Source organism: Capricornis sumatraensis, chromosome 1, assembly GCF_032405125.1.
Source record: "Capricornis sumatraensis isolate serow.1 chromosome 1, serow.2, whole genome shotgun sequence".
Classification (NCBI taxonomy): domain Eukaryota; kingdom Metazoa; phylum Chordata; class Mammalia; order Artiodactyla; family Bovidae; genus Capricornis; species Capricornis sumatraensis.
Genome location: NC_091069.1, coordinates 18,176,888 through 18,308,810, shown reverse-complemented (window position 1 = coordinate 18,308,810; position 131,923 = coordinate 18,176,888). Strand labels below are relative to the sequence as shown.

General features: G+C 39.4%; 1 protein-coding gene across 1 annotated transcript; it reads left to right on the top strand.

The window, feature by feature from the left end:
* Positions 1-23,952: 23,952 nt before the first annotated feature.
* On the top strand, positions 23,953-115,173 carry KIDINS220 (kinase D interacting substrate 220). Its single transcript, XM_068980382.1, has 30 exons — positions 23,953-24,079; positions 29,656-29,799; positions 39,388-39,486; positions 40,637-40,735; positions 45,192-45,290; positions 46,182-46,283; positions 49,158-49,256; positions 50,926-51,123; positions 52,789-52,887; positions 54,791-54,889; positions 55,896-55,994; positions 57,132-57,309; positions 60,136-60,300; positions 61,261-61,440; positions 62,427-62,592; positions 64,254-64,405; positions 64,565-64,854; positions 65,931-66,071; positions 66,855-67,098; positions 67,259-67,347; positions 68,820-68,964; positions 69,645-69,807; positions 88,665-88,843; positions 90,051-90,277; positions 92,550-92,663; positions 93,402-93,458; positions 103,905-104,033; positions 108,424-108,522; positions 110,006-110,239; positions 112,574-115,173. The coding sequence occupies exons 2-30, from the start codon at positions 29,692-29,694 to the stop codon at positions 113,834-113,836; spliced, it is 5,316 nt and encodes a 1,771-aa protein (XP_068836483.1). The 5' UTR covers positions 23,953-24,079; positions 29,656-29,691; the 3' UTR covers positions 113,837-115,173.
* The last annotated feature ends 16,750 nt before the right edge of the window (positions 115,174-131,923 follow it).

The window sequence follows — 131,923 nt, the reverse complement described above, 5'->3', positions numbered from 1 at the left end:
GTACGCTGTGTGTCCCAAGGCACTGAAGAGAGGGAAGAAAAATCATGTCACTCTGGATGACTGAGAAAAATTAACTTCTCCAAATGAATGTCTTGCCTTAAACCCTCTATTTCCTAAACTGTTGCTTCCTAAATGGTATTTTCAAGTGTGGCATTGTGTGAACGCTCTTTCACTATTTGATGATGTGTGCTCCACAGGAATTCCAGAAGAATTTGAACAGGATTATTTAAGATTGTGGATACTTTAAAATGCAATAAACACTGCAGTATTTGAAGGGTTTTCCTAAAGTTTCTCAGATGACTACAGTATGTAGTAGAACTGTAAGCAGTGGCGGATGCCAAATTGTAGGTAGTTTATTTTCCTGGAGAATTTGATCACCCTGTGTCAGACAGAGAACCCTCAAGGAAGGACTCCTTAAACATAATGAAAGGTTGGTGATGTGATATTTTAAGCTTATTTTTCTTCAAAAAAGAAGATGACAAACGAAAGAAGGAAGGCATAAATGAAGCGCTGCACGTGGCCCGTGGCACCTGTGTTCATACACACGCCTGCACGTGGCAGGGGTCCAAGGCTCAGTGGAAGTGCTCTTCACCCCTATTTACCTGAGTTCTATGTGATCCTGTAAGACATAAAAGTTTAATAACTTTATAATCACATTGGATTTTAAAGAAATGTATCAAACAAATTATATAGAATTATAAAAGGATAATGAACGTAATAGCGGGAGATTGCTTGAAGGCTTTGAAAGAGACATCACTGAGTGAAATCACTGTCTAGCAAATCACTTTTTAAATCCTTGAACAGTTGAATTCGTATTTGGTTACGTTTTAGGAAAATGGAAACTTCAAAGCCATTGGGTCTGAGCCACCTTTGTAGAGAACAATATAAACTAATTTCCAAACTCTTTTAACCTCTCCCATGAAAGTTTTACCGTTAACTCTCGTTAACGAGTTTCAGATTCTTAAAGCAGAAAATGTGCTTTTTATCTTACAGGCCATTTTCACCATAATTCATTTTGCCTTCAGTGGCTGGATTCCTCTGTTGATCCCACAGTCTTATGATGCTGCAGCAGTGAAAGCAGAGGAGAGGGGTGTGGCGCCAGCTTGGTATCAGGGTTCTGGTGGCCCAGGGTGATGATGAATGATGGGCCGACAGGGAGAAGGATGGGCAGGGTCTTCTGACTTCACTTTTCTGTGACCTTTCTTTTGTGGAATTTATTTTCTTTTTTGCCTTAAATTTTTAAATGAAATGCAAATTGTCTATCTATGATGAGTCTCTTTTTTTTCCCCCCATCATTAATAAATTTGCAAATGAAAGTTAATGACAGAACAACTCTTTGGCTTAAGCTGTGTAGTATTTCATTTCAAGACTAAAGGAAGTGTGCTTGGCACTTCTGAGGTCTAATCAGCAAAAACACCTTCCCAGAGCTTTAGCAATAACCTTGTCTTTGTTGATATGAAATGTTTTTATTTTTCTAAAGGTAATTTTTTTCCCACACCTGATGAGGTTAGCCAGCCATGCCCTGTTACCTCCTAGGAAAGGATGGAAGGCTAAATAAATTTCTCTGTTTTCCCACACACTTGAATTTAAGTGAACTGTGAGAGGCTAGAAAAGAGTAATCATGGAAAGTATGTGCGCCCCCTGCTCCAACTCCATACCATGCCTCCTCCATTTAATGCTGCAGAGAATCTGATCACTATTGAAAAAAAAAAAAAACACAGAGTAAAAGACAAGTCTAGGCATGTTCTTGCCTGGAGAATCCCAGGGAGGGTGGAGCCTGGTGGGCTGCCGTCTATGGGGTCGCACAGAGTCGGACACGACTGAAGCCACTTAGCAGCAGCAGCAGCAGGCATGTCATAAATGAAAACAAGAAAGTGTAATAAAAGCTCTTTTTGTTCAGCCTGCCTAGCCATTAACAAATAATCATGATTTAGTTCTATTATCTGATTATATTTTATTTCTCAGCCTGTAAACCTTGGTGATGGACAGGGTGGCCTGGCATGTGCTGTGATTCATGGGGTCACAAAAAGTCGGACACGACTGAGTGACTGAACTGAACTGAAACCTAATATCACCCGTAGCTATTTTTTTGCTCAGTGAATGTTATCACAGCACTACCATCTAGAAAGCAAGGCAGTTGATGAATTTTCCAATTACTTTGAAGATACTACATCATATATGTATATATACAGTTCTACTGATTTCCATCCCCCTGGATTATCTAGATTTTTGTTTCTGTATGACATGGATTTTTGAATAGCTTTTCTTTAATTTTGGAGAACTTGTAAGTATGCAATCTAGAAGACAAACTAAAGAATTCTGATTCTCAGCTTGACCTTCCTCCTCAAGAAGAGACTTTTTGTGCTCTATAAATTGAATATATCTATTTGAAGTGTTGTAAGGGTTAATACTTCTAATTATGGTAGAAGAATTGAAAACTGGTATATCTCTACTATGTTAAAGGGATTCATTATAATATATGATTGCTGCTTTTTTAATCAAGATTCAGTTCATATTTATATTATTTCTTCATTCTTCAATTATCATGAAACCACTCCAGTTATATTTTTGGTTATTATTTTACTACTCAGGGAAAAAAATGAACAAAATAATTCTTTTTCCCACTGTTTTATTTTTTGAAACCATAGCAGTTAATTTATTTTGATGTATCTCCTTGTCACCATTTTACAACTGGCTTTTTCTTAGTTGTTAAAATAAACATTTTTAATCGGAGCTCAGGGTAATTGAAGAAATTTATTTAGTTTCTAAAATACCCAGTATAATAGAGGAGGTTTATTTGGCTTCCAAAATATCCAGCCACCACTTACACCTCCACCATAATTTTGGTTAAAAAAGTATTTTTATTAATTGATTCCCACTGTGTGAAATTCACATACAGGATTTCCACAGATACCAGGTTTGAGGGAAAAAATTGCAGTATTAAAGAATGGTTTTTAAATATGAAGGTAAGGGATTTCCCTGGTGGTCCAGTGGTTAGGATGCCGAGCTTCCAATGCAGGGGGCATGGGTCTGATCCCTGGTTGGAGAACTAAAGATCCTGCATGCTGTGTGGCACGGCCAAAAATAAAATAGAGAAGTTAAACTTTTATATGTATGTGTGTGTGTGTATATATATACATATATATATACACACACACACACATATATATATACATATACATATATAAATTAAAAATGGAGGTAACCCACACCAAAGCACTGATTGTCCTGGGAGGAGACCTGGGCATTCATCAGACACTGTCATTAGGGAGCCTTGTGACGTGGACATGTGACCTGCCCTCCAGAGGAAATTTCCTTAAGAAGCCCAGAGGGTGAGTTCCCAAAGTTTATGAGCAGTTGTGTTTGTAGCGATTGGAAACCATTTGCAGCATCTGTAAGAGTCACCATCAGGACTGTCTTCATGGTCATTTACTTTGACAACTTGAGCTCAAAGCCCTGACTTTTCAAAAGGTTTTTGAGGCAACAGAGGAAAACCTTACAATCCTTTAACTCAGAAGGCATGGCAGCATTCCATTTCTACTGAATACAGCCCTTAAAATGAAGCTTTCATAATGAAATAGTGTCCACTGATGAAAATATTTTCTCTTTTTGCTTTCTCTGCTTTTTTGGTTTCTGTCTGTGCTATGTACAATTGAAGAAGATATGTGCTAAAAAATATTTTACATGAATTGACAGTTTTATTGGACAGGGTTTATCAACTTCTCAAATATTATTTAAAGAAAACTTAGTTATACTTTATTTTAAACTACAGAAAATAATTAAAATGTTGCCATTAAAATAATCCTAAAATATATACTTTTATTCAAGGACTAGATGACATATAGGACAAGAATCTTTCCTATTTAAAATGTATACCTTGTAAATTTCACTTGTAAATTCATGACCACCTCTGGCCATTTATGCTTTTTTTGTTTCCTTATTTTAAGTTGTCCTAAATTATTAGTTTATTAATTTAAAGAGTTCTGCATTTTAGTTGAAAGAAAAAAAAGTACTTGAGAGAATAATTGTTTCAGAATGGTGCTTCTTATTACTGTGTCAGCGAAGCATTTGTCCCAAGTTTTAGATACAAACCAGTATTTTGTGGAGTTTTATTCAGCCACTAATAGTCCATCCTGGCTGAAGTTGAATATACCAAATTTGACAGAGGTGCAGAATTATTTCTAAATAACACTGTGAAATGTAATCCTAACTGCCCTCAAGGACCTAATAAAGCTACACTTAACCCAGTGTACATTTAACAAACACCTGATCGTTTATACACTTCAGTTTGATGCTGAAGTTCTGCTTTCTGTAGCCCTTCCTTGTAAAAGTGCTAGTGTAACAGAGCACACTCCTTATCGGGAAGAGAAAGATTGGCATTAAAAAAAGAAATGCCACTCTGAAATGTGGATTTGCAAGACTAGCATGCAGAGGGTCTCCATGGTGTTTTTCTTCAGCACCACGTAGACAAATCTATTTATAGTAATTTATTACAGAAGAAAATTTTAAATGAAATTTTCCATATTGGCATTTTGTAGGACTGCTCTTAGAATCAATGACTAAGCTGCTTTTTCAGGCTCTTGTACAGAGCGTGCAGCCAATTACATTTTACTTGGTGGGCTGCTTAATAATGTTTTTATATATTTTCAAATAATATTTATTTTAAGAGGTTTTTAACATTATGCAAACCCCAGTAAAGAACTGACTCTACAGGTCATTGATTGAGAAGACTTTCTGAAATGGAGCCTAAAGACACATTTTTATGCCAACTAATTTGTCTTGCCTTTAAAACATTATAACTATCTTCTTTCAGTATATCTTTTATAAAGCAAAGAAAAACCCCTGAGACTTTATGTTCTATAAATGAGAGTATAAAGATCCATGCAAAATGACTATCTAAAGCTTACTCGGTGATGCATAACCATCTCTCCAGTCACATTTTATCAAATTTTGCTCCTATAAAAAGAAATGGAAATAATAATGGAAAACCAAAAGTTACAGAGCACCATCAGTGGAATAACTAACCATTTTCTTAATAACACATTTGAAATGGAAAAAGTGACTGGCTGCCTTTTACTGGAGTCATAAATGACTGTATCCTGCCCAGTCTCTGTGCTGGAGTTACTTTGAGAAGCTGATCTGTTAATATTCCTCTTTGTTTTTTCTTACTAAAGGGCAAACACATGTAAAGGACTTCAGATACGCTTCTTTTATGATATTAAGTATTTCTGGTTCTGTATCTACGGGTTTGTCATCAAAGTACATTTGCTCCTGACTTTTTATTACAGGACAGAGGAATCAAATATCTGGCACACACTCGCTCCATCTCCAGTCACCTGTGCACAGCTGTCTCCCCAGACGTGCAGGAGCATGATGGAAAGCAGTAGGAATGAAAGTAAAAATAATTGTCGCAAAACAAGAGAAACCCTTCTCCATAGAGTGTGGAAATGTGTGATTTCATTCCTGCCTTCCTTTAAAGGTTGCATCTTGATGTCTGCGTAGGAGTAGTTGAACATTGTCACCCCAACACGAGGGGCTCTGAGCTCCAGCAGCTGGTATTCAAAGCCCTTTGCTTGCCGTCCCTGGGGGAGAACAAATAGATCGTGGTGTTCTGTGCTTTATGTTTTTATGATTCCAAAATATTTTTTTAAAGAAGTGTTATTTTTTGACAGATCCATGAACTAGTTCCTGTTGTCTGGTAAATGAAAACTACCACTGTGTCCGTTACACTGTGACGTGATGTTTCATAACCACACGTTTCTAGTCTGCGTCCCAAGAGCTGCACTGGTAGCCTATTGCGGGGTTTCAAAGATGTTTTTTCTAATTTGTGTGTCTTAAAAAATGATTAAACAGTAGTTTAAAATATTTATGTGTGTGTTTGCTAATTGCACAGCCTTTAAATTCAGTCTCTAGAACTATCAGAGAAGTAATGGTCATGAGAAGTAATGGTCTCTTTTCATTGAAGGATTCTTCAGTTGGGTGGTAATACTCCCAGGAGTCATTGACTTTTTAACTGGTTAAAAAAATATTCAAAAGAAACTATTGTCAATTATAAACACTTGGGGAGGCAGTTAGAACAACCTTAGGTTAGTAGTATATAGCAGCAGAGGATGAGATAGTTCGATGGCATCACTGACTCAATGGACATGATCTTGAGCAAATTCCAGGAGATAGCAGAGGACAGAGGAGCCTGGCGTGCTGCAGTTCATGGGGTCAAAAGAGTTGGACACGACTTAGCGCCTTTATGTTCTAAAAGAACAAAGAGCAAAGTGAGGAAGATGCTGCCTGTCCTCAATTACAGACAAAAAGAGTTGACTTTCCCAGTCCTGCTGTTGGCATGTCCACTGCACTTGTATCTGGATCTGGTTTTTGCTTTTGTGAAACAGAGTGTTGGGACAGCCACTCGGTCTCTGTACGGTGATTACAGGCTTAAGGGAATTTTGGAATGCACTTCCGGTTCTTGCAGATGCGGTCTTGGACAGCTGTGGGGAAAACATATTACGTTGTACTTTTGTACAGAGATGCTAGATGAATACCTACGAGCAAGTCCAGTTTCGATCCTTTCTCGCTGAAAGGCAGCGATGGCAGGTTTGAATGACCCCATTTGGAGGTTTGTGAAATTGAGCCTTGACCAAGAATTGCCTGCCAACACGGTACCTCCATCGGCTTGTCCTGACAGGCTCAGCAGCGAAGGTAACTTGATTCACTTCACAGTAGGAGAGGCTGGGAGGCCAGGTAATAACAGGACTCTCCTTGTTTATAGATGAACATTGTAAGAGGTTTTTTTTTTTTTTTTTTCCTATCAATTCTTCATTCCACAATTATTTAATGAGTTCCAGCCCAATGTATTAGGTAATGAAAGAATAAATCAGGTCCTTGCCATTGAAGAGCTAATAAATAGTCACCATATAATATGGTAAATGCTTTATTAGAGGCAAGAACTATTGGTGGGGTTGGGGGGGCAGGAAGAGGCACAGAGGAGTTGGCACTTGGGTTTGCAAGGAAGTGTTTTATTGGGCTGAGAAAGAGGTGCAAGGGGAACTAATTAGAAAAACAGTTTGTGGTTAGTATTCAGTAGCTAAGTCATGTCCAACTCTTTGCGACCTCATGGGTTGCAGCATGCCAGGTTCTTGCCCTCCACTATCTCCTGGAGTTTGCTCAAGTTCATATCCACTGAGTTGGTGATGCCATCTAATCATCTTATCCTCTGCTACCCCCTTTTGCTTTCAGTCTTTCCCAGCATCAGGGTCTTTTCCAATGAGAAAAGCATATGTCAAGAGATTTATAGTGTTCACACAAATAGAATAAAAACAGAGTTATGCAAGTTTTGGTCTAGTATGTGCTGACTTTCTATTTAACAATAACTTCATTCCCCCCAGTTAGAAAAGGGAGTAATAGGAAAACATTGAGTTTAGCCAATGCTAAAAAATAAGACTTTACAAGCTATTTCAAGCATATAGTTCAGTACAGAACTTTAAAACATTCTTATGTGCCCACCACTCAGAACAGATGTTTTTGCTTTGCCACGTTAGGTTTAAAGTTTTTTTTTTCATAGACGATTGTACATAGGGCCAGCTCACCTGCCCCTGCCTCTTCCCCCTCCCCCTCCCCCCCTCTTCAAAAGTCACATCAATGTGAGCCTTTGGGGTAAGCTTTTCACTTGATCACATTCATTCTTAAAAGCTTAGCCATGTGACTTAAAAATAATTTTGTGCTCACTTCAGTTTTCTCGGTGTTTATAGCAAGATGGGTTATGTTGGCTCCACCTGTTTGTTGCTAGAGCTACATGTCAGGTCAGATTTTTAATGTCATTAAAAGATGGCATTTCTCTTTACTGGTAAGATCCTTTCTATTACGATGGGTCTTTTATTTTTTGAGTCTGCTTTGTTTTGTGCTTGAGTCTTCTTTTTAATTGCACCATCCCAAGTGACACCCATGGTGTCCTTTAGCCCAGACTGATACTCCTCCCAGCAGAAGGGTAGGTCTCGATCCACTAGCCAGGGTACAGCTGGACGCTCTGTGCCCAGTAGAGAGGTGCCATTCATCCATTGCCATCGCTTTTTTTCAGGATGAGCGTGACAGCTTTAGAAAAGCAGGCCTAGGATCTCAGCTTAGCTGCCTGCTGTTGATAACCATCAGTGCAGAAGTCAGCTGCCCAGCATCCTGAGACCAAAGGCCATGAGAAAATGAGGCCCTTCCAGTTGGTCAGATGGGCTGCCAGTCCCCCGGAAAGTTAAGTTCCTATTTTATCTCTCCTTACTTTTTTAATGCATTGAGTCATCAGCCTCAAGAAGAGGCTATAGAAAGATAAAATAGCAAGTACTGGAAATCCATCCTACAGTCCTGAACCTTTACAATAAATCTTACAGGAAGAGTCAGCATGGCACCCCTGCTTCTTAATTGTCCCCAACACTCACTGAGCCACTTCTGCAAGGGTTGTTTCTTGCCTCTTACTGAATGGGGTGGTTAATTCTCTTTTTGTGTCATTCAATCGCCGCCGCATTTGGTTATGTTGACCACACTCTTGAGGTTCTTTTCTCAGAGTCTGTGAAACTGTCCCTGGCTTCTCCTGCCTCTGGAGAATCGCTCTTAAGTCAGCCGAGATTCCTCATCTTGGCTTCAGTTCACACACTCGTCTGCTCACATAGGTCCTCTGAGCTGGTCCTACCTTCAGCTCAGACCTCTGTCCCCTACTCTACTCCTCACTCCAACTCCAGCTAAATATCTCCACCTGGAAATCACAAGCAGACTCAGAACATCCAAACCTGTCATCCTGTTTCATCACCCCAAAAATGTGTGATTTCTCTTGCCCTGCTCAGGTCATTTAATGTGACTGTTTCCTTGGTTTCCCAAGTCAGAAGCCTGTCTATCCCCTCACCCTTTTGGCCTTGCCCACCATCATGTGTCGCCAGCACCCATGTGTCCTCCCTCCTGGTCAAGTAGCTCCATTTCCACCAGCCCTGGCTCCCCATTCCTCACCTAGCTTATAGCAACGACCTTCCAACCGGTCCTCCATCCTCCAGCTGTCAGTCTCTAAAATGCGGTCTTGAGTCATCTTGCCAAAGTCAATGGATCAGGTTTTTATTTTTCTGCTTCAAACATGAAACTGTTAACTGTTAACTGAGTTTGTGATAAACTCAAAACTTTCCATGATCTAATAACCCCTGCTTAGCCCTCAGCGTGGTTCTCTCTCCGGATTTACCCCCTCCCAGTACAGACATAGTGCCATAGATTGAATCTGTCCCCCAAAGTTCATGTTGAAATCCTAACTCCAAGGTGATGGTCTTTGGAGGTGAAGTTTGGGGTGAGTGATTGGGTCATGAGGGCAGGCCTTCATGAATAGGGTTTATTGCTCCTACAAAAGACTCCAAAAAATCTGAAGAAGAATATATATATATATATACACATACATATGAAATATACATATCAGTTCAGTTCACTTGCTCAGTTGTGTCTGACTCTTTGTGACCCCATGAATCGCAGCATGCCAGGGCTCCCTGTCCATCACCAACTCCCAGAGTTCACTTAAACACATCCATCGAGTCGGTGATGCCATCCAGCCATCTCATCCTCTGTCGTCCCCTTCTCCTCCTGCCCCCAATCCCTCCCAGCATCAGAGTCTTTTCCAGTGAGTCAATTCTTCACATGAGGTGGCCAGAGTACTGGAGTTTCAGCTTTAGCATCATTCCTTCCAAAGAAATCCCAGGGCTGATCTTCAGAATGGACTGGTTGGATCTCCTTGCAGTCCAAGGGACTTTCAAGAGTCTTCTCCAACACCACAGTTCAAAAGCATCAATTCTGTGCTCAGCTTTCTTCACAGTCCAACTCTCACATCCATACATGACCACTGGAAAAACCATAGCCTTGACTAGATGGACCTTTGTTGGCAAAGTAATGTCTCTACTTTTCAATATGCTATCTAGGTTGGTCATAACTTTCCTCCCAAGGAGTAAGCATCTTTTAATTTCATGGCTGCAGTCACCATCTGCAGTGATTTTGGAGCCCAAAAAAATAGTCTGACACTGTTTCCACTGTTTCCCCATCTATTTCCCATGAAGTGATGGGACCAGATGCCATGATCTTAGTTTTCTGAATGTTGAGCTTTAAGCCAACTTTTTCACTCTTTCACTTTCATCAAGAGGCTTTTTAGTCCCTCTTCACTTTCTGCCATAAGGGTAGTGTCATCTACATATCTGAGGTTATTGATATTTCTTCCAGCAATCATGATTCCAGCTTGTGCTTCTTCCAGCCCAGCGTTTCTCATGATGTACTCTGCATATAAGTTAAATAAGCAGGAAGACAGTATACGTCCTTGACGTACTGTTTTTCCTATTTAGAACCAGTCAGCTGTTCCATATCCAGTTCTAACTGTTGCTTCCTGACCTCCATACAGGTTTCTCAAGAGGCAGGTCAGGTGGTCTGGTATTCCCATCTCTTTCAGAATTTCCCACAGTTTATTGTGATCCACACAGTCAAAGGCTTTGGCATAGTCAATAAAGCAGAAATAGATGTTTTTCTGGAACTCTCTTGCTTTTTCGATGATCCAGCAGATGTTAGCAATTTGATCTCTGGTTCCTCTGCCTTTTCTAAAACCAGCTTGAACATCTGGAATTTCACACTTCATGTATTGCTGAAGTCTGGCTTGGAGAATTTTGAGCATTACTTTACTAGTATGTGAGATGAGTGCAATTGTGTGGTTGTTTGAGCATTCTTTGGCACTGTCTTTCTTTGGGATTGGAATGAAAATGGACCTTTTCCAGTCCTGTGGCCACTGCTAAGTTTTCCACATTTGCTGGCATATTGAGAGCAGCACTTTCACAGCACCATCTTCCAGGATTTGAAATAGCTCCACTGGAATTCCATCACCTCCACTAGCTTTGTTCGTAGTGATGCTTTCTAAGGCCCACTTGACTTCACACTCCAGGATGTCTGGCTCTAGGTGAGTGATCATACCATCGTGATTATCTGGTTGTGAAGATCTTTTTTGTACAGTTCTGTGTATTCTTGCCACCTGTTCTTAATATCTTCTGCTTCTGTTAGGTCCATACCATTTCTGTCCTTTATCGAGCCCATCTTTGCATGAAACGTTCCCTTGGTATCTCTAATTTTCTTGAAGAGATCTCTAGTCTTTCCCCTTCTGTTGTTTTCCTCTATTTCTTTGCATTGATCACTGAGGAAGGCTTTCTTATATCTTGCTAGTCTCTGGTACTCTGCATTCAGATGCTTATATCTTTCCTTTTCTCCTTTGTTTTTCGCCTCTCTTCTTTTCACAGCTATTTGTAAGGCCTCCCCAGACAGCCATTTTGCTTTTTTGTATTTCTTTTCCATGGGGATGGTCTTGATCCCTGTCTCCTATACAATGTCACGAACCTCCGTCCATAGTTCATCAGGCACTCTATCTATCAGATTTAGTCCCTTAAATCTATTTCTCACTTCCACTGTATAATCATAAGGGATTTGATTTAGGTCATCCCTGAATGGTCTAGTGGTTTTCCCTACTTTCTTCCATTTAAGCCTGAATTTGGCAATAAGGAGTTCATGATCTGATCCACAGTCAGCTACCGGTCTTGTTTTTGTTGACTGTATAGAGCTTCTCCATCTTTGGCTGCAAAGAATATAATCAATCTGATTTCAGTGTTGACCATCTGGTGATGTCCATGTGTAGAGTCTTCTCTTGTGTTGTTGGAAGAGGGTATTTACTATGACCAGTGTGTTATCTTGGCAAAACTCTATTAGTCTTTGCTCTGCTTCATTCTATATTCCAAGGCCAAATTTGCCTGTTACTCCAGGTGTTTCTTGACTTCCTACTTTTGCATTCCAGTTCCCTATAATGAAAAGGACATCTTTCTTGGGTGTTAGTTCTAAAAGGTCTTGTAGGTCTTCATAGAACCATTCAACTTCAGCTTCTTCAGCGTTACTGGTTGGGGCATAGACTTGGATTACTGCGATATTGAATCGTTTGCCTTGGAAATGAACAGAGATCATTCTGTCATTTTTGAGATTGCATCCAAGTACTGCATTTCGGACTCTTGTTGACCATGATGGCTACTCCATTTCTTCTGAGGGATTCCTGCCCACAGTAGTAGATACAATGGTCATCTAGAGTTAAATTCACCCATTCCAGTCCATTTTAGTTCTCTGGTTCCTATAATGTTGTTCACTCTTGCCATCTCCTGTTTGACAACTTCCAATTTGCCTTGATTCATGGACCTGACATTCCAGGTTCCTATGCAATATTGCTCTTTACAGCATTGGACCTTACTTCTATTACCAGTCACATCCACAACTGGGTATTGTTTTTGCTTTGGCTCCATCCCTTCATTCTTTCTGGAGTTATTTCTCCACCGATCCCCAGTAACATATTGGGCACCTACTGACCTGGGGAGTTCCTCTTTCAGTATCCTATCATTTTGTCTTTTCATACTGTTCATGGGGGTCTCAAGGCAAGAATACTGAAGTGGTTTGCCATTCCCTTCTCCAGTGGACCAAATTCTGTCAGACCTCTCCACCATGACCTGCCTGTCTTGGGTGGCTCCACAGGACATGGCTTACTTTCATTGAGTTAGACAAGGCTGTGGTCCTAGTGTGATTAGATTGACTAGTTTTCTGTGAGTATGGTTTCAGTATGTCTGCCCTCTGATGCCCTCTTGCAACATCTACCATCTTACTTGGGTTTCTCTTACCTTGGACGTGGGGTATCTCTTCACAGCTGCTCCAGCAAAGAGCAGCCTCTGCTCCTTACCTTGGATGAGGGGTATCTCCTCACCAACACCCCTCCTGACCTTGAACGTGGAATAGCTCCTCTAGGCCCTCCTGTGCCGACGCAGCCACTGTATTCATATACATATGAATGAATGAATCAATCACTTTTCTGTATGCCCAGAACTAACACAACATTGTAAGTCAACTAGACTTTATTTTGGGGGGCTCCAAAATCACTGCAGATGGTGACTGCAGCCATGAAATTAAAAGATGCTTACTCCTTGGAAGGAAAGTTATGACCAACCTAGATAGCATATTGAAAAGCAGAGACATTACTTTGCCAACAAAGATCCATCTAGTCAAGGCTATGATTTTTCCAGTGGCCATGTATGGATGTGAGAGTTGGACTGTGAAGAAAGCTGAGCACCGAAGAATGATGCTTTTGAACTGTGGTGTTGGAGAAGACTCTTGAGAGTCCCCTGGACTGCAAGAGATCCACCCAGTCCATTCTAAAGGATATCAGCCCTGGGATTTCTTTGGAAGGAATGATGCTAAAGCTGAAACTCCAGTACTTTGGCTACCTCTTGTGAAGAGTTGACTCACTGGGAAAGATTCTGATCCTGGGAGGGATTGGGGGCAGGAGAAGGGGATGACAGAGGATGAGATGGCTGGATGGCATCACTGACTCGATGGACATGAGTCTGAGTGAACTCTGGGAGTTGGTGATGGACAGGGAGGCCTGGTGTGCTGTAGTCCATGGGGTCGCAAAGAGTCGGACATGACTGAGTGACTGAAATGAACTGAACTGAACTGATACTTCAATAAAAAAACATAAAATTAAATTTTAAAAAGACCCCTGACAGCTCCCTTGCCCCTTCCACCATGTGAAGATTTAGCAAAAAGTTGGCCATTTGCACCCTGGAGGAGGGCTCCCATCAGAATCTGACCATGCGGGCATCCTGGCCTTGAACTTCAAACCTCCAGAACTGTGATGAAGAAGTTTCTGTTATGTGTAAGCTACCCATTCTCTGGTGCCTTGTCACAGCTGTCTGAACAGGCTAAGGCACCTTCTCCTCGAGACAGGTTGGGTCATTATCCTTCCTTCAGTCTCTCTCCCTTGCCTCTTACCTGGTGCCCCTTTTATTGAGAAACCCCATCTACACCACATCCTCCCCACCCTTCCCTTCCCACTAACTCCTGCTTCGTCATTGAGGGGCAGCCTCTCCGTCACTAGTCAGGAAAGTTCAGTGAGCTTGCGCTGTGTGCCAGGCACTAAGATGAATGTGAGTGTGCTTAGTCGCTCTGTCGTGTCCGACTCTTCACAGCTCCATGGACTGTAGCCTGGCCGTCTCTTCTGCCCTCCAGGCTCCTCTTGTCCATGGAATTTTCCAGGCAAGAATACTGGAATGGGTTGCCATTTTCTACTCCAGGGCATCTTCCCAACCCAGGGATTGAACTCACGTCTCTTAAGTCTCCTTCATTGGCAGGAGGATTCTTTACCACTAGCGCCAGCTGGGAAGCTCACTAAGATGAATGCTAAGCATCAGACATGAGGTGCTTTTTCTTAGACAGCTCTTCCTGAACCTTGCCATCACAGGTTCTCTCTTCTCATATGCACCTTACCGTCATCACTCAGTGCTGTCATTGTTAATATATAATATATATATGTTCAGAGTTGTGCAGTCAAAGGAGGAGGTAGGGTGACGAATGCAGAACAACATGCAAATTCATGAATTATCTGTATTTACTCCAGACTAATAAACTAAGTCCTTTAGTTATGGGACTTCCATTCCCAGGGACCCTTATTACTGGCCGCAACTTGTGGTTGACATAGGGATAGAGCCTCAAAGTCCCCACATCGCACGGGAGAGACACAAACGTGTCAAGATGCTTACGTACTAAAGGCCACATTTAAGGCATGAGGACCACGTACATCTCAGGTGTGGGTATAAACAGAATCATTTAGAAAGACACTCATTGCTATATATGTGCTAAACTGAAGCAATCTATAGTTCTTGATACAAATAAATTACCTTTTACACAAAGCAAGGACGTTTTGTGGAATTTGATAAATTTTAGAAAATCTACAGTACACCAAAACCCATAACACTGAGACTGAAGGTGTTTTGGATAAACTATAACGTCGTACAGTATAACACAGGGAACTATATTCAATATGCTATGATAAACCATTATAGGAAAGAATATACAAAAGAATGTGTATATATATATATATGTATGTGTATATATGTGTGTGCATGTGTGTGTGTGTGCATGTATGTGTGTGTGTTCAGTTGCTCAGTTGTGTCTGACTTTTTGTGGCCCCATGGCCCGTACTCACCAGGCTCCTCTGTCCTTTGGATTTTCCAGACAAGAATAGTGGAGTGAGTTGCCATTTCCTCCTCCAGGGGATCTTCCTGACCTGGGGATCAAAACTACATCTCTTGCATCTCCCGCATCGGCAGGTGGATTCTTTACCACTAACATTACCTGGGAAGCCATATATATATAACTGAATCACTTTTCTGGACAGAGAAATTAACATTGTAAATCAATTATGCGTCAATAAAAAAAACAGACTGAAGGTGTTTTGTAGACAAGGTTAAGTGTTTTCTATCCAAGCCTTCAGATTAGGAATTACTCATCGGTTCCTCCATACCCAAACTAACTGATGTCCCCACCTTTTACATTAGGCACCACACAGCTAGTAAAATGCATTCAAAGGAGTTAAACAAACACCGATCGTTCTGTCATTGACAACCAATTTTGATATTTTGGGGTTATTTCTAGTCTTTTTTTCCCTATTGCTAGATAAAGAGATATATTTTACAAAATAATTTTGTAAGCTTCATTTTTCACTGATATTTTGTATCTATCTTTCCCTATTTCACCTAGTAAGTTTACTTGGACAATTTCAGGAAAGGAGAAATGAAGGCTGCAGATTAAATAAGACACATGAGTGTCACTTCAGTCGTGTCTGACTCTTTGTGACCCTCTGGACTGTAGATCGCCAGGCTCCTCTGTCCATGGGATTCTCCAGGCAAGAATATTGGAGTGGGTTGCCATGCCCTCCTCCAGGGGCTCTTCCCGACTCAGGGTTCGAACCCACATCTGCCTCTCCTGCATTGCAGTCAGATATTTTTACCACTGAGCCACCGGGAAAGCCCTAAATAAGCCACATGCTCACTGAACTCTGCTGCACCCTGTAAAAACCAGAAAATCCATTGTCAGGTTCTTTTATAAATGTATGTGAAGCAGTAAGAGAGTAGGTCACATCTGCTTCTCTGGCTTTATACTGGGTGCACAGTATTTCCCTGAAAGTGATTTTATTTCAAGGACACATCAGGCCATATATAGATAAGATGTATTAAAACTTGTATCAACTTTCATCAAGAACAGATAAATAGACAATGGAATGATTCAAGACAGATCCAATATAAGGAAACCACCCAGATGACTGTCATCTGACTCTCTGAATCAGTTTGCTAAGGGAGAAACTGACTAACAGTGAAGAACTATGGAATTTTATTGCCAACAATCATGTGCCCCTGACATTTTATTCCACTAGAAATTTGGACCCATAAGCCACAACTTAGTAAATATTTTTAGTATATCGTGGTGGTGCATTTTGGTGCAACTTCCTCTGTGGATGGCTAAACAATTTGAGCTTCATGCTGCCGTGATGAGTGCATGGAAGCGTCTTTTACATCCAGAGTCATAGCATTTGAATGCGCTTATGTTTGCCCAGTCATCTCTATTTTCATTAGTATTCAAAATAGAAAACTTAGCTATCTCCCTACAGGTCTGTACAGTCCACCACCAACTCTCTCCCCAGCCTGCCACTACCCTGGGATTCATGGCACATTTTTGGTAAAATAGCCTCTATTTCCTCAAATTTCCTACACCTTTTGTGCTAATGAAAACCCAGGCCGTGACTTCCCTTGAAGACTTCACAAATGGTAGCTGATTTTCCTTGCTCATCACTGGGCCTGGAGGTAGGGTGGGTACCTTCCCTCCTCATTGCTTTCTTCCTAAAATGCCAGAGTTTAGAAGCTCATGTCATCCTACCTTGCTGCCACCATCAACAGACTTCCCTGGTCATGCCCTACTAGAAAAGATGAAAATCTGGTTATTGTCATTCTCCAACACAAGACCCTTGATGATGTCAGTATCCTTGGAGAAGAGCCTGCCAACACTCTGGCCTCCCGGTTGCCTGCCTGGCTGTCCTTCCATGATCCAGCCCCCATTCTACTCAGATCCCCTGTAGATGTGCGTTAGATCTTGTTATCAAACGTTAACAGTCTCCATTTCCTGCCTTTCACTCCCAACCACCTCCCACTCTCTGTCTCACTCCCTTTAGTAGACAGACCCCATCAACTCTTTTTTCTTTTTAATTCAGGGGAAAGCGCGACACCATGATCCAGTGATCTTAACTGGATCCAGTGATCTTAACTCACATCCTTACTCCTCCAGGTGGCGCTCGTGGTAAAGAATCCACCTGCAATGCAGGCGATGGAAGAGACACAGGTTTGATTCCTGGGTAGGGAAGATCCTCTGGAGGAGGAAGTGGCAACCCACTCCAGTATTCTTACCTGGAGAATCCCACGGATAGAGGAGCCTGGCAGGCTACAGTGCATGTGGTTGCAGAGAGTCGGATACATCTGAGTGTGTATATGCAACCTAACTCCTCCCTTAACCTGCATAGACTCTCTGCTCTGTAATTAGTTTGTAGTAATGCTTACTACTACGGCTTGAGCCCTGTTGACTGCTACAGGCTTCTGTCCTAAAAGCACAGAGATTCTGATGAATTCTATGTTGTGTGACCCAGCAAAGAAGAAAAATGAAGTGCTGAACATTGCAAAAATATGTTCTCAAATAAAAAGTTTATTTTATATATGTGTATACCAAATACTTTGGGACTTCCCTGATGGATCTGTTTGTAAAGAATCTGCCTGCAATTCAGGAGACCCAGGTTTGATCCCTGGGTGACGAATATCCCCTGGAGAAGGGCACAGCAACCCACTCCAGTATTCTTGCCTGGAGAATCCCATGGGCAGAAGAGCCTGGCAGGTTATAGTCCATGGGGTTGCAAAGAATTGGACATGAGTGAATGACTAAGCACATACCAAATACTTTATATATATATACGCTAAGCTTTTTAGAATAGTCTTAGATTTACAGAAAGTGTGGTAAAGATAGTATAGCATTTCCACACACTCCACATGTTTCCCAATGGTTAACATCTTACGTTAGCCACAATAATAAACCAATGTTAAATAAAGTCCACACTTTATTCAGATTTTCTTGGCCTTTTTGTTTCAAATCTCTTTCTTAGAAGTCAGGAAACTCTGAGTAGTAAGTTAAGGGAGATCGCTTCTTCAAATGTTTCTGTATTTTTTGAATACTTTATAATGAATACATATTCCTTTTTTAGTCAAAGAAAAACATTTTTTTAAAGCAAGGTGGTGTGTCAAAGATCTTAAGATTTCCGTGGAAAATCTGATGTACAATGAAATTGAAACCATGTGAAAAGATTGAACTGCTGAAGTTATTATATCAATATGCTGATCCTGTTGAAACAGATGAAAGTGTGATTAAAATTACAGTCTTGACGGGAAGAGTGGTGAGAACTTGAAAGCTAACTTATGTTCTTCCCTCTCTATAACATCACATGACAAGTAGGAAAGCCAGAGTCTTGAAGTGATTTGAGTGATCCTGAAGCAAGAAACCCTTAGGATGCCTTTGCCAGAAAGATTTAGGTGAGCTGCATAAACCCCCAAAAGACCAATGGACAGAGTGATCCATTTGAAACAAAATTGAGGAGAAAGCATTTCAGTTCTATTTTTACAACTGTCATATCATCACAGGATGAGAGTTTGAGTCCACAAATATGAAAGGAGTCAACGGCATTTGGCAGCAGTGAGAAAATATTTATTATCACAATAGATAAAATTTACTAAATGTAACCACTAAGTAAATGAGAAGAATGGGTACAGTGGAGTTAAAAATCAACTTTAAACAAGGTCCTACTGTAGAGCACAGAGAACTTTGCCAGAGTAATAATGGAAAAGAATATGTAAAAGAATATATATATATGTATAACTGGATCACTTTGCTGTAGAGCACAAACTAACATGACACTGTAAATCAACTATGTTCCAATAAAAAAAGGGAATTAAAAAATTTTTTTTAAAACCACTGTATTTTTCCTGAGGACAGCTCCTGTAAACGCTCCCTGTCTACTTCTTGTTTCCAGGACAACATTTCTGATTGGCCTTATAATTTTCATAATCTTTTCTCCTCAGTCTTGGATCATCGAATATCACCTAATCACGTTTGGTCATTAAAAGTCCTTATTTTAGTAATGAAATGCCTAATCTGAACTGTTAATAAAACCCCTGAATATAAGGTTTCTCCCTTCCCCAGTTTAGACTTGCCATAGAGGGGAGGCGTGTGTGCATGCTAAATCTCTTCACTCATGTTCAACTCTCTGAAGCAACGCTATGGACTATAGCCCACCAGGCTTCTCTGTCCATGGGATTCTGTAGGCAAGAATACTGGAGTGGGTTGCTGTAGTGGGAATTTCTAATAATGTACTGTACTTTCACAGCCTTGAGAAATTTCATAGAAATAGCACCTGGAAAAACAGCATATATCAAGAAACTGTGTTGATGATTATTTTTCGTGTTTTTCTTAGAATAATAGCCTTGTTACAACCCTAAGGCCAGACCCAGAAGGAAGTATAATTGGGATCATGAAAGCATGGACCTTGGAATACTGGGTTGGCTTGGCGTTAGGTATGAACACTGCCTACGCACTTGCTGATTGTTCCCGAGACTATCCCAGAAGGAAAGGACCTAGGGTAAAAAACAAGGAGAGCTGGATTATGTCAATGTAGTGTCTTGGGAAAGATAGATCAAAGAAAGTTTTGTAGTCTGCAATTAGGAATAAAAGCTGGACTCAGAGTGGACTCTGCATCTCAGTTGAATAGAGGCTGCCGGTCCCCTGACCCATTGCAGTAGATTTTGTGTTCTGTTTTCATTCTCTTTGTTTGCTCCTGGACGTTTAGGCCAACAGGTTGCCACGTCCTCCTTCATGGGATCTTCCCGACCCAGGGATTGAACCCATGTCTCTATGTCTCCTGCATTGGCAGGTGTTTTTTTTGTTTTTTTTTTAACCACTAGCACCACCTGGGAAGCCCATGGAAGGGGGACTCTAGTCCATAAACCCATTCCCCCTCCAGAGTTCCTCCACTCTCCTGCCATCCTTGAACCCCACCCTCCTCCTCCACTCAAATGTTCACTAAAGGAAAGCCTGTTTCTAGTAGCTTCTTTCCAGGCTGCCATCCAGACTGCTTTGAAAACGTTTCTAAAAGGACGATTTGTACACTGAGTACCTTCAGGATTTTTACACGACAAGAAGAGGCAGGGAGGGGGTTCGGGCAGCGTGGGCAGTTGTTTTGTCAGTGTCAGAGAAGGAATGTCCCACTTCTAGACTGGGGTTTGCAAAGCTCTTGACTGACAACCCCCAAACTGTGGTGGTGTGGTGCTTGGGACAACCTGAGCTGGAGAGCCACCACGTCCTGCCCCACCCCGCCCTCTCGCCTACTGTTGGATTCCAGTTGCCCCCAAGGCTGGCACCCTGTTTGCACTGGTTCAGTGCCCCTCCCCATGGTTCATACCTGGAGGGCAGGAGCCAGCCTAAAGCCAGCCCCTGGGCTTGTTGTGGAGCAGCTGGTTCACCAACCAGGGGGTGCTGTTGGAGTGAGAGGTTACGAGGTGAAGGGGCTGGGGCTGGCAGTGATGAGGGAGGCTGGAAGGTGAAGTCATAGGGGAAGTTCTTCTCAAAGAGATGTTCCATAGGGGGAATGCTCAGAGACTCGAGATCCCCGTGTCCCCGAGGCACCATTTCCCAGCCCACACACCTCATGGAGACCTGTCAGTGTCCACCTGCTGATACATAATCTACATTTTCCCTTTGGTTCCACAAACTCATCCAGAAAGCCTGTCAGAATCCCCAGGGAAGAGCCAATCTGTGCTCAGGAGTAGCTCAGATGTCAAAAAACTCAAAGGCGAGGCTTAACGTATAGACAATGTTCTTAGAAGCACAGCAACCTGCATTTTCCCAGTACTGGGAACGCTGGAAACAAATTTAACCATTGAGAGATGAGAGTGCAGCTTTTTTGTGCATGGTATCTTAGAAGGTGTCAGGAAGTCTAGTGAGTCTCATCTCATTTTTAATATTGTTGCTCAGGGATTCTTAACCATGTTTTGCGTTACAGTCCTTTTTGGCAGACAGGTAAGACCTACGATTCTTTTCCCACAATATGTTTAGATTGATAAAATAACTATGATTACAAAATACACCAAATACTTTGCCAACAAATGTACATATAGTCAAAGCTGTGGTTTTTCCAGTAGTCATGTATGGATGTGAGAGCTGGACTATAAAGAAAGCTGAGAGCCAAAGAATTGATGCTTTTGAACCGTGGTGTTGGAGAAGACTCTTGAGAGTCCCTTGGACTGCAAGGAGATCAAACCAGTTAATCCTGAAGGAAATCAGCCCTGAATATTCATCAGAAGGACTGATGCTGAAGCTGAAGCTCCAACACTTTGGCCACCTGATGCCAAGAGCAGACTCATTAGAAAAGACCCTGATGCTGGGAAAGACTGAAGGCAGAGAAGGGGACGACAGAGGATGAGATGGTTGGATGGCATCACCGATTGGATGGACATGTGTTTGAGTAAGCTCTGGGAGATAGTGAAGGACAGGGAAGCCCGGCATGCTACAGTCCATGGGGTTGCAAAAGAGTCGGACACAACTAAATGACTGAACAACCACAACAAAAGACACCATAATATTAAAATGCAGTCATTTAAATATAAAAAAAGAACACCACCACAACAATAACAACAAAAGAAAGCCTGTCAAATGCCTTGCTGATTTTTCAGATGGTTCATTATGATGAAAGCCCCACCTCCCATACTGTGGCCACAGATCCCCATGAAACCACACATTCCAGTTCCCTTGTTATTCTCACAAACAGTCCTACTAAAGGGCCACCTGCTTTCCCGTGCAGGTCCTCAAAAGATTGTTTGACATTGAAAAAGGACATTAACATTTGAAATCACTTCTCTGGACACACTGGGACAAAACCGAAGATTGAGAATGGTGTTTCACTGGGATCAACTACGGAGATATTTTAAAAATCTCCAGCAAGAGTCAAGTTTTTTTTTTTTTTTTTTTTTTTAATGAACTAAGGATGATTCTGATGTACCAAGTTTGGGCACTATTGAAAAGCCTCTCCTAATGAATCAATCTGACAACTTATGGAAAAAGCCAACAAAGAGCCAGCATCCAGTCCCACATCAGGTGTGGATGCCTAGGACCATGAGAGGGCACACAAAGTGTGTGATAGAGCCTTAAATTGTGCTTTTTCTTCCTTGAAGTCTTGCCAAGGCCACTCACTACTCTAAACCAGGTGAGGGAAACTGGTGTGAAATAAGGATGGAGTGAACTTATAGTGTGGAGAAGGCAATGGCAACCCACGCCAGTACTCTTGCATGGAAAATCCCATGGACGAAGGAGCCTGGTGGGCTGCCGTCCATGGGGTCGCTAAGAGTCGGGCACGACTGAACGACTTCACTTTCATTTTCACTTTAATGCATTGGAGAAGGAAATGGCAACCCACTCAGTGTTCTCGCCTGGAGAATCCCAGGGACGGCAGAGCCTGGTGGGCTGCCGTCTATGGGGTCGCACAGAGTCGGACACGACTGAAGCGACTTAGCAGCAGCAGCAGCAGCAGCAGCAGCAGCAGCAGCAGCAGCAGCAGAACTTATAGTGGGGGAGAGACAGGCTAAACATGCTTTCACAGGTACTTTCTAGTACCTCCTGTGCCCCAGGACTGTAGACTAAGAAGTTAATAGAGTTAATAGAAGTTAACAGAAGATGGATGATGAACTCTTCTTGAGGTCACACAGAAAGCTACACAAGAGAGGACCTCTTAGACCGCCTCCTGTTGGTCTAAGACAAAAAGAATTCATCTGTCGGACTCAGCTGGACAAGAGGTGGAGAGGAATCTCCAGGGGGAGAGAGAACAGCGCTCTGGAAACAAAGTGGAGGTGAGACTGAGTATGGCCTGATGTTCCAGGAACTGAACTTGCCAGCCTGGGCTGGGGGCAGGGGAGTGGTGGACAGTAGAATGGCAAGATGTTTTGCAGGGGCCAGCTCCACGGGAGCCTCGTGTGTTAGGTTCTATTTGGGAATTTGTTCTATGGAAACTGAAGGCTGCTGAGAAGTTTAATCCAAGTGACATGATTCCCAATCACCTGGGGATCGCCAGCAGAGGGATGGGGAGGGTAATTGGGGACTTTTGATATTGTCCTGCTGGGGAGCTTCTGAAGCCTTTAAGCAGATGAGGGATGATGAAAGTGGCTATAGTCAGGCAGTGAGCTGACTGGGTGACATCAGGGAGGGGCAGAGGAGGGGGTATCTTCCCAATTCATGTCGTCGTGGAGGGAGACAGGAGGCAGGTCCCCTGCCAGCGTCAGTACACCAGGGTCACATCAGGTGTGATCACACCAGATCGGAGGCTGAGGATCCCAGAGCTGAGCTATAAACCCTGGAAACAATCAACCAATTTGAGGGAGGCGAAATGCGAGAAAAATTAGGAGAACTAGAGTCACAGAAGCCCAGGGAAGGGAATATTCCAGAAGGCAGTGGTCAAGGAAACTGTGAGTGGAAAAGCTGTCAATCACGTTTGGCCGCAGGCAGGTCAAAGGTCCCTTGTGCGGAGGCCGGGGTGAGGCTGGGCTGCGGTATTGCTGAGGAGGGAAATAAGAAAGCGGTCAGGCGGTGGCTCTGCCCGCCAGGATTACAGACCCCGCAGGGGCTCTGGGTTCGGGAGGGATTTCAGCCGGCCTTCATCAGCAATGTGTTTTGAAGTTAAAGATTGCGGTTTATTTCCCTGCATAAGCTTTGATGATAATGGTGAGGAGGGATAATAAACTCACCAAAATATGAAGAGTGACAGTGACGATGAGTTATATTCTGCCTGGGGCGCTTGCCAAAATACATCTTGGAGGTTGGAGAGAACGTGCAGAGGACCGCTTGCCTCTCCGGCGCCTGCAGCCCCGCCTCCTTCAGGCTCCCGGGTCAGCTGGCAGGGGGCGTGGCCACCCGTCACCCCGCCCCGCAGCCTAGTGTCACGTGATCTGCCAGTTCTGGGCAAGAGCTTGAAAATGGCCGCCGGTTGTGGTGAGGGGGACGCGCCGAAAGCCCCCGTCACCCCCTTTCTAGTCTTCTGACAGCACCTGCGGCAAAGCGGCTCCTTTCCGCCTCAGCGGTGGGCGCCGTTCTGGGGCCAGGTTGTGAGACGGTCAGTGTGGTGGTCCGCGGGGAGGGGCGGTGTGTGTGTGTCTGTGTGTGTGTGTGTCTGTGTGTGTGTGGTGAGGGGGGCGAGGCCGGTAGGAAAGAAGCCCTGGTTTGTAGGGGGATGTTGCCGAGCGAGGAGAGACGGCGGCGATCGGGCGGGGAGGGAGCGAAGGCCTGCTGAGGAAGGGTGAGGCCGGGTGTGGGGAAGGGAGGGTGGACGGGTGAGGAGGGGGCGACGCAGGGCGCGCGGCTGGGTCGGGGAAGGTAGGGGTCGGGCGGGGGCGCGGGGCCTGGTTCTTGGGGCGGATCCGCGCCTGCCGGGGGCGCTGGGACGGTCTCGGACTTGCTGTCCCCAGTGGTCAGCCTCTCCCGGGGCTGCGATGGGGAATGTGTGTGACACAGGTGGGTTTTTTTTTTTGGTTCGTTTTTCACCGGGCAGCCTCAGGCACACCCACCACCACCTCGAGAACCACCTTAGGCGGTCGCGCGAAGGCAGGCGTCCCAGATTCCTTTTCCCTGGGCTTTCCAAGGGCGTGGTGGTTGGGTTTTCTCGTTTTTTGTTTTCTCACCGGGCTCCATTGCTCCATTGTCCACTGCAGGCCGTTATTTCAGCTAAGTATCAGCGAGCCATTGATTACGATGCTTCCATGATTTGTTTATAACGAAGCGACTTCTTTCTCAGCCACTGACGTTCGGTTAGTTTTCTTTCAGATTGTTTTGACACATATAAAGGTTTAAACCTATTATTATTTAAACCTCTTTTATTAATAACTATGGATCCGTCTTTGGTAGCCGCTAGGGGCACCGGTTAAAAATGTGGCTTTCTTAGCCTTACCCTCAGAATTCCCATTCAGCAGACCTGGGGTGTGGCTCAGAATTCCTACCCCCCATCTCTACCTTCCGACGGGTAATTCTAATGCGTTTTGTCAGTGCCTCAACTTGGAAGACACTGAGGGTGAGACGTCTAAATTTTTTTTTAAGCTCCTGAGGTGATCTGATGCAGAGCCAAGGTTGAGAAATACGGCGGCAAGGTTGTGTTCTTTGTTCTCTAGCTTTACCAGCATGGAAACCTTCATCAGAATCATTTTGCGGTGCTTGTTAAAATGTCAGTTTCTGGGCCCCAGATCTACTGGAGGAAAAGCCCAAGGAATCTGTATATTGGCAAGCTTCCCCAGCAACTTTGCATACAAGTTTGAGAACCTTTGTTTTACACTCTGAGTGATTTCCAGATTTGTTTTTCCTAATCTGACTGCAAGGAGATCCAACCAGTCCCTTCTAAAGGAGATCAGTACTGAGTGTTCTTTGGAAGGGATGATGCTAAAGCTGAAACTCCATTACTTTGGCCACCTCATGTGAAGAGTTGACTCATTGGAAAAGACTCTGATGCTGGGAGGGATTGGGGGCAGGAGGAGAAGGGGATGACAGAGGATGAGATGGCTGGATAGCATCACCAACTCAATGGACGTGAGCCTGAGTGAATTCCGGGAGTTGGTGATGGACAGGGAGGCCTGGCGTGCTGCAATTCATGGGTTGCAAAGAGTGAGACACGATCGAGTGACTGAACTGAATCCTAGGTGGATTCTCCAATTGAGATTTTTTGGAGCACCTCACATTCAGCCTGGTCTTGTTCATCTAACAAGGGTGGTGGGGAAGGAGGGGGCAGTAACCAAGCAGAGGAAAGTCCTGAAACTTTCTCCTGATTTTGCTTTTTGTTAATGGGACCACCATCTTCCCATCACTGGTGTTTGGTATCTAGTCATCTTTGACCTGGGCTTTCATTTCCAATCACATAATTTTTAAAATTTCTACATCCAGAATCTTTGTTCTAGATATTTTGGTAGGTCTTAAGGGTCCAGTATGGGGGATTTTATCCTATTCAAGTTCCTGTCTCTCATTTCTCCATCCCTACTGCCTGTCCTCTCTCCTGTAGGCTGTTTTGGTGGTTCGCTGACTGTCTCTAGGGTTCTGATTCCAGGCAGCACATCCTACTGGGGGAAGCTTTTCCTGGGATCATGTGAGTGTCCATCCCCCTCTTCCCTGCTTTTGCTCAAGTTCTTTGTCAATTTCTCTGTTACTGTGTTAGTCAGGGCTGTTTAGAAGGCAGGGAACAGAGATATACTCTTTTACCTCAGGGAAAAGGTAATTTATAGGACTGACTGAGAATCAGCAAGAAATTGGGATCTAAAGCAGCTCCCACCTTCTGTAGCTCCCTCAGCGGCCTCATTTGTTTTCTCTGGAGAAGTCTTTTTCTCAGTTCATACCTGTTGATTCTTCTCTCTGCTGCCTGGCTGCCTCAAAACTGTAACATTTTGTTCTTGGCCTGTAATGACTGGGTATCTGGTTTCTAATTTCCAGGTTTAGAGAGAGGAATCTGATTGGCTAAGCTTATCTTTTTGAACAGTCACATGTCCTCATATGCTCATACCTGGATATGGCTGATGGTAGTAGAGAAAGGAGGGAGAGAGTAGGCCCTAAGCTGGTCTGGGAGGAGGGTGGGTGGTGAGGGAAACCTCCCTGGGGGAAGGGACTTTGAAATTGAGACCTCTAGGCTGTCCCTGGGCGGAGGCGGTGGGGGTGGGGGTGGTGGGATGAGTTGGGCAAATGAATTTGCCCGGAGAAGGGGAAGATCCTGGTTTTCTAAAGGTGAAGGGGAGAATGGTTTGAAGCTGACAGTTAATTTCTGAGTGACAAGTGCAGAGGATGCTCTCATATGGAGAATGGTTGTGTCTGTGTGTGTGTGCACGTGTGCGCTCATGTGGAGAATGGGGGTGTTTGTGTCTGTTTTGAGATAGGTGAGAATAGTGTGTATTTGAGATAGGTGAGAATAGAACCTGTTTAAAGGATTTGTGTGTGTGTGTTTTGAGATAGGTGAGAATAGAACCTGTGTAAAGGATTCATTTAAGAGGGAAAGCAGAGATGAAAGAAACCTCTGAGGGAGGGATGGGGCCCTTCCAAGAACATCATCTGATTTATGGGTGCACTTGCGATCAAACTCTTGATTTGTTAGAAGTCTGGCTGATGGGAGTCATTTTATAACTGTTAGCTGTGGCAAATGGTTTTGTCCTGTTCAGTTAATAAAATGTGATGTGACTTGATCAAATTCAGTTCAGACAACATTTATCAGTTCTCTTCATATGCACAAGAAACTGTTTTAGGTACTTCTGAATTTGTGAAGGTGAGACTTGTGAAGTTGCTCCTATTAAGAAATTTAACAGTAAAGAAGCGACGGGTGGATGAATTCAGAGATTGCCAGATTTCAGGCATGTAATATTCAACGATCAGTAAGGTCTGCCCTAGTATCCGCCCCCCCCTCCCAATACACAAAGCAGAGTAGCATCTAATGCAGTGCTCCCCAACCTTTTTGGCACCAGGGACCAGTTTCATGGAAGACAGATTTTCCACGGACCCAGGGGGTGGTGGACGGTTTCGGGATGATTCTCATGGGGAGCCCACAGCCTAGATCCCTTGTGAGCACGGTTCACAGTAGGGTTCATGCTCCTGTGAGAATCTGATGCCCCTCCTGATCTGACGGAGATGGAGCTCAAGTGGTAATACCAGTGCTGGGGAGTGGCCTCAAGTACAGATGAAGCTTCCTTCGCTTACCTCCTGCTGTGTGGCCTGGTTCCCAACAGGCCCCAGTATGCGGGTGAGGGACCCCTGACCTAATGAACCCTTACGTACCCATCCCCCAGGTCCAACAGTTATCAATATTTTACCAATTTTATTTTGGCTGTTTGTTCCCCCAATACCCCTTTTCTCCTCTAGTACTTTAAAGAGCGCTGAGACTCTGTAGGGCAGGAATAGTGTATTGTTCAACTTACCAGTGATAACCTGAAGCATAGTGCATTGCAGATTATAGCCTTTCAGCAGACTACTGTTAGATCGGACTGTTACTCAATTACAGCAGTGTAGAATTGCATGCATTTTCTCAGTTATATAACAAAGATCATCTTTCCTTACTAGATTTGTTTAGAGTATCTTTCTGATAGCTTAAGGGATGCAGCTTCAATTTCTAAGTTGCTTTTATAGAAAAATTTAATTACCATTTTCTGCTTAATCTTAGTCTGAAGGAATGTATGTCTGAAGTCTTAATCTTAGTCACTATCTATGATTGATGACTGTTAAGTTTTATGTGTCTTAAAGTGATATACATGCAATCCACATAATGGACTGGGGAGGTAACAAGATTTGAAAATCTAAGATTTTCAATTTTTTTTAATAATTGGTCAATGTCTGTTACTACTTTTCTTTACTCATTCTAGTCTTGTGGGATTTTGTGCTGAGAAAAATCCTTGATCCAAATAAGGACTTTGTCAGGCATATGTGTGTGTGTGTGTATGTGTGTTTACAAAGTAATTGCAAACTTACAGTCAACTGATAAGAATAGTACAAAGAATTCTCTTTCATGCCTTAACCAGATTCACCAGGTGTAAAATTAAAAGTTAGGGTGCACATGGTCTCTGTAATTATATTCATATTAATTTCATGTGGGAGAGGCCTATGTGTGCAGGTCTGGTGGAGGAGGAATTTAGGCAGAAAAGCTAGCCAGAGGCCTGGACATGGCACAGTGTTTGGCGTGTTCAAGCAGTGATGTAGTGAGGGAGAGGGGTAGGAGATGAGGTCAGCAATGTTAACACCCTGTCACTTAAAGTCATCTAGGCCAAGGTCAGACATTCGATTTTTACCTTGAGGGCTCTAGGAAGCCACTGGAGGACTTTGAGCAAGAAAGGATGGAATCTGACTCAGTACTGCTCAAGGTGTGGTTCTTCAGTCAGCAACCACAGTGGTAGCATCACCTGGGAGCTTGTTAAAGGTGCCGGGGCTGCATCTGGACCTACTTGTCAGAATCTCCAAGGGAAGGGCCCAGGCGTCTGTTTCACAAGCTCTCCAGGTGATTCTGATGAATATGATGATTTAAGAGGCTCTGGCCCAGCCTACATTTTCAAAAGATATCTATGGTTGCCTTGTGGAGGACAGACCATCAGGAAGGCAAAAAGGGAGGTAGGGAGAGCAGTTGGGATCTAGGTGAGAGGTCACAGTGACTGGGCCAAGGTGGTTGTGATGGAGGTGGTAAGTGGGAATCAGATGTGAAATATATTTTATAAGTAGAACCAAAAGGTTTGCTCTTAGATTGAATGTAGGGTGTAAGAGGAGGTGATGAGTCATTCATAATTCCAAGGTTTTGGCCTTAGAAGGATGGAGCTGGAGTGGCCATTTACTGATTGGGATTATATAGCAGGGGGAACAGTGTAGTGCTTTCTCTTGTTTGTGGGTGATGAGGGGTGGGTTTGGGGGTGTGAATGAGTTAAGGCAGGGAAGCCTGGTGTGCTGCAGTTCATGGGGTTTCAGAGTTGGACACAGCTTAGTGACTGAGCAACAATAATGAGTTAAGAGCGAGATGAGTTTGAGTCTTGGGAAGAGGGGGTTGCACATTTTGACAGCTGAGCTTTGGGGCCTTGTTTTAATTCCTGCCTGTGGAGGTGTATTTGTACAAGCCTAAGGTTAGGAAAGATATAGTTAGTAGTATCTTTTTTTCCCCAATCTCAAATTACATGTATTTTGTCTAATCTGCTTTAACAGGTATTGGAGTAAAGAAAACTATATCTTTCTGTGAAAATGTCAGTTCTAATATCACAGAGTGTAATAAATTATGTAGAAGAAGAAAACATCCCTGCTTTGAAAGCTCTTCTTGAAAAATGCAAAGATGTTGATGAGAGAAATGAGGTAAGACCAAGATTCTAAAGTTTAATTCTTCTTACAAATGTTTGTGGACTACCTACTAAGTAGGTGCAAGGCACTGTGGTAAAAGGGTAAAGGTAAGTAAGAAATACATAGTTCTCACCCTCAGTAATATTGACATAACTTCTCACAGTTAAAAGTACTTTGAATTCTGGACCTTTGAAATACATCTGAAGTTCTATAAATGACTGAACATTGAATTAATGATTTAAATTTATGATCAAGAATTGTGGTTGACTTTTTTTTCCAGATAGAATAATCACTATTCAGAAATGATTCAAGAATTACTACCAAAATCAAAAGTATTTCTAGAAAACTTTAGAAGGGCTTCTAATCGCAATCTTTTTATAAAAGATGAACCAGAAAAAATAGATTAACCAGACACTATTAGGGCTTTTTGAAATATTTTCTTTATTGGAGCCTCAGCTGTCTTCCTTAGTTGTTTATTATACCCAGCTTGGGGTTTTAAAGACCTGCATCTTTAAGAGACAGCTAAATAGGTTGTGTGTTCTGTTTACTAAGATTGGGGAGTAAATATTTATTGTTTTCATTAACTTGTATTAGATATTTCTGTTCAACAATCCTAGCAGATAAAATGGTAATTTTATCATGAACAGCTGAGCTGCAACATTTTAGGGACTAATAAACTTTTTGTATGAGTTTTTTAAGTGGCAAAGTATGTACATTTTATAAAACTTGAGAAAAATAATTCTTTTTATTGGAACTATAGTTTCAATACAGTATAATTTTTGTTTGCCTGTGAATAAGATGAATAAGGACTGATTTTATTTTTATAGAAATGTATATGTATGTATATATGTGACTTATGTGTTAAACCTGCAGGATTTTCTTTATGTTTTTTTTTTTACAGTAGGGAAAAAGTAAAATTTACTGTCTTAACCATAGTGTACTGTTCAGTAGTGTTTAGTAGTATTAAGTGATTCACATTGTTGTGAAATATCTCCAGAATTTTTTCAAATCTGAAACTCCATAACCATTATACAGTTGCCTGTTCCCCCCACCCCAGCCCCTGGTAACCACTGTTATACTTTCTATCTCCATGAATTTGACTACTCTAGGCACTGAATATAAGTGGAACTGTACAGTGTTTGTCTTTTTGTGATTGAGCTTCCCTCATAGCTCAGTTGGTAAAGAATCCTCTTGCAGTGCAGGAGACCCTGGTTCGATTCCTAGGTTGGGAAGATCCGGGGGAGAAGAGATAGGCTACACACTTCAGTATTCTTGGGCTTCCCTTGTGGCTCAGCTGGTAAAGAATCCGTCTGCAAAGTGGGAGGCCTAGGTTCGATCCCTGGGTTGGGAAGATCCCCTGGAGAACAGAAAGTCTATCCACTCCAGTATTCTGGCCTGAGAAGTCCATGGACTGTATAGTCCGTGGGGTCCCAAAGAGTTGGACACGGCTGAGTGACTTTCACTTATTTCATTTAGTATAACATCCTAAATGACATGTTGGTTCATCCATGTTGGAGTGTGTGACATGATTTCCTTCCATATTAAAGCTGAATACTATTCCATTATATGTAGAAGGACTTCCCTGATAGCTCAGTTTGTAAAGAATCTGCCTGCAATGCAGAAGACCTGGGTTCAGTCCCTGGGTTGGGAAGATCCTCTGGAGAAGGGAAGGGCTACCCTTTCCTATAGTCTGGCTTAGAGAAGTCCATGAACTGTATAGTCTATGGGGTTGCAAAGAGTTGGACATGACTGAGTGACTTTCACTTTCATATGCAGATACCATGTTGTGTTTATACATTTATCCACTGATAGACATTCAGATTGTTTCCTTTCCTTGGCTGTTGTGGATAGTGCTGCATGAACATGGGTATGCAAATATTATAAATGTTTTCAAAGCTACTGAATCAACAGTTATTACGTTATTATTATTGACAGAGTACCTAATTTTATTAAATACTAGCTGTCATTGAAAAATCATGGTATAAAAATTTTATTAGAGTAATACAATTATGATAACTCATGTTTTATTCAGTATTTATGTAAATATGGTAATGTTCTATATACTTAGCTCATTTAATTTGCATAGCAGTTCTGTAAAGAATTATACTTATTTATCTCAACTTACAAATAAACTACTTAATCTCTCAGATTCCACCTGAAGATACTTCCTGGTGAAATCCACATTAAATGCTGTTCTAACATCAAACAGGCTATGATTTGTTTATGCCCTTTTGTCTTCCTTTGAGTCTTCAGAATAAGTTAATTTAATGATGATGTCTGTATTTTCAGTGTTTGTATATTGCACAAACTGTCTTTTGGTTAGTTTACATCATTATTCCCTTCTATGATTATGCATAGTTAACAGTTATGCATTATGTTAACACATAAATGAGATTAAAATTTATAATTGGAGATTGTTCATTGTTTTAAAAGAGCTGCTTATGGAAATAGTCATTCTATTGGCATTAATTAATATATTTGAAATAATAAAATGATAGTTTAAAAAGATTCAGCTTTACCTCATAGATACTTTCTTTGGGAATATTGAGAAAATAGCTTTACTTGCTGCTGCTACTGCTAAGTCGCTTCAGTCGTGTCCGACTCTGTGCGACCCCATAGACGGCAGCCCACCAGGCTCCGCCGTCCCTGGGATTCTCCAGGCAAGAACACTGGAGTGGGTTGCCATTTCCTTCTCCAGTGCACGAAAGTGAAAAGTGAAAGTGAAGTCGCTCAGTCGTATCCAACTCTTAGCGACCCCATGGACTGCAGCCCACGAGGCTCCTCCATCCATGGGATCTTCCAGGCAAGAGTACTGGAGTGGGGTGCCATTGCCTTCTCTGAGCTTCACTTGGAAGGAGAAAAATAATATACAATAAGCACAAAATTGTATTGATCTTACTCACACAAAGAATGAAGTGTATTTGGTAAAAAACGTAACATGTTATCAGGCATGTAGTAACATTTAAGGAGTTTTATGATATTTACCTCTAGTATAGTATTATGTCAGTTAAAATTGGAGTTTTAAAATAATACTTTGAAGCAACCTGGCATTGTTAAATTATGGCTCAGTGTGAAGGTTATAGAGAAAGTAACTTTTTCAAGGCCTTTTTTTGTGTGTGTTTTAGCATTTTGCTTCTACAGCTTCTGATAAAATTTAATTTTTATAGAATTCTAAAGAGTTACTTAGACTTTCCTTCTTTCTCACTTTTAAAAAGTGAAGTACTTAATTACCTCATTTAATGTGTTTGGTTATCAGTTTTCTAAAGGTTTCTTAAATGTTATCAGTAAAAGAAAATAATGTGGGGGAAATTGCCTGTTGCCATCCTTAGCGTATAATCGGTTGCAATTAGTAAATACCAGTTTTCTCCCTTCTTTCCTTTCTACTTTATTTGTAAACTAGATAAAATTCTTGGCCTCTGAATATTGTCAATGATGGCAAGTCTTTGCCCTTTGTATGAATATTCTCTATGATGGCAAGTCTTTGCCTTTTGTAGAGTAGTGAAGGGCTTTAATTTAACTTTATTTTTGAAAAGAGCAAAAAGTCACTCTCATCTCTTCTTGATAGGGTATAGTGTTGAGGTTGAACGTTATTCTTTTGTTAAAGAAAGTGAAATGGGACTCTTAAGTTCAAGAGATGAATTTTGTCACGTGCTTGCAAGTAGAGACCCTGAAGGAAAGTTCAAAGGAGAATTTAAAAATGTTTTACTTTCACTATTATTATTGGAAGAAGTAGCTATCCTCAGAATGCCACCGCTTTAAAGAGCAATAGTTATTTAGGTCCAGAAAGGTGGCTAAGACAGTAAAGAATCTCCTTGCAATGTGGGAGACCTGGGTTCGATCCCTGGATTGGAAAGATCCCCTAGAGGAGGGCATGGCGCCCCACTCCAGTATTCTTGCCTGGAGAATCCCCCTGGCCAGAGGAGCCTGGCGGGCTACATACATACAGTCCATTGGGTCGCAGAGAGTCGGACATGACTGAGCAACCGAGCACAACACAGCACAGCATACCTGAATACAAGTGGGGCTACCTAGGAACTGGGAAGACCAAAAAGATGCTGGATAGGCAATGTTTTTGCATGGTAGCTTCTCAGAAGCTGAGATAAAACATGGTACATGCTGTGGGGAACTTCAGCTGGAATGGCAGTGTTTTGTTTTGGTGTGTTTTGGTTTGAGGTTCTTACCAGTAGTATAGGGGTTCTATGAGTTATGTGATCCTATATTTTTTGGGAAAGAAATGGACTTGAGATTTGCTGAGATGTGTGTAGCGGGTTAGGTAGGGAAGGGGCTTTTAGTGATTCACATTGAAGTAAAAGAATCCAGTTGTCATGACAGTTTGTTTCTAAGTCACTATCTCTACAACTGTAGTTACTAGATGGATTAAGCCAGAACTAACAGAATAAATATGTTCTGTGATAAGGCACAACTTACAAGGTAAATATTATTCTGTCTTTTTGGATTAATTTATGGCAGCCTTTCCTGAGAATCACTTATTTATTTGGATAGTGAAGCTACAGAAGGTTAAAGATTGCTTTTGAGTTCATATAATAGCTCCTCAAATAGTGGCTTAATCAAATTAAGGTCTTACTTTTCTCATGTAATGACAAGCTGGAGGAGCCATTCCAAGGTCTCAGGATATCTTCCCAGGCTCCTTCTGCCCTTCTGGTCACTCCATTGGGTGCCAGTTATTCCCATCAATTGTTCTGATACAACTGCAGCATTGTGTCCACATATCAGGCAAGAAGGAAAAGGGCACAAGCCAGCTGAGTTGGTCTAATTACCAGGCTTTGCCGGGAGATCTCACTAGAGTGGTAGCATGGATGGTTTCCAACTGCAAGTAAGGCTGAAAAATGTAGGTTTTTTTGCTGAGCAGACTGCCACCCCCAACAAAATCCTGTCGCTCTAGATATTGGGTAGACAAATGGTAGTTTCTGCAAGAGAAATTTATGACTATTCAAGTCTCATTTAGCTTGTTTATAGTTAATCACGTTTATACCAACTTTTTTTTGTATTATGGTTTTTTAATACACATCTAATTTATTTTTTCCCTCATACTCAAAAAGCACCTTTCTTTGCGAACTGTCTGAAATGTGCCTGTGACCACAGAAGGTGAACAGAAAGCACCCAAGTGTTTGGATTTGCAGTTTTGAAAACTGATATGCAAGTCCTATATCCTTCAGTTCAGCTCAGTCGCTCAGTTGTGTCTGACTCTTTGTGACCCCATGAACTGCAGCACACCAGGCCTCCTTGTCTATTACCAACTCCTGGAGTTTACCGAAACTCACGTCCATTGAGTTGGTGATGCCATCCAACCATCATCCTCTGTCATCCCCTTCTCCTGCTGCCCTCAATCTTTCCTAGCATCAGGGTCTTTTCAAGAGTCAGCTTTTTGCATCAGGTGGTCAAAGTATTGGAGTTTCAGTTTCAACATCAGTCCTTCCAACGAACACCCAGGACTCATCTTTAGGATGGACTGGTTGGATCTCCTTGCAGTCCAAGGGACTCTCAAGAGTCTTCTCCAACACTACAGTTCAAAAGCATCAATTCTTCGGCACTCAGCTTTCTTCACAGTCCAACTCTCATATCCATACATGACTACTGGAAAAACCATAGCCTTGACTAGATGGACCTTTGTTGGCAAAGTAATGTCTCTGCTTTTTAATACGCTGTCTAGATTGGTCACAACTTTCCTTCCAAGGAGTAAGCGTCTTTTAATTTCATGGCTGCAGTCACCATCTGCAGTGATTTTTGGAGCCCCCCAAAATAAAGTCAGCCACTGTTTCCCCATCTGTTTGCCATGAAGTGATGGGACCAGATGCCATGATCTTCCTTTTCTGAATGTTGAGTTTAAGCCAGATTTTTCACTCTCCTCTTTCACTTTCATCAGGAGGCTTTTTAGTTCCTCTTCACTTTCTGCCATAAGGGTGGTGTCATCTGCATATCTGAGGTGATTGATATTTCTCCTGGCAGTCTTGATTCCAGCGTGTGCTTCCTCCAGCACAGCTTTTCTCATGATGTACTCTGCATACAAGTTAAATAAGCAGGAAGACAATATGCAGCCTTGACGTACTCCTTTTTCTGTTTGGAACCAGTCTGTTGTTCCATGTGCAGTTCTAACTGTTGCTTCCTGACCTGCATACAGGTTTCTCAAGAGGCAGGTCAGGTGGTCTGGTATTCCCATCTCTTTCAGAATTTCTCACAGTTTATTGTGATCCACACAATCAAAGGCTTTGGCATAGTCAATAAAGCAGAAATAGATGTTTTTCTGGAACTCTCTTGCTTTTTCCATGTTCCAGCGGATGTTGCCAATTTGATCTCTGGTTCCTCTGCCTTTTCTAAAACCAGCTTGAATATCTGGAAGTTCACGGTTCACATATTGCTGAAGCCTGGCTTGGAGAATTTTGGGCATTACTTTACTATTGTGTGAGATGAGTGCATTTGTGCGGTAGTTTGAACATTCTTTGGCATTACCTTTCTTTGGGATTGGAATGAAAACTGACCTTTTCCAGTCCTGTGGCCACTGCTGAGATTTCCAAATTTGCTGACATACTGAGTGCAGCACTTTCACAGCATGATCTTTTAGGATTTGAAATAACTCAACTGGAATTCCATCACCTCCACTAGCTTTGTTCATAATGATGCTTTCTAAGGCCCACTTGACTTCACATTCCAGGATGTCTGGCTCTAGGTGAGTGATCACACTATTCTGATTATCTGGGTCACGAAGATCTTTTTTGTATAGTTCTGTGTATTCTTGCCACCTCTTCTTAATACATTCTGCTTCTGTTAGGTCCATACCATTTCTGTCCTTTATTGAGCCCATCTTTGCACAAAATATTCCCTTGGTATCTCTAATTTTCTTGAAGAGATATGTAGTCTTTCCCATTCTGTTGTTTTCCTCTATTTCTTTGCATTGATCACTGAGGAAGGCTTTCTTATCTCTCCTTGCTATTCTTGGGAACTCTGCATTCAAATGGTTATATCTTTCCTTTTCTCCTTTGCTTTTCGTTTCTCTTCTTTTCACATCTATTTGTAAGGCCTCCTCAGACAGCCATTTCGCCTTTTTGCATTTCCTTTTCTTCAGGATGGTCTTGATCCCTGTCTCCTGTACAATGTCATGAACCTCCGTCCATAATTCATCAGGCACTCTTATCAGATCTAGTCCCTTAAATCTATTTCTCACTTCTACTGTATAATCATAAGGGATTTGATTTACATGATAACCTGAATGATCTAGTGGTTTCCCCTACTTTCTTCAATTTACATCTGAATTTTGTAATAAGGAGTTCATGATCTGAGCCACAGTCAGCCTCCAGTCTTGTTTTTCCTGACTGTATAGAGCTTCTCCATCTTTGGCTGCAAAGAATATAATCAGTCTGATTTCAGTGTTGACCATCTGGTTTGTCCATGTGTAGAGTCTTCTCTTGTGTTGTTGGTAGAGGGTGTTTGCTATGACCAGTGCGTTCTCTTGGCAAAATTCAACTAGCCTTTGCCCTGCTTCATTCTGTACTCCAAGGCCAAATTTGCCTATTACTCCAGGTGTTTCTTAACTTCCTACTTTTGCATTCCAGTCCCCTATAATGAAAAGGATATCTTTTTTGGTTGTTAGTTCTAAAAGGTCTTGTAGGTCTTCATAGAGCTGTTCAACTTCAGCTTCTTCAGCGTTACGGGTTGGGGCATAGACTTGGTTTACCGCGTTATTGACTGGTTTGCCTTGGAAATGAACAGAGATCATTCTATATCCTTAGGGCCATAGAGTCACCTGGTTGGCTTTAATTTATATATTATACCAATGAATTTTTTTATCCCAGTTAATTAGAAGGCAGAAACATGCTGTAGAAAGGAAGTCAGAGACATTAGCGCTGACAGAGGCAAGCCTGGTATAATGATTGATGTCGGTAGTTATGACTCAGAGTCATAAACATAATGTTTAAGTTAATCTGTTTAACAAGTAGCAATGTGCACATTACTTTAAGAAAAAAACGGTTATCATAAAGTTATAATAAAATATAATATTTAAAGGATAAACTTTTCACCTGGAAAATCTACTTATGCATAATGTCTCATTCTCTAGTGACTCTGGTTGAATGACATGTGACTACCACTTGTAATTTAGCATCCATCATTATATGAGTGTCTGTCTGTAACTCGATTTACTTGTGTACCTTAACTCAGTCTTTCTGTTTCTCTATACTTGTATTCTTACAGTAGCATGTGTTGTTACTAGGATTATTTGCTTGTTCATATGTTGCCATTGGTAGATTTATAAATTCTTCTGTACTTTGCTCACTCATTTACTCATTTACAAATACGTGAACACCTGTGTGGCAGTCACTGTGCCTTACGGGGGAGTTTCAGTATTCAACAAAACAATCATGCTTCCCACCCTCAGGGAGTTTAGGGCCTTTAGAGGAAAAACAATAATAGTTGTTTATCATGCAAATAAAAGTGTAAGTACAAACAAGGATTAGCATGGTACACAACATCAGAGTGGGTTAGCAAGGCTTCCCTGCTGGGTTGGTGTTTGACCCAAGAGATGCCAGGTGGGAAATAGTTAATTGGGTCGGGTAGAGGGATCTAGAGGTGTGAAAGAGCTTGCATACAGTTTGAGGGCCCAGGTGCAAGGAGGAAATGGCCTGGCTTAGGTTTCAAGGTAGACTTTAATGGACTGCAGGCCATGTGGGGACTTCAGTTCTTACCCAGAAGAGTCTAGGAAACCATTAAGGATTTTAAGCAGTGGAATATTGTCAAATTAGCATTTAAAAAAATTACTGATGTTTTCCTGCACATTGATATACATTCAGTAAGTAGGTGCTTAATCTGTCGAATGGAACTTCGGTTTTGGTGAAATTTTTTTCCTTACACCTTGGTATGTTTTGGCACCTTTAGTACTGTCACTGCTAGCCCTGAGCTTCTGGTCTGTTTCATGTCATGGCATGTACAGAAAATGATCGTGTGGGTCCCGGACTTGGGATAGACGAAGCTGACAGCTGGAGGGAACCTGTCCCAGGATCCACCTGTCCAGGCCCTGCCCCACAGTCTAAAGGTTCGGGAGCCCATCTCTTAACTGCTGTGACTCATTCTGGGGACAGGCTGGACAGCGCTGCTGTAGCTAGTAGGAACTTTAGTGTAATGAGTTAAGGTTATAAGGGAAGGCTTCAGAAAACTCCATGATATTGCAGCACCTGTATTGTTTTTACTGTTTTACTTTTCTCCCTCTGGTCCTGATAAAAACATCTTATACGCACAGCAAAACTACATTGTGTATCATATTCTAGCTGTATTGTTAGAGGATTTGGTTGCCATAGATATTCTGAGATTATTGTGGAAATTGCTTTTCAGTGCCTAGTACTACACATGTTGCTTATTTTGAATAAAATTGCAGTGCCCAAAACAGATTACGAATGCTATTGTAAGGGGAAAAAAAGCATTTTCTCTTTGACTTTCATATTATTTGTAAGCTGAAAAGTTGAATTCAGAGGTGTTTCTAAATTAAGTGCTGTAAATAGAGCTTAACATCATGGAAATGTATGGGTGGTATATTTAACTGGTGTTTCAATTAACACGCAGCATCCTGAATGTTCTCCGTGTCTCTTCCGTCTCTAGTGTGGCCAGACTCCATTGATGATAGCTGCTGAACAAGGCAATCTGGAAATAGTGAAAGAATTAATTAAGAATGGCGCTAATTGCAATCTGGAAGATTTGGTATATATTGACTTACTCATTTGCCTTTTTCGTTTCTTTAACTTTGCTGCTTGGTTTTACAAAGTGATTCAGAAGTAATAGATTACAGATTGTACTTCTGCTGTGTATCACCAGTGCTCAGTAATATGCTAACTTGAGTTTTTAGAAAGGGTAATATAGGAGAGGAATTTTTACCTTCATTGAGAAGTCTTAGCTCTTCGTGTATTTTTTAATGTATAGATAGCACTCACTGAATAAGCAACACATGTAGCCACTCCAGTATTCTTACCTGAAAAATCCCATGTACAGAGGAGCCAGGTGGGCTACAGACCATAGCATTGGAAGGAGCTGGACACGACTGAGTGACTAAGCATGCACAGATATACACACACTCAAAATTAAATGCCTGCCTAGAATCCGTGTAAGAGTCAAACTGCTAAGTAAGTCCCCATAGTGGTATCTTACTATTATAAACATCATTACCTAGGATAAGCCAGAAAGATGTGGTCCCTTCTGATACCATTTGTGAAGGATAAATCACTATTCGAGAGGCTTACTTCTCTGTTTTTGAGGAATTATTTTTCAGGGTCACATAGCCATATCTGTTTTTCTGTTTGTCTTTATAATTCAAATTGATGATACTAAATTGATGATTGTAATTCAACAATCATTTAAATTAAATGACAGTACACGTGAATAAAAGGATAGGATAATTGCAGCCTTTAAAAAATAAAGGCTTTATCACTTAGTTTCTGAACACATCACATGGGATGGTTTTAGTTTAATAGTTTGTAAGTATGCTTTTTTATTTGATTACAGGCTGTTGAATTTCAGTTTATAATAGTGGTTGTAGCCACATGGATTAACTTTGAGGTTTTGGTACTTATTTTTTCTCCTTTTTAAAAAACACAGTGATTAAAAGTCCAGTGAAAAGACTGAAAAGAGTTGTAAAGCCATTTCTACATCATTATAGTCAATAGGTAGAGAGATAAATTCTCTTTTTTTTAGATAAATTCTTAACAGAGCTTATGCTTCAGTGTTATTTCAGAGTAGCTTAGAGTGTGTCAGATCATGCCAATTTGGTGTGATCATCTGTATGTAAATTCAAATTTAACTGACTTTGGAATGTTATTTGTTTTGAAATGATAACATTTGTGTCTGTATGTTTTAGGATAACTGGACAGCGCTTATATCAGCCTCAAAAGAAGGGCACCTGCACATTGTGGATGAGCTGCTCAAGTGCGGGGCCAGCTTGGAGCACCGGGACATGGTACGGACTCACTTTACAGTTGTCAATCAGCTGCAGTCTCAGTAACAGTAATAGATATTTGTGAAGTCTTGTATTTTTGTGTGTCAGGTGACATTGTTTTTAGGGTTAGGCATTGAAATGACCCTCAGTTCAGTTCAGTTCAGTCACTCAGTCATGTCCGACTCTTTGCGACCTATGAATTGCAGCATGCCAGACTGCAGCCATGAAATTAAAAGACACTTACTCCTCAGAAGAAAAGTTATGACCAACCTAGATAGCATATTGAAAAGCAGAGACATTACTTTGCCAACAAAGGTCTGTCTAGTCAAGGCTATGGTTTTTCCAGTGGTCATGTATGGATGTGAGAGTTGGACTGGGAAGAAAGCTGAGCGCCAAAGAATTGATGCTTTTGAACTGTGGTGTTGGAGAAGACTCTTGAGAATCCCTTGGACTGCAAGGAGATCCAACCAGTCCATCCTGAAGGAGATCAGCCCTGGGATTTCTTTGGAGGGAATGATGCTGAAGCTGAAATTCCAGTACTTTGGCCACTTCTGTGAAGAATTGACTCATTGGAAAAGACTCTGATGCTGGGAGGGATTGGGGGCAAGAGGAGAAGGGGATAACAGAGGATGAGATGGCTGGATGGCATCACTGACTCGATGGATGTGAGTCTGAGTGAACTCCGGGAGTTGGTGATGGACAGGGAGGCCTGGCGTGCTGCGATTCATGGGGTCGCAAAGAGTCGGACATGACTGAGCAACTGAACTGAACTGAGGACTCCCTGTTCATCACCAACTCCCGGAATTCACTCAAACTCACTTCCATCGAGTCCGTGATGCCATCCAGCCATCTCATCCTCTGTCGTCTCCTTCTCCTCCTGCCCTCAATCTTTTCCAGCATCAGGGTCTTTTCCAATGAGTCAGCTCTTCGCATGAGGTGGCCAAAATATTGGAATTTCAGCTTCAACATCAGTCCTTTCAATGAGCAATCAGGACTGATCTCCTTTAGGATGGACTGGCTGGATCTCCTTGCAGTCCAAGGGACTCTCAAGAGTTCTCCAACACCACAGTTCAAAAGCATCAATTCTTCGGCACTCAGCTTCCTTTATAGTACAACTCTCGCATCCATACATGACCACTGGAAAAACCATAGCCTTGAGTAGATTGACCTTTGTTGGCAAAGTAATGTCTTTGCTTTTGAATATGCTATCTAAGTTGGTCAAAACTTTCCTTCCAAAGAGTGAGCGTCTTTTAATTTCATGGCTGCAGTCACCATCTGCAGTGATTTTGGAGCCCAGAAAAATAAAGTTTGACACTGTTTCCACTGTTTCCCCCATCTATTTCCCATGAAGTGATGGGACCAGATGCCATGATCTTCCTTTTCTGAATGTTGAGCTTTAAGCCAACTTTTTCACTCTCCTCTTTCACTTTCATCAAGAAGCTTTTTAGTTCCTCTTCACTTTCTGCCTTAAGGGTGGTGTCATCTGCATATGTGAGGTTATTGATATTTCTCCCCTCAAGAATGCTTTAAAACCCAGGTGATATAATGTACCTCCTTAGAATACTCTTAATCACGTTTTCTGTTTATTTCAGTTTAAAATTCTCAAATATTGTTAAGACAACACATTACTCTTTATAATGTATCAATGAGAGAATTGTTTTCTTTAAGGAGAACTTTAAGAGAGACATAGTATAGTTTTGAAAATATTTTCACTGATTAAAATTATGGTATTCAGAATAATGTAAGTTTATTTTAAAAATACAACTGTTTAGATATGCCATCTGTACACATTACAAGATTCTCAAGATCTGATTCTTAATCATCTTAGCTCTTGTTTGATCTTAGCATGTACCTAAAGCATAAAGGTGAAGAAAAGGATCGTGAAGGCTTCTTACTCTACAAAATGTTGAAATTGAACTGCCTTGATAAAACGTATTATTTTGCTGATGATGCTTTATGAAGTACAGGTGGTCTGAATTTTTAAGAAACTTCAGCATTCTACCACCTTTCATTTAATATTATACTGTACAATATAATTTACACAGTGTTCTTGCTTCTACAGTATTATACTTATTCTAAAACTCAGTGAAGGTATTGGTATACTTATTTTTATAGAAAGATACAGAACTATTTGTATCCTTCCTTTTGCTGAAAAGAAATGGAAGTACATCGCTATAAAAGTTTAGGGAGAGAAGGTGATGATGTCAGTAACCTAGGCAAAGGATGGATACCTGACAGGCAGGAGGAAAATGTAGTGTTCTTATCTTATTGGCATGTAAAGTAGAAGAGAAATTCATAGAATTACCTAGTTCCCAATATTTTATTAAAAGCACCATACCAGTTTATCAGGTGAATTAATATATTTTTCTGTTTGCATAATTCCATTACATTTAGTAATTGAAATGAAAAAAGAGTTCTCTCTGTCTCTCTAAATAAATATCTATATGTAGATATATATTTTAGCATTTGCTTTCCCTGATAGCTCAGTTGGTGAAGAATTCGCCTGCAATGGAAGAGACCCTGGTTCTATTCCTGGGTTGGGAAGATCTGCTGGAGAAGGGATAGGTTACCCAGTCTAGTATTCTTGGGCTTCCCTTGTGGCTCAGTCAGTGATAAAGAATCTGTCCGTAATGCGGGAGACCTAGGTTCAGTCCCTGGGTTGGGAAGATCCCTTGGAGAAGGGAAAGGCTACTCACTCCACTGTTCTGGCCTGGAGAATTCCATGGCCTATAGTGTCGGTGGTGTCGCAAAGAATCAGTCACGACTGAGCGACTTTCATTTTCACTTTCTTGCATTACAAAATGCTTCAGGTTCAGATTCATCTTGTATTTTCCGTGTCTTATTTCTGTGATTCTCCCTCCTGGAATCATTCAGTTTCCCAAGGGGCCCTAGTTCTTGATATTCAAAAGTGATATTTAGAAACCAATAATCTAGTCAGGTATACTTATTGCTACTGAGATGTCTCTGCTTCTTGTCCTCCTCAGTAGATGTAGAAAATACATAACTCTTGCATACACGTTACATATGTCTATTCTGTATATCTGTGTGTGTGTGTGTGTGTGTGTATATTAATAAAGAGACTCAGTTGATGTGTGTGGGTGTATGTTTTTTTAATTAAAAGACTTAGTTGATAACTGTGAACCCAGTCTACAGTAAGCCTTCTCCATTTTCTTAATTTGTAACACTCTTCTGACTGTGAGAAATCTGGCTCACACTATCTACACAGAATATTTATTTATTTGTTCAACTCTAGTAAACAAATAGTTTCAGAATTTCTAACTCATACCCTGAAACAGATTTGCCACTAAATACAGTGTTTGTATACAGTTCTTTTTGAATGTAGCATTACAGAATTCAGTCAAAATACTGCTTTCTGCCATTACCTGGATCAGGTTCTAAGTAATTGTGTGATATACTTGTAATATAATTAATTCATCCTAGTGTGTATTCTGTCTTTCCTACATTCTAGTTGATTTTTTAAAGATTACATACAGTAAAATTCACTCTCTGGTGTTCAGTTCTGTGGGTTTTGACACGTTTGTGATATCATTCATCCACCATAGCTCTGTGCAGAGCAGTTCCATTGCATCAACTGTACCCTCATGCTGCTGCTTTATAACCATCCCCTCCACCTACTCCCCAGTCTGTGGCTACCACTGTCTGTTTTCCCTTTCCATAGTTTTGCCTGTTTCAGGTTAGAGCAACTTATTTTATTTTACCTCTTTTAGTGATGATGAAACAGAATCAAGAGGATTAAGTGGTTTATATTCTTGCATCCAAATTTGGATTGGTCCAAATACTTTTCTTTTTTAAGCAAACAAAACATTCACTTCTTAGTATAATTTGCTTACATTTGTCTCTTTTATTGAATTGCATGATAGCTAAAGAGAACACTGCTAAAACTAAGAATGTTGCTTTATAGCTTAGGAAATAGGAAGTTACCATGCCGTTAATTCATACTTAATGACTTTGCTTGCCCCTGGAAATCATGATCTATAGATCATTGCCTTTGTATCTTCTCTTTTAGCAAGAGGTACAATACCAATCTGGAATTTATAGGATGGGTTTAGATGCAGGAGTTGAATGGGATGGCTGGAATCCATCTCTGGAAAAAATCTAGACTCACACCAGGAGGAGAGTATCTGGGACATAGAATGTTTGCTGAAGGAATATATTTAAACAGCCAAAATAAATCTTGGAAATTTAGAAGAGTCCAATGTGAATGTTCCCTGTATCAATTTCCAAAAATATAATTTGGAGTAATCATTACTGGACTTAAGATATTGGACTTTGTCCAGATATGATTGTGTATTTCCCTGGGGAGCTTGGGTATTTAGAACTACATAGTAGTGATTACATAAAACAGTGGTTTTGTAGAGAACGTTCACAAAAGAAGCTTCACTGATGACATTTTTGTCCTTGGAGACAGTCCGGTGTTTTATTTCCCTCCTCTCCCCCCCTTTTTTTTTCCCTGAAGGGAGGATGGACGGCTCTTATGTGGGCGTGTTATAAAGGTCGTACTGAAGTGGTTGAGCTGCTGCTTTCTCATGGTGCCAATCCAAGTGTTACTGGTCTGGTAAGCTTTAACAAAAAATTCATCTGTAATAGAAGTGGTAAGTTCTTCTAGGAAATACTTAAGATTGGTTGTACTTTGGACTTCATATTGGATAAAATGATCTAGATCTTACTAAAAATAATTCGCAATGTGATTTCAAAACACAAGGGAATTTTTTTTTCAAGCTAAGCTTTTTTTCTCAATTTTTATCAACAAAAAAGCACCTTAAATGTTAGTTACAGCTATATAACATTTCAAAAGGAGATTTTGAAATCCTTATGTCATCTTGCCTGTGTTCTGTGGGTATGCATTCTTAACCTAAGCTCTTTTAACGAAGAGAGACATTTACCAAATACTCAGGCCAGTTTTCTGTACATTGTTATTGGTCGTAATACATGCATTACTGCTTTGCATGAAGCTTGCTCTGACTGCAGATTAAGTAATCATTTTATTGATGGGGGGACTCCTTTCACAGTGCATATGTATGTCAAGTCATCATGTACACTTCAAGTACCTTACAGTTTTATTTGTCAGTTATGCCTTAATACAGCTGGGAAAAAAATCAGTTTTATTCAAGTTGATAGAAGGATTATAAAGAAAGGTTTTACATTCTTCTTCTTAGTCTTACCTGTTGGCTAGATAATTACATGAAGTGTGTTGAATTTATAAAAATAAATATGTTCATCATATATATTTATTTAAGGTTGAGTACATCTCAGTTCTCAGTTACATATTATGAGATTTATGTGTGTTTTTAATGGTCTGTGACTTGACTTTTTAAAAAAATACCTTGTATTGCTCCCTGTGTTATTTACTCTTCTTAAAAACTGTGTGCTATAGATAGCAACCTAAAAGACTTTTTCTTTCCCTCCCTCCTTGTCTACCTCCCTGCCTGTCTTGACTGTCTCCCAGCAGTACAGTGTCTACCCAATCATTTGGGCAGCAGGCAGAGGCCATGCTGATATAGTGCAACTTTTACTGCAAAATGGTGCCAAGGTCAACTGCTCTGACAAGGTAGGTCAACGGGATCTTCCAGGTTCAGTTCATGTTGTGTCCACTCTGTGTGTCTGACTTCCCAGGATTTTTATATGATCTCATGAGGCTGCACTGATGTGTCATATGTTTATATTTATTAATATATTTTATAAAGGCATACATTTCATAGATGGGTTCCCTATAGGTACTGAAAGTGTTAGTCACTCAGTTGTGTCTAATTCTTTGTGACTCCATGGACTGTAGCCTGCCAGGCTCCTCTGTCCCTGAGATTCTCCAGACAAGAATACTGGAGTGAGTTGTCATTCCCTTCTCCAGAGGATCTTCCTTACCCAGGGATCGAACCTGGGTCTCCTGCATTGCAGGCAGATTCTTTATTGTCTGAGCCACCAGGGAAGCCCAAATTGGTACTCAGTATCTTTCCATTGTCTTTTATATCACATTCAACATTCTCAGGAAAGTAGAGTTGATTCCCTAGCTTCATTATTTGAAATTTTCTGTTGTAGCTCTTCTTTCTGTCTTGGGTCCTGTCTACCTTCTCTGTATTGTTGCCAGACTATCTTTTTAAAATTTTTTAAATTAATTAATTTATGACTGTGCTGAGTCTTTACTGATGCTCGTGAGCTTTCTCTAGTTGTGGCGAGTGGGGGCTACTCTATGTTGCGATGTGTGGACTTCTCATTGTGTTGGCTTTTCTTGTTGTAGAGCACGGACTCTAGAGCACAGGCTCAGTAGCTGTGGTGCACGGGTGTAGATGCTCCACGGCATGTGGTATCTTCCTGGACCAGGGATCGAACCTATGTCTCCTGCACTGGCAGGTGGATTCTTCGCCACTAAGTCATCAGGGAAACCCCAGATGATCTTTAAAATTTAAGTTTTGTTCTTTCTCTCTCATACTTAAAATCCTAAGGATGTCAGTCCCTGTTATGATGCGTAAAGATAGTCTTTGCCTCCCTTTCTCCTGCTGTCTCTCCCACAGACTACCTTTGCTTAGCTGTCAACGATGCAGGTTCCTGAGTTCCTGGCAGGTGCTCTTTCACAGTGTGGAGCACCCTCTCCTCCTCTTCTTTGACTTCTATTCATCCTTCACTCTCAGTTCATGTGCCATCAGTTCCAGAAAGCTCCCCAGGATTTTGTTCTATTCACTTTTTAAAAAATCCTTAATACCCCAAATGGGGCTTCTCACATGGCAATAGTGGTAAAGAATCTGCGTGCTGGTACAGGAAACACAAGATGCGGATTTGATCCCTAGGTTGGAGGAGGAGATCGCAGCCTGCTTTAGTATTCTTGTCTGGAAAATTCTATGGACAGAAGGGCCTGGTGGGCTACAGTACATGGAGTTGGCAGAAGAGTTGAACGTGACTGAGCACAGCCCACGTATTTGAGAAATGTTTAGTTGACTCATTCTTTTCTTGCTTTGGGGGAGCTTTTCTAGCATCTTTGGTTTCAAAGCCCAGATTTTTCAGTTTGACCCAGTCTGTCTTCCCAGGCTCACTTCTTGCCATTGCTCTCCAAATACACTGCACTTTTGGATGCAGAAGATGGTCTACCATTCTGTGAACTTTTATGAATTTCTGTGAAGTGCGTGTCTTTGTTTATTCTTTTCCCTCTGTTAAGAATGTTACTACCTCCTCTGCCTGATGAACTCCTGTTTATTTTCTCAAGGCTCAGTTGGAATGTTATCTTCTCTGTTAAATCTCCTTAACTTACCCAGTCAATGTGGATGCCTCTTCTTCTGTACTGTCAGTATTTATTCATTGTCCATACCTCCATTAGTACACAGAAGTTCTCTTAGTCAAGGCTGTTATAAAAAGTAGGCATTCATTAAGCATTCATGTCAATCTTCTATGTAGTTAAATGTCACTGCAAGTGTTCCTGTGTCTCTTCATTGCCACATGAATCTCCCCAAAGGTAAAGCATTGCTTTTATAAATGATTTTCATTCTCTGATGCCTTTTGAGTCATGTTGCAGCAGAACGTGCTTTTGAGTGCCGTTTCTCACCTGATGTTTATTTTGTCAGGCATAGAGGCGAATCTAGGGAGGTGGTGAAGAGCACAGGCTGAAGCCAGGCTTGTTGGGTTCATGGGTTTTGCTCCACCTCTTAGTAGCTTTGTGACATCGAGCCTGTAATTAGCTTCTCGGGGTCCTGTCTGTTCATCTGTTTAAAATGTGATATTGTGATTTGTACTTACTCTTGTGATGAGGATTACACAAGTTAACCTATGTCAACTAGTTAGAACTGTATTTGGCACTTAGCTGTCACTATTTTTGACTATAGTCAAATTGTTTAAATTCATATGTCACAAGATATGGGAAGCAAAGAAAGTGTGTTGGAAATTAAAGGCTGTATGACTTTATGATGAAAAATTGTCAATTATTATAAAACTTAAAGTTGGTTAAAACACATTTCATGCAGTGGTTAACCATCTATTTGGGAGAAATAAAATAAGAAAAATATGATTCATCTAGGCTTAAAATTATGATTGGTGTAAACTGTAATCTAAAATACTCAGTGTGACTTTTGGACTCAGAGGGAGAGGGAGAGGGTGGGATGATTTGGGAGAATGGCATTGAAACATGTATACTATCATGTAAGAATCGAATCACCAGTCTATGTCCGATGCAGAATACAGCATGCTTGGGGCTGGTGCACGGGGATGACCCAGAGAGAGGTTATGGGGAGGGAGGTGGGAGGGGGGTTCATGTTTGGGAATGCATGTACACCTGTGGTGGATTCATGTCAATATATGGCAAAACCAATGCAGTATTGTAAAATAAAGTAAAAATAAAAATTAAAAAAAAATACTCTGATTTTTATCAAAATTCATGTTGAGAGCCTAGTTTCTTTTAATATATCTTCAATAATAATTTAAAATTTGTTATTTCTTTTAATAGTATGGAACCACCCCTTTGGTTTGGGCTGCACGAAAAGGTCATTTAGAATGTGTAAAACATTTATTGGCCATGGGAGCTGATGTTGATCAAGAAGGAGCTGTAAGTATCTTTTCTACTTAACTGCTGGTAGTAGAGAGATATTTTTAGTTTTGAGAGAGAATATTTTTTCCTAAGCACATGTCTAGAAAATTTTCCCTACAGTATCTAAATGATACTTAGAAAAACAAATATATTATCCTGGTAAATTTAGATATTATATATTACAAATATGTGCTCTTAAGGAGTTTTTGCCAATGCACATCAATTTTAGGAGGCTAAAGCTATCAGGAATATCTTTTAGTTATCTTAGTATAAAGTACTTCCCACATCAAATGATTTGAATTACTAATGTGGAAAGAATTGCTGTTCTTTCAAAATACCTTTTCTTTAAAATTTTAAAATAATGCCATAATTTTTTGATATTTTAAGCTGTAACTTGTTTTCCTTCTCTGATAGATTTTAAAATATCAGAAATCAGTGGTGAAAACCTAGATAGTTTAAAAATTGGTTCGGTATATCTTAGCGACTAGGAGTTATGGATTCATTATTGAGCCTCTGCTTGCACCTGACCTGTGCCAGATGTGGCGGGGGTACTAGAGGAGACCATCACATCACTTTTCTCTTGAACTTCTAAGAATATAGTTAAAGGAGATGATATTTATGCACAAGAAACAATATAGTCTTCTGTTAACATAATTATTAGATTATGTGAGGTAGATTATGAGGGATTCTGAGAAGAGCTGCTAGCAAACCTGTGGCTGTGTGTAACAAGAGTGGGCTCTAAGTCATATTGACTTCTTGGCATAATACCAACCAGCTCCTATTTTCCATGGTGGCAGAGCTGCTAATTGCCGACCCTCAAGGGGCGTGGAGTATGTTACTGCTGTGTGGAGACAGAGCGTGATTCTTACCCAACCCTGGAAGCCATACTGTTCACCTGCCTTTTTCTGGGCAGTTTATCAAGTGAATAAGTGGCCTGTCTCTATGTTGACTGCTGAAGAATCTGAAAAGGCTATGTTATTTAATATTGAGAGTTATGGCTTAGTTCCAGGGGCTGATATAATAACTAAAATATTTCTATAAGGGAATTGCATGTTATCTCAAGCTAGATAAAAATCTCAAGAATAAATTTTAATATTTGTTTTGCAGTGAGTCAGATTCTTGTATTAGGTGATTTATTTTTAATAAATTAAATGTGAAAAGTTTTGAAAAGAACCACTAAAAATAAGATCATTTTGAAAATGTGGTTTCTGGGTCACTATAAGAAAGAAGAATATATTATACTGTTATTGAAATATTCTATACTTTTTAATTCATTGTTTCACTTACATTTTTTGTATAGATTCTATTATAGATTGTTACTTGTTTGAAGTCTGTTAACCTTACTTTGGCTTACTTCATTTAGAATGTGTTTAATTTTGAATCATCCTGTCAGCTATTTTACCATTCAATACTTTTGTGAGAGGATTTGTTCATTGTAAATGAGTCCAAATTTAGATTATCATTTAAAGATTTTGATGTCAGAGAACTAACACATCTTCAAGAATGGAAAATATGCTTCCTGACCCACTTTTGGTATGATCACTTCTGATTATTTATGTTGGCATTTTATTATCAGAAATAATTAGTAATTATAGGTCACCTATTTGAAAACATCAGTTTTTGACTAGGGCATAAATTAAGTTGTCTGAAATGACTAATTTATTGGACTTTTTTGTTTGTTCTTTAGAATTCAATGACCGCACTTATTGTGGCAGTAAAAGGAGGCTACACACAGTCAGTGAAAGAAATTTTGAAGCGTAATCCAAATGTAAATTTAACAGATAAGGATGGAAATACAGCCTTGATGATCGCATCGAAGGAGGGACATACAGAAATTGTACAGGATCTCCTTGATGCTGGGACATATGTGAACATACCTGATAGGGTAGGTTGTCTATTTAGAACTTGTCTTCCAGTGGTGATACTGATGGAAAGTACCTTAACTTCTCAACACCTTTCAAGATTCTTCTGTATAACGTAGTTAAGATGTTTTATTTCTACCTTTAAAACTAATAAGTTAAAACATATTTAATCTTTGTGAAGGGTGTTCTTTTCAGTTAAAAAAAATAGTATTGATAATGTGATCTTAAAATCATCCTTACTGTAGGTCTTGTTCATGGCTGGTGGTGTTCATTGTTCTAAGACTTCAGGTACCACCCTTACACTTAATAGAGTTTTCAAGTTTGTATCTCTTGCTGTGATCTCTTCTCAGAAGTGTACACTTGCATGTCCATTTCCACTTAAACTTTCCATGTGAGTGTCTAATGGTCCTCTTAATTTTCAGCAAAACAGATGTTTTGTTTGTTTGATCCCAACCTGCTTTCCCCTCAGACTTCTCCATCTCAGATGGTTCCACCATCTATCCTGGGTTAAAGACCCATACTGTACACATTAGTCTTGAATTCTCAGTCACTAAAGTCACTCCCCAGTCACTTTCTATTGCATCACTCTCTTTTATTTGCATTACGTTTATCTTGTTTTTTATTTTTGTTTATTGTATGTTGTCTGTGAGTCTCCTCTAGACTATACATTCTCCCGGAGCTGGGACCTTGTCTAACTTATTTCCTAGAGCCTAGAATAGTGCATGGCACATAGTAAGCAATGGAATATTTAGAACCTTGTGTTAATATCCTAGTTTGAACCCACATTAATGCTAATATTCTCAAAGTATTTCTGCCATGGGTTTATACTTTTAATGTAGTAGTTAAGATATTACATCGTGGCTCAGTTCTCAATGGCCTGCATCTTGAATTGCAGCCCACTGGGGCCCGCTTAGGATGGAGATGAGCCATAGCTCATGGAATGATCCAACTCAAACCCGTGTAACTGATTTGTAATTTAGCAGTTAAAAAAAAAGGCCATCTACAGTATTTGAAGTAGGGAAAGATATAATTAATAATGATTACTGCTTGGTGAATATAATTTTAGGGCAGAGCTGTCCTTAATGAGGTAATGAACTTCATCTAAACCTTGTATTGAGGAATGAGTCAGTCCTGGGCATTCTTGGCCTGTACTGCCAAGTAGAATATAGATTCTGTTCTGGGAACCAACCTTCTCCCTTAATTAAACGTTGTTATAAACCCACAGATGGCTCTAGCTTTGCAGCTCCCTTTAGAGTCAGTGGCTTTTGTCAGATAGCATGATTCCAAGGGGTTTGTGTTATGTAATTTGCAAAGGTTCATCTGGTTCATTGACAGTCATGGTGTCATTTTATTTAATTTACATTTGTAATGAGAGGGTGCCTTCAAAATAGAATGGCTTGTTGTTCTGAGTGACTTACCTTTCTAAACTTTTGTCCTGGAATTTCAGATATAAATGTCCTCATTTTGATGTATAGTTTTCTGTCCCTTATTCTACAGGCTATTAATATCAGGTATTAATACTAGTTACCTAAAAACTTTGTTGTTTATGGAAAGTATCTGAGATACTTTTTTCCCAAGACATTTCCAAAAAAATTTATTGTATTAATATATGATTAATCTTAATTTCAAAACAGTATTTTTTGTTTTCCTCATCAATTATCTCTGGCTGTTTTTTTTTGTCTTTTTAGAGTGGAGATACTGTCTTAATTGGTGCTGTCAGAGGTGGTCATGTGGAAATTGTTCGAGCACTTCTACAAAAATATGCTGATATTGACATTAGAGGACAGGTGTGTGTGATTACAGACTGTTAAACCTGTGACTGTAGTTGGTCATATATGTTGGTTGATCATAATGTCATTCTTTGAGTTTTCCTGTGAAGTTAAACTTATAAAGACTAATATATTTAATGGATGCCTGTATAATTAAGTTTCCCTGCCATTATTTTGAAATTTCTGTATTAATGTCAAGTTAGATAGAAATGCACCATAAATAAGCTCATGTTTTTCAAGTACCCCTCCCTTATTAATGTCTAAATATATTCAATCCTGGAATAAATAGTTTATAATACTGAGAAATGGCAGCACTTTGAGTGTGTGTGACTTGTTTTCTTTAGTATTCTCCCTCTGTTTGTCTTCTTCATCCGTGTATTATTCTATTCCTATTTTGTTTTTTTTTTTTTAGTCTTTCATCTCCTTTCCCCCACTTGCTTGCCTTTCTCAGGACCACTTGGTAGTGCCTGTGGACTTTGTTTAAGGCAGTCACAGCTCACAGAGCTATAAAGGTTATTCATTTTAGGTAAAAGCACTCCTAAAGTTGTAAATTTATTCAGTATGTCAAAAGCTTTAGATTAAAAGGGAAAAATCTGTACTTTACAACCCATTTTGCAGTTGGACAGTCTGTATTTCTGCTCAGTTTTTTCCTTGTATACAAATCCATTTTTGAATCAAACTAATAAACATTACGCCAAATGCCATGAGAGTCTTTTAACACGGACCTCTTGCCTGTAAGAAACATGTATTTTAGTTCAGAAGGTTTTAGTTCATTTAGTTTATACTTAAACTTACATTTTTATCTAAACATAAAAAGTGATGCCACTTTTGATATCAGATAGTGTATGGTTGATTGCCTAGTGAAGATTCAAACGTAAGAGTCTTGAGGTGGTGAAAGAGGGCGTTAAGGAGAACTTTTGAGGGAAGGTAGAATTTGCTAGTTTGAAAAATTGGTCGAGTTTGGATGAAGAAAGGCTGAGTAATTCAGGCAAGGATAGTAGAATAATGGGTTGAGAAAGTTCAGGAAAGTGGGAAAGTGAAAGACTGTAGTCCTTAGCTAATGAATAAATCAGGTTGTTAAGGAGGGTGGGATGGGAGAGAGTAAAGTACAAAGGGATGTAGGACCAGAGAGGTTAGAGTGTCAGACTCAGAAGGTTCAGAAGCTAGTGTGCAGTTTTGAGAAGGGAACTGTGTTGAGAAAATGTTGGGGAAGCAAACAGTGTGATAGTGGCTGAAAGTCATTCATTGAGGAAAAAATCATATTTTCACTAAAAGTAGGTGCCTTGATCACCTATTTTGACTTTTATCTAACTCCTTTGTGTCTGTCAATTCTGTTTTCCAACATTTTAATCAGTTTTTGTTTTTCTTCTTTAGCTCTGCTTTCAAAATCCATTTGAATCTATTTTTGGTGTTTGAACTAGATAGGATTTTAAAGGATCTGATGAAAATCAGTTTATGGATATGGGTGGAGATTAAGGAAGCTGAGAATGACAGAAACAATTCAGCTTATGTTTGTGTAGTACATTTTCATGCATTATCTTTTGAAAAGATTGGGCAGATGAAAAGCTACAAGCCAAGGTCAGAATATTTACGTGACTTCTCAAAGGATACAGCTCAAGTCCTGAAGACCTCTAACACAGTGTGGGGTCCTGAAACCTAATTGCATTCCAGAAGCATAGTTGACCCTATCAGCTGTGTGGGGTTGTGGCTTCCTAATCAAGAAGTGTTAAGTTTTTCTAGACTTCTTTTGTAAAGAATTTCCCACAAGTAAAGGCAAGGTACAATAAGGATTAATATTATTTTCTATCATGCTGCTTCTTGGTAAAATATATTAATGCTTTCTGACAGAAATGTTAATACTGATGAATTTTTAATATTCTGTCTTATATGAAGTGATTGTTGATTTTTAAAATTAATACAGGACAATAAGACTGCTTTGTATTGGGCTGTTGAGAAAGGAAATGCAACAATGGTGAGAGACATCTTACAGTGCAATCCTGACACTGAAATATGCACGAAGGTATAAACGCCATTTCTATCCTTTTAGCAATACCTAATGCTGAATGTTAGTAGTGCTTTTTTTTTTTTCCTTCAGTTTTTACAACTGTTTGATATTAGAATGACAGGGATTTTACTGGTAGTGTTCTGTATTAAGTTGAGGAATAGCTTTATATCCTTTTAGGAGTTGTGTATTCACAGCAGAATACACTGTGTAATTTGTTATTTTAATTAGATACTTTCAGAAAGTACAGTATCAGCTGTTCATAAACTGTGGCCAGATCATTTCCCCAGAATTATTTTATGCTCCTGTTGTTTGGAATGCCGAACATGTTTCTTTTTAAAAGATCAGTTTGTGTGGTTGTTGGTTCCTCAAACCAACCACTTTAGTCCGTTTTACTCCATGTGAAAAGTATAAAACTGTGTAAGACCTCAGTGATTATATTTGGCCTTCTGTGTAGTAGTTGTTCTTGAGGAAATTATATTTGAAATTCTGAAATGAAATGGCAGGAATTCTTCCTGAATAAAGCAGACTTATGGAAGCACCCATAATACAGCCCTGTTTCATCTACCAGAGATTTGGAGCAGTGTTATCTGAACCAGTGATAGTGACTGCAGTGTCCTGGGATACCTTCTAGTTTGCAGGCTCCTTGGAATCTTTTTTCTTTTGGAACTGTGTGTCAGCTGCTCTGACCACATGTGGCTTCTGACCACATTTTGCTTCTTCCTAATTCAGTGCTGAACTATGGTCTCTTCTTTCTCTTAATTTGGTTTTGAAAGCAATTAGGTCATTCTTTAATAAGCAAGTAGTGGGTACATCCTTTGCTTGGCTGAGTGACATATAAGTATTTTGATACAAGTGGTTGGTTATGGAAGGAAAAGCACTTTCTTGTTAGTTTTTGCAACTGTGTTTTCTTGAGAACATTTTCAATATAGACTGAGCAAATATTTGACTTCTTGACGTGTGTTTATGTGACTTTAAAGACTAAAGGTATTAATCTGGCAAACCTTTTTATCTGTACCCACAGGATGGCGAAACACCCCTTATAAAGGCTACCAAGATGAGAAACATAGAAGTGGTAGAGCTGCTGCTGGATAAAGGAGCCAAAGTGTCTGCTGTCGATAAGGTAGTAATAAAACATTTGTGCAGAGAGCATAGGGCAGTTGGTAAGACCAACCTGTATACCTGGTGGACTTAGGGGAGTCTCATGTTATTTTATGGAAGGAGAGATTACCGACTGGGGATATCTGTGTGGGATTTGAATGCTGCGAGATCTTGGCTGTTCTGAGAGGTGCTGAGGAGTGGGCAGGCTCAGTTTAAGAAGTTCCTTCCTGTGTTCCCTCTGTGGCTCAGATCAGTTACGGGGAGCTGAGCTGCATTGAGCACCATGCAAGGATGATGTCACCAGGGTGGATCTTGTTGCAGAGAAACAAGAGGAAAGAATCAAGATAAGCCACAGGAAGAATGTGGCACATCATTTCCATTTAACGTTCTGGAGTGACCAGAGTGGGCGGGAACTGAGAATTTCATCTGTTAGGTTTTGGGTCATTGTCTTTAAGAGATGTTTGTAAAGTAAAAGGTGGAGAATAAGTTTAGTCTTTGCGGACTAAATTTCTTTTTTACATGATGGTTTTCATTAGTGCTGGATATGAAGAGTAAAGTGATGGAGATCCTAATAAGGGAAGAAGGCAGGTTGATGTTTGAGAGAGGTGAAAGCTGAGGGAATGAAGAGGTGGTAAGTAGGCAGAGAACGTGGATACAACAGAGAGGACTCCGAGGGAGAAAGTGTAGAGAAAGACGATGATGGTGACCAAGGGCATGGGGAAAGACAAGTTCACTTGTGATAGTGAAATACCAATATGGACTGAGATGCTGTGTAGACCGACGACGAGAGCATTGTGAAATAGAATATAAATTAGTTGAGGAAGACGGTTGACATAGGTGGACAGTTAGTATCTGAATGGTAGATGGAAGTACCATTAACTTATGATGGAAATGGATCCAGGGCCTGTGGGAAGCAGCAGGGGAAACCTGTTCCTTGTGCTCTTTCATTCTGGAGGCTCTGGAAGAAAGAATACCTACCCAAGAAAAGCTAGGGAAGGAACTAGAGAAAGAAAATTGCAAGGAAGATAGAAATAAAAACTCATATGAAAAATATGGAGAGTTTGGGTATTCTGTTATTTTGTAGAAATATGAAAAATGTTATTCTGTATATTCGTCCATGAGAAATGGGGAAGTTCAAGTGTCCCTTCACTGTTTACAGAAAGGAGACACCCCTCTGCACATTGCTATTCGTGGGAGAAGTCGGAAACTGGCAGAACTCCTTTTAAGAAACCCCAAAGATGGACGGTTACTGTATAGACCCAACAAAGCAGGCGAGACTCCCTACAATATTGACTGTAGCCATCAGAAAAGTATTTTAACTCAAATATTTGGAGCCAGTAAGTATTGGGTTTTGTATCTGCCTGAGGTTTTAAGAAATGAATGTCTATGAAAAAATTAAGAGAATGACAGCAGTTTTGTGTTTATCACTTAACCAGAGATTATAAAAGGTGAAAATGTTATTATTTTGCTGTAGAAAAGTAACTTCTTCCTGTCTAGAGTTCGTTTGCATTATATTGGAGCATTCTAAATTAAGTACATTCAGAGTCAACAGTAGCTTTTAAAACCTTCAAAATCTAGCCTACTTTTCTAAAAATCTCTTCCCCCTATTAATCTCTCACGTAAACTTTGTTCTTTTATCAACATGCTCTGTTTTCAGTGAGTGGCTCTCTGCCTCTGCTTGTGTTGTGCCCACTCCATTCCCATGAATGTTCTTGTTAAAATCCTCTTTCTCCAAGGCTGGGGTCAACCGTCTCTTTCTCAGTGACGTTTTGACTGATCTGCCTAACCAGATAAAATTTTTGCCTCATTTGAATACTTAAGCACTGTGTTAATAATCCTTTTGAAATACCTATTACATATGGCCTTTTATTTTGTTTCTTTTAGAATTTTCTCCCAGATTCCAAGTTATTCAGGGCAGGTTTTCTTTCTTCTTATCTTGTATCCTCCGTAACACCCAGCATAATGCCTTGAATATTGTACTAAAGTAGTTTTTGCTTGTAGAGGATGCACATGAGACTCTAATCATTCAAATGTGGTCTTTTAAAATATGGAGCAATTTTCTACTCAAATTAAAAAGAGACATGTTAGTCCTAGAAACCAACAGGAGAGTAGAATCCTGCCACCTTCCAGTTTTGCTGTTTACTTACATCTTGTTTTTAAGTATGATTCTATTGTATTGAGTTTTGCATTTTAAAATATTTTTTCTGATGATAATAATACATGCATTAAATTTTAAGGATGAAAACACAAATATAGTAGAAAAAAGTGCAATCTTCCCATTGTCCCTTATCTCCTAATTTGTCATTGTTTGGACAAATTGTAAATTCTTTACATTTCTATACTATGTATATAGCCTTAAAAAAACTTGAGATACCATATTATAAAAGTTTTAAATGATTGTTGCATAATGTTTCAAAGTTTTAATAGTATGTTCAGTTCTTTATTGATAAATATTTTGTTTGTTTTACAATTAAAAGCTAGTGCGTCAGTGGACATACTTGTACAAATATCCATTAACTCTGTATTTTTAGGATTATTTTCTTGGAATAAACTTCTAGAGGTAGAACTGGCAAGTCACTGGGTATTCAGTTTTGATAGACTTTCCAAAATGGTTGTAATAATCTCTTCTTCCTTAGGCCACATTTGTGCAATTCCCTAAAACCTTGCTAACACTGGATATTTCCAGCTTCTTATTGACCTTTGCTAATCAGGTTGATAATAAAAAACTTTGATATAAATTTCCATTGTAAAATTATTAGTGAGATTGAGATCTTTTAATAACATTTATAGCCTATTTGCATTTTTACTATTTTCCTCGTTGTATCCTTTGTCCTCTTTTTCTTTTAAAGTATTTAATAAAATTGACTTTTGTGTTTTTAAGGATATTGATCCTGAATCCAGCTAAATATTGTATCTCTCTCCCCAGATTATTCTTTGTTTATGGTGATGGGAGTTTTTTTATTCCCCGTTCGAAAGTTATATAAATCTGTAGTTTGTTGACCTTTTCTTACAGCTCTGGCTTTAATATTATATTGAGAAGGGAAGCTCTTTTCCACACAAAGATTTTTAAAGGTTTTTCTCTTATATTTTCTTGTACTTTTATAGTTTTACTCTTTACGTTTAATTTTTTGTTTCAGAAACTTATTTTTGTTGAAGTATCAGATGTAGAGTTTTAATTTCATTAAAAAGAAGGAAAAAAAAAGAATGGCTTACTTCTCCCAACACCACCTACTAATTCATCCTTTCCCCACTGATTAGACATGCCACTTACATTAATATCCTGTGTGAGTTCTATGATATTATAATTATTGTAGTTTTAGAATATATTTTGATTCTTCTCCAAAGAGAGCTAATTGTTGGTAGTCTTTAAATTTTTTTCATAGCTATTCTTGTTTTTTAATTTTTTAGAATATTCTCATCGAATATTATTGAGATTGCCTTAAAGTGATAGATTAATTTGGGGAGAATTGCTATTTTTTAGTCATTGACCCTTTCTGCTTGGAACCATAGAATATTTTTTTCTCTGCTTATCTCTTGTGTTTTTAACTAACATTTTATAGGTTTATTTTTATTCGTATTGTACATATTAAATTGATTCCTATGGACTAGTTTCTGTTTTAATCTTTTTATTGATTTTATAATACACTTTACTCCACATTTTAGTATCCTTGAAGTTGGACTTTGTCTTATAATTGATGGGTGAGAAAGCACTGTGTCATAATTTGGCAACATTTCTTCTTCTCTCAGTTGAACATAATAATGATGCCTCTTGTAATTAGTAGGTATCTTAAGTTCTGTGAAATATGGTATTAACTTATTAACCTTTGAACCTGTTTTTACACAGGTCTAACCTTGGTGGCCTAGATGTTAAAGAATCTGCCTGCAATGCAGGAGACTGGGGTTCATTCCCTGGATCAGGAAGATCCCCTGGAGAAGGGAATGGCAACCCACTCCAAATTCTTGCCTGGAGAATCCCATGGACAGAGGAGCCTGATGGGCTACAGTCCATAGTGTCACAGAGAATCAGACACGACTGAGCAACTAACACTTTCAACCTTTTTTTTCCTTTAATTGAGTTAACAATTAATACTTGAGCATTGATGCTCCTTTATAATAATAATGTCTCTTTTTAATGTTAGGGTATCATGTGTTTATAATTACAGGACACTTGTCTCCTACCGAGACAGATGGTGACATGCTTGGTTACGATCTGTATAGCAGTGCCCTGGCAGATATTCTCAGTGAGCCTACCATGCAGCCGCCCATTTGTGTGGGCCTGTATGCACAGTGGGGAAGTGGTAAATCCTTCTTACTCAAGAAACTAGAAGGTAAAGGGCTTGTTTATAAAGTGTCTGTGTATATAACAAGGTTTTCTCTTGTGTGTTTTTTAAGTAAAAATAAAGTTTTATGTATGGGTGTGTGATTGATCCTCCACCCAATCATTTGAGTTCTCTTTCTAAAACAAACATCACACTGCATTAGAACCCCGCTGTAGCAGATTTCCTGCCTGCACTGTTTATAGATATCTTAAACCTGTAGATATCTTGAACCAGGGCCCTTCGCAGACATGTGAGCTTGTGTGCTCCCACCTGCCAGCACTACCTCTTGTGCATGCTCAGCGCTGTAGTTACAGATGGCTGTTTGCTCTGCTAGGTGCAGACCAGACACTTATGGAGTGGCTCCTCTGTAGGAGCTTCCTAGACATCTCCCCCGACCTCTGACCTGAGACCCCACTCCTTTTGCTTGGCAAAATCTTACTTGTTTCTTCAAGGACAGGTTTCAGTATTGCCTGTAAACTTTTTTTTTTTTTTTCTTTTACTAAGTTTGGTAGTAGGAATGAATGACTTGTTCCAGGCTTATTTGGGCTCACCTTTAAGAGCAGTGATCCTCAAATGTAACTGGAGGGAGAAGTGGTGAGGAGGTGCAGAGGAATGGTGATGCTATGTTTTCTGAAGACACATAGCAAAGTAATAACTTTTAGTTTTATATATGGAAATACTTTGTTGGTTGCATAATACAAATCTCAAAATATCAACAAAAAACCTTGACAGATGGGAATATATGAGAGAGGATTTTGTACATTTTCAGTAGGATGCAAGAGAGTGGGTAGGGCAAGGGTCAAGGGTAAATGTGCCTCTAAGGAATGAGATTCTTAGCAAAAGCGAACATTGGTTAGCATGGTTAAGTAGCAACATTCTAGTAGGTAAATAAATGTTTATAGTGAAAATGTGAAATTTTCCAAATGTTTTATTTCTTAAATAATGTTTTCTTATTAATTTCTCTTTCAGATGAGATGAAAACTTTTGCAGGACAACAGATTGAACCTCTGTTTCAGTTTTCATGGCTTGTGGTGTTTCTGACCCTGCTCCTTTGTGGAGGGCTTGGTTTATTGTTTGCTTTTACAGTAGACCCAAATCTTGGAATTGCAGTGTCATTGAGCTTCTTGGCTGTCTTGTATATATTTTTTAGTAAGTCTTTGCCTTTTATCTTTTTCAAAAATGTAGAGAATGTAAAAACTCATTATTTTATTTAAAATTGTATCTGTGTCTGTTTTCTAAAGTCTCTAAGTGGTTTTCCTATTTAGGTGAAAATATAGATTTTTTTCTATTTTGTAAGTTGGCTTACAGGAGCATTGTCCCCAGCCTGCCTGGCAAAACTTCAAAAGCTAGTGCACTACTTGTTAATATTGAAGCAGAACTTTAAATTACTTCCCTTTTTTATGTTAATGATTTATATTTGAATCTGTTTTGAAAATAAGTCTTCATAGACATCATGGCATGCTCTTGATCATTTTGATCATGACTGTAATTTTTATTTATCTAAAAGCAAAGTAATAAATATATATAATCCCTGTTTTTAGGACTGTCTTCAGTTGCAAGAAAGGAAATAGGTTTACTGTTGGTAACTTCATAGCAGTCACAAATAGAGATAAAACCAGTCATTCTGACATTTGAATATGAACTAAAGGATATGCTTTGGTTTAAGGCATTATCCTTCTGATTGTGTTTATTATGTCACATTTTAGTCAGCTTACTTTCTCTTTTTCACATACCTGATGATATGTTTTTGCTACTGCTGTTGGTCAGGTGCCCGCCCAGTTGTATCCAGTTCTTTGTGACCCCATAGTCTAGCCCACCAGGCTCCTTTGTCCATGGGATTCTCCCAGCAAGAATACGGGAGTGGGTTGCCATTTCCTACTCCAGGGGATCTTCCTGATTAAACCCAGATCTCTTACGTCTTCTGCATTGGCAGGTGGATTCTGGGATGCTCCAGATGTATGTTGGGGGAGGTTAATTAGTTGAGGAATTCTTTAAGGACTAGTTAGGAAATAACAAGGGACCATGAAAAGTATGTAAGCTTACCTGTCACTACTTGATACTTGACTGTTTGCAGAAAAGAGGCTGCTTGACTAATGATTGTTCTGGATAATTTTTTTTAAAACTTTGACTTTTAGTTGTCATTTACTTTGGTGGACGGAGGGAAGGAGAGAGTTGGAATTGGGCCTGGGTCCTCAGTACTAGATTGGCAAGACATATTGGCTATTTGGAGCTCCTCCTCAAATTGATGTTTGTGAACCCACCTGAGCTGCCAGAGCAAACCACTAAAGCTCTACCTGTGAGGTGAGTTGGTCCCTTTGACAGAAGTAACTTTTAATAAGATGAAGCAAATGAAAGTTGATAATGCATCTTTTCTCATGTTTTTTTTAAGAGACCAAAAAAACACATTGATCCCTTAAACTTTTTTAATGTGAGAAATAAACGTGCCCTGGTCAAATACACTTGGAAAACTCTTCATATTACATCTCCCTCATGTACATTACAGGATCAGAGACACCTTTTCATAAAAAATTATATTTAACTTTGGTTTGCCAAATTTTATTTGAGTGAAGCCCCACATTGCCCCCTTACGATACTTGTTACCATCCTTTGGACAAATCAGTAAAGAGTACTGGGTCTAAGATGGAGTCCTGGAACCTTTTGACATCAGGGTGTGGCCTTGGCAACTCAGCATGTGCTCCAGGCTGTTCTTTCCTCACCTGTGGATATGTATTTACCCACTCCTCTAAAGTTATCATCATATCAAATGATAATGATATCATTATTAGGTATGATAATACCTGATAATAATGGGACGGTATGAGCAAACAGTTCAGAAAAGATGAGAAACTTGTAAGTCAAAGAGTAAAGGCAATCTGGAGGGCCCCAGAGGAAAGTAAAATGGAAAAAAAAGGTTAAAGAACTGAAAGTAGAAGGAATTCAACAGAAATTAGTAAAATAATTCAATATGCAAAGATTAAGAATTTAGAAATTATTGTAAGATAAAATATGTGTAAGTTAAGCTGAAAGTGAATGGACCAAACCTGGTAAGACATCAGAACTATGAGAAGAAGATAAAAATAAAACCTTACAGGTAAATAAATGGTATATAGGATTAAGTGTTAAGAAAATGATTTAAAATGAGAAGTTAAAATGAAAAACAGAAAACACAGAATAGAATAAAAAGAGTTGGGGAAGATATTTTTACATAAATTAAAAGCATTTAAAATTAATGAGATCATTATCTTATAAAAAGTTAGAACAACTAAAATAGCATTAATTTAATTAAGACCAGGCATACATAGAGTACACTGTGATCCTGGATTGTATTTTGAAGGCAGTGCTTGTCTATAAGATTAAGATGGGAGTTTAGCAGTAGAAAGGAATAAAGGAACTAATGCAGAAGTAATGCCCATTCAGAGGCTCAAAATGCAAATAATTCAGTTATTTCACAGAACAACTAGGAAAAGAATATAACTTCTTTCTCAACCCCTCGTAGATGAGTAAGCTATAAATAGGACATTCTGAAGCTTGAGTTTTTAAATGGCATCAAGTTCTTAACTACTATACTATTTTCTCAAGGTTCTAATCTCTTCAGTTGGTGTTTACAAAATGTTCTTTGTGCGGCTCTTTCTGACTGATGTGGGGCGCCACTGTTGAATTGTTGTGTCATGAGATCTGGGGAGATGTCTGGCTCCTTTGTCTAAGTTCTGTCATAACCTTTTCCCTTTTCTGCTTTTAGTCAGAATTGCTTCGTATAACTCTACTAATTTAACTTTTGTTACTGTCTTTTCCTAAGAAAAGAATATAAGCTGTTAGAAATGGAAGATACCTAATTACAAATAGAATTTTAAAAACGTTTTGACAGAGACATGAAGGAAACACAGCTACATGATAGACATGATGTATGTTGAAACTGTTTCTTTAGGTAGCGGCATAACATTTTCTTTCCCCTTTTCCCAAAGGTTTTTGTTTACAGATTATAATAGACTGTCCAGCGTAGGCGGGGAAACTTCAATGGCTGAAATGATCGCCACCCTCTCAGATGCTTGTGAAAGAGAGTTTGGTTTTTTGGCAACTAGGCTTTTCCGAGTGTTCAAGACTGAAGATACGCAGGGTAGGACCGTCTTCTCTTCTTTCTGTATGTGGAGAGGTTGAGGATGGGATGGACAAAATGCATGGAAACATGAACATCAGGTTTGTCATATGCTGTCACTGTGATGAGTGGAGTTTTCCGGATGTTTGAGATGTTAAAACCATTTGTCGTATTTTACAGGTAAAAAGAAATGGAAGAAAACGTGTTGTCTCCCGTCTTTTGTCATCTTCCTTTTCATCTTTGGCTGCATTATTGCTGCAGTTACTCTTCTGGCTATATTCAGAGTTGACCCGAAGCATATGACAGTGAATGCTGTCCTCATATCAATTGCGTCCATAGTGGGGTTGGCGTTTGTGCTGAACTGTCGAACATGGTGGCAGGTGCTGGACTCACTTCTGAATTCTCAAAGGAAACGCCTCCATAATGCTGCCTCCAAACTGCACAAGCTGAAAAGTGAAGGATTCATGAAAGTAAGCACACTTTGCTTGTTAGAAAATAATTCTGGGAATTCTCTGGCAGTCCAGTGGTTAGGACTGCTTTCACTGCCAAGGGCCCAGGTTTGAACCCTGGTCAGGGAACTAAGATCCCACAAGCTGTGTGGTGCAGCCAAAATAATAATAAAAAAAAGAAAATAGTCCTAATGTGAATATGCTCCCATGATCATCATCACTGGGCCTTTAGGGAGTCTGTTTTCTGTTAGAGAATTGCACTTGTTTTTCATTTTAATCCAGATTTTTCCTATGAAAAATGCATGTGTAATGTGGGAAAAAAGATCCTCATAGAGTTAACTATAGCTTCAGTACTTTGGCCCCCAGATGCAAAGGGCCAATTCGTTGGAAAACAGCCTGGTGCTGGGAAGGATTGAAGGCAAAGGAGAAGGAGACGGCAGAGGATGAGATGGTTAGATAGCATCACCGACTCAATGGATATGAATTTGAGCAAACTTGAGATAGTGGAAGACAGAGGAGCCTGGTGTGCTGCAGTCTGTGGGGTCACACGGACACAACTTAGCAGCTAAACAGCAACAGCAAAGAGTTAGAAGATTATCCTTCAGGTGGTAGTTATTACCTAATAATTTAGGTTGCTCTGATAGAGTAGACAAATTGAACCACCAAAACATAGAAGATAGGAATGTACTTTTTAGAGTAAAAAGGACTTTATACAATTATCCGCAGCCCCTTCCTTTGATCAAGGTCACATGCCATCAGGAAGCCAGTTGTGGTGTGGCATGTAGACCATTTGGATTTGCATTCTAATTTGTCTTCTGACCTTCAGAGCATGTGATCTTGGCATGTAAGTCACTTCAGCCAAGTTTGTTCTTTTAAAATGGATACGACATTGTCTACCTCTTTGTAAGAAATGCTTTAATTTAGATGAAGGCACTTTGTAAATGGTGATGCATTCAGTACAGTTCTACTAAGTGGAACCACAGCTGGCAGCAAGCACTTTGGCTTTCTTTTCTCCCAGTAGGCGACTTTCAGGCTCTTTAAGAGAGGTACTTAAGTTTCTTGTATCTTCAGCGCAGTGTATCCTTTCTTTTGCACAGGTTCTTAAGTGTGAAGTGGAATTGATGGCCAGGATGGCAAAAACCATTGACAGCTTCACTCAGAATCAGACAAGGCTGGTGGTTATCATCGATGGGCTAGATGCCTGTGAGCAGGACAAAGTACTCCAGATGCTGGACACTGTACGTCTTAACCATCTTGAAACTTGTAACTGTCGCATATGTGGCAGCTGAGAGGAACAGCTTCATGAATATGTCAAGTGGAATTTGAATACTATTTTTTCTTTTATAAAAACAACTGTGTGTTTTATGCAGAAACAGCAGATTTAACCAATTTTAGGTTAATGGCAGTGTGAGGGGAAATGTGAGTAGGGGGGTCTCTAAAGTCCAGGGTGTGACTCTAGAATTTCTCTACAGATGGTATGGTTAGAATATAGATAGGGATGGGGAAGCCACAGAATTTGTGGAGTTTTTGTTAAAAAGTAAGAAAGGTTTCATGGCTTTCTGTAAGGTCTGGTATAAGCAGCAGTGTGTGCCTGTGGTCAGAGACCAGTGTGTGCAGTTCACCGTGTCTGCTCATGAGGACTTCATGAGTGTTTCTCTTGTGTATTGCTCTTACTAGACCAGCGTGTACAGTGCATCGTGTCTGCTCATGAGTATTTCATGAGTATTTCTCATGTTTGTGGATCTTACTTCTTATGTAGATTGAGTGTCTCAAAGTAGGACAGGACCAGTTGTTTCCTTCGGAGATTCTATTACTGTCAAATGTTGAAAAATTGTCAGGTGGTGAAAAACCAGATTGAAACTTCAATAAAATTTGTTTTCACATAGAATAACATTTGAATGAAAAGGAAATGCTGTTTTTAAAATGTAGTCACAAAGGCTAATGCAGATTTTGAAGAGAGGTTTTATTACTTTGGATAATTTTAAGTTTTTTATTGTGATTATACATTTTTTCTACCACAGGTCCGAGTTTTGTTTTCAAAAGGCCCATTCATTGCCATTTTTGCAAGTGATCCACATATTATCATAAAGGCAATTAATCAGAACCTCAATAGTGTGCTTCGTGACTCAAACATCAATGGACATGACTATATGCGCAATATAGTTCACCTGCCCGTTTTCCTCAACAGTCGGGGACTAAGCAGTGCAAGAAGATTTCTTGTGACCTCAACAACTAATGGGGATGTCCCATGCTCGGATAATGCAGGTAAAGATCAAGTTCCTCGGGTACTTTGGGTTTGAAGTGGTTCCACAGGTTTTCATTTTGCATTTCCTTTTACCTTGAAAAGTATTGTTCGAATTTCACAACTCTATCATTTACAGCAGAGTTTCAGGACAAATGGTGCTTTCTTGATACACTCTTTTAGGGATGCAGGAAGATGCTGACAGAAGAGTTTCACAAAACAGCCTTGGAGAGATGACAAAACTTGGTAGCAAGACGGCCCTCAATAGACGGGTAAGATAGTGTATGTTTTGAGCCATTTGTTTGTATTGCTGCTGTTTAAGTAAAACCAAGGTAAGGCCGCTTACTTATTTTATAAATACTGCATTGAGCTCATAAAGTATATTTTATCATTGGTGGTTTTTCAGGGAATGTCTGAACCTAGAGCCATAATAACTGTAAATTATATAGGAGTGCCCGGTCTCTCCCAGCCTGCTCTCAGCCCAGGTCCCACTCCAGATCAGTTGAATCAGAACCTCTGAGAGTGAGATTTGAAAGCTCCCTAGATGATGTCACTGGGGACAGAGAACCATTGGGTTCATCCCAGGTCAGGTTGTGCTTGTCCCAGGGGCCATTGTCAGCACAGCTGTAAGTGAGAGAGGCTTATGGTGTGAGAACCAGTCTTTGCTGTGTTGTCCTGTTGGCTGGCCTCCTGCCCTAATGTTTGTGAGGTGTGCGCTCTTTTTTTCTAGCCCCACGTAGTGACCTTGTGTGCCTTTCCCAGTCTGTTGGTTGTCTCCTGGGAGACACTGTAGTTTCTCTGCCCTGCCCTATCCTAGGAGCCTTTTGTAAAGAACTGGGGCTATTATAAGAAAGGAGATATACCTTTGCAGGTAAGTGATGGTAACAATGCTGCTTATGGATGACGAACTTGGGCCAGCATTGGTGATATTTTTCACTACCCACCCCGCTCTCCCCGCTCCCCCTCCCTCCCCCCCAGTTTGCAAATCTTTAATTGGGACATTTTACATTTTAAAAACTGTCTTCAGGTATTTTGATTTTATGCCTTTACCATGTACAAGTATGGATGCAGAAATAATGTATCAAGGATAATTGACAGCTCTAAATGAAGAGTGGGTTATGAGTTGCCATTTAGAATTTCTGTCCTGGGAGCCTGGACCCTTGGGTTCCCCTGTCTCATTACCTTAGATGAGAACCACCCTCATTGTGCCTGCTTCTCCTGATTGGATGGAACCCCCACCCACCCTGCCCAGTAGAGAGCCTTTCATTCTTACTAGACGTGAGGATACAGCAGCTGTGCCCTTTCGGTAACTGTCACATTTGAAAATAACCTAAAAATCAAAATGCTGAATCCTTAAATCTGGGCAAGGGGTTATTTGCTTTGTTATAAGAGTTCCTATAGATACTGAGCTCCCATAAGAGTTTGAATTGAATTTTTTTTATACAGTTCAGCTTATTTATAATTTTCAAGGCATTGGGCTTTCTCTGATTGTACAACTATAAATCAGGTACACCCAAAGCTAAACCATAGTCTCTGATGCATTTGCTGGAAATACTTTAGAGTTCGGTACATATGCTACTTCAGGGAGTAATAATAATGCTTTGTTACTATTTCATCTTCCTCTTTGACTGAAATTTTGGATTGTTTTTGTTATTGACATAGACATGTATTAACTTCTCAAAAGAGCCTCTAGCTCTCAGGGTTGAAGTGAGGGTTCATGCTCACTGACGGTACCCCGTTTCAGGACACTTACCGAAGAAGGCAGATGCAGCGCACGATAACCCGGCAGATGTCCTTTGACCTCACAAAACTGCTGGTTACGGAGGACTGGTTCAGTGACATAAGCCCGCAGACCATGAGGAGACTGCTCAACATTGTTTCTGTGACAGGTGGGTTTCCTTGTTGTGTGGTAGACAGTAAGGTGCAACATCAACAGAGCAATTCCCTTCCAGAAACAAAAGGATGGACTGTGTTTATAGGTTTACACCACCGAACACCAGTTTTATTTTGCACTGTGTGTCTAATAAAACCAGTATTGGTTTCGATAGTGAAAATCGACTGTCAGTTGTGTACTGTTATTTATTTGATTTAAAAATTTCACCTCAGGTTTAATTTTTCTCTTTGTATAAAAATAATTTTATGCTAATTTGTATAACTATAATTAATTTATAATTGAAAATGTTGAAGTTCAGATTTTTACATGCTGCTATTCTGCTTTAATTTTCAAATTACATTTTTTTCTTTTCTTTATTGTGTTAAATGATATACACATAAAATTTACCATCTTAACCAGGGTTCATTTGGGTGGTATTAAATACTTTCACTATTTGTGTAACCTTCACCACCATCCATCTCCATAATGCATTTCACCGCATTAAACTGAAACTCTATACTCATCCCCCTGGTCCTCTCCCAGCAGCCATATAAATATTAGGTGTGAATTTGTAGTGTAAGTTAAGTGGCAAATTAAAAAACAGTGGAAGTTAGTTATTTGTGAATATACAGAATGGTTGGCTTAACATAACGTTACATACCTATTAATTCTAAAATGTTTTTGTATTCTTTAAAGGACGATTACTGAGAGCCAATCAGATAAGTTTCAACTGGGATAGGCTTGCTAGCTGGATCAACCTAACTGAGCAGTGGCCGTACAGAACTTCATGGCTCATATTGTATTTGGAAGAGACTGAGGGTATCCCAGATCAAATGACATTAAAAACCATCTATGAAAGGTACTTTATCTGACCTTTTTATATTTAAATTTGTTTTAAATTGAGTTGACTCTTAAGAAAAAATGCATACAAAGCAAAATGAATGCAAAATAATATGTATAAAATGTAGAGTTCTGAGTTTAATCATTCTCATTAGTAATTCTTCCATTATAATTTCAGAGTTGTATTAGCACAGGTATATATCCCATCGTGTAAAATTTACAGCTTTATTTGGATAGATTCTTTCTTTCTCAGTATAACCTAGTGATAAAAGATGTTTAATTAATAGTCCTATTAAATTTGTGTATTTAAATATACAAAAGGCAAACATTAAAACATTGTTTAATGTCCATTTTATTTTTTATTCTAAGTGTTTTGATAGCGTATTGAGGAGGTCGCATTTTCCAAATCATTAGTGCAGGTGTTTTCATAGCTTTGTATCTGGAGGACCTGGGAAACTGTAAATACGGGATGGTAAATGTACTTTGCACTAAACAGTAAAGAAATTTATTGTTCTTTTATAGTCATTTGAAGTACTTTTAAAATCTACTTCTGAAAAAGAAATTGATTACGTTTTTTCTGGGAAAACACACAGTCAAAGCTCAGTGTAGTGTCAAGTGTGTCAGGTTTTAAGAGTACCACTTTCTTGTCAAATTCACAAAAAAAATTATAATCCTCTTTGTTTACCAAAATACTTAATACCTTCATAGCTTTCAATTATAACTCTAAATAAAAGTATCTCTTAGGAAAAAATGCAATTCAAGGGGGCTATGCAATTGTATAAAACTTAGTATAATTGAAGCATTATTTCGAACATGTAAATAAAATGGTAAACCTGACCAGCCATTCAGTGTAGAGTTTCTTTATTAAACTTTTAAGATTGATCAGCATATGGTTTTCATTATTTTCCAATCCCCATTTTTCATGTACATGTTTTATCTAATATTTTTAGGTAAATAACTGATATAAGAATATAGAGGATGGTTGTAGTATTTGTCTACACACTTGAGCTCTTGAGGTTATATGTTCCATTTATGCTACGTTAATCATTGTAAACTGTGTGGGCTGTGTGAAGTAGGTGTTCCAGTAGATGGCAGTGATCCACAGCTGCCAGGGGCCTGCAGAGCAGTGTTACTGGATGCATCTGCTCTTTGATAGCTTAGAAATCCTCTTTTTATTATGAGATACATGATTGGTGTTTTCCTTGGTTGTGTAATAGACTGTTGGTTTGTTTCATGAGTAAACATTTGCATCGTAACAGGTGCTGCATAATGAATATTTGCTGGATGAGCACAGTTTTAGGTTTTGGTACAAATAGTACTGAAGTCAATCTCTTCACCTTCATAAATTGAATGTGATGCCTAGAAGTTTCCTGTGTCTCAGGAGTACAAAAACATTGACAGTGTTTCACATTTTACAGGCTGTACGCTTAGAGTTCAACCCTTGGCCCCATGCATGCTCTATGAAGAGGGTGAGACTTGGTGAGAGACTCTGTGTTCTCAGGAAATAGAAGCAGGAGAGATGTAAAACTATCAAATGGTTTTTAAAGCTCTCAGAAAAATTCATGATTCAGTTCAATCAAAAAAAGTTTATTAAGTGTCTGCTGGGCCCTGCCACCAATACTGGAGATACAGTGGTGAACAAGTAAATATGTATTTACTTTTTCACCCAGCAATCCCACTGTGGAAATTTACTCTGAACACACACCTCCACAGTGATAAAACACTTATACATTATTGTGACCTTATTTATTTATTGTGTTATTTATTGTGACCTTATCTGTAGCACCATAACTTAACTGCATGTTTTTAGAAACATTAGTTGAATAAATTATGGCACATCTACCATAATAGAGTGTTTTTTAACTGTAGAAAATGAGAAAAAAACTATGATTTGATATGGAGAAATTTTAAGGATACATGAGTAAGTGAAAACTGCAAAATGCGAGAGTATATAACATGCCCTATTTGTATAAGAAAGAAGGGGGCGTAAGGACATCTACATATAAATATGTAAATATGTATTATTTTTTGTGAAAATATAAAACAACCCACAGGAAGGAAAAAACAGAAAGTAATAAAATGTTTACCTTAAGAGGATGCTTAGATGGGGAATGAGATGTACTCTGAATGTGTATTTTTATATGGTTTGCCTTTCATATATTAAAAAAACTAATTCAAAAAGGATAGAAAAACACAAACCCTAATATGGAATACAAACAGGAAGAATTGATGCTAATGATATATGAAATTGATAGTATAACCAAACAGAAAAATATTAATTCAAACACCTTGGAACTCAGTTTTCTCTTGACTCTTTATTCTTAGTAGAATATACTGAGGACAAAATTAGCTACAACGAAATCTTGAACTTAGTAGGTTTATTGTTTCTAATTGAATTATTATTCTCCTGAAGTCCTTTTGCGTGTATTGTAAGATAGAGTAAATGAATAAATAAATTGCTATTCTTGGAAGCCAGTGTTTTCTCTGTGGGAGAAGGAAATACCAATATTGGATGGAAAAAATTAGGAAGAGTACTGTGGTATTAGATTGGATTTTGTTGTTGTTAGGTCGCTAAGTCATGTCTGACTCTGTGACCTCATGGACTGCAGTGTACCAGGGTTCCCTGTCTTTCTCTATCTCCTAGCGTTTGCTCAGATTCATGTCCATTGAGTTGGTGATGCTATCCAACCATCTCACCCTCTGTCGCCCCCTTCTCTTTTTGCCTTCAGTTTTTCCCAGCATCAAGGTCTTTTCCAGTGAGTCGGATCTTCACATAAGGTGGCCAGAGTATTGGAGTTTCAGCTTCAGCATCAGTCTTTCCAGTGAATATTCAGGGTTGATTTCCTTTAGGATTGACTGGTTTGATCTCCTTGCAGTTCAAGGGGACTTGAAGATTCTTCTCCAGCATCACTGTCCATGAGATTTCCCAGGCAAGAATATTGGAATGGGTTGCCATTTCCTTCCTCCAGGGGATCTTCCTGACCTAGGGATTGAACCCAGGTTGCCTGTGTCTCCTGCATGGAAAGCAGATTGGATTGGGAAATGTTAAATTATTAACTCATAATTTAAAATGAGATTTTCCCTTGCTTTGGCCAGTGAAAGGGAGCAAAAATATCCCCAAACTGTGAGCTTACCTGGAGCTGGACTCCTTGGAGAAATGGCTAATTCCAGGTCAGAGGCCGGGAAAGCTCAAGGGGAGTCTGCATTGTTGTACCAGAAACCAGAGAAGGATGTGTTCGAGGACAGCAGGGTTTGCACAGACCGCCACTGGATGTAGTCTGAAGGAGCACCTTTCAAACTTGGGCCCATTTTCACAAAGAAAAATGATAGTAATGGATTATAACATATCAACAAAAAAACCCATGAGTCCATAGTAATGCTTAGAAGAGAGCAAACAAGGAATAATTCTTTGTTTTAGAATGCCAGCTAATAAATGTAGAAGGAATGAGTGAAATAAAATTATTATTTTTTAATCCCCAGTATAATCATTGATTCAAGCAAAGATCATCAGTGGTTGCAAAAACTACTGGGGGGAAGTTGTTGGGGAACACGAGGCACACATGATCTCAAAGTGTCACTCCCCAGGTTATGTGCAACCACAGAAGAAATGCCCTTGCTGGGAGAGACTTGTCACCAGTTTTAATCTAATAATCAAGTCTGACATCAGTAATGGGAGGCATAGCATTGTGTTGTTGTCTAGTTGCTGAGTTGTGTTTGACTCTTCACAACCCCATGGACTGGGCACTCCAGGCTTCCCTGTCCTTCACTATCTCCTGGAGTTTGCGCAGATTCATGTTCATCGAGTCAGTGATGCTTTCTAACTATCCCATCCTCTGCCACCCTCTTCTCATCTTGCCTTCAGTCTTTCTCAGCATCAGGCTCATGTGACTCTAGACAAAAGGCAGTAGAAGGTACCACATCACCTATGTGCTCCTGTTGCCAGCCGTGTTTTACTGTGATCCTGATTATGAAGAAACGGCCAGATGAATCTGAGATGTGAAACACGCTACAAGGCAACTGGCTTAGGTTCCATCCATATTGGCCACTGAGGGAGACTGAAGAGATCCTACAGCCCAAATGCAGCATGTGAGCTGTGATTGGAATCTGTCATAAGAGTAGAGCACTGAAGGGCATTTTGTGGGCAGTTGGGGAATTTGAGTTTTTGAGTTAATGTTAATATCCTTTGGTATGCTAAGGGTGTTTGGGGGACATTCATGATGAAATATTTAGGTGTGAAATACACTTTCAGATGGTTTGGCAAAAGGAAAGTATGTATGTGTGTGTAGATGAAGTACCTGGTTCTTATTAAAAAGTTTTCCTTTTCCCATGCCTTTTGTTCTCCCCAGTGACTGTCCAGTAAATGTTGCTTTGTTAACATTTTTACTTAGGGACATAATTTGAATTAAATGAATCTAAGAGCTGTACTCCTTAGTGCACTCCTGTGATTTTAGTAACCTTTTCACACATGCCAAATTGAAAATCATTATGTATCTATACATGTGTCTTTTGAAAGCTCTAAAAAAAAAAAACCTACTATTTTGTTCTGTGGTGGTAGAATGAATCACAAACCACACTTTATTCACTGGTTGATTCTAATGTCAAAATCAGCCAGTACCTCTAAAGGTATGGAACAAGCGGGTACGAAAGGTGCAGTTTTCATTAGTGTACCCATTCTAGTTAATTTTCTTCATGTGATGTGTGTTTAGTGTGGGTCTTTACTGTAGCTTAGGGCTCAGATTGTGTCCTTTGTGCTTTTATGTGTTCCAGGGGCTGCCTGAGGAGGCAGGGTAGAGGGACAAACGTGCAAAGCATCTAATGCCCTTGAGGAACTTACAGACACGTTTCTACACACATACATACCCTTTTCTTTTGCCAAACCATCTGAAAGTGTATTTCACACCTAAATACTTCAGCATTCACAAAGACAGCATTACCACACCCCCCCACACACGCTTTTTTCTAAACCATTAGAGGGTAAATTATATGCAACATATCTTTTGTCCCTCATCACTCAAGTATATGAGGAATATATATTCTGATTGAAAGTAAAATGTACACATTTGAAACAACTGGAATAAAGTAAAAATGTGATGGCTCAAACAATCAGCCAGTTAACAAGTTCTATCAGTAATGGGCTGAAACACTGCTTTCTGGATGATAGAAAGCTTTTCAGGCTAAAACTAACGTTCTTTGCTAATAGACCTTTTAAAAGGTCTAATTAATTACTTGCCCTTTTAAAACTTTCACACTAATTTCCAGCCCTTGAGCCTCAGCTTACACGCTACTTCCTAATGTTCAAGGAAGTTCTCAGAAATTTACATTTTAATTAGTTAAAATATATCATACAGACAAAAGAAAATATATTATCACCTGTAGTTTAAAAATAATGGTAAAATTTCACCCTGTTTTTTAAATAGAACATTTGTCAAAGAAAAGTTTTGGGGGAAAGTGTATTTTTAATCATAAAAATAGCATGGAGTGAATTTTTGTAGTGAGAATATTCTATGCTATAAACATAGACTTTTGTATATTGGGGGTATAATGAGGTAATGAGACCTTTGCTTTGGAATTAAGTTAATTTATTATTTTAGACTTCAGCTCTTGGTGGGCCTGCCATCCACGAATGGGTAGAATGCAGGGTGACTTTGAGATATGTGTCTTTTTTTTTAAAAAAAGAAATGACTGTGTCCTATATGCCTGCAGATACTTACAAATACTGTTTTGTAGCTATTCTAAGGGAAAGAAAAAGACAATTTAGTAAGAGTCTTTGAGAGTTCATTAAGGAATTGACTTAATTTAAGATCTCAAATGAAAAACTATAGGGAGACAGTTTGATCAGTATATCAAAAAATCATACTGGAATATGTTAGAATAACTCAGATGACTGTTCTAGTTAACCATAGTTGAGTTCTTTGGTGCTATTGCTTGTTATTTGAATAATAAAACATTTTATTTATTGCAGACAGAAAGCAGCAGTATATAATTGATATTCATTTATTTTATTAAAGAAATCTGATTTGGTAAAAACAATCAGAAAATAGTATTTTTAACACTAGTAGTAAAATTTTTTTAATCCATAAAAAGCCTCATTTATTTTTATAGCAATTTGATGATACATCTGCTTGCTTTATTCAGCTGAAAAAGAAAATGTTGGTTCTTGGTGTTTGGTAAAATTGCTTTGTTAAATTATTTTCTAAATTGTTCAACTTTTAACAAATGACATTTGATACTAACACTGGAAAGCAATTTCAGCTAATTAAGTAGATCCCTCTATAAACCATTGGAACATTAAGATGACATACTGTTCATTCAAGATTATTTTAATTGGTACAATTATTGTAATTTTCTTGCAATTATGTGTTGAGCTAAAAGCTTTTGTCTAGATCATTTGAGGGTTTTTTTTGTTAACATACATTTAGTAAGAAGAAAAGGAGTAAAATAAAAACTGTAGATAAAGATTTTCTGTCTACTTTTATTGCAGAGTTTTAGACCCCACTGAGATATTTTAGTATAAAACTTTATTTCTGGCATTTTTTAGTATTAAGCATTTTAAGCAATGATAGAGGCTTTTGAAAGATCAATTTAAATGGCTTCCATGAAGGTACTGCTTCAAATGTCTGTTTTGACGCTACTCAGCCAGTCTTTTACTTAGAATGATGTGGTCAGAATTAGGGTTGTGGTAAGGATAATGTTGTACTTTGTTTTGGTGACTTCTTGTACTTGATTTTTTTCGAGCAATTGAGTAAGTTTTGAGAGAGCTTCAGAATGGTGACCATTTCCATGTCCCTAAAATAACTATTTGCTGAGTAGACACTATAGACATCTAATTAATAAAATTCATCCAAAGTCCAGTATATTTAAACTGTTCAAGGAGTAGTTTTTCTGTACTTAAAACATTTTTCATAATAAAACATCATGTTGGATGATACTTAGCCAAACTTTTCATAAGCTTAGTTTTATCACTTACTAGTTACTTCCTGCCTCTCTTCGCTCTCACTAACTACCTTCCTCTTTCCTTCAAGTTCTGGGTCATTACTGATACCCCTCCCCAACCCATCACGTGGCCCAGATTATGCACAGGCTTGTTTCCTTTTCATATGGGCGGAAGTTATGAATCTGAATAACATAAAAAATTGGACGCTAGATAGTTTAGATTTGTAAGGAAATTGTCTTATGTTCTTGGTGGTATGAAGTTCATTCTTGTACTGATGATTTTTTCCTTAATTTAGGTTTGAGATACTGTAAATATTTATTTCCAATACTGTTTCATGCATGTCCTTTTATTGTTTCTTGTAAGTAGTTGAGAATCCTAATGAAATTCTGTATTTTTGATGTGTGTTGGTGTTGTCACCATTCCACAGTTAATAATTTACTTGCTCGTGTGTAATTGTTATTTCCATTTTTATTCCCAGAACATTCTTGCCCTTAATGTATGTATAATGAAAACACTTTTTTTCAGGAGTTCAATACTTTATCAATATCTTTATTGGCTCAGACGGTAAAGCATCTGCCTGCAATGTGGGAGACCAGGGTTTGATCCCTGGGTTAGGAAGATCCCCCGGTTAGGAAGATCCCCTGGAGAAGGAAATGGCAATCCACTCCAGTACTCTTGCCTGGAAAATTCCATGGACGGAGGAGCCTGTTAGGCTACAGTCTGTGGGGTCGCAAAGAGCTGGACATGACTGAGCAACTTCACTATTTCTTTTCTACTTTCTTTTTTATCTTAAAAAAAAAACCCTCATCAAATTCTTTGCAAGCTCATGAAATGATTCTCCATATAGAAAAGGAAACTAAGCAGGTTTGTGTTGAAAAAAAAAGATTACAATCTAAAACAGAAATCACATTTTAACAGGATAAAATAAATAACGGTATATTTGCAAGGTTTCATGTGAAGATTGAGCCTTCAAAGAACCGTGAACAAAGATGCCTGTAAATAGATGTAGTGTTGACAGTTAAACATGCATTTCTTGTGTGTTGTTTATTTTTACCCATTGTCTATGTGGAAATTACTTGGAAAACTCAGGTTCCTAAAGATAAATAAAGATGAAGGTCAGAATTTTTTAGTTTATTTTGATAGGCCTGAAAAATATCTCTACTTTTGTTTGGAGAAAAAAAAATGAAACAGAATGAGACATGTTTGACTGTTTTTTGAGTTTACCTATTTATATATTTTGCAACTTCTTTGTTTTATCATCGCTACCAGGCTCCTAGTAACATTCAGTATCTTTAATAGATATTTGCATTGCAGTTTCTTTAATATTTGTTTCCTGAACTAGACTGATAACTCCATGAAGTGTAACTTCGTTAAACCTTGCTAAATTCCTTGTTTCTAGACATTCGTGACATAGAGTAGGCGGTGGTGGGTATTTCTGAAAGAATAATGAAATATGATGATGACATTTGCTTTGGGGAAAGCATGGCGTGGGGGAAGGTGGTAAGTGAGAAGTCACATTTTATCTTCAATACTATCCATACAGACTAGTCCTCCTTTGATTCTAAATGTAGGTGAACATTTTCCTGACAGTGGATCCCTGGGTAAGGCACAGAGAGTTTTCAGAACACAAAGATTGAATGATGACATATTTCAGCTAACACCTAGTAGATTCTGCCTTTTGTCAGGTGATGGTAAAATCAAAGCAGTGTTTTCATAGGTGTTTCCCTGTAGGTGAGTTCAGCTGCATTTCTAGGGTTTCTTACATTCATGATTGTTTCATGAATGCCACAGTCTGGAGTTGCTTCGTATCAGCACACTTTTAGACAAGTTCCTCTCACTTCTGTTTCTGTTCACTGGCTGTTGTCAGTATTGTTCAAAAAGGCCCTTTGACTTAGCTGTACTCTGTTTTTGTTATGCTGAACGTTTTGATTGTGTTCATTCATTAAATATTTATAGAGTTTATTACATGCTGGGCACATGCTAATAAAAGCACTAGCTAGTGCTATTACTTGAGCCCTCAATATATGGATTTACCTAGATTATTTCATTTAATACCCATAACTCTGGGAGGCAGGGAGTGGGAGTTACCTAAGACCACACAGCTGTAGCCGCTGGAGCTTCCCCAGGCCTATTTCTGGAAGCCAGCAGGCTGTCTGTGACTACAGAGCTAGACAACTGGTCTGAGATATTAGAAAGACAGAAGTGAACTAATTTTATTTTTATTTCCAGATATAATTTATTCATTTTCAAATGAGTATTTGGAATCATTTATTGTGTATCAATGGGAATGTTATAGCAGACATTTTTTAAGAGGATGGAATTTATCTTAATTCCATTTAAAAAAGGCAGACTTCTTACCAACTTATGTAAAACCCCAAATCAATGCTTTATTCAGTTTTGATTGTGTCTGCTAACTGCAGTAGGTTTTGTATGGAAAGCTTAAGAAAACTCAGTTGTGATATTTGGCACTTAAACAGCTGGTACATCTGTGTATTTAAGCCTTTAGACCATTTTTATGTACAGTAAGTGGCTGTAATTTTTTCCTTGGTAGCTTTTTAGATAACTTTTCTTTTGCTTTCAATAGGATAAAATTGATTTTTAAAATATTTTCTCATTTAAACTCATAATGCTGTTTTCAGTATTTTATACAAATGTAGAACAGAGAAAGAATTTTAGATGTTTCAAAGTTGTGTGTTTCTAACATGAAAAACTAAAATATGTTAACTAAGGCTTTGATATTTGAAAATATTTAAATAGTTGAAAACAGTATTTAAAAATCAGTTTTTCTAAAATATCTTTTAGTATGTAAAATAAAAATATCATTACCTGTGCAGACTTACAGTTTATTTTATAGTACAGCAAGAATATTATGCACATTTACATTAAAAAACATACTATTCAAGGATTCAGATTTGTCAAAAAGATTCAGTATACCATTAGAGATCAGGTAGAGATCAATTTTTTCCTGAAATTATTTCTTCAGTAGAGGTTTGTAATTTTGGCATTTCAAAGCGCAATACTTTTAAGACTCTTCAAAATGTAAGAATAAACAAAAGTAACTTAAAATAAAAATGCTGTGTTATGCTAAGCCGCTTCAGTCGTGTCCGACTCTTTGTGACCTATGGACTTGTAGCCTGCCAGGCTTTTCTGTCCGTGGGATTTTCCAGGCAAGAATACTGGAGTGCGTTGCCATACCCTCCTCCAGGGGATCTTCTAATGTTAGAAGGTGCTCCCTAGTGGAAATACTGAGATAACGGTGAGATGCTGATGTAAAACCTTGGAGCATGTGGCCTTTGTTTGCAATGTCCGGAAAGTCCACGAGGGGGCAGTATTTCACCAGAAACATGGTTAACGTGGTTGACTGAGAAATAAGAGCTAATGCATTTTGTTTTCCCTTTTTCATAGCAGAAAAACAAGAAAGACACTGAGTTTAATGAATATGTTAGTCTCTGAAGTTCAGCTTTCATTCCTATTATTTAAAGAATGGCTTCAAAGGACACTAGTAAGCACCAAGAATTATGATCATAAACGAATGATTATCTGATTGAATAGTGTAGTTTTCATTAAGTTGATTGAGAAAAGGGTATATATGAAGAATGAAGAATGTTTTAAATTAATCTTACAAACTTGTATTTCTATATTAAAATACTAATGTAGATCTTGGGTTCCATTCTAATTAAACATTAAACTTTTAAGATAACTTATAAGTTTTGGTTTAACCGTAGACATATTTATAGGCAGACTTTGAGTGCAGAGCCTTCATTCTCTGCTTGTTATTGAAAGTTTTATTGCAGATTTTTTCAGTAAATCAGTGTGTGATTAGTCACTTTTTAAGATTTCTTAAAGGCGAAAATAACATGAACATTTTCTCATTGCTTTCTAGCACCTCACAGTGTTCCTTAAAAGGTTATGAAAATTGGATCTTATTTACTTTGGTTGGAATATTTTAAAATATAATCGTATATACTTTTGATCTAAAACAATGAGCTTTGCTTTTTTATGAGTGATAACTATTTTCATTGAGCCTGTTGTGAAATATGTTGCCTCTCTCTTAACCTCTCAATTGAAGTTTTCTCTTTACTCTAGCTTGAAATCACCATTTTGTTGTCATCTAATCACTTATATGATTCAGGCTTTCCCCCTGCTAGTGGAAACTTTTCTGCAGATCCTGTCTTATGCTGAATCCCAATAAATAAAGCAGAATAAATAGAAATTAATTGAAATTATAACATTTCCTGATAAATTCATTTGGGAAAATGATCTGTTTTGAAGATTATTAAAATTGAAGTGTATGGACGATGGTTGCAGTTCTGCATTGGTTTACGCATCTATTTGTTTCTGTACTCAGTTTTGGCAATGTAATATCATGAAAATTCTAAACCATGAGTAGATGCAGATGGTAACCAGTTTTTAAACTTGCTTTGCAATGATAGGGTATTTTCAATTAATGTAATTCAGAAATGTGATAGTTTAATTGGGAATTTTACTTCTTAAGTGACTCATTAGTATAATCTAACAGTTGCTCACATTTTTTTTTATAATAGATGAAGTGTTGGGTGCTGCTTCTCTGACGAGGTCCTATCATTTGAAGCATGTCTTTATTATTGCTATTTTTTAACTGGCTTTTGCATTCCGTGCTCAGGCCTGTGGGGTGGAGTAGTAGTAGTGTCTTGTTTGCATAATTTTGTTAGCAGAAAAGTGCTAGCCTGTATTTTAAAACCGTGAAGGAATTTAAATACATCCACAAAGATGGAAGAGAAACTTTATTTCAAAAATCTGCAAAAAACTGAAACAAAAAGCCAATATAACCAGCCAACGTAGGGTTATGTGTTGGTCTTCTTCAGTGTGTATAATTTAATATGTAACAGCATTCTAGTTTATATTTTTAAGGAGTTAAAAACATGTAAATCATTAATTTAAGAATCATGAGCCAGTGCAAGGAGCAGGGTACAGGCTTGTGAATCGGCAGACACACCCACCAGCTCTTCCCCTTACAGCCAGGCCATGTCAGGCCAGTTGCTTAACCTCTCTGAGCCTTAAGTTCCTCATTTTAAAAACTGAAATAATACTTCATGGGATGTTGGGAGATAGATAAAATACTAATTTTTAAAATTCTCTTTCTTTATAGCATTTAAATACCTTTTTTTTGTTAGATTTTATATAAGAAAGGGATACCTTACTCAGAACATTTTACATAATGCCCATGCATGAAGTCAGTGCCTTATAAGGATTTTTGGTGCCACGGAGCGACTTGTAGGATTTTAGCTCCTCCGACCAAGGATTGAAGCTGTGCCCTCAGCAGTAAAAGCACAGCATCTTAACCACTGGCCCACCAGGGAAGTCCTTCAAGATACTCTTTATGAGAATTTTAGGGGTGATTAAATTTATGGGATGCAGCAAAGGCAGCACTCAGGAAAATTTATAGCTATAAATGCTTATATTTAAAAAGGAGAAAAATTATGAATAGCCCAACTTTACACATTGAGAAACTAGAAAAAAAGGAGCAAATTTTAAAAATTTCAAAGTTAGCCAAAGATAGGAAGTAATAATGATTAGAGTGGAAATAAATAAAATAGAGAATAAAATAGCATTAGTGAGAACTGGTGAAAACGAAAATTCTTTGCAAACATCAACAAAATTTACAAGTCTTTCACTAGATTGACAGGAAAAAATAAAAGAGAAGACAATTAACTAAAATCAGAAATTGTGGATGTTACCACTCATTCTACAGAAATAAAAAGGATTGCAGAATACTCAAGGGAGGCACAAAAGGCATCTGACGAAATACAACACCCTTTGGGGATAAAAACAGAAAACTAGGAGTAGAAGGGAATTTACTCAGCGTGGTAAAGGGCACGTTAGGGAACAGCCCACTGCCAACAGTCTCAGTGATGACAAAATTGCAAGCTTCCCCCTAAAGACAGGAATAAGACAAAGGTGCCTCCTGCTATGGGCAGAATGTGTCCCCCGCAAAATACCCCCAGTGTGATGGTACTTGGAGGTGAAACCTTTGGGAGGTTGAGTGAGGTCATGAGGGGCAGGTCCTTATGATGGAATTGATGTCATTATAAAAAGAATCAGAGAGCTAGCTGCAAATCAGAGAGAGAGGGTTCTCATCAGAACCTGATCATGCTCTCAAACTGCATGAGGAATAAATGTTGTTTAAGCCCCCAGTCTGTGAGATCCTGTTAGAGAAATCTCAGTTGACTTAAGTCACCTGTTCTCACCACTGCTGATCGGCATTATCCTGGAAGTTCTGGCTAGCACAGTTAGACAAGAAACAGAAGTAAATGGATCCATTTGGAAATAAGGAAGTGAAAATACCTCTGGTCACAAATGACGTGGTGCTGTATGTAGAAAATCCCAAAGAATTTCACAAGAAAGCTAATAGAGCTGATAAATTTGGCAGTGTTTCAGGATACAGATCAGCACAAAAATTAGCTGAGAGTTTTTATACACCTGAAATGAACAATCTGAAAGGAAATTAAGAAAACAATTGTATTTACTATAGTGCCAGAAAGAATAAAATATTTAGGAAAAAATTTGCCCATTGAGGTAAAGACTTGTACACTGAAAACTACAAAACATTGGTTAATTAAAGTAGTTCTGAAGAAATGAAAAGATATGCCACATTCGTGGATAGAAAGACTAAATATTGTCCATATTACCCAAAGTGATCTATAGATTCAGTGTAATCCCTTTCGAAATTCCAGTAACCTTTTTTTTTTTCTTTAAGCTGAAACCTGATCCTTAGATTCATGATACTGGAGTGGGTAGCCTTTCTCTTCTCCAGGGGATCTTCCCAACCCAGGGATCGAACCCAGGTCTCCCACATTGCAGGTGGATTCTTTAGCAGTTGACCTATCAGGAATGACCTATATGAAATTGGAAGGGATCCCAAATAGCTAAAACAATCTTGAAAAGGGATAAAGTTGGAAAACTCTTTCTTGATTTTAGAACTTACTACAGGGACTTCCTGGGAGAAGGCAGTGGTACCCCACTCCAGTACTCTTGCCTGGAAAATCTCATGGATGGAGAAGCCTGGTGGGCTGCAGTCCATGGGGTCGTGAAGAGTCGGATACGACTGAACGACTTCACTTTCACCTTTCATGCATTGGAGAAGGAAATGGCAACCCACTCCAGTGTTCTTGCCTGGAGAATCCCAGGGACGGGGGAGCCTGGTGGGCTGCCATCTATGGGGTCACACAGAGTCGGACACGACTGAAGTGACTTAGCAGCAGCAGCAGCAACAGGGACTTCCTTGGTGGCCCAGTGTTTAAGATTCTGCCTTCCAATGCATGGGGAGTGGGTTTGATCCCTGGTCGGGGGGCTAAGGTTCCAAATTCTGTAGAACACAGCCAAAAATTAAAAAAAAAAAAAAAAAACTTACTACAAAGCTGTAGTTATCAGAACACTATGGCACTGACATAAGGATAGACATAATGAAATAGAATTGAGAGTCCACACTTAAAATAAATTCACACATCTACAGCCAGTTAAGCTGTAGCAAGGTTGCCAAGTCCATTCATTAAGGGGAAGAATTGTGTACAAGAAATGGTGCTGGAACAGCTAGATTTCCACATGCGAAAGAATGAGGTTGGATCCTTATTTCACACCATGTACAAAAATTAACAGGAATGGGTCAGTGTACTCTTTCCCAAGCACAAGGTTTTTTCCAATCAAAAAGGATAATTAAAGTGAAACTTATTTTAAAAGAATAGAGTTCTTTGGGAGCAATACTTTTTTGTGTGTAGTTTTTTCACTCTGCAAATTATTAAGCAAAAGTGATATGATGGCTCTTCTGTGCTAAGCATTCGAAATACACAACCAAACTCGTCTTTAGCTTTAATGGGGTTTATCTTTTAGCAGGGTAGATAGGCATTAATAAAATTATTTCACTCTTGAATAACAACATTCTGATTGTGATATGTATATGCAAGGAAGCATATGTGGTTTGAGCTTTGTAATAGAGGAATGCAGTGTAGTTTCACGGAGGACTCCCTGAAGAGGGGGAGCTGAGTGGAGAGACAGAGGATGAGTAGGAATTAACCTAGTTAAGACCAGGAAGGGGAGAGCATGGCTAGCTCCTGACATGTTCTGGGGGTTTTGATTGTCTCCAGAGAGTAATGGGCTTAATTTTATCATTTTTTTTTTGTTTCTGACCCTTTGGCTGCAGTGCTGAGTGGCGGTTTTGTGTCTCTGTGTTTCATCTGTGTTCCAGGATCCCCAGAGTGCTCTGTGCACAGAGAGAATTTAGCAAATGTGCACTCACTGATAGAAAGTATTTGAGAATCAACTGGAAGTTAAATTGTATCAAAGTAATAAGATTCTGAGGCAGTGAAGAGTTTTCCATTTTTAAATTTTTATAGAAAATGTATCTTAATTTTTAACCTCTTATGATTAAATAATGACATTATCAAACAGCTACTTTTAGACAAAATATGGTAAATAATACCTTCTTCATAATGATGATCTTAGAACCTATTTATATTTTGATTTAAAATAGAATTTTTTTCCATGTAATTTAAAACCTTATTTTGAATGGAATTGATATGAATGGCTTATGTACTTTCTGCCAAGGAATTAATATGGACTTCCTAGAAACCACTGTCATTTATAATCAAAGTGCTTTTGACTTACATTGACGTTGGCGTTAACAAGTTCTGCTAGATTGGTAGCATAGAAAGAAAGTGCATTTAAACTTACTGGGAGATCATTGATGCCTGAGGCTTTATAATACTTTCTGTGGGCCATTTAACTGCTGGCAACTTTAATTCACATGATTCATAATACTGGAAATTTAAATTCACTGTTAATTGAAAAGTGAAGTTACTTAAATTCTTTAAATACTAACCTTTGGGGAAAATATCTGAAAAATAAAAGCACATATGATTTTGGTGGCCTACTGCCAAAAGATTATCATTTACATAAATATCTCTTTCAGTAGAAGAGTTTAATGTATTGAGCTCAAAAGGTTAGAATAGAGACTTCAATCTGGAAACCAGCAGTAGACTGTTGGCTTGTGAACAGCAGTATTGTTCATCATATTGAGAACACTGTTCACATTCAAGCTTAAGCAGAGCTGGCATTAAAATTCAGTTAATTTGTTTCATGTGACTTGTCAGCTGTGTGTTTTTATCTAAATCTTTCTAGCTTCTCTTCTTAGCATTTTGTGTTAAACTCCTGAAATAGACAAACTACCTTTTTAACTGTTTAAGCTCTGATACTGTGGCCACTTCTGCAAAGTGATTTGCAGAAATCTGGGGATTCCATGAAACCATTCTCTTAAGTTTTCCATTTCATTGTAAATATACTTAATAATTGGTTTGAAAGTCTGCTTAATTTATTGGCCTCCCAGGTGGTGCTACTGGTAAAGAACCCGCCTGCCAATGCAGGAGGCGTAAGAGACTCAGGTTCGATCTCGGTCAGGAAGATCCCCTGGAGAAGAAAATGGCAACCCACTCCAGTGTTCTTGCCTGAGTAAGCCCATGGACAGCAGAGCGTGGTGCGTTATAGTCCCTGGAGTAGCAAAGAGTTGGACACAACTGAAGCAACTTAGCACCCACAGGATTCTATTTCAGAGGGCTATTCTGTTTTGTGCATATGTGCATGACCCCATAAAAGGGACTTCCTGAAATTCATTAAGATGCAGTTGCTGTCCCTGTTCCCTCACCAGCACCCTGTTCTGTTCTTATTTGCTGATTATGGTCTCTGGATTTCCCCTTAGATGGCTTTTAATAAATGGCTGCTAGTCAAATGGTGAGCCTGAGGAATAAAATGCTGGTCCCAGAGAAATCATGTTGCTGTAACCAGTATTAGAGTCACATCCCATTCTACTTTTTTTGAAGGGCAGGAAAATCTTACTCTTTCTCTGAAACTAGGCTTACTATAATCTCACAGTTAATATTATTAGCTAATTGGGAATTGAGTGTTTTGAGGATATCTTCAAGTTTACAGTGATTTTAAAACAGCTTTTGAGGTGTAATCAACATAAAAGAAATGGCCATATTTAAATTGTCCAGTTCCTGAAGTTTCAGTGTATCTCTATAGCCACTAAATCACCACCACCACCAGGAGAGAAGACGTGTGACTTCCAAAAGTCTCCTCCCATTCTTATGAAATCTCTCCTGTTGCCTCTCTCCCCCCATCCCTGACTTTACAGCAAACCCTTATCCTCTTTCTGTCACTATAGATTAGTGTCTATTTTCTAGTTTTGTATAAATGAAAAAAATACAGCTGTTCTTTATTTGCTATATTCTTTCACTCAACATAATTTACTATGAGATTTATCAACATTGTATATATAAAAATAAGCCCATTCCTTTTTATCGCTAAGTAGTATTCCATTATGTGGATATACCAGAAATTATTAATCTCTTCATTGTTAACAGACATTGAGTTATATCCAGGTTTTCCATCCACCTCCTTGTCTTTTAAGTTCCTTCACATTTTCCGTTCTTTTCTCTCTCTCTGATGTATTTTTACTTACTGCCTCAGATTATTAGCCCATGACCTTGCATGTAGTGGGTTGAAACCTATGGAATTGTCAGTAGTTTACCGTTTTGACCTACAAAATTGGCAGTTTCATATAGTTCAACATAGAAGTGTTTTTAATTTTTAAAGTAGTTTTTAATGTCACTTTTTTTTTACATTTAAGACCTCTGCCTGATTTACTTATAAATTTAGCTATGTAAAAAGTTATGCATAATGAAAAATAGACTGATAACTATATTAGCAGTTATTGTGTCTGGTTGGTAAAATTATGTGGTTTTTTAACTCCCTCTGTTCTTTTGTACTTCTTTGTCTTACATATATCCTTATATAGTAAGCACCGGAGAAGGCGATGGCACCCCACTCCAGTACTCTTGCCTGGATCATGGACGGAGGAGCCTGGTGGGCTACAGTCCATGGGGTCGCCAAGAGTTGGACACGACTGAGCAACTTCACTTTCACTTTTCACTTTCATGCATTGGAGAAGGAAATGGCAACCCACTCCAGTGTTCTTGCCTAGAGAATCCCAGGGACGGGGGAGCCTGGTGGGCTGCCGTCTATGGGGTCGCACAGAGTTGAACACAACTGAAGCGACTTAGCAGCAGCAGCAGCAGCAGCATAGTAAGCATAGCTTACTTTCTATTTTCTAATAGAAAATAAAACCTTTTTTAAAAATGGAAAAATCTGTGCATTTTTCTAGTTTGCATAATTTATTTATAAATTATTCTTTATTTTTCTTTTCTTTGCAAGAATCATGGCAAGAATCAAGGCATTTTAGGGACTTCTCTGGTGGTCCAGTGGTTAAGACTTCATGTTTCTGCCACAGGAGACAGGAAGAGACCCCTGGTCAGGGAACTGAAATCTCACATGCTGTGTGGTGCAGCCAAACAATAAATTTTTTTTTTTTAAAGAGCCATGACATTTTATAATAAAACATGATTTTTAGAGTCTGTTAGATTTTCTTTCATGTCACGTGACTTAGGCAGACTGTCGAGTTTGTCTGAGGCCACTGTTCACGTGTGTAAAGTGGTAACTCAGTCTTCACTGTGAGGTAATCATTAACATGTTACTGTCCTTTTTCTGTTTTCCCTGCCCAAATTCTGCCTTTGGTTGGGAAAGTCACTCAGTCATGTCTGACTCTTTGTGACCCCCATGGACTGTAGCCCACCAGACTCCTCTGTCTGTGGAATTCTCCAGGCAAGAATATTAGAGTGGGTTGCCATCCCCTTCTCCTTTGGTTAAGGCAATATAATTCTAACCTCACACTTGTCCCCTTAGTAGTTGTGAAAATGTACCATTTATTTTGTTCCTTTGTCTTTAAAAAAAATTAATGAGAGCAAACTGAGTAATGTGTTATTTATTTTTATAAATAACACATTTTAAGTTCGATGCAGGATTTGCCTGTCTAATAATGACTTTAATGACCATTTTCATTTGTTTCTTGTTTGAAGAATATCAAAGAATATTCCAACAACTAAAGATGTTGAGCCACTGCTTGAAATAGATGGAGATATAAGAAATTTTGAAGTGTTTTTGTCTTCAAGGACCCCAGTTCTTGTGGCTCGAGATGTGAAAACCTTTTTGCCATGCACTGTAAATCTAGACCCCAAACTGCGGGAGATTATTGCAGGTAGGTATCAGTAATAAGTTTAATTTGCCCTCTCTGAAGTGCTAAAAAATTTTCCCATTTCTAACTTGGCTGTATAAGTTTCTCCTGCTCCATGAAAAAAAGGGGAAATATTGAACCAAGCACCACCCAGGGGAGTTAATGAAACTGAAGACGGGGGTCTCAGCATCCTCTGGGAATGCTGGGAGAATGCTGTTTGTTAAACTGACCTTATTGTTTCCCATCCTACACACCTGAAGCGTCTCACTGGAATCAAATTCCTTTTACTACACAGTTGCCACTTGAAGTGTCAACCCACTGTGATTTTTCTGTCACTAGTCTTCTGTTTTTAATAGGGATCTGTATCCAGAGCAGTAAGAAAGTTTATATTCCTTTCAAAGGTTAAATCTGTGGGCTAGAACTTGATGATAATGACGTGAAGGTTTTGGATAAGTTAAAGTTGCTCTTGAGGCACTGCTGTATGCTCACAAAAACATGTTACTGTCCTTTTTCTGTTTTCCCTGCCCAAATTCTGCCTTTGGTTGGAAAGTCACTCAGTTGTGTCTGACTCTTTGTGACCCCCATGGACTGTACCACACTCAACCTTTATTGAAACACACATTCTTTTGTGTGATACAGTACTGCTGACCCACCTTTGCATTTTCCATGAATTATGGAGAGGGAGAGACTGTACTTTCATATGTTCTTTTTAAAAATACCTGTTATAAGGCTATTGTCTGAGGTGTATTTTCTGACTGTGGAAGTGTTGGTGGTGGTTGTTCAGAGGTGGACGTGTCATATGGTTTGCAAACCCACAGTCTTAGCTAACATTGCACTTACTACACAAGGATGAATTGCTAATATTTAGCAAAACTGTCAGAAGAATTGTTAGAATAGCACAAATACCTTGAAAAGTCAGGAAAAAAATTCAGAATTCTGGTAACTGAAGAGAAGAATACAGACGTTGGTGACTTCACATGGTGAAAAAAACTTTTATGTGAAGTAGTTGAGTGCCTCTTACTAAGAATGTCTGTGGAGTATTCAGAGTTCCCTGTCTGCTTCTGTAAAGCCAGTTGGAATCTTTGGCAAGAGTGATAAAATCAATCACGTTTTTTTCTGTCCGGTAACTAAAGGAGGAAGTGGTAATTGGACTAGTTACTAATGTTCTATTTTCTTTGGTTACTAACGTTCTATTTTCTTTTGCCTTCTGGGGTATCATTTAATCTCTTAGACGTTCGTGCTGCAAGAGACCAGATTAATATCGGAGGTCTTGCGTATCCTCCGCTACCTCTGCACGAGCCTCCCCCACGACCGCCGTCCGGCTACAGTCAGCCAGCGTCCGTCTGCTCTTCGTCCACCTCCTTCAATGGGCCATTCGGGGGAGGGGTTGTGTCACCACAGCCTCATAGCAGCTACTACAGCGGTATGACAGGACCCCAGCACCCCTTCTACAACAGGGTAAGCAAGTGCCTGGCATCTTAAATTGAAGATTTTCTTCCAGGAAAAAGCTAGAAGTGTTCTGCTAATGGAGTCTGTTACCATTTTGAAACTGTACTTTAGCTGTAAAGACCAAAAAAAGTTGTTTGAATGTAATATTTTTTAAAAATCATAAGATTTTTGAATCTTAACAGGTTCTAGATCTCAGTTGAGTCTGAATAGTAGAGGCGCTTTTTGCTTTGATTTATTGTCCTGATAAGAAAGTGAACTCTGTGGGGTCAGCAGTGATTGTCCTGAGCTTCAAAGCAATCTGTTTTTCTCTTGGTTTCTAAACAGATTTTCCATTTGTTGTATCTTGTATAATTTTTATTGGCATTCAAAACAATGGTAATTTTTATCTTAGTTCAGTAAACCTATATTCAATGTGATACAGGTTTTAAATGTGAGATAATGGTGGGTCCTAGTGCTTGAAGGACTCAAATGATATTGGCCAGATAGCATGTAGTCTATTTCTAGAGCTTTATTTCACACTACCTTCAGTCATGTATAATTATTTTCATATATAGATATGATAATTTTCTACTTCAAATGATGAGAGCACAATTCATTATCAGCAGTATTCAGACCCTGTCGAGTTTAGTAGCTCCAAGCTATCCTCATTTTAATGGTCTTAAACACTAATATTTTCTGTAGGAAAACATAACAACAGCCCTACTATTATATTGGGTTGGTCAAAAAGTTTGTTCAAGCTTTGCCATAAGATGGTATGGAAAGGCCTGAATGAACTTTTTGACCAACCCAATATTTTCTGCAACTGAACTCTAAAATCCATTGTTTCTTTATTTTTGTTGTCTCCCTCTTTAGTCTGAAGTGAGAAAACATAGGGGCTAGCATTCACAGATGGAGAAGGAAGTGGCAACCCACTCCAGTATTCTTGCCTGGAGAATCCCAGGGACGGAGGAGCCTGGTGGGCTGCTGTCTGTGGGGTGGCACAGAGTCGGACACGACTGAAGTGACTTAGCAGCAGCATTCACAGAAGCCACTGCATGCCTAAATAAACTTTCAGTAAGCTAGAAAGAGAAATTTGAATAAATGTGGCAAAGAAATTCTAGAGTTTAAAATTTTCAGTTTTTGAGAAATGTTGTAGCCATGTAAGTAATTAGGTATACCATCTTTAGAGGTCTTATGAATGTTATTCCATCCTTTTACTCAAATAAGGAGGAAAAGGTGGAATGATAGCATTTGATAACATACTTCATCTCTGTAAACTTTAACTGAGTGCTAGGCAGTGTGAAATTCAGGTTTTTATTTAGCAGTCTTGAAATCTGCTGTAATTTTACATAAATGTCTCAACTAATAATTAGATGACAATTGATGTTTTGAGACCAAGAAGGTTTTTTAGTAATTACCATACCATCTAGGTGGATACTTTGTGTTCACTAATTTCTTGTGAATAACAATGATGTATAATGCTTTAGTAGTGTTTTATTATTTTTAAAACATTAAAAAATTCTTATGCTTTTAGATTTAGTTATTTTTTGTCTGAAAGTTAAAAGCTGAACAATTTTCTTAAAATGACAGGAGTGAAAAAGGTAAGGGGAGATGTTACATCAGTGTAATGAAGTTTAATATGTTATAATCTTTATTTTTAGCCCATATAATCTGATAGCTCATGTTTATATGAAGCTGGCTACAGATAAATCCTGTAGTTATAGAGTTCCTCTAAACAGTGGATTCCCCTTTTAAATAATATCCTTGCTTATTTAGCAGATAGTGTAAACTCCAGGGTATAAAGTAAAATCTAGCAACTTGGAGTAACAGTATTCCTGAAATCCATGCTAGGAGGTTCTTAAATAATTCAGACTGGTTTTTTTGGTCTTACTTAAGGCTAATCTTTATTTGGTAAAGAATAATACTCAATGAAGATTCTATTTTGCTTTTTTTTGGTGAGATTGTGAGTTAATATTTGTATTTGTAAATCACTTAGAACCTGACACATGGTAAACCACCGATAAAAGTGTTAAATGTAAAGAGAAACTCTGGTGTCAACTTGTAAAGTACAAAACTTTAGTTGCTTTATAAAAAGATTGTATTAAATCAACAATATAAAAATTTAAATAATGTGACTTAAGTTTGGGTTTGATATCTTATAGAATTGAGTGAGGCATTTTTTTCTTCTGTTTTGTCACTTGCATTTAAAAATTTGGAGTTGTATTTTGTTGGTTAGTTTCATTTGATAAAGCTCATTATACTTTGATTTCGGTAATTGTTTTGTCACGTGTTTTCTCCATAGCCATTCTTTGCCCCCTACCTTTACACGCCAAGGTACTGCCCTGGCGGCTCCCACCATCTCATCTCACGTCCATCAGTAAAAACGAATTTGCCCAGAGATCAGAGCAATGGCCTAGTAAGTATAAAAAAGGGTAACTAAAGTATTACAGTCAGCATAGAAGTTTGCTTATTTCCTTTCTGTAGTAAAAGCACAACTTATTTTATAAATAGTTTCAAGAAACATAACCTATTACTAACACAAAATGTATTTTGTTTTCATTTTGGTTAGGATCTATGGAAGGAAAATGACTAGCAGCCTCAGGGAATGAATGATGAGTTGTTTACAACCAGAGTTTCTGGCCTAGAATATATTGTTTGTTATATAGCTTTTACAACTAAACTTTTACATCTGCTAATATCTGGTTTCTTTTTAAAGGACATTCATATATGGTATCTTTATCTATCTAAATATATGCTAGCCCTATGTATAAAAATTAGTGCATATATTGGAGGAACACTTTGATTGAATAGCAGGAATTAAATAGGGCAAGGAAATTATCCAGATGTACTATTAACTCTAATCCAAAGCAAAATACATTTGGGCCTAAAATTCTAGGTGTTACTGATGATAAACTTAGTTTACCAATTTAAAGAAAGACATTCCCTGCTAATGTTTTCTTTTTTTTTTTAATTAGGAGGTAAAAGCTTTAGAACTTAAACTGTTTTTTAAATTTAAAAATAATATCATTAAAGTAAAAAGTCTGATCACATCCAGGTGTCACTGTCACATATTATTTTAGCATCCTGTTCATTCATCATCCTTGTTTGGCTCAGCCTGTCACCTTTCACCCACACTCTTGTTTTGTGTTGCTAGGAGGTTATCAAGGAGGATGCTGCTGAGGGCCTTTCTTCACCCACAGACTCCTCGAGGGTAATGGAGTAGTCTTGTGGTGTGGGCCGTGAGCCTTTCCCGCTTTTGCAGCAGTAACGACTCTTAATCGTGATGACAGCGTTTCACTAACTCTGCATCTGTGGTGTGATGGGCTGCTCGTGTAGAGTAGCTGAGTACTAATAATTATAGCTCACGGATTAATTTAAAAAGCTAATGTTTAACTTTACCCTTCATTTCCTCCCGCTTTTCCCCTTTTTCAATGACGTGGGGTGGGTTTTGTCTTTTTTCTTCTTTGTTCATCCAGTAAGGAAGGGGTTCTTCCAGCAACCACCAGGAGCATTCACTTGGTGGTATTTGTTCCTTAATGTTGGGCCTTATTTTCACATTTGCCTGTTTTTTCCCTGAAATTGGTACTGCACATGTAGAATATTTTTGAAAATATTCATACTTGACCTTGAGACTACAAAAAAGACATTGTGAGCTAGTTTGATGTAGACTAGGAATGGATCCTCAGTGACCCATGCTTAATCTCGGTGCCCACACTTAGTGTAAATTCAGTGCTGCTACAGTGCTGCTTTTCTTTACCTTTATACAGCTGGTCCTTAAACAGTGCAGGAGTTGGGGCACTGACCCTCCTACCAGCCTAAAATCCTAAGAGTCTAAATTAGAAACTAGAACTTATAGTCAGCCCTCCAGTGTTAATCTTTCATCCTGATCTGTGGTTCTGTGTCTCTGGATTCAGACAACCTCAGACTGTGTTTGTGTGTCAGTCGCTCAGTCATGTCTGACTCTTTGCAACCCCATGGACTGTAGCCCACCAGGCTCCTCTGTCCATGGAATTCTCCAGGTGAGAATACTGGAGAGGTTTGCCATGCCCTTCTTCAGGGGATCTTCCCAACCCAGGAATCGATAGACCCTGGGTCTACTGCTTTGCAGGCAGATTCTTTGCTGTTAGTACTGTTATATTTACCATTGAAAAAAATCTGCATGTAAGTGGACCTGCACAGTTCAAACCTGTGTTGTTCAAGGGTCAACTGTATTTATTAAAATAAAATTTCCAGGTAAACAAAGCTAGTCCAGCATGTAAAGGGGATTATTTAAAACTTTCCCCCCAACACTTTAGGATGGGTTTCTTTAAAAAAAATAACTTTTGTAGGAAGTCACTTTGTATATTTATTATTTAAGTCTTTGTACTTAATAAGTACATTTAATATGATGAGACTTACAATCTTCATTCAGTCAATGAGGAGTTTTAAGAACCCAGTTTGTATTTTTCAGTTCTGTTGATTTATTTGCAGAATGTTATGCCCATGTAAACATCAATTTAATATAAAGAAATGTGGCATAGCAGTTGGAATTAATTTAGTGAAATAGTGCATCCTGAATTTATGCATAATTTTTAACTTAAAACATGCGCTTGAATAGGCAGTGGTTTTGTAACTTTAATTTTCTTTGAGTTAATATTAGTGAGCTAGAAAGAGAACCATTTTGGTGTTTTCATTGAGGGGCTGATGATTCTTTTTTAAGTCATTAACATTTTAGCTGAAGTGTTTGAAAGACTTCATTATCCACGAATGATAGACACAATAAACCATAGTAATTTCATTTGGGTGTTAGGGGAATCTTTAGTCCATGGATCATTGCCACCATATGCAAGAATGAGTTTTAGTTTAGTCAGAGAGCCTTTAATACATACATTCATGCATGCAATGCAATTGTCTGAGCTGAAATTCCTCAGCAAACTTTTGATGAAAGTTAGGTCCTGTGAAGAATTTGATGGTCTTAATGACAGAGACATGCTGAAATAGCTCTTCCCATCCTTAAGGACAAACACTTGTAAGTAAAAGGTGTCTGTAATTTCAGGGACCAGTGAAGGAGCATTAGGCAAATTTTAAAATGAGTTTTTGGGGAAGGGGAAATAATGCAATTCTTAAGTTGTGTGTATAAGCCCAATAACAAAGAGTAAACATGCTCTGAATATATTAGTGCCTTTGTTTAGTGAAATAACTGTAGGATTTGCTGTTCTTTTAATATTAAGTGATAGTTTTATAATTTGCTTAGTGAATAATAGTTGCTTCCCAAGCCTTCTTTGCTTTTAAGAAATTAACAATGACAGTAGCATGTAGCATTTATTTTGCAGTAGACTAGTCCAAGTAGACACTTAGTTCAAAGCCATGTTAAAAAAAAACAGTGGTGGAAATATGGAGAAGTATATATCCAGGGGAACATCTTATGGGATCTTTATAACTGAACCAGCACAGAAGTAGTTAATGTAAAATTTTTTAGCCCTTCATGGCTCCTGTGACTTGCCAGGCCTGTAGTAAAAGGCTGTAATTCCTGAGATAAGAAGACTGCAGACTGAGTTCACATCTGCCCACTCAACTGTCCCTCTATGGGCAACCCTTGATGACCAGAGCTGCTTATGGATAAGCAGGAGCTACGTAAACATTTTTGGACAAATTGTCTTGTCAGTGTGGACACAGAATAATGAGTTAAAAAAAAAAAAACCCACCTGATCACAGAGAGTTAACCAGCCCTCTGTGATCTTTTCAATATAGATGGTCTCATCTTTTTTTAACCTCTAGAAATTTCTCATCAACCTTTATAAAGTGGGTCCTTATGAAAAACAATTCGGTTTTCTCACATTCAGGAACACTGTAATGACTATGACTTTTGAAGGCCATCCAAGACTTACCAGATAAATTACAGATATGTCCAGGTGTTTCATGAAGGTGAAGATGCAAAATGTAAGCCTCTGTGCTGGCTTTCTTCCTCTGTGATTGTATAGTAGAGAAAATAAGTGCCAAATCTTAGAAAACTGACAAAGAATACATTAACATTGGGCCCGAGATAGGATCCCTAGGATATTAGAGATAGAAAGCTCTCATGTTTTTCAGACTTTCAAAGCAGAAAAGACTTTTTAAGAAATGAAATCTCAATCAGAATTTCACTTTATGAAACCAGTAAAAACAAGAACTCTGTCTTGGGGGATTTGCGTTGCCTCTGGGGGAGCCTCATGCTCTGTGCTCAGTCATGTCTGACTCTGTACGACCCCACAGACTGTAGCCCAGCAGGCTCCTCTGTCCATAGGAGCCTCCAGGGAATAATACTGGAGGGGGTTGCCTTGCTCTCCTCCAGGGTATCTTCCCTTCCCCAGGGATCGAACCCATATCTCCTGCATTGGCAGGTACATTCTTTACCATTGAGCCACCTGGGAAGCCCGGAGAACACCAGTACCCATGGTCTAGTCCAGCACCATGCTGCAGGTGTACCTGACCTGAGGCTCACAGGAGGGAGCCCTCGGTGCAGAACTGGAATCTGCATGGCCAGTACCTGGAAGCGTTCCTCACCACTGTGCTGCCCCCTTGCCTCCCTTAATACTAAGCCTGACTTGGTCAGGAGCTTGGTGTTCAAGGTGAATAGGTCCTGGTGATTAGCTCTCTACCTTGGAGAAATCATTTAAGCTCTCTGATACTCCCTCATCTGGAAAAAGCAGGCCTTACCTCATAGGTCTGATTTAAGGATTACTCAGCCTTCGCATACTTGAATTACTTAATAATTATTACTATTACTACCATCCCAGAGGCCAAATTCCATGGAACTTTAAAGACTCAGAAACTAAAACTGTGTTAAATAACCTCTCCTCAGGGGTAGGAGCGGTGCACACATGCTCCAGTCCTTTTAGATTAACTCAGCCCTTTATCTGTTGATGCTTTTCTGGCCCCCAAAGGTGGTTTGATTTCCTAGAAGCAGTTTGTTTTCCTAGCATTGAGAAGGATTTCCAGGTTGTCTGAATGCTCCAAATACTTTACACTTTTGAAAGCTTTCCAGGAGAATTTTACTTGGTGCCTTTACCTTCTTTCAGTCTAGGCCCCTCTAGGAAGTAGCAGCATTCAGATCACTCAGTAACCAGGAAGGGATGAACCCACCAAGGAGGGCCTTTCATGAGCCAGGTATCCTCAGTGGCATTTTGTTGTGGTCTTTCAGAGAGTTGCCCTTTGAAAGAGTCATATTCGGTCTATTTTTATTTACAGTGTGGCTACTCATTTTTCAAAGGAGGGAGTGTTTCCTTGAAGACGATGTTTTCAAAGGAAAGAGTAATGGAGGATTTCTTTATCCTTGTATCCTTCCTTGTATTACTTACCATCAAGTCCTTCACGTGCCTGTGTGATCATTCACTGTTTCACTACTGCAGTGGGATGGGTAGTGAACAAAACTGATGGAAACCCTGGCTTCCTGGAGCTGATGGGTTGGAGGGCTGCCACGAGGGGGGATGATCAGTGCTACCAAGTCACTCTTTCTCGACCTTCTCTGCTGCAGGGTTTTTTCAGTACCTTTAGATCAGCTGCTTCACTGAAAGGCATAAAACTGATTAGCACAACGTTGGATGGTAAAGAACTTTAGAGGCACTATTAAGAGCAGTATCCTGCCTTCTGGTGTGCCATTACTTTTACTTTTAGAGATGGATGAAAATTACTGAATTAATAAAAGTCCTAGAAATGAAGGCTTGGTTTTCATTAAATTGAATCCAGTTGGTGGAATAACCAAGTGAAAAAATGATGGGACTCCACTGTAGATCATTTTATTTCCACCACTGGTTTAGAACTAGTAACCTGTTTTCAAACAAATGGATGTCCAAATCATGCCTGTCTGTCATGGATGTCTGTCATCGTTCAGGAGCAAACTTGGACAAGAAAGCTAAAGATGCCATGGGTAAGGCAGGGCACGTTTCATGTTTCCCTGGGCTGTAGTCATAGGGTGGGTGCTCCCTGCCAGCCCCCAGGACCTTCTCTGGAGATTCACTCACACTGTCTAAAGCAATTTAGTAGTGCATTTTAATTAACTGCTTTAGTTTGGAAAATTATTAACATTTTTTTCTTTCATAAATAGTGAAAAACTGTATTCACTTCCAGCTTCAAAGTCTTTGTGCCAGACTTCAGCTCAAGAAAACATTTTTCCTAATCACTAAACTACAACTAAATTGGTTGAGACACTATTGAAGAAATAAGATATTGTAATATCGATACCATTGAAATCCTAGAGCACAGTTAAAAGTTAAAAAAAATAACAATCATATTTTGAACTTGAGTTTTTTAAAAAGATTGCCCTTTGCATGTAGTATCAAACCTCATCTGTCAGCTTTAACCTACGTATTATTTCTCATGTAGTTTGAAGAGAAAGTTACATTTTCTAACTTGATAACAATAGTCTTCTTTTGTGTTTTGGTATCTTGTAGAAAACTGTAATCTCATCAGTGCTCCTTTTTGATAGTTTTTCAAGTTTTCACAGATAATTCGTAGTAACTTTCTAAAAGTACCTATAGTAAGTTTAATATGTAAACTAGAAAGCAGAGTTCCCATGAAGTGCTCCAGATAGTGAACATGTTAAAAGAACATTGTAAATTGACTCAACATTGTTGGTTATTTCTAGATTATTTGAACTATTTTGAGAATATTTACCACCAGCCTAATCTGTGCAGAACAATAATTGATAGCTGTGTGTCAGCTTTGAATTAGGGATTTAAAGAGCTACATCGGGAATTTCCTACTGGCCCACTGTTCAGGATTCTGGACTTTCACTGACAGGGACCAGGTTCAATCCCTGGTTGGGGAACTAAGATCCCACAAGCCGTGCCGTGTGGCCAAAACAAAAAAATAAAAAAAGAAAACTGCATCAGTAAAATAGTTACCTTACTGATAGTGTGCCAGTATTTTTTCACTGTTGCATTTATGATTTCTTGAGCTGCTAGGCTCTTATGGCCTTTCTTTTAAAATGATACTTCAGTGCATGCCCAGTGAAACAAAACCTAAATCTGAAAAGTATATTTCTGAACATTAACTATTAGTGTGACTAGAAAATGTTTTATGAAGAGATCATGTGAATTCCAAGTATTTAAACCTTACTATTAAAGGTTGCAATTAATTGGTCTGAAATTAATTGTTGCAGTTTTTTAATCAGAATGTTAAAAAATAATTTTTAAAATAATTGTATATAGTAGGAATATTGACTTTTTATAGCAAATTTGATTTATCTGGTTTTCTTGTTAAATGTATGGCCCATGGCTTATTCTTCTAACAGCAAGAATATTAAATTTGAGAGTACAATTTTAAAATTACCAAGCACATGTTAATGAAATTAAATTGTGTGTGTGTGTGTGTTGTGTGTGCACGGGTGTTCCTTTGTGTTGCTGCAGAGATGGTGTGTTCAGAGTTGTGGGAAAACAGTGTCAGAAGTGCTGCCTATGTTTATCACAAAACTGTGTTTGATGTTTTCCTTTAAGCTCGTGTCCTTCATTCTGTTTTATTCCTTCCTTAAAGCCGTGTGACTCTGGGTTTAACAAACAGAGACAGGTACAGAAACTTTCAGTGAAATCTTCCTCATTTTTCTTATTTTAGTCTGTTAGAAGCAATCATTGGCAACTTCCTGCTGGGCTGTTTATAAACCTGTGCTCATTTCAGTGCCTTGGGTTTATTTTTAATAGCTGCTTTCAGCCTCTGCATGGCTCTCATTTCTGGCTAATCAATTCTAAGCTTGTTTGATAATTTACTGAAGATGATGATGTTACAGAGTATAGTTTTAATCTACTTACAATATAAAATAATATAATTACATCAAAGTAATTTAAATCTGTTTTGTTTTACTTTGACCTGGAGGAATTCTGATTTGTCTATATTTTGAAGTTTGTAAATATTTAACAGTCTTAAGCAAACTAACATCTTCTGCATTCAGTTTTCTGTGTTAGAAAAACAGTTTTTTAGTAGATTGTGATATATACTGAAATGATCTTTCCTTGACTTATAACAGGTAAATTTCAAGTAAGAATATGCACGATAAACTCTTTAAGTATTACCATTCTGTGTATTAAGTAATGTTTTCTATTAAGAATTTAACATATTGAATTATTGAATATACCTTTTCCTTGTCAACTATGGTACTTTTTCTTCTTTTGTGAGGCTTCCATCCAAAGATTGTTGTTTCGATACTAAGGGTTATTTGGTTTCAAAATAATTTTATTGTATATGATTACTTTAGAAAAACTGGGCGAGTAGTTACCATTTCTCTTTTATTCAAAGAAGCATATTGTATTTTAATATATTGATAATCTACTCCTTATCTTGGTAAGATCCAACTCACAAATAATCAATATTCTGACTATAGCTTTGATGGAATTACAGGGTACCCTGTGTGTCTTTTTCTTAGAAAACTCCTAAAAGTCATTCAAAGATAATATGTATTTTCTACATAATCCCCAGTGAGGGACAAAATATGTTTTCAAGTGATAAAATGTAGAAGTCTTGAAGGATCATGAAAGTAAAACAATGTGGAGTTTCCTGTTTTAGAGGAAAGAGTAGTGTCTTTATTAATGTGTCTGTCTTGCCAAATTCTCTTGAGTCCCTTCTTAAAGGGAATGTTACTCTCTTAACATTTTACATTTCCCCTGCCCCGACACAACAGAGTTAATCAGTTCCATGTCTGTTATACTTGTTCTTTTTAGCACAATTAAAAAGCTTTTTGTGATTAAAAACTTTTTTTACTCTAAAATAATTTTAGACTTCAAAGGTACAAAAATGTATTCCCCTAATATTAACATCTTTCCTAATTGTAGTGTATTTCTCCAGAACAGAATTGAAAATTTGTACAATACTCTTAATACAGGCTTTATTTTAATCTTACCAGTTTTTCCACTAATTTCATTTTTCTGGTCCAAGATCCAGTCCAGTTGTATTTTGTTATTTCTCCTTACAGTTTCCTAATCGGTGACAATTCCTCAGTCTTTCTTTGTCTCTTATGATCATAAAACTTTTGAAGAAAACTGATCAGATATTTTGTAGACTGCCCTTCTGTTTGGGTTTGTTTACCGTTTCTTAATGATTAGAAGGAGATTATACATCTTTGCAAGAGACCCACAGAAACGTGATGCATGTCCTTCCCCGTGTGTCACATTTGAGGGTCTGTGAGGGCCTGCATCTTCCCAGTAGTCATATGGACCTCAGTCACGTGGTTAGGGCAGCATCTGCTAGGTTTCAACACTGTGAGGCTGTGTCTTTCCCTTTGTAATGAATGAATATTTAGGGGGAGATACTTTGAAACTCTGCAGATGATCCTGTTCCTCCCTATACTCTTCTCATGAGTTTCAGTGGTGTCTTGTGTACTGCCACTTTTGTTGTGCTTTCCAGGTGGTAATTTTCTTTTCTGTTCTACATTTATTAATTGGAATTCTATAAGTAAAAACTGTCTCTTCTTCCTCACTTACTTACTCAACTTTTTATTTATATCAGTGTGGATTCATGGCATTTAATTCTGTGAATTATAATCCATATGATCATTATAATCCAGTTATAATCCAGTATGATCAAACTGTGCATGTGTGATTTATCTAATCACGGAAATGTAGACAAGTATAAATGTACCCAGAAAGAAGAAATAGGTTGAGGAATGAAAACATTTGAAAAACAGTATTAAAGATCATTTAAAAGATAAATACTGTTCAGTGATAAGAAAGAGTGAAGTATGAATCCATGCCATAGCATAGATGAACCTTGAGAATATACTAAGTGAAAGAAGTGAGTTACGAAAGGTCACGGATTGTATGGTTCTGTTTAGGTATCCCAAATAGGCAAATCCACAGAGACAGAAAGTAGGTCAGTGGTTGCTAGGGGTTGGGACTGGGTGTTGGGAGGCATGAAGGTTGACTGCTAATAGTGTAGAATTGCTTTTTAGGGCTCTGATAATGTCTTAAAGTTGAGTGTAGTGATGGTGTCACAGAGAAGATACTCAGCATCACTGAATTGTGTACTTTAAATCGGAGAATTGTTTGTGAATTTTATTTCACATAAACCTGTTTAAAAAGAAAGAAAAAACAAATATGGTTATTAAAAATTCATAGAAAGCATTTAAAGTTTCCATAACAGATAGTGGGTAATTAACACTTAAATATTGGCTGTTCTCATCCAGGCAGAAAATAGAACTATGTATAGAAATATGAAAACTAAATCGTGGAAATACTAGTGTTGTGCTCTACTTAGTATTTTTGAAGTAATTGAACTTCAGACCATATAATATATGGCATATTTTAAATTTATATTTAATTAAAAACAAGCTATAAATAGTATATTCCAAATCAGTAATTTACAGATTTTTATGGGACTGTTTTACACTTGTAAACTTGCTGAGGCTCCCTCTTATAAAATGACTGCCTTACTGTCTGTTCAGTATGGTCTCATTTGCTAGCTATATTTATATGTAACTAGGTATATTTTGTTTATATACTATGTGTGTATATTTATCTATCAATTCATAATAGAGTATTATGTTATGCTTTCATGTTACAAATAATGTTTAACAAATAGCTCCCAGGCAGTTTTGGCTGTCATCGTCTACTTCTTTCTTGATGATGACAAAAGAGGCAGTAGAAAATTTAAATTGACACATCCTTGGGGATAGGATAAATGATATTTATCATTTTAAGACTAAATTGACTGGTAAACAAGACAGATCATTTGTAACATTACCCTCTATACTTGTTGGCTTGTCTTCTCTTTATTTTGGTTATAGTTTCTATAAACTCTTTAAAAATAGACAGTGGCAACAAAGAAAATAGTAGGAAGTTGTAAGACCTGTTAAGCTAGGGTTCCAAGCTGAATCTACCACTAACTAGCTGTTTATTCTGTGAGTTTGAAGCCAAAACTTACCTCTTTGGACCCCAGTGACCACATCTGTAATTGAGGAGATTCGTATGTAATTAGCCACAGGCAAATACTTCTTTAGTATGTCTCTGTATTCAGAAAATATTTTTCTTTTCAGTAAACACTAGGTTTATTATTTTGATTTTGATTTTAAATGAGACTGAATTTTGATGGATTATATTTACTTCCACATGTGTTAAGAAGTAACACTGTTGTTTTTATATTTACACGATTATTGTATAGGTTCTTATCCAAGATCTCTTGGATATAAAATATGATCAAGATCTGAAAACTTCAGCTGTTGTAGACTATTAAGGTATTCTGTGAAGGCATTTAAAGCTGCTGAGTGTCAGCACTTTTAAAATTATCTCATAGGTTTACCTTTTGTATTTTTTGTATGTTATAGGCATCAGTAATCCCCCCTATTCCTTTTATTTTTTTTAAGGCCCTGTCTTTCTGTTATTAAGGGCTACACCTTTCTCTCTTGAGGTTTGAGGTTAGGCTTTCTTGAAGTTGGCCTTGGGTTGGCTGATGGAACTTATGTCTTCTTAGAAAAGTGGTTTTGATCAGGCTATATCTGCTATAATAAAAGATACTCTTTAAGGTAAACAGTAGCTAAATCTGTTCTCTGATGGCATGTCCCATGCTGCACACATTCACTGTTTTTACTTAAGTTTGAAAATGTATCTTTAATTGAAGTACTTTATAGTGTAATTTCATAAGTGTTTCTGTGTCACATGACTGCATATATCTGACATTAAATGCTGTTTATACATGTGTTTTCCCATGACTTACCTAGGGATCAGGCCCAGCCTCGGGTACAATACCACTGAATTCAATGAACGTGGATGCAGTTTGTGAGAAACTGAAACAAATCGAAGGGCTGGACCAGAGCATGCTGCCTCAGTACTGTGCAACCATCAAAAAGGTGACCTGCACTTTTACCTGCTCACTCGAGGGCACGGGAGGCGGGCTCTGTGGACAGCGAGCATTAGGCTATCAAAGATGAGTTCTCTGCTGAGATGGGAAAGCTCAGGTGGAAATAGGTTTCTTACTATTTGTATCCTAAAATTGCCCTTTTGTGCCTTAGTTTAGAGATGGATAAAAGAAAGTGCTGTGTTACAATGCTACTTCACAGTGATCTCATGTAAGTCAAAAGTGCTTTGGTGAGAAATATTGATTGAAAGCTCTAAAGGATTTCAGATTAAGGTTGACAACTACTTACATTTCCAGTATGCAGCATAGAACACTTGAAAGCCTTTTCTTTTATGTTACACTTTCTTTAGTTGTAATATTTGTGATTTAACAATTATCCAAGTAAACCACGCTTGCTTCATTTCCCTCTAATTCTTAGAGGACTCTGATCATGTCCCGTTTAACTTTTGGGTTTGCAAGGCTGACACATTTGAAGAGGTTCTTTTCTTCCTAGATCTTTTATTGCAATTCCAGTAACTACCAGGAACCTGAGATTGTGAGGATGTCTTTCCATGTACACGGCTAACTGAGTCCCAGTTTTAATAGATATTTCTACTAAGTTATACTTTTTCTATTAGAAATACAGTGAAGTAGAACATTAACAACAGCATCTAGTATTTACATACCTTAAAGAATGGCATCTAAAAAGTTAATTATGGACATATATACTATCTTACTGCCCCAAGAGAATGCACTGGTCATAGCAAACACCCTCTTCTAAATGATGACTCTACACATGGACATCACCAGATGGTCAGTACCGAAATCAGATTGATTATATTCTTTGCAGCCAAAGATGGAGAAGCTCTATACAGTCAGCAAAAACAAGGCCAGGAGCTGACTGTAGCTCAGATCATGAACTTCGTATTATAAAATTCAGGCTTAATTAAATTGAAGAAAGTAGGGAAAACCACTAGACCATTCAGGTATGACCTACATCAGATTCCTTACGATTATACAGTGGAAGTGATAAATAGCTTCAAGGGATTAGATCTGATAGAGTGCCCGAAGAAGTATGGATGGAGGTTCTTGACATTGTATAGGAGGCAGTGATCAAGACCATCCTTAAAAACAAATGCAAAAGCCAACATGGTTGTCTGAGGAGGCCTTACAAATAGCTGACAAAAGAAGAGGCTAAAAGCAAAGGATAAAAGGAAAGATATATCCATCTGAAAGCAGCGTTGCAAAGAATAGCAAGGAGAGATAAGAAAGCCTTCCTCAGTGATCAATGCAAAGAAATAGAGGAAAACAATAGAATTGGAAAGACGAGATCTCTTCAAGAAAATCAGAGACACCAAGGGAACGTTTCATACAAATAATGGACACAATAAAGGACAGAAATGGTAAGGACCTAAAAGAAGCAGAAGATACTAAGAAGAGGTGGTGAGAATACACAGAACTATAAAAAAAAGATCTTCATGACCCAGATAACCACGATGGTGTGATCACTCACCTAGAGCCAGACATCCTGGAATGCGAAGTCAAGTGGGCCTTAGGAAGCACCACTATGAACAAAGCTAGTGGAGGTGATGGAATTCCAGCTGAGCTATTTCAAATCCATCATCCAAGATGATGCTGTGAAAGTGCTGCTCTCAATATGCCAGCAAATCTGTAAAACTCGGCAGTAGCCACAGGACTGGAAAATGTCAGTTTTCATTCCAGTCCCAAAGAAAGGCAATGCCAAAGAATGCTCAAACTACCACACAATTGCCATCATCTCACAACGCTAGCAAAGTAATGCTCAGAATTTTCCAAGTCAAGTTACGTGAACCATGAACTTCCAGATATTCTAGCTGGATTTAGAAAAGGCAGAGGAACCAGAAATCAAGTTGCCAGCATCTGCTGGATCATCAAAAAAAGCAAGAGAGTTCCAGAAAAACATCTACTTTATTGACTACGCCAAAGCCTGTGACTGTGTGGATCTGAACAAACTGTGGAAAATTCTTCAAGAGATGGGAATGCCAGACCATCTTACCTGTCTCCTGCAAAACCTGTATACAGGTCAAGAAGCAACAGTTAGAACCGGACATGGAACAAAAAACTGGTTCCAAATTGGGAAAGGAGTGCATCAAGGCTGTATATTGTCACCCTGCTTATTTACCTTACATGCAGAGTACATCATATGAAATGCCAGGCTGGATGAAGCACAAGCTGGAATCAAGATTGCTGGGAGAAATATCAGTAACCTTAGATACACAGATGACACCACCCTTGTGGCAGAAAGCAAAGAGGAACTAAAGAGCCTTTTGATGAAAGTGAAAGAGGTGAGTAAAAAGGCTGGCTTAAAACTCAACATTTAAAAACGAAGATTATGGCATCTGGTCCCATCTCTTGATGGCAAATAGATGGGGCAATAATGGAAATAGCAAGAGACTTTCTTTCGTTGGGCTCCAAAATCACTGCAGACGGTGACTGCAGCCATGACATTAAAAGACACTTGCTCCTTGGAAGGAAAGCTATGACCAACCTAGACCGCATATTAAGAGCAGAGACATTACTTGGCCAACAAAGGTCCATTTAGTCAAAGCTATGGTTTTTCCAGTAGTCATGTATGATGTGAGAGTCATGTGTGGATGTGAGAAAAAGAAAGCTGAGTGCCAAAGAACTGATGCTTTTGAACTGTGATGTTGGAGAAGACTCTTGAGAGTCCCTTGGACAGCAAGGAGATGGAACCAGTCAGTCCTAAAGGAAATCAGTCCTGAATATTCATTGAAAAGACTGATGCTGACTGAAGCTCCAATACTTTGGCCACCTGATGCAAAGAACTGACTCATTGGAAAAGACTCTGATGCTGGGAAAGATTGAAGGCAGGAGGAGAAGGGGATGACAGAGGATGAAATGGTTAGATAGCATCACCGACTTGATGGACATGAGTTTGAGCAAGCTCCGGGAGTTGGTGATGGACAGGGAAGCCTGGAGTGCTGCAATCCATGAGGTCCCAAAGAGTCGGAGACAACTGAGCAATTGAACTGACTGATACTATCTTAGTAACCATAACTGACATTTGGTCAGAAATGCTCAGATAGCACCGGTTTTCTCACAGATGTAGTTAATTCCCGTTTGCAAAAGTGTCCAGTACTGCCTTTCCAAGCTACTGACCTCACTCTGTCCTCTAGGCAGCTTGATTAGAGTCAGGAGAGAGTGAGACCTCCACATGAATCCTTTGTGGGGATTTTATTTCCCTCAGGACAGTGGTTTTCTCCCTGCTCAACTCTTTGCTAACAGGCCCTTGCTGTTTAAAGCCCATCATGGCCATTGATTTCTTAAGAACTGCTAACCTCCTTGAATTTCCATAGAGGACCCCTGCTATAGGCTTGCTCCGTACAGTCTTTTCTTCAGAATTAATTTGGAAACTGGGCATTCTGTCGATTTTAAACACAGGTATCTAGTACTTTACCACAGTTAATAAAGTCAGGTTTTGTATTTTTGTAAAATAAGTAAACTGCCTGTTTATTAAGAAAATTCTATCATTCCTCATCAGAGACCCAGTGGTGATAAGATTGTTTTTTTGTGCATTTAATAGACTGGGAACCTTGTGGTAGACATTTGTGGTGGTTGAGGTTATCTGGTGTAGTTGATGAACATGTTTGTCAGTGCTTACTTTATTTAGAAGTAAATGAAGGCTTAACAGGGCTTCCCTGGTAACTCAGCTGGTAGGTCAGCTGGTAAAGATTCCACCCGCAATGCAGGAGACCTCAGTTCGATTGCTGGGTTGGGAAGATTCACTGGAGAAAGGGATAGGTTACCCAGTCCAGTATTCTTGGGCTTCCCTCGTGGCTCAGCTGGTAAAGAATCCGCCTACAATGCGGGAGACCTGGGTTCAGTCCCTGGGTTGGGAAGATCCTCTAGAGAAGAGAAAGGCTACCCACTCCAGTATTCTGGCCTGGAGAATTCCATGGACTGTATAGTCATGGGGTCACAGAGTTGGACATGACTGAGCGACTTTCACTTTCACTTCATTTAGAACTTTGTCAGTGAGCGACCAGCATGCTGATGGACATCTGTGTCCCCTCCCAGCAGCTTGCCTTTGTGCTCAGATTTTATAGGATTAGAAGGGAAAAGTTAACAGTTTTATTATTGCTCATGGCAGGGTAGGTAGTTTCGGAAATGATTGGGTTTAACTCTAAGGTTGATCCTTGTGATTTATTTTACTTGAGCGCCCAAAACGCTTGGGAAAGCATGGAGTGACTTACGTTGTTCAGACTCTGCTTTTTTACTAATTATGTGGGATGATAACCTTCTTTAGGTCAGTGTATTCTAATCTCTAATATAAATGTGCTTTTTAATCACTGGAAATTCATAATTTCTCACATTTTGTTTATCTTGTGTTTGTTTTTATTCAGGCAAACATAAATGGCCGTGTGTTGGCTCAGTGTAACATTGATGAACTGAAGAAGGAAATGAATATGAATTTTGGAGACTGGCATCTTTTTAGAAGCACAGTAAGATATTTTTAATACTTGTAGATTTACAGCATTTTATAAAAGAAGTGCCAGTAAGTACTGATCTAAACTGATATTTTCCTATATTTTTAAAAAACATGTAAGAATGACATTTTACACTTGTGTGTAGGGCTCCTGTATGTCCTGTTATGTAGAGTATATACAGCAGCTCTTAGCAATATTTGCTTTTGGGCATTTCGCTTGGAAATATGGGAGAGAGACCACCTGCCAATTCTCCATGCTTTCATTGACCGAGACACTCTCCTTGACCTCATTCAGTCAGGCTTCTCTAATCCTATAGGCCTTGACCTTGGTATCTGTTCTTGTTGGGCCTGTGTTGCTGAGTTGTAGCAAGAATTCTGTTAAAGTCAGTTTAGAAAGAACCTCACCCTTAATGCCTGATCACCTTCGATATCCAATCAAATTCCTCATCGTCCCCCCAACCCCCAGTGATGTGCTAGACCCCTGGCCTGCCTCCAGCACAAATCCCGTCAAGATGGTTCAGCCAGAAAACACCCCTCCCCACCCCGGTACTCCTGAGGCTTCCTCTTTGCATCTTCCCACCCACCGACCCCCTCACTCCTGGGCTGTAAATGCCCACGTGTCCATGCTACTTTTGGAATTGAGCCCAGTTCTGTCCTGAGCTCTCCTTGCCCCACTGCAGTAGCTTCTACTGCTTTAGCTGCCGTCCAGCTCTGCTGCTCAGTGACACGCTCCAGTTGTGCTTCATCTTAATGTTACGTTACACTAGTAATACAATGGCCAAATTAGAGTGTACAGTACGTACGATGATTGTCGTCATTCCAGTCATCCTTTAGTATCTGGGGAGTGGTTCTGGGACCCCCGTGATTCCACAGTCTTTGTATGCACAAGTCTTTTCTATAAAATGGCATGGTATTTGTACACTACACACACCTTCTTGTATACTTTAAATTACCTACAGATTACTTACAATACCTCATGCAGTGTAAATGCTGTGCAAATAGTTGCCAGTGCATGGCAAATTCAAGTGTTGATTTTTGGAACTTTGAAATCTTTTTTTCCAAATATTTTCAATCTGTGATTGGTTGATTCTGCAAATGCAAAACCACTGGATTCCGAAGGCCAGCTGTACTACTTTTAGTACAGATGACCCTTGAACAATTTGGAGGTTAATCCACTGACAACTTGGAGTCAGCCCTTCATATCCAGGGCTTCTCCACATCTGTAGATTCAGGCAGCCCTGGACCACGTAGTAAAAACTGCCATCTCCACTTATTGAAAAACATCTGCGAGTAAGCGGACCTGCACAGTTCACACCTGTGTCATTCAAGGGTCAGTTGCATTGTTAATATGAAAGATAAGCAGATATAGGAGAAATTTATTTGAAATTCACTTACAGGAAGTTTGCTTTCTCCTTTGTGTTTAATATTTAAAATAATTTCTAAAGCTTCTAAAATGTGATTTGTCCGTGTGGATATTGATGACTTTGTTTACTGTTAAGATATTAGAAATGAGAAATGCAGAAAACCAAGTGGTCCCTGAAGACCCACGTTTACTGAGTGAAAACAGCAGCTCTGTTCCTCACGGTGAACCTGCTCGTCGCTCCGCACACAGCGAGCTGCCCCACACCGAGCTCTCCAGTCAGGCTCCCTACACTCTGAACTTCAGCTTTGAAGAGCTGAACACGCTCGGCCTGGACGAAGGGGCTCCTCGCCACAGCAACCTGAGTTGGCAGGTATTTACTGGACTGCCGCTATTTACATGAGCCGAAGAGGAAGGACGGGGTTGAATTAGCCGGGATTCTGTTGGTACATTCAGAGAGTCATTTAGAAACTCTTCAGTGAGTCCCCAAGTGAACAGGGTGGAGGGAGGCGGTCCTGTTCTCCAGGAGCTGTGTTCTTCTGGAGAGGACAGTCAGTAAAACAGAGACAATAACATTATTTCTGAAGTTGATAAGAATTGTGAGAACAGTAAAATAGAGTAATGGCATTGAAGGTAAATAGGAACTGGGCTCTCTAGGTAGTTAGCTGAATTCATCCTTCACTTTATTTTCTTGTTCAATTCAGTAAGCATTGGCTTAAGATACATCTTCACGGATATTCATTTCCTTTTTATTATCTGATGTTAGTCATGGAGGGGCTCTTTCTTTGGATGTTCTTAGAAGACGGAGGACAGGCAAGGATCAGGATTAAAAACAAGTGAGAGAACATGAGAAAGAGAAAGGAAAAACAAACTAGGAAAAGATCAGAGCAGGGCACACAACAGAAGACGAGCAAAGGAGGGAAAACAGGAAGTAGTTACAAAGAACTCTGGAAAGGGAACTGTATTTAGAAAAAGCAATGCCTGTTAGGCCTGCCGTTTGTAAGGATGCTGTGTTTGGTTTGGTAGTAAAAATATTTTGTTGTTGTTACTTTTTTCTACCTACTATAAATCTTATTTCTTTAAGTTGGAAAAGCATTTTATTATTGTGCATTAACTAAGATAAAAATTTCTATATTTTTCAGTAAATTAAGTCCACACTTGACCCTTTTATCTCTCTGAACAGCAGTGACCCCTTTATTTTCTCTCGAATTCCTTTGAACATTTCCTGAGAAATCCTCATCCTCCATACTTGGTGTTCCCACCATGCCCTGGCAGCTCTCCCAGCCTCCCTCCAGTACCACTACTCTCAAACTTATTTCAAATCTTAGAACCTGTTTACACTCTTAAAAATTACTGAAGGACCCGTAAAGAGCTTTTGTTTTTATAAGTTTTATCTTTCAGTATTTGCCATATTAGAAATAAAAACTGAGAAACTTAAAAATAAACCAGTTATCTTTTAAACCAATGTAAACCAACATAGATGACACTTTTATGAAAAATTACTATTTTTGAGAACAAAACATATTTACTGAAAATGATAATTGTGTTACCAATCTTTCATGCTTGGCTTAATAGTAGTCAGCTAGATTCCCTTAGCTGCTTCGGCATTCAGTCTCTTGGGAGGTCACACATGAGGGAACCTCTGGGGACTCCACTGTGCATTATTGTGAGAATGCAAGTGGAAAGGCAAAGGTCATCTTCATATGCTTAGGAAAACAGTTTGGCCCTCATGGATCCCTGGGAGGGGTACAAAGACTGCACTTGCTGTGAGGGAGTGGCATCGTCCTCTCAGTGTTCACTGGGTCTAAGGGAAACTTCTTGCGAGCTGGGTTATTTCCTTCCTGTACAAGGAAGACTCTACCTTGTTTCTGCTTTGTTTCAACCTTGGCTGTTTCCTTTCTCAAACTTCCTTGATTCTTTTCTCTCCATTTCCTTCCTTTTTTTCCCCTAATCTTTATTTCTTAATCGTTGTGTATTACCTTCTCTGGGATCTAAAGCAATTCTCATCTGAAAACTTCACATTGGAGATCAAACGTCTAAAAATATTTTATTTCTCTGTTTACTTGGACCTCACTGTTGACCTCGTGGCTTCCATTTCTATTCATTTGGACCCAATATTCATCTTCTCCATTGCACTCTATACTTTTGCTCTAAAATTTTTTGTTTTTGTTTTTGTTTTTGTTTTGCATTTTGAGTACATTTACTCTCTCTGAATTGAAATTTGACAGAAACTTCATGTTGTGCAAGTTGAGAAAGGTTCTTTTTAACATACGTTGAAGATGTGAGTATTTTGTTCTTGAGATCCTATCTTAACTCTCATTTTCTTTCTCTTCTAAGAGGCACTTTTATATTTTATCAATGAAGGTGACTTTTGCCTTAAATACATTTAAAAGTTTGAAATTATAAAAACATGTCCTAAGGTTGTTAATATAACCTTAAATTATACTTTTAAATCTTAACAGTAAACTAATTTTATTAAAATTTATATAAAGCTTTCTAATAACACTAAAATTACTCATAAGTTCACAGCTTTTGTTAAACTGTGTTATACAGAATTCTTTTAAAAGAATTTGGTATTTTTAATAACTTTAACAATTCTTATTGTCCATATATATATATATTTCCTAAGCTCATGTTTATTTTGCTTTTTTTTTTGGTTTGTTTGAATTCTTAAATTATTGTTTTTGTTTTTTTTTTGTCTTCACAGTCACAAACTCGCAGAACCCCAAGTCTTTCCAGTCTCACTTCCCAGGATTCCAGTATTGAAATTTCAAAGCTTACTGATAAGGTGCAGGCTGAGTATAGAGACGCTTATAGAGAGTACATTGCTCAGATGTCACAGTTAGAAGGGGGCACAGGTTCCACAACCATGAGTGGCAGGTCTTCTCCACACAGCACGTATTACATGGGTCAGAGTTCATCCGGGGGCTCCATTCACTCTAGTCTAGAACCCGAGAAAGGGAAGGATAGTGAACCAAAGCAAGATGATACACGGAAGTCATTTCTGATGAAGAGGGGAGATGTTATAGATTATTCCTCATCAGGAGTTTCCACCAATGATGCCTCACCCCTGGATCCTATTACCGAGGAAGATGAAAAATCCGATCAGTCAGGCAGTAAGCTTCTCCCAGGCAAGAAGTCCTCAGAAAGGTCAGGTCTCTTCCAGACAGACCTGAAGCTGAAGGGAGGTGGACTGCGCTATCAGAAACTCCCGAGTGATGAAGACGAATCTGGGACAGAAGAGTCAGACAACACTCCACTGCTCAAAGATGACAAAGACAAGAAAGCTGAAGGGAAAGCAGAGAGAGCATTGAAGTCTCCAGAGCACAGCGCAGAGCCCATTCGAACCTTCATCAAGGCCAAAGAGTACTTGTCAGATGCCCTCCTTGACAAAAAGGACTCTTCTGACTCAGGAGTGAGGTCCAATGAAAGCTCGCCCAACCACTCCCTTCACAACGAGGCTGCAGATGACTCCCAGCTTGAAAAGGCCAACCTCATAGAGCTTGAAGATGACCCCCACAGTGGAAGACGGGGAGTGCCGCACAGCCTGAGTGGGCTTCCAGACCCCCTCGTAGCCAGGATGTCCATTTGCTCCGAAGACAAGAAGAGCCCTTCCGAATGCAGCTTGATAGCCAGTAGCCCCGAGGAAAACTGGCCAGCGTGCCACAAAGCCTACAACCTGAATCGCACCCCCAGCACTGTGACCCTGAACAACAACAGTGCCCCGGCTAACAGAGCCAACCAGAATTCCGATGAGACGGAGGGGCTGAGGGAGACGCCTCAAGTCCTCCTGAGGTCAGGCTCTAGTTCCCACTCCACTGCTCTGCAGAATGAGAACCTGAAGAGCATTGCACACAAGCGAGGCCAGCGTTCCAGCTACACGAGGCTCTCAAAGGACTCCTCAGAGCTCCACGCAGTAGCCTCCTCCGATAGCACAGGCTTTGGAGAAGAAAGGGAGAGCATTCTTTAAGAACAAGCACAAGTAGAATAGCATTACTGTGCCCCTGTGACAGGACTGACCTGAGTTTTTAGTGACTCCATCTGTGCACGTTATCTTTGTCCATTTCACTCACAAAACCTTCACGGATGAGAAGATCTTGGGTAAAAGAGACACATACTATACAGCAGAGGGAAGTGTCAGAAAGCCTGGCTCATCCATCAGCCCCATTGTCTTTATACTTAGAAACGTAAAATCCCACTATTGTTATGACACCTTTCATTGGCATACAGCTGCAAGACAAGATCTGAGTATACAGATAGGTCAGAAAGTTTATTAAATATAAGCTGAATTTGCCAACAAAAGTAACAAGCTAGAGACTCCTTTTGAGGAACATTCAATCACTAAATATTTGAGGGAAGACATGATGCTGAGTGAACCAGAAGCACATTTTGCTCTTAAGGGGTGAAAAGTCATGGAATAGCCTCTAGAGACTAAAGGTTAATGCTCTATAAGTTGAGAACTGTGTGCTATATAACAGATTGCTTATCAAAGAGTTTTAAAATTGTAAGTAGAAAATATAAAGAGGGTTTTAAAAGTTGATAAAAGAGTGAGTCAACAGTGTCCAGAGTAGAGCCCCAGAAACTGGGCCCTTGTGAGTGGCTAGTAGGTTGGCCCATGGGGCGAGGGGCATTACCTCCCTATGACCTAGACACTCTTCTTTCTAAATCAAGAGACCTGTCCCTATATCAGCATGTGAATGCTGGGAGAGGATCATATGAAACACTTATAGAAAAAAAGTTTAAAGACATGTAACAAAGCAAGGGTAAAAAGATGAATCTAGTGTGACTGGTCATTTACTGATAGAGTTAAGAGAACGGTCCCATTGAGGTGTGGTGTGGACTGGAGATGCCCCCTGCCACCATGTGTTGACATCTTTTTGGCCTTTTTAACATAACGTATCCATGTAGCACAATAATCTTCAGTCACAAATAGGATTGTAGATGTTGAGATCCTAGATGAGCAGTTACCTAAACGTGGTGTTACATTTTTGACGTTTTCCACTTAACCGGGTTTTTCTTGACATGCTGAATAGTTTGTTTATTTGACCAGTCATTGCATTAAAAAGTTGCCTCTTGTGGGTTTCGTTGCCTTGCTGTTTGAGTGTAATCTAACATTTCCATGAAGCATTTATTTTGCATGACCTTAACAAATGTTTTAATCAATTAAAAAAGAAGGCAGAATGTTGTTGACGTTATATGTTGAAATGTTAACATTTTAGTATTTATAGTGCTTATTAGTTTGCAGTATTGTGTAATCAGCAGTTATTTCAGGGGCAATATTTTGTTCCTTTTCAGGTGAGTAGATGCAGCTTAATATCATTGTAGTGTATTCTTTATTCTGTTTGTGAAGTTAATACCAGAGTATTAAGTGTACAAATAGATTTAGAACACAATAAAAAAATTGCATGCTATTCTGAGTCATGAATTTTTATTCACTGCAGTGATGATTCACATTTTGATTAAAAATAAAGTAATTTGTGTGTTTGTTTTGTCAGAGGTCTAAAGTTCGTTGAAGACGTTCAGGTTCACGTAGCAGTCACGCAGCTGGCAGGAGTGTCCTGAGTGACCCTCCCTGGTCTCTTGGAGTGCATGGCTATTAGGTCCAGCGTCTGAATGGTGCTTTTGTGAAGCATAGCGCCCAAGCGCTGCTCTGTACCGTGCGTTTCTGTAACCACAAGAAGTGGGTTTTCCAGATCCTGGGAGGATGTCGGTTTAATTTGTTGCATGAGCATCCTGGAAAAGTTTGCTTTTTCACAGTGCTTTAGAAATTGACAAACCAGATGGGTTATTGAGTCGCACCATGATCCTTTCGAGTCTGTGTGTCTCTGTGTGTGTGTGTATCTGTATCTATTTATAACCTGTAGCGCAGCCTGACTCTCACATATGCAAAACTTTGCTGTAAACTGGGTGAAAAATGACAGAAAAGAATTGGTGCTCTAAATTTGCCAGTCCCTTAAGAGTCTGCCTCAGTTAGCGTCTTGCCGTGTTTTGTTAACTGTTTCACCTTTACTTTAAGCCACAGATAGTTCTGTCCACATAGCTAATGTTAAGGCAGATTCACTGACCACAGACGTGTGGGGTGGTGCCTGTGAAAATGGCCTTTCTGTAGAAGAGACTGGAAAAGAACCGATGCTCTCTCAGTTGATACAGTTTTCATGATGCTGAGTGTTTAAGGATCAGCTCTCAAATTTGGGGAAACTTAAAATTCCTAACAACCATTTTCAATATTAACATGAAAACTTGTTTTTGTCTTATATTTTATTTATGTGAGTTTTACATAGCAGTCAGAATAAGTTTAATTGCCTAGCCAAATAATTATAGAAACTTATTTGCTAAAATTCTTAAATTGAGAACTCTTTAGATCACCTGCATGCTATAGTTCTGAGTGAAATATATTTGTAATCATGACTTTTTTTCCTTATAAATACTAAGTATTAGAAAGTATTTGTGAATGAAATTAAATCCCTTATCCTTCTGGCTAAAATACTAAATTTAAAAGGTTTTAAGATTACATAAGTTTTGGCTATACCAGGAATTCTCAGCCTGTTTAGAAGTATCCTAGGTTAAAAATCCCTGAATTCCTGGTTAACTCTTGAGTAAAATCAATTCAGCTACCAGGAAAAGAGAACCAGAGGGCACTGTCCCCTCAACTTTATGGAGTAACATTGAGGGAATAGCTGGTAAAAGAAAGGAGCCGTGAAATTAACTTCTTGACACTTGAGACTGAATATATCTAGGCTCCCTCACTGCTTGCCCTTCTGGAATTATGCTGATGCTTGGCAGAAGGGAAGGGACAGCCGATGGGACTTTTTTGCTTGGGGTAGGGCTTGGGGGGGTGACCAGCCTGGGTGGGCTACCTGAAATGACTGCATTTTTTATTTCTGGGTTCTGGTGCCCCTAACCCTTCCCTAACTCAGAATTCTAAGCACAGGCCATAATTTTGCAAATGAATTGAGAAACATAAATTAATCTATAACTGAGAGCCTCCCTTTGGATGGTCTTTTAATGGCTCATCACTTCAGAGAGGTTGAGAATCCTTGGTTGAGACTGATTAACTAGAAGGCAAATTTAAAATCTTACATATCTCAAACCCTTTCATGCCTAGGAAGAAAATGCTGCCTTTGAGATAGATAGATCTTCCGAGGGATCCAGTTTAAGCTAAGGTATGTAAAAAATTAGTTATCAAAGTCATTAGTTTTAAGCCACCACTGAAACAGTTCTTACCAAGAAGAGAATTAATATTTTCACCACTTTAAAAAGAATTATGGTTAAAAGTAAGAAATAGCTAAAACAATTGGTAGAAATCAACAACCACTGTCACCGACATGGTCAAAGCCTTTTAGGTAGAATGGTAAAGCACAGCCTTGGTTAACACCATGCTGCTGTGCCCTGGGGTGGGGGTGAGAGGTTTCTTAAAAGGGCAAGAGCTCTTTGAACAGGTCTGGCTGGCTCTGTGGTGAGCTCTGAATCTCCAGTTACAGTGACACATTAGAAAATAAGGAATTAATAGGAATAAAGGGATCCATCAAGAAAGGCAAACAGTGATTTCCAGACTATTAGTAGAACGACTCCTCAAAGTCAGTAAAACAGCACGTGGTTTGACCTCACTGAAGTGAGAACCAACCAAAACTGGCCAGAACTGTGAATTACAGTGATACTGTACAAGAAAGGCAGTGGGATTGTCTTGAGGTCCACAGAATGTTCTGACAATGTCTATACAGGGTGATCAGCTCATTTACAGAGACTACGGTTAGGTCCTTCGTTTCCTGAGGTTAATATGTTTTGTGTAATGTTACTTCCCGCCTGCCTACGCAGGAGACGTAAGAGATGCAGGTTTGATTCCTGGGAAGATCCCCTGGAGAAGGGCATGGCAACCACTCCAGTATTCTTGCCTGGAGAATCCCATGGACAGAGGAGCCTGGCGGGCTACAGCCCATAGGGTTGCAAAGAGTTGGACACAACTGAAGCGACTAAGCACGTACAGTGTTCTTTACAACAGTGATGTATAATATGAGCCCTTTTTTAGTTTTGCCTGGATTTAACAAAACACAATCTATCAAATGATTATTAGAACTTGAATAAAATTTTACTTAAAAAAAGCATTGAACTCCATGCTCCCTGTTACTCAAATTGAGTTGCTTGAAATAAGATCATCTTGATTACCCACCATCGTTCTCTTAATTTTAACGTGTTTTATACTTATTTACCTCATTTTCTTTCAAGGTGACAGGGGCTCTAGGTCTTAGCACCCTGCTCATAGACCATTCCTTCTGACAATTCGGTTACCTTCTCACAGTTGTTGGCTCCTCACCAAATACAAGGGGGTAAAGAAGAGACCACCTACTACTCGGTGATCCTGCTTCCGGTTGGTTGAAGAAGAGAGATTTATCACTTCTGCCAGTTTTCTTTGTTCCACATAGTTGTAAAATTTGAATTCATTTTAATGAAGTGTTTCTTTTAGAAAATTTTAGATAAAAGCCTGAATGTATAGCAAAGTGCATGTAAACTCATATATAACTTGACATTTCTTATATCATCTTGGTCAAGTGTCTAGTAAAAAGTGAGACTGTTATTTTCAAAATTACCAAACTTGCCCTTTTTAGTTGTGTTTCAGAGAATTTATAGACTGTATATTGTTATACTTAATGCAAATTAAACTTTTTATTTTCAAAGAATTTATTTTCTTTTTGAGTTCTTTGAGTTTTTCCCCTCTCTCTCTGTTTTACCTGAGTTCACTCTTTTTGTGTCTTAAGTTTTTTTTCTTTTTGGTTGTCATGTGTTCATCCATTTTACCATAAAACACTCCTTAGAGTATTAGAGTAGGAAAGAACCTCCAGAATGCCTGGATTTCAGATGGCCAGGGGACACACAGTACTTGATAAGGGAGTGAATAAGGAATACCTGAACTAGGAGAGTTTGCCCACAAATCCTAAAAATACTGAATTTGAATGCCTTCAGACAGTATGTTTGTGCTGCAGTTCCTTACAGACCCTGCCCTCCCCTCCATTCCATACAATGAATGGTGGTGTCCTTTTAACAATATTAAGTTCTCCCCCACTTTCCTATCACCTTATACTTACCTGATAGCTGTCTGACCATATAAACTTTTCTGTTGATGACTCTGGGAATCTTTCAGGACGTGATATCACGCATTGCTGAAAACTCTCAGGGAGGAAGACGCAGGGCCCATCTTGATGAATGCTGTCATGGTAAAGTGCCAGGCTGCCTGCCCTGTGTGGCTGTATTTTACAGTCCCTGTGTGCCTTAGCCTTTTGTCTAGTCCTTTGTGGAGATGCCCGTCTTATAAATTAATCACAGAATCAAATTAAAATGGTTCAGTTCGACATTTTACCTCAGGATACTGAAGATATTTTTACGTATAACTGGGCAACAATGAGCATGTTTCCCTGAGCCCAAGTTGCCCACATCATTACGGTGGGGGTAGATAACGTCAATACCATCCCCCCCAAATCTGATACGTAAGTTTACCCTTTTTCCAGCTCAAATTTTCAACATTCTCTTTTCCCCCCAGTAGGGACAGTTATTATTTTCATTGACCACTGCTCATTGCTGTGTCTCATTATCTCAGGCTTACCGCTCTGATAAATTTGAACTAGAATACATAAATTATACTGGGATTCTGTGCTGAATGTTTTATGTTTGAGTGGGCCATTATGTGTGGATTGAAAATTTCTTTATTAAGGTAGGCTAACCACTATTCCAACCACCTCAAAATCTCATGGACTTAATACATTTGAGGTTTGTTGATTGTTGCTGTAACAGTTCAGTGTTACCTAAGTTGACAAAGTTCCAGGAATCCAGGCTTCTTCACTTTTTGGTTCCACCAGCTCCCAGAGCTGAATCCAGAGTCCTTTGTCTCATCTTCTGCGTTCTGTTGATACAAGGGGAGGAGAGAGGAGCGAGGTCCACACATGGGAAGTTTATGTCGTCCAGGTATGGAAGTGGTATTTGCCCATTCCACTGGTCTTTCTAAGGCCCCTGGTTGTGTTGAGCTGCAAGGGTGGCTGCAGAATTAGGTGAACTGTATGCCCTGGAGAAGGAGCAAGTGTTTTGGTAGCTCATGGGCATCCTCTCATGTAGATTCCTGACGTGGATGTTCCAGATTGAACACTGACTCAACCTTGTTTTCAACTTTAATCGCAGTATTTTTTTTTTAAGGCATTTCTTAATTTTTGCTTTGTATGCAGTTTTCATGCTGGTACGATTTCTATTAAAATTGTAACACCTAACCTGGAAGATTTTAGGATTTTAAGGGAAAGTAATTTTCAACTAGTTATTTCCATACATCTAAGGAACTTCACAAGTTTCTCATATCGAGCAGGCTGTAGGGAGAAATAAGCAAAGTTAAGAACGAAAAGAAAAAAGTTTCACAATTTCTCTAGAATCCTTTTTTATCCAAAGACTCAGAGCATCCATAATCTTCCTGATTCTTAAAATTTGATTATACAGCAAGACTGTCTGTTGCAAGAATCTATCCTTTCAACGTGCTTCCTCCTAGAAGAGTGGCAACAGGACCTGGTTGCTTCTCCTCGTACCAGGAAGACGTGGCAGGACGTGGTCCTGGGAGGCCCCTGCTCCCGGCACAGGGACTGGGAGTTAAACAGAAGCTAAACTTCTGTTAGTGGGCACTCCCATCTGGGAAATGCAGCTCCCACACTTAGAAAGCAGTGTGAAAATAAGACTTTATGTCTACCATTTTGTTTTTAAGCAAATTCATCTGCAGTCTAACTCTGTTGACCACTTTCCAGTTTTTTTTCTATTGGTATTTCATCAATTTCAAGGTGCAGTTTTTCACACCTTGACTTTTCTGAAATATCTTCCATAACATCAGTGGGAATGTTGATATTCCCATTTTTCCTTCAATGTTTCCTAAACTAATGACACATCCCACAACTGATGGAGTCTTGTTTGGATTGATGAGACATGATATTATTTTATGCCATGGTCACATTGAGTTGTATCTTTAGCAATAGTAATGGACTAGTGATGGTTTATAGTCAGCTGATCCCCCAAATTTAACAATTGATGTTGACTATTTGTTTTATCAGTTATTAGTTCTGTATTCATTTTGGATAATATACATTTATTATAATTTAAAAGTTCACATTTATTGAACACATATGCCTCATATTGCTCTATAATCTCTATATGTAACTGATTTAATCTCCACAACTTCATGAATTAATTACTATTCTCAACTGACAAATGAAAAACAGAGTAATTTCCCAAGGTCATACAGCTTCTAAGTGGCAGAGCTAGAGTTCAAGCCCAGGCGGTGGACTTCAGAAGGCCCACGCTTATATTTATCTGCATTGTTCTTTAGCTAATTGGGGATGAGTCAATTTTTACACTTCTTTCAAGATACACTTCAACTATAGCTTAATTTGCTGTACCATTACCATTGTCTCCTTGTTTTAAAATAGGGTTTGGGGTTTAAGAAAAAGTCTTTTAAAAAGCTATAGCCATGTAAATTACATATATAGGGAAAATTCTGTGTTTTTTTTTTTAAACATCAAACATCTTTATTCCTACTAGTTATTTTGGAAAATGTTTAATTTTTGGTTTAAAAATCTTTAACTTTTTTTTTTTAACATGCTTTACCCCATTATCATTCATGGATTAGACCATCACATTAAAGTTGTACATAGTGCTGGATATATTAATTTTATTTGCAGTCTTGTTATATGGCTCTCAAATAGTTGCCCTTCTATATGCCTATTGTCAGTATTCTGTTAGATTGCAATCTTAAATACCACTATATGTATTTTTCTTTATATCCTATTATTAAAAGTACTAATACTTAATAAATGTTAATAGATAAGTAATATATTTATTGCCTATCTAAAAAATCATTACTGCAGCAGTTTTTTTTTTTTAATGATTCTGGTCACTGTCTTCTAAGAAGAAAAGAAAATAAGCAAGATGAGACTTTCTGTCTTTCTTAATGTCAGCTAGTCACTAAAGGCAAGAAACCAATAGACACATCAATAACAATGGGTTGACAGTGGATTGAGGTGGTGGTGGGTGACAGTTTAGTTTTATATAATTACCTGCCTAATAATTTGAGTGCTTAGTCAAGCCAGATACTGTTATAGGCATTTCACATGGATTAACTCATTAAATCCTAGTAAGTATATGCTGTCATTGTCCCCATTGTAGAGATAAGGAGACTGAAACACAGATGTATAACTTTTACATGACAACAATGCGTTAGATTTTTATAGCTGTTTCCTAAACTACTGACATCGTTATCTTAACTTTGAGAAAACCAAAGCCTTGGCGGTTTGAGACCCCTCTGTCCCCCTGCTCCCAAGGTCACTCAGCTAGTAAACAGGACCAAGACCCCAGCCCTGGTTTTCTGGCTCCAAATCTAATGATTCTTGCAGCCCACTCCATTTCTGCCAGTTAGCCATCACTCTGTCCTCCATGGGTCTGCAGTGCTTCCGTTTCCCATATTCCTTTGCTGTAGAAAATGTTAGTGGAGAGTATTAAACACGCCCATCTTCACACTCTGCAGGATGAGTCCTGGTTTTCCCAGGAAGCTCTTCTCCTTTCTCGGTCCTCTCTCCCTGAGCGCGGTAGCCTCAAAGCCAGCAGTAAAGGAGCCCAGCTTTGTAGGCTACCTGGGCCTTTAAATCCTTGTGTATCTCAAAACGAACCCTCTGTCTGGTTCCACTGTTCTCATTGACTGGATCTCCTAAACTGGTGCTGGGGGGCAGGGTGGGGAGTGTGTCAGAGTGTGCCTGTGCAACTGTATTTAAATGTGACCTTGCCAGACAGCTGACTTGATTAAGCTCATCACTGAAACCCCATAGCATCAACAGAAGTATTTTTCCTTCAGTGTTTCCCAAAAAGTAATGAGACATTGACAGCTGATGGAAACACTATCTGTGAGGTCTGTCCCTGGTGATGTACACAGCTGTAAGTCATTACTTTTCACTGCAGAATAGTATTCTATTATATGAATATGTATAACTTATCTATTTACCTCATTGGATATTGGGTTGTTGCCAATTTTCATTGCAAAGTTTGTATGACTATGCATTATTATATGTCTCCTGTTGTGCAAGAGTTGGGACTTTTTCTGACAAATTTCTGGATTTGAGTTATTTTTTAAAACGTGTAGTTTTGTGATCACAGGAAAATCACAGGAAGAAAAGACTCTCTTGGTTTACTGAATCGCTAAACCTCCCCAGGGATAGGTCTAATTGGAATTGCTGTGACAATCATGAAGCCTTTACTGAGGTCTCAGGGGCTGGGAGTGAGTGAACACAAGAGACTGATAATGAATACAAGGGGCCTTGTATTTTGAGACGATGCAGGAAGACAGCTATGATGGAGGCCCTGACGCTGTGGATGTGATGGGGAGAACGTGCGTGTGCCAAGCACGCCCTAGAATTCCAACCTCCCGTTCCTCTGTCACCAGCTGAATGTATCCCCTCAGATGTCGGCCGTCACTTCACGTGCCGCTTGTCTAAAACAAAGCTCAAGACCATCCATCAGACCAGCTCTCCCCACTGGGTTTTTCTCCTTGTCATGGGTGCCATAATGATCTCTGTTACTCAGGATCAGAACTGGAGATGTCTTTGCCTCCGCTCTCTGCCACCCCCTCAATGCATCCATCACCAGGCTCTCAGGTCTCTGCATGTCTCTCCAGACCACCCCACTAGGGTCCCTCCACCTTGAATCCAGCCACCTCCATCATCTGCCTCTCCCTCTCCCCGCTTCATTCCAGACTGCACACAATGCTGATGGAGCCTCCAAAAACAGAGTTCATTTCCTGCTCATTGGTGGTGATGACTCCCCTGTCACTCAACGTACCCAATTTGAGTCATTTGGAGTTTATTCCTGTGCAAATTGATTTCTAAGCTAAAGTTGTTCATTTCCCTAGTTTTTCCTGAATATTACAAATGTCTTCAGGAAACTAAATTCACAGATGGTCCTTATTTTTGTGAGTTTGTTCTTATTTCCTCCCATGCCCAGGTGCATGCTCTTTTCTTCCTCACATGCTGTTCCTTCTTGGCACAACATCTTCTCCTGAAATGTGATTGTCTGGGGTACCCATTAAAGCTTATCACAACCCAAGGGAGTGCCCATTTGTCACTGCCATGTGCAAGGCATGGGCCAAAGGTCAAACTTGAACTTGGTGTGTAGCAAGTTAATGGAACTTATGACTGTAAGAGTTGCCATAAGTTGAAAAATAACTGGCTCTCAAATATTTTAGAAAAATTTAATGAGTGATAAGTGATTAAGAGGGTTATTGTATAACTTATGGAAGCACAAGAGTCTGGTGCTTAATGACATTCAGAGCATAAAGGTCTCCAAAGAGACCTTGAAAGATTCAAGTGCCCTTAATTTGGAAATTAAAAATGAGATTCCAAATGTTTTCCAACATGTTGCAACTTGTTTTGACTTGCAGCAGCTTTAATCTCGACATTGTCTAAATTAATCTTGTTCTAGCAGCCTTGAAAAATAGAAGAATGTATTATTATGCATTGACTTAAAAGGGAATTATCATTACTCGGAGAAAAGAGTAGCAAAGGTTATGTGAAGTCAATTTTTCATATGAAATATAAATATATAAAGAGTGATTTGATTGGAATGAAGTGACATCAAAAGTGAGCGTGTGGCCTTGAAACTTAAACAAGATACAGATGATACTGATGATCAGAGTGCTGGTCATTTACATGATCGTGATAAAGGTGAGTGCTGTGACTCCAACATTGTGACAAGGGCTGGGAAAAGAGGTAACATTGGGAGCAAGTCACGTGTCCTGAAGGACAAACTGAACACAAGGTAAGACTTTAGAATCTGTACCATGACTCTGAATGGCAAGTGGAGAAATCAAAGGCTTAACATTTGTTCTGGTCTTTCAAAGGAAACTGGACGAAAATAGCGTGGATTTGAGGAAAACAGTAATTGGAGATGAAAGGTGGTGTTTTCTCTGTGACCCAGAAACAAAGCGTCAAAGTTTGCACTGGAAAATTACAACATTCCCAACATCCCCAAAAGCACACATGTCAAAATCTCAAATAGCAGGCCTGTTGCTTTGCCTGTCTGCCATCTGCAGGACGTTCAGACACAGAGGTCAAGAGTCCATCCAGCTCATCACATGCACACAAGCACATGCACACGCGCACACACACACGTGCTGATGGCCCACGAGATGCACAGCAGAGTTGCACAGTCAAGTCCATCCAGCTCATCACACACACACACACACACACACACACACACACATGCACACGTGCTGACAGCCCATAAGATGCTCAGTAGAGTTGCACAGTCGAGTTCATCCAACTCATCACACACACACACGCACACACACACACACACACATGCTGACGGCCCACAGGATGCTCACCAGAGTTGCACAGTTGAGTCCATCCAGCTCATCACACACACACACACACACATGCGCATGTACACACACACACACACACACACACATGCTGACGGCCCACAGAACGCTCACCAGAGTTGCACAGTTGAGTCCATCCAGCTCATCACACACACACACACACACACACACACACACACACATATGCACATGTACACACACACACACACACACACATGCTGATGGCCCACAGGATGCTCACCTGAGTTGCATAGTTGAGTCCATCCAGCTCATCACACACACACACGTGCATGTACACACACACACACACATACACGTGCTGACGGCCCACAGGATGCTCACCAGAGTTGTACAGTCGAATCCATCCAGCTCAGCACACACACACACATGCAGGATGCTCAGCAGAGTTGCACAGTCAAGAGTCCATCCAGCTTTTCTCTCTCTCACACACACACACACACACACACACACACACACACACACACATGCTGATGGCCCACAGGATGTTCAGAGTTGCACAGTCGAGTCCATCCAGCTCATCACACACACACACACATGCACACACGTGCTGACAGCCCACAGGATGCTCACCAGAGTTGCACAGCTGAGTCCATCCAGTTCATCACACACACACACATGCTGACGGCCCACAGGATGCTCACCAGAGTTGCACAGTTGAGTCCATCCAGCTCATCACACACACACACACACACACACACACACACACATGCTGACGGCCCACAGGATGCTCACCAGAGTTGCACAGTTGAGTCCATCCAGCTCATCACACACACACACACACACACACACACACACATGCACATGTACACACATACACATGCTGACGGCCCACAGGATGCTCACCAGAGTTGTACAGTCGAATCCATCCAGCTCAGCACACACACACACATGCAGGATGCTCAGCAGAGTTGCACAGTCAAGAGTCCATCCAGCTTTTCTCTCTCTCTCTCACACACACACACACACACACACACGTGCTGATGGCCCACAGGATGCTCAGAGTTGCACAGTCGAGTCCATCCAGCTCATCTCACACACACACACACAAACGTGCAGGATGCTCAGCAGAATTGCACAGTCAAGAGTCCATCCAGCTCATCAAACACACACACACACACACACACACACACACACACACACACACACACACACACACGTGCTGATGGCCCACAGGATGCTCAGCAGAATTGCACAGTCGAGTCCATCCAGCTCAGCACACACACACACACACACACATATGCAGGATGCTCAGCAGAGTTGCACAGTCAAGAGTCCATCTAGCTTTTCTCACACATACACACACACACACAGGTGCTGATGGCCCACAGGATGCTCAGAGTTGCACAGTCGAGTCCATCCAGCTCATCTCACACACACACACACACGTACATATACATGCACACGTGCTGACTGCACAGTCGAGTCCATCCAGCTCATCTCACACACACACATGTGCTGACGCCCCACAGGATGCTCAGCAGAGCCGCACAGAGTCTGAGGCCTCACCACATAAGGACCAGCTGAAAGGGGCTTTCAGAGAAACAGCTTCTCTCCAAAAGCTATTATGAGATTTATCAGTTAGTTCAGCCTTTCTGAGAAAGTTCGGTGGAAGGCTCTTTAGGTGAGGGCCTTAGCGGGTGTTACACGAAAAACTGGATTTGTGGTCTCATTAGTCTTGAAAGTCCGATCAAACAGGTTTTTGTTACATAATTTCTTAGACCTTTCAATGTGTGCTTTGAAACTTCAAGAAGAGAAAATGATGTGCTGTCGCCTCCAAATATTGCTGTCGTTTAGGTGCTCAGTCGTGTCTTACTCTTCATTACCCCACGGACTCTAGCCTGCCAGGCTCTTCTGTCCATGGCATTCTCCAGGCTAGAATACTGGAGTGGGTTGCCATTTCCTTCTCTAGGGGATATTCCCCATCCAGGGATCAAACCCATGTCTCTTGTGTCTCCTTCGTTGACAGGTGGATTCTTTGCCGCTGAGCCACCAGGGAAGACCCTTCCGAATATATCCCACCCGGCTTTTTGTCCCCTTGAGCAATGTGTAGGACACTATTCCATGCAACAGCCTATAAAGCGTCGCTTCATTAAAGCCTTTCCTCCAAAGGACTTCTGGAAATATCAGTAAAGCAAATCGGCCATTGAGCACACTCAAAAAGCAATGATGTTCCTGTTTAAATGATCCCAGGAGGAGAGCCATCTGAGGCTGGTCCTCAGAGTGTAGGATGCTCCTGTGGCCAAGTCTAAGTCCTCGGGCTTTCTGTGAACTAGTTACTGACTTCATACCCATCAGGGCAGGAAGAATGAACACATGCATCTCTCTTCTCCATCCTGATGAATCAACCTGCAAGGTCAGAGAGCTCAGGAAAGGAGACACTGTTATCTAGAAAGCCTGGGGAGGTGTGAAGTGATTTAGAGAAGTGAGCTAGGGGCCTGCCAACAGGCCCCTGAGGAGAAGAGACTTATGCGGGGCTCGCAAAGGCCCTCGAAGGCTCTGGGGCCACAGGGCCGCCCCCTAGAGGCCGAGCTGAAATGGGATGAAAAATGGACAGTGGATGGTTTTAAGTCCCCTCCTCCTTTTGCTCCCTAGAACTGTTTCTAGCTGGTGATTTCCAGTTTTTTGGTACCAATAAAATGGAAGCTAGATGTAATCGAGTTGTCATGGGATAGAACACTAAAAATAAGGTTTGAGAGTGAACTGCTACATAATTTCTAGCATATAACTTGGAAGAAGTTGATGTTCTATCAAAAGAGCACCCAATTCCATCTACTTCTTTATATGAGGTTTCTTGGCACTTAAATCTATTCCAGTAAAAACACCAGTATTAAAATTCATGCTGAACTCTGGCTCATTCTATACAAAAGTAACCTTCATCCATGGATTCTTACAATAACTGAAAAACAGTCTTACCTATATCATTAAAAAATGTGTTTCCTATAAAATATTATCTTAATACTTATAAAAATGTTTAAGTGTTGAGTGATTTATGATAACTGGAAACAAAAATGTTTATAACTTCAATATACATATGTGCATATACATATACATATATGTTCTTTTGCAGAAAGGCATAGTAGAATACTAAGTAAATGATTTTCAAATGCAAACACACATTACAATAGAATAAAAATTTGTGGGTGAAGTGGGATAGTAACAGCAGTTCAGGGAGAAAAAGAAACCATATGAAATTCTTGACTTCTAAAGAAGAAATGGCTCTTGTACTTTAAATACGGGTGATCACTGCTATCAAATTGTGCTGATACACTTAAGAGAATAATGTAATGAGTTTGTGTGTAAATGTATTTTGCAGACATTTAAACTTCTAACAAAAATGTTAGATGGCAACTGAAAACTATATGAGTAGATAGATGGTTTTTCAAAATCCTTTAAGGAAGTTATACCAAAAGAGTATTTTGAGATTATAATTCTTTTTTTTTAATGGAAGCTGCATTTTATTTGAAAATCCACCCATTTTTGCTAACATACATTTTAAGACTGTAAACAAAAATAGAATCTGCAGAGACAATGCAATAAGTATGCTTAAACTCACGTACAGAATTGCTTTCCTACAATAAACTGTCCTTCGTAAGGCCCCTCTCAACCCAAACATTAAGATGTACTTACACAAAGAACCAATCAACCGTGCAGTTTAATTCTTTGTTAACTAAACTCTTGGCTAGACATTAAAGATACTATTTCCCCTTATTTCAAAGGTACATGAACATAACATGGCATGAGCCAAATGAAAGGTTCAGTTCAGTTCAGTTCAGTTGCTCAGTCGTGTCCGACTCTTTGCGACCCCATGAATCGCAGCACGCCAGGCCTCCCTGTCCATCACCAACTCCCGGAGTTCACTTAGAGTCACCTCACGTTCATTGAGTCAGTGATGCCATCCAGCCATCTCATCCTCTGTCGTCCCCTTCTCCTCCTGCCCCCAATCCCTCCCAGCATCAGAGTCTTTTCCAATGAGTCAACCCTTCGCATGAGGTGACCAAAGTACTGGAGTCTCAGCTTTAGCATCATTCCTTCCAAAGAAATCCCAGGGCTGATCTCCTTCAGAATGGACTGGTTGGATCTCCTTGCAGTCCAGGGGACTCTCAAGAGTCTTCTCCAACACCACAGTTCAAACGCATCAATTCTTCGGTGCTCAGCCTTCTTCACAGTCCAACTCTCACATCCATACATGACCACTGGGAAAACCATAGCCTTGACTAGTCGGACCTTAGTCGGCAAAGTAATGTCTCTGCTTTTGAATATGCTATCTAGGTTGGTCACAACTTTTCTTCCAAGGAGTAAGCGTCTTTTAATTTTGTGGCTGCAGTCACCATCTGCAGTGATTTTGGAGACCAAAAAATAAAGTCTGACACTGTTTCCACTGTTTCCCCATCTACTTCCCATGAAGTGATGGGACCGGATGCCATGATCTTCGTTTTCTGAATGTTGAGCTTTAAGCCAACTTTTTCACTCTCCACTTTCACTTTTATCAAGAGGCTTTTTAGTTCCTCTTCATGTCTTAGCTTTTCTGATGATGTTCAGGTTATCAAATACTGTGTAAGGAGTCCCCCAAAACTGATTGGCAAAACAATTTTATAAGCTGTTATTTATAAAGATTTAAAAAATATTTTATTAAATATTTTATAAATATTTTTATATTTATCTTATAGTCCTAGGTTATAAGTATTATTCCAACCATCCTGGGGTTGACCTGGCTCAGCCGGGTGTTCCCACTTAGGGTCTCCATGCAGCAGTGGTCGGCCAGACAGTGGCAGGGCTGGAGGCCTCTCAGAGGCGTTCTCACTCACGTGTCTGATGTGTGACACAGTGGCAGCTGCAGGTGTCAACTCCCACACATGTTCTCTCTTTCTGCAGCTTGGGCTTCCTCACAAAATGGCAGTTACATTCCCAGGGTGAATGTCCTGAGATTGAGAGTGTGAGAACCAGGCAGCAGTTAAATCGCCTCTTATGACCTAGCCCTGGAATTCACAGAGCACCTTCTCAGTCACATTCACAAGGTTCAACCCTGTTTCAAGGGCAGGAGACAGCCTTCAGCTCTTGTTGCTGGAGCAACTAGGTTCTAGAAAACCATGTAGAAATATTTTTGCAGTTATTTTTGGAACATACAAACTGTCAAAGATCACTACAGGGATTGTTGTTGTTGTTGTTCTGTGACTGAGTTATGTCTGACCCTCTGGGACCCCATCGACTGTAGCATGCCAGGCTTCCCTGTCCTTTACTATCTCCCGGAGTTTGCTCAAGCTGGTGTCCATTGAGTCGGTGATGCCATCCAACCATCTCATCCTCTGTCATCCTCTTCTCCTCCTGGCCCCAATCCCTCCCAGCATCGGGATCTTTTCCAATGAGATGGCTCTTTACATCAGCTGACCAAAGTATTGGAGCTTCAGCTTCAGTCTCAGTCCTTCCAATGAATATTCAGGGTTGATTTCCTTTAGGATCTACAGGGAAAAGGAAGACAAATAAACAGTCTGCTAGGAGGGTCCCTTGGACTGCAAGGAGATCCAACCAGTCCATTCTGAAGGAGATCAGCCCTGGGATTTCTTTGGAAGGAATAATGCTAAAGCTGAGACTCCAGTACTTTGGCCACCTCATGCGAAGAGCTGACTCATTGGAAAAGACTCTGATGCTGGGAGGGATTGGGGGCAGGAGGAGAAGGGGACGACAGAGGATGAGATGGCTGGATGGCATCACTGACTCGATGGACGTGAGTCTGGGTGAACTCCGGGAGTTGGTGATGGACAGGGAGGCCTGGCATGCTGCGATTCATGGGGTCGCAAAGAGTCAGACACGACTGAGCGACTGAACTGAACTGAAGGATGCTATCATGGCAGAAAAATGGATGAAAACATAGCTCTGCTACATGCTAGATGCACCCAGACTGATTTTAGAGAGCTGTTCATCTCCATGGCAGAATTACAGACAGCATGATGGAGCTCAGAGGATCTCTTGCTGAGCTTCTAGTGAGATTGAGAGCTGGCTGGGGCACGTGCTTGTCCACACCTCCTTGAGGGTCAAATGCTTGTGACCTCCCTCCTTCCAGGGGCTGCACAGAAGCTCTGTCTTGGCTGAAAATATTTGAAATCAAGCAGATCTTTTCCCTCAATGCTGAAGCCTTCCACATACTTCTGGTATGTGATTGCCTCCATTTTTTTTCCCCTGCAGGATGATTTTCTTCATTGGGAAATGTCAGTTAAAATTTACACCCTTACTGTAGTGAAAAAGATGTAAAAAATAGAAATGGCTTTCTTTTCAGACACTGTCACTATCTCTCTCTTGCATATGGCTTCCAGTAAGAGGTTTTTTTTTTTTTTTTTTCTTCCTCTTCTTCTCCTACTTCACTGACGGTTTGGCTATGGAATCTCAGAAAACTTGGGCTCTTGCCTCTAACTAAGAATGCGAAGTCCTGACACAGAAAATGTTGAAGTGTATAAAAATCGATACTTACTATTTTTAGATTGCATATCAACATAAGACTTAGAATTCAAGTCCCTTGACTTTATCTATTAGTAGATGCTACGCAAAAGCGATCCCTTTCTTGTGAGTAAAGGTGTAGAAATAGCCCATTTCCAGAACTTCGGTCCTTTTATCTACTTCAGTGGGTCACTTGAACTTGAAGGGTGTCATTTTCAATGGTGA

Bases quoted from the DNA above. Each gene is read 5' to 3' on its own strand.
- KIDINS220 (XM_068980382.1), top strand. From the start codon at position 29,692: ATGTCAGTTCTAATATCACAGAGTGTAATAAATTATGTAGAAGAAGAA. The intron at 49,257-50,925 runs GTAAGTATCTTT...TTTGTTCTTTAG, and splicing joins ATGTTGATCAAGAAGGAGCT to AATTCAATGACCGCACTTAT. The intron at 88,844-90,050 runs GTAGGTATCAGT...TTAATCTCTTAG, and splicing joins ACTGCGGGAGATTATTGCAG to ACGTTCGTGCTGCAAGAGAC.